The following is a 144,179-nucleotide window of genomic DNA, read 5'->3' as shown; positions in this document are numbered from 1 at the left end:
CGTGAAGGTGCCCACGGATATCCCTTGACTCTGGAAAAGAGAGACATTTGTCACCAACATCAAGAGATCTTTCTTCAAAGCTCACACACCCATGCAGAACTAAGGACTAGGCAAATTATTCAATACCTTGATCACTGTGTACTCCCTCTGAAAATGATGGCAATAAAATTTATCCTTGTCCCTGAAACTTTTAAACAATTATATATAAACGCCTACCTAAAGATACTTTTTACGGTTACCTAAGTTTGCCAATTTTCCACTGAAGGTTGCTTCAACTGCACCATTTCCGATGTGCACCTGTTAAAGACTTAATAGTTCATTTATATCGTCTCCCATGTCTCACCAGGCAAAATTAGCTCACATTCTTACAGTATATTCACATTTGGCATATGTTGCTCTTGATTCACATCTGAATATAAAATTTCAAAAGTAAAACCTTCACAGATGTAATTACACTTATACATCTGGTGCTATAACTTTTTCCAGACCAAGAATCCATATAAAATTCCTTAGTAAATAAATCTATATATTAAACAGAAAAATTAGTGTTTGTCTTAAAGATCCAGTTCCCTTGCCCATGTTCCACTGCAGCGCTTTGTCTACTTATATAATGAATATCCAAACAGAAATCATGACCTGGTACGTTAGCTCTTTATTGCTTTCTACAGATACTGCCTGACCTGCTGAGTCCCTCCAGAACTTTGTTTGTGTTAATCATGACTTACTGACTATCTTTCATTGACTTGGAGTTCTAAGGAATAATCATCATAAAGTTTCATTTTTTCTTTAGAAAAAAATGCAACCGAAACACAATGGCAGAATTCTCAGAATTCTTATTTCTTTCTTAGTCTCCGTATTTATGCAGTTGAGACGGATTCACCAGCTCGGACACATTTTCCAAATCCCTATCTAAATAAAGGAATACTGGTCCACTTCATAAGTACAACTTAGAAAGGTAATTGCATGACACCATTTCAAAAAGCTTAGATTATGGTTCACTTAAGCCACACCATAGCACTCTTTTGGAATTAATTTTAAATACTTTTTTCAGTATGGAACAGACCCTTTTTGTCACAACCACAGATTCAGCTGCACAGTAACTTTGGCAATTGCCCTTGTGAAAATGCATGTCAACTAATTATTATTTCATTATGGTGGTATTTAACTCCTTTCTGTTTGTTGTGGCAATTTTCGAGTCTTGAGCAAAGCACAGCAATGTTGCGCTGCCTGCTTGCATTTGGCCTTGCCTGAGAATCTGGATTACCAAGTCGACTGACGCTGAAGTCTAGCGGTATTCAGCTTATATTTAGATATTCCTTTCAGCCACTGTGTTGGCATCTAGTTTTCTATTTGAGAGTTTTAGTTAACAGCCCTATTTGGCCTAGCATATATTTGTTTTCTTTTCCCTTAGAATCCTGTTTGCATTAAAGTCTGCGAACAGTTGTCCCACTTCAGCACTTCTCTCTCTCCACACTGAGCCAAATGTACTGACACTTTTGGTCCGATAATCTGCACCATCCAGCAGCACTCCTTTTTACACCACCTTAATCACAGGACACTTTACAATGACCAATTAGTCAACTAACTGGTGCTTCTTTGGACTGTGAGAGGAAATTTGTGCACCCAGAGGAAACCCGTGAAGAGAGCATGCAAACTTCTTACAGACAACGCCAGAACTGAACTCCAAACTTACAGTCCTTCTAAGAACTTAATCGTCCTTATCAGAAACCAGCCATTAAATTAAAGTCCATTTGGAGGTTTGATCCATTGAATGATATATACGTAAGTATACAAATATCATACTGACATCTGACATCTAAGTTGATCTATTCTTTTAGACTCGGGAATTAGAATGTTGAAATTAATGTTTAAATATTTTTCTTATTTTGTAATTATTTCAGTTTGGATTGTATAAAGACATATATTTGAATAGTGGAGTGAAAAGGGACAGAGAAACAGAGATTTTTGAAGAACAGGTATCCTAAATACTAAAAGTTGCCTCATGGATTAGCCAGACCGCGTGATATGCAAACTAAATACGGAAGATTTATTTCTGTGGGAGGCTGTCGAATGGAGTGGAATTGTAAAGGAAGAACCACATTTGGATAATTGGCTGCAGTATTGTTACCATATTTTAAGAAAAAAGAGAGTGCAGGGAGATTGGGAGATTTGTAGATCATGAGAACAAAAATATTCATTTTAAGAAACTATGTCCTGTATACTTATTGACTATTTTATTAAGTACTTAATGTACCCAATAAAATAGTCACTGAGTGTGTGTCCATGGTCTTCTGCTGCTGCTGTCCATGCACTTCAACGTTCAACGTACTGTGCATTCAGAGATGCTCTTCTGCACACCACTATTGTAATGCATGGTTACTGTTGCCTTCCTGTAAGCTCGAAGCAGTCTCAAAGTATTTCAAAGTGCATTTATTATCAAAGAATGAATAAATAATATAACCCTCAGAACTGTTTACTTACAGGCAGTCGCCATTCAAGGAAACTGAAAGAACCCAATTCAAAAAAAAAGACCAACCCCCAGTGACCACAGAGAAAGAGGGGAAAAAAAAACAAAAAAATTCATGCAAACAATAGATGCTAGCCACAACAACAGCATTCCAAACCAAATTGAGTCTTTAGATCCAAATCCCTGGAACAATTCACAGTAGGCCCAAAGCCTCAGTATTCAGTCCATCATATTAGTGGAGCAAATGGCTGCAAAGTTTGCAGACATGAAGCACAACAGCTGGGAATGGTCTGACAGCCAAGGAGTTGCAGTGCGCGGAACCCCCAGACTACTTGGCCCGGCGTTGAAATTGTCTGAACCTCGCACTCGGACCCTGGTCCTGACAAATTGTTCTAGGCTTAGACTTCACTGCCGGAGAAGCTGTTCTTGGCCTCTCCAAATCAGCTCAGTGTGCAGAGCAATCCAATCTCATCAGTATCAGAATCAGGTTTATTATCATCAACACGTGATGTGTAACTTAGCAGCAGCAGTTACAATGCAATACATAATATTGACTAGATTAAAAATCGTGCTGAAAACTGAAATAATATATATTTAATAAGTAATGTAGTGTCCATAGGTTCAATGTCCATTTAGAAATCGGATGGCAGAGGGGAAGAAGCTGTTCCTGAATCACTGAGTGTGTGCCTTCAGGCTTCTGTACCTCCTACCTGATGGTAACAGTGAGAAAAAGGCATGCTCTTGGTGCTGGAGGTCCTTAATAATGGACGGTGCCTTTCTGAGACAGAGGTCCTTGAAGATATCCTGGGTACATTGTAGGCTAGTACACAAGATGGAGCCAACTAAATTTACAACCCTCTGCAGCTTCTTTCAGTCCTGTGCAGTAGCCCCCCACCCCCATCCCCCATACCAGACAGTGATGCAGCCTGTCAGAGTGCTCTCCAAGGTACATCTATAGCAGTTTTTGAGTGTATTTGTTGACATGCCAAATCTCTTCAAACTCCTAATGAAGTATAGCCGCGGTCTTGCCTTCTTTATAACTACATCGGTATGTTGGGGCCAGGTTAGATCCTCAGAGATCTTGATACTCAGGAACTTGAAAGTGCTCACTCTCTCCACTTTGGATCCCTCTGTGAGGATGATCAGTATGTATTCCTTCGTCTTACTTTCCAGAAGTGCACAGTCAGCTCTTTTGTCTTACTGACGTTGGGTGCAAGGTTTTTGCTGCGACACCACTCCACTAGTTGGCATATCTCACTTCTATACAACACCTCTTCATCATCTGAGATTCTACCAACCTTGCCCGCCTCTCAACACCTTACCTTTCCAGTCTATCTGGGATGGCGTTTAGATTATCCAAACTATCACATTAGGACCTAGGCCTCGCCACAGTGAACCTCTCTGGGTCTAGAAAACTGTAGGCAGGCAAGCCATTCTCCCATGACCTCTCTTATAAACAAGGCATATTTGCCAATCAAACTACTACACATTGGATGATTTACTATTTTTGCACCATCGGCTGTAAACTCTAGAGATTATTTGCATGAAAATCCCAAAAGGTCAGCAGTTTCTGAGATATTCAAATCAGCCCGTCAGGCACCAACAATCATTTAACAATCAAAATTACTTAGATCACGTTTCTTCCCATTCTGATGTTTAGTCTGAGCAACAAATGAACTCAGTTGCTGCCACATAATTAATTGATTCAATGTTTGCATATGTGTAGAGGTGTCCCCAATAAACTGCCCACTGAGCGTACTCTTGTTATCTCAAGAAAAGAAAGATAACAGATGAATTAATAGAAAATTTATTTCAATTATGAAAGGATTCATTTGACACAGTGGAGACAAAGAGAATGTTCCCTCTTGTGGAGAAGGACATTACTGGATCCCATTAATATAAGGCTTTCACCAAGAAATACAAGAGGGAACTTAGAGAAACTTCTTCAACCAAGTAGAGATGAGTATGTTAAATGTGTTGCCGTAGCTTCTGGTGGAAGTGATTAGCATAGATGGATGTTCAGGAGGTTAAACAGCATGTGAGGGAGAAGGTAATAGAGGATGACACTGACAGATCTGGTTGAGGGAAGAAGAAAGGAAGCTTAAACCAAATAACAACATGATAGAAATTGTGAAGACATGGACAGTCTTAAAGCTACAAATGACAAATATGATTGCAAATTTCTTCTTTATTAGAATTCTCACTTAATCAGTTTATTATTTCAAACCAAATAATTTTGCTTTTAATTGCTTGTTCTCTTGGATTATGAAGTGGGAAACATGGCAGCCAATTTATACAGCACAGTTTTCATAGTAATAATGTGACAAAGACACAATCATCAGTTTTTGTAATGTTAGTTGAGAGCTAACTACAATGCAGAGCACTGGTGACAAGCTCAGACCTTCTTTAAGTAGTGAAGTAGAAACATTTCTACTCACTGGAGCGAGGAGAATCTTAATATCTCATCTGAAGGTGGCATCCCTAATGTTCCCTCACTTCTGCACTGGAGTGCTAAGCTGATTTTTTTTATATTAATATCACAAGAATGAGGTTTGAATCCATTTGATTCTAAATCAGAACTGTGTATTCCGCCAACTAAGTGACAGCTGAAAATCTTGAAAATCTCTGGATGGACACTCCCAAATCTCTTCATGGTCTTGGCCTGAAATGTTGACTGTTTGCTCGTCTCCATAGATGTTGCCTGACTTCCTGAGTTTCCAGGATTTTGTGCATGCTTCTCATATCCAGCATTTATAGAATCTCTTGAAGTACATTTTGTGAAGAGTACCTCAAATATAATTTGCGTTTTACTCTATTAGAAGTTCAAGTTCAAGTTTAAATTTCATTCAACTGTTACCCATGAATACAGCCAACTGAAACAATGCTCCTCTGGGCCTAGATGCAGGACACAGTACCCACAGTCACACACAGCATGAGGCACATATAACACATATAAGATAGCAATTTGGCTGTCATCTGGTAATCTCAGGTTGTATAAACATACAGCACAGAAACAGCCAATCATCCACTCCCCATCACTGACCATCCATTTCTGCATTTGCCCATATTCTGTCTACTTCTCTGAGGTTCTACACCTTTTTATATTGACTCAATAACTTACTTATCTAAATGTCTTTGGCATGTAGGAAGGAAACAGGGTGACCTGAGAAAAGTGACATGGTGACAAGGAATACATGCAGACTGTATACACCAGCACTAGAGATAAAGATTGAGTTCAGATGCTGGAGTAGTGAGACAGAATTACTACTAACTCTGCACTAGGCTACTCCAGTTATTGACCAGAGGCAGTACAAGAACGGCCTGTGGAAAGCTGACTGGATAGATAACGGATTGGCATGATCTCAACCTGCATATGACTGCAAGAAACTCCTGAGTCGTGGACACAGCTTAGCGCATCACCCTCCATGGACTCTGTCTGTACTTCTCACTGTCTCAGTAAACACCACAAGACCACAAGACATAGGAGCAGAATTATGCCATTTGGCACATTGAGTCCGCTCCGTCAGTTCACGCTTGAAAGCATATACCACCAGGCTCAAGGACAGCTTCTATCCTATTATAAGACTATTAAAAAAATCCCTTGTACAACAAGTGGGACTGTTGATCTCACTATCTAATCTGTATGATCCTGCACCCTACTATTTACCTGTACTGCTTTTGTGGATGTTACACCTGATTCTGAATTAATATTGATTTATGTCATTCCATTGTAGAGTAATCTGATCTGTATGAACAGTATACAACAAATGTATCTCAATATGTGTGAAATAATAAAACATGAAACATAGAAAACCTGCAGCACATTGCAGAATGTGTGCCAAACATATCCTTAACTTAGAAATTACCTAGGGTTACCCATAACCCTCGAATTGTCTGAGCTCCATGTACCTATCCAGGAGTCCCTTAAAATTCCAGTTCCAGTTCATTCTAAAAGAAAGCTATGTGATGTTGCAAAAAATCACATAGTTGAAAAATATCAATGTTGAAATCCCTTTCAACACCTGCAATGTGAGCCGGTGGTGAAAGCTTCTTTCAGCTTTACTTGCCCTATCACTAAACTGCTCCTACAATATAAGGTTTCATTTTCAAGGACTCTTCATCTCACGTTCTCAATGTTTATTGCTTATTTATTTATTATTTTCTCTTTTGTATTTGCACAGTTTGTTGTCTTTTGCACATTGGTTTGTTTTCCCGCTCTATTGGGTGTGGTCTTCCATTGATTCTATTATGGGTTTTAAATTCACTAAGTATGCCCACAAAAAATGAATCTCAGGGTTGTATGTGGTGACATAAATGTACTTTGATAATAAATTTACTTTGAACTTTGAATGCCATGCCAAGAGCTTTCAATAATATAACTCTAGCATGTGTTGGTAAAAAGGACCATGGCACTGAAAGATTTTTTGAATCTACATCACTAACTTGGAATTTTGCTTTACACACAAGCCTACAGTGGAAGTTTGGGCACATCATGTCACAGATTTTACAGATATTAAATAAAAGTTGGGAGGCTGTTTCTGAGACATACCCTTCAGGTGAGTGAGCCTTGTTTACTTCTCAAATTATCTTCATTACCGATTCTCAAATTTTCAATTATAAAGATTTAAGGAGCAATTGAGTTGTCTAAAAATATTCACATCGGAAACAACAAGATAATTGATTTCTTCATATTTTGCTCAATTTAATTACTGCTATTTCACTTTATTTCTAGTTATTGTACACATTAATTACAATAACAGTGTGTGTCTGATAGTCATGAAATATGTATCTGGCTATTTAGCAATGATGTCATGCATAAGTGATTTGCACAAGTGGTGAATCATCTCCGGCTGGCAGACTGAGCAGTATCATGCGAAGGATGGCAGGTTGTTTGTGTTCTGTTCTAATGTCTCATACAGACCCTGGGCTTGAAATCTGATTAAGGAAAACTAAGGAATGTATGCTTAACGGTTAGGCAGAATTCCTTTCACCAGCTTTTTGGTGGAGCCTCTAACAAGATTTTTAAACAGGGCAGGATCTCTGATAAACTTATAGGGACAGATATGGTTAGTTATCTTCTGTTACTATTTCGCTCTATAAAACATAGCCCACGACTTTCACAAAAACAATTTTGGAAAACATTTATTCTCTTTCCCTTGACTATTGTGAAGAGATCATTTCAATGATTGAACATGAACTGCATAGCATCGTACAAACCCTTCAGACCCCCTCATTGAGCCAACCTGTTAACATACTCATGATCAATCTAACGTTGCATAGATCTTGTGGGCATGTTCAACAAATCTACAGAATAGTAACTATACCAGATTCAGTGAAAGACCAAATACAATTTAACAAAACACAATCAATATAAATACATAAATTAGTTTATCACCTCACTCTGGTGCTCCTTCCTGCTTTTTCTTTCTTCCACGGCCTTCTGTCCCTTTATCCAATCAACTTCCCAGCTCTTTACTTCATCTCTCCTCCTCCAGGTTTCACCCATCATCTGGTGGTTCTCACTCCCCTCCCCCCACCTTTTAAGTCTACTCCTCAGCTTTTTTTTCTCCAGTCCTGCCAAAGGAGTTCGGCTGGAAATGTCATCTGTACATTTTTCCATAGACGCTGCCTGGCCAGCAATGCGTTCTGTTCTGTGTTGTTCTGCCGAGCAAGGTGGGGCTGCTATGACGGCAACGGAATGTGTGATGGCACTTGCTGACTGCCTGGGTACATCCTTCAGTGTGATGGTCATTAACACAAAGAACCCATTTCACTGCATGTTTCTGATGCACCATCAATAACTCACTCTGAGATGCAAGGCGAGATATCGGCTTTTATTGACTGGAAGAAGGAACAAGCAGTGAGTGACCACCATACTACATCCTGGAGACTGAGAGGCCGGGCTCAGGCCTTGATCGCCTTTATGCAGGGGTCTGTGGGAGGAGCCACAGGAGCAGTCAGCAGGGGGCGTGTCCAGACAGGTATATGAAGTTCACCACAGTTTCAATACACATGTTGATAAATAAATATGAATACAAATCAATATGTGATTGTGTCCAATGCCCTTGAATGGAAAATCCTACAAAAAGTCATGGATATGAGCAAGGCCATCATGGGTAAAGCACTCACCACCACTCAGCACATCTACATGGAGCATTATCGCAGGAAAGCAGCATCCATTGTCAGAGACTCCCATCACCCAGGTCATTCACTCTCCTCACTCCTGCTATCAGGAAGAATCTACAGGAGCCTCAGGACCCACACCACCCACTTCAGAAACGGTTACTACCCCACAACCATCAGGTACTTGAACAGAGGGGATAATTTCACTCAATTTCACTTGCCTCATCACCGAATTATTCACGTTACCTATGGACTCACTTTCATGGGCTCTTCATCCCGTGTTCATGAAATTTACAGTTTATTAATTTACTTCTGTATTAGCACAGTTTGTTTTCTTTTGAGCACTGGTTATCGTTTGCAGTCTTTCTTTGATTCTGTTATAGCTATTGTATTTTTTGAGTGTGCCCACAAAAAAATGGATCTCACAGTTGTATATGATGTGATATATGTACTTCGATAATAAATTTACTTTGAACTTTTGAATTTTAAACATTACACTGCTACACTGCTTTAATTTTATTTACAATTGAAAACATACGAAGGTGAATTCTGCTTTCCTCTCAATTACAGATTGGATGTCAGCGGCTACTTTTGGAATATGTGAGCCAACTTCATTGCATCAGAGAACTTTTCCTGCCCTCAAAAGTCTATGTCACGTATTAGGGCAAGATGCTTTGTTTTTCATGGATTTTTTTTGGATTTCTGTTATTTTACTATTGCTTCCTGAGAGTGTTAATTGGGAAATGGTAATTGCTTTATTTGTTGTCACATCAGAATCAGAAACAGAATCAAGTTTAGTATCACTAGCATACGTTGTGAAATTTGTTGTTTTGTGTCAGCAGTATATTGAAATGTGTAATAATTAAAAATATGTAAATTTCATAAGAAATATATTTTATAAATTAAATGAAATAGGTGCTGCAAAAAGAGAGCAAAAAATTGTGAGGTTCTGAATGAGTTCATTGTCCACTCAGAAATCTGATGACCGAGGAGGAAACATTAAGCGTGTGTCTGCTCCTTGATGGTAGCAATGGGAAGAGGGCATATTCTGGGTGATAGGGGTACTTTTTGAGATATCTCCTTTTGACGATATCCTTGATGGTAGGGAGTCTAGTGCCAATGATAAAGCTGGCTGAGTTTGCAACTCTCTGCAGATCTTTTTTTTGATCCTGTGCAGTCACCCTCCCATACCAGACGGTGACAGGACCAGTCAGAATGCTCTTCATGGTGTCGAGATATGGTGAAAAGATTTTGGTTGCATGACATCTAGACATAGAGCATTCTATACATTTGTAGCTCGAGGTTGTACAAAAGATCAGAAAAGGAATGCAGGATATAATCTTAAAAAGATTATATATTATAGATTATATATTCCATAGAAAGTACAGGGCAGATAGACAAATAAACTGCAAAGGCCATGATGAGGTATATCAGATTAACAGATCAAGAATTTATCCTTACCTTATAAGAGGACTATTCAAGAGTTTCACACTCAAAATGCTGCAGAACCTCCTTAACCTTCTGAGGAAGTAGAGGACCTGGTTTACTTTCATTAGCATCTGCCTTACTGGAATGGGACAAATGGCAAAACTCTTGGCAGTGTGGAGGATCAGAGGGATCTTGGGGTCTGAGTCCATAGGACACTCAAAGCTGCTACATAGATTGAATCTGTGCTTAAGAAACATACTGTGCATTGGCCTTCAGCAATTGTGGGATTGAGTTTAAGAGCTGAGAGGTAATGCTGCAGCTATATAAGACCCTGGTCAGACCCCACTTGGAGTACTGTGCTCAGTTCTGGTTGCCAGGAAGGATGTGGAAACCATAGAAAGGGTGCACAGGAGATTTATGAGGTTGTTGCCTTGATTGGGGAGCATGCCTTATGAAAACAGGTTGAGTGAACTAGGCCTTTTCTTCTTGGAGCGATGGAGGATGACCGATGACCTGATAGAGGTGTAGAAGATAATAAAAGTCATTGATTATGTAGATAGTCAGAGGCTTTTTTCCAGGGCTGAAATGGCTGGCACGAGAGGGCATAGTTTTAAGGTGCTTGGCAGTAGGCACAGAGGAGATGTCAGGGGTAGGTTTTTTATGCAGAGAGTGGTGAGCACATGGATGGGCTGCCAGCAGTAGTGCTGGAGGAGGAAATGATAGGTTCTTTTAAGAGACTCCTGAATAGGTACACGGAGCTTAGAAAAACAGAGGTCCATTACAGGGTAAGCCTTGTAATTTCTAAGGTAAGAACATGTTCAACACAGCTTTGTGGGCCGAAGGGGCTGTATTGAGCTGTAGGTTTCCTATGTTCTATGTTCTAAATGGTTGGTGATGGCTACACCTTGGAATTTAAAGCTCTTGACTATTTCCATCTCACAACCATTGGTGCAAACAGGGATGTATGCTCTGTCCCATTTCTTGAAGTCAATGAGGAGCTCATTTGTTTTTGCTGACAATGAAAGAAAGGTTGTCATTACAAAATGCCAGTTGAGTCTCTATCTACATCCTGTATTCCACCTTTTGTTGTTTGAGATCCAGCCCACTACATGATGGCATTTGCAAAATTGGAATGTGGAGCTGGTGATTCTGCTGATAAAGATGAGATAGAATACCTCCTCTCCTTCCAAAACTAATTTCTAATTTTGGCTACGTCTTTCAGGGAGAAGCTCTGTTTTGAGCTTAGTGGCATGTCTGTTTTCTTATCAAAATTCACAGTTCAAGGTAAATTTGTTCCCAAAGCATGTATATGTCACCATATACTACCTTGAGATTCATTTTTAGGCATTTACAGGAAAATAAAGAAATGTAATTGAGTTTTAAGAAAAATTATGCACCAACCTATGTGCAAAAGAAGACAAATTGTGTGAATAATAAAAAAAGATAAATAAATAATATTGGGAGCATGAATATTGGGAGTCCTCAAAAGTGAGTTTATTGTTGTGGAGTCAGTTATGAGGTGAGTGAAGTTATCCACACTGGTTCAGGAGCCTGATAGCTGTAGGGTAATAATGGTTCCTGAAGCTGGTAGTGTGGGACCTAAGGCTCCTATTCCTCCTGTTTGATGGTGGTAGTGAGAAGAGAGCATGGCCTGGCTGGCAGGGATCCTTGATGGTGGATGTTGCTTTGTTGTGGCAGTGCTCCTTGTAGATATACTCAATGATGGGGAGGGCATTGCCTGTGATGGATTGGACTGTATCCATCACTTTTTGAAGGCTTTTCCATTCCTAGCCATTGGTACTTCCATACCTGGCCACGATGCAACCAGTCACCGTCTGTGACACTGCAGTAAGTTGCCTTGATTAGACTTTGAGTGTTCCAGGTTGGTACTACCTGCTTTCTTTTCAGTGTATGGATCTATTGATAATACAGCATCCTTCTCTAACAAACCAGACCCAGGAAAAGAAACTAGTCTTTGATGACATGGCATAGAAGGGCAGAAACAATAGAACCCCAATTCAAGCTCCAGAGTATCTGCAGAGGTTGGAAATCCAAAACATCACATACAAAAATAAATGGATGAACTCCACAAGTTCGGCAGCATCTCTGGAAAAGAGTAAACAGACGACATTGTAGGCTGAAACCCTTCATCTGGACTGACAGGGAAGGGACAAGATGCTTGAATTAAAAGCTTGAAGGTTATAAGTGAAGCCAGTCACTAACAAGAGAAAATCTGCAGATGTTGGAAATCCGAGCAACACACACAAAATGCTGGAGGAATTCAGCAGGCTAGGTACTCTTTTCTATAGTTGCTGCCTGGCCTGCTGAGTTCCTCCAACATTTTGCTTGTGTTTATAGGTGAGGCCAAGTGGGTGGGAAAGATCAAGGGTTGGAGAAGAAAGTATCTGATAGGAGAGGAGAGTGCACAATAGGAGAAAGGGAAGGAGGAGGAGACACAGAGAGAAGTAATTCAAGCTCATGCCTTTATGGAAAGATAATGTAGTGAACACAACACGAAGAGGATTGCAAATCCTGACTCAGAAAAACAACATGGTTAAGAACGTAGGAGCTGCCTTTCAAAAGCACAGTGCATGTTTTAAGAATTTAATTCAGCCAGGCAAGCTTGGCAAGATAATCACCACTCATCACCTTATCAAACAGAAAATGAAGCCCTGGTAATTCAAGTGTGTGGGAGGAATCCAGTGGTTCACAGATGTCACTTTTGAATAGGTGATAGCGACTGCTTGATTGAGCAAGAGATAATAGCCATGAGGACAGTAACTTTCATCTCAGTTACAATACTGCCCATTTATATAGTGCCTTTAGCAAAGAGGAATGCAAAATGGATTCTTAACGGAATGTATTCAAAAGGACAAAAGTAGTTGACCTTTAAATAGCATGTCAAAAAACTTCATCAAACAGATGCTAAGGTGGAGCTTCCGATCGGGCTAAGGAGGGAAATATAGACTACAGGGCTGAGAGGCTGACTGTCACTGTTAGGCCAAAGGGAATACTATAGACAACGAATAAAAAGCAAAACTGGAAAGTTTTCAGAAATCTGAAGAGCTGGAGGTCATTCTAGGCACCAATATAAGTCAGTGAGCACAGGAGAAATGGGTAAATGGGTCTGGATGAGACAGAAGATGCAATCTGTAGCATTAAAATTTACCAAGGGAGGGATATGGGAGAAGAGCCAAGTAGCATATTGAACCTGAATGTGACAAGGGCCTGCCTGACTGTGGTTTCATGTCTTCACTTTAGCTGCCTTGTTATATGACAGGATTGTTTTTGTAACAGTAGCTTTGTGGTCACTTTTTATTGACACCAGCATTTTATTGACATAAGCCGTTTATTGACATCGGCTCTTTCATTCTAAATATTTTCAAACAAAAATAAAATAGTCAAATTTCCAATATGGGTATTTAGTCCATGTCTCTGGGTTATTAATTCCAGAATATGGCTATCATTCTATGAATTCTAATACAAAACTTCAGGCAATTCTGCCTTGAATTTGGAGTTCAGTTTCTCGTGGTGGACAAACCATTCGCTATGATTGGTATTGGATTTAAGGTGAGTCTGGATAGATACTTGAATGAGCAAGGTGTAGAGCCATCTGGAATTAATGCAGGCAAGTGGGATTAGTATAGATAGGCATGATGATTGGCATGGATACAGTGGTCGAAAAGCCTGTTTCTATTCTGTAAACCCGATGACTCTAATTGAGTCCTCATGGATCTCCTGAACATATCTAATATTGAGCAAAGTTTATTAAATTAATTTTATATTATTTTTCTCACTGATTCATGATCTATAATAACACCTCTATGGTTCCTTTTGATAGCTGTAAAAGAGCCCACAGATGCCATATAATTATTATCCCAACCTTTGGGAGAATTCATCCAATATTGCCACAAAATGATGGCATTCTTCATTAAGGATCGCCCAATCATGATAACAAAAAATCTACAAGTTACCATCAGAGATATATTATCATCATTATGGGACATGTCATATGACATAAGCGATCATGACCATGATTGTTCCTGAGATGCCCTCTTTGCCTCGCTACAGGAGCTTGAAGGCACACACTCAAACCTTCAGGAACAGCTTCTTCCCCTCTGTCATCAGGTTTCTGAATGGACAATGAACCCTTGTACACTCCTTCACTATTTTCTTTCCTTTTGCTCCTTTTTAACACTACTATTTGATTTAATTATATATATATTTATTTATTTATTCTGGTGGCAGTGTGGAGATACATCTCTACCAAAGGAGGTCTAAGATGCACTTTCCCTCTGCGAGCCTACACGGCACCCTTGAGAAGGGTGTAGCACCTGCTTAGCCCCATGATTAGGGTCACATGAATCCATGACAGCAGATGATGGATGGTCGTATGAGCAGCTGATGCATATTACAAGTCCTGGTTATGTGTCCACTAATGTCTGGAGGACAATCTCTTAATAGTATTGATAATGGTTGGGGTCACCCATCTTGAAAAGGCACTGCATTGAAAAAAGCAATAGCAAACCAGTTTGGTAGAAAAATGTGTCAAGAACAATCATGGTCATGGAAAGACCATGGTTGCCTATGTCATATGACATGGCATATAATGATGATTATGGTATATTTCTTACTGTAGTTTATAGACTTTTTATTTTCAATATATATTGCTGTTGCAAAACAACAAATTTTACATTATGTGTCAGTGATGCTAATCATGAATCTGATTTGGATTATCATATAGAATGAATCATCCTCATCAGCCTAAGAGATCCTCTCTCTGTGGCAGTCATGAAGCTGACATAGGAATGAAGACCTTGGAGGTGAGTGTACATACAGGAAAGAGCAGAAGTACTAATCTCTGAGGCCCTGATTGATCCAAAACAAACATTATGGTATCCTTAGCAATGATGCATGCGTGATCAAGGGATATGGGCAGATCAGTCTTATAGGCATCACAGACCAGAGAAAAGTAGCATACGTGAGGGAACACTTGAGTGATGCTTGTGCCCATGAACTGAACAGTGAAATCTGTGCATAGCAGTGCCTGTGAATGAAATATTAGTGCCACAATGGGAACCCTATTATTTACAAATCCTTGCTGATCTGCAGTGGGATTTGTTCCTTGTTTCCTTGTGCCTATTAAATGAAGGTCAACAGTTGAATCTTTATGAACTAGTTTAGTTTAGCAACTGCAGAAATAGCTGCTGTGTACAAAATGTGCAGCTGATTTTGAGCTGGATGAAGAAACACTTACAACTGGGTCCAAATACTCGGCCTAAACAATGATAGTATTCCTATAATGATGATAATACAGTACTGTGCACATATATATAGCTAGGTTGCCTAAGATGTTTGCACAACACTGTCATAATTTTAATGTATTGCATTGTACTACCACCATTAAAAAAAACAGATTTCGTGACATGTAAGTGACAATAAACCTGATTCTAGTATGGGCCTCCATTGTGGTCTGAGAGTGCGAAGGGGGCAGGGACAGGGGAATTATGGGTGGGAAATGAGGAAAGGAGAGGTGAGGGAGTGAGAAGCGACAGAGAGATATTCTGTAATGATCAGTAAATCAATTGGTTGGAATAAGATTACCTCACCTAGTGTCTCAGGGCTGGTTGAATCTACATCCATTCTACCACCCCCCCAACCTGGCACACCTCCTCTGTCACCTGCCCCACCTTCGTCTTTCCAAACATCCTTTGCTCCCACCAGATTTACAAACTCACTCTCTGCTCCACGTTGACAAATACAGTGCTGTGCAAAAGCCTTAGGCACCCGAACTACTGTATGTACCGAAGATTTTTGGACAGTACTGTATTTTGTTAACCTGAGTTGCTGTCTTGAGGTATTTTGGACAATTCTGACATGACTTCCTTGAGCTGCTCATCTGATAAATGTTTAAAGGTCAAAGTTCAAAGTAAATGTATTATCGATGTACGTTTATGTCACTGAGATTTATTTTCCCGCAGGCATTCATGGTAAAGCAAAGAAATGCAAAAGATGAATGAAAAACTAAACACAAACAAAAACTGACAAACAACCAATGTGCAAATGAGGAAAAATCATGCAAATACAAAATACAAAAGTACATGCAAATACAAAAAAAGTATCAAATAATACATACATTAATAGATGATGCTGAGAAAATGGGTTGTGGAGTCCTTGAAAGTGAGTCCCCAGGTTGTGGAATCAGTTCAGTGTTGAGGTGAGTTAAGTTATCCATGCTGATTCAGGAGTCTGGTGGTTGAAGGGTAATAACTGTTCCTGAATATAATAGTGCAGAACCATATAATTTCAAATGCAGTTGACAGCCTCAACTACTTTACTGGTAAAGAGTGAGATAGAAGGAACATAAAAACCTAGGTGTTTCTGTGCACAAAATATTGATAATGGGAGGGTAAGTCAAGAAGGAGATGAAAGCAAAAGATACCTTAAGTTTTCATTGATCCTGATGAAGGGTTTTGGCCAAAACGTCGACTGTTTTCTCTTTTCCATAGATGCTTCCTGACCCGTTGAGTTCCTCCGGCATTTCGTGTGTATTACTCTGATTTCCAGCATTGAAGATCTCCTTTTGTTTTTAAAATTACTTTAGCTTAAAGAAGTCATAGATAGAATGCAAAAATAGGGAGAGTACTTTAAAGCTCGGTAAAATGAATCATCTGATCACTGTATGTAGGCTGCTGTTCATCGATAATGGTTCAGAGTTCAACACAAATATCTCATACAAACTCATCAACAAGCGTCAACATCAGGGTGTCTGTACCTCTCAGTCAGTAAGGATTAGTAACAACAACACAGGTACACATCACAGCTATGTGCTTAGCCCCCCACTTTACTATTTATATATTCTTGACTGTGTGGTTAAGCATGGTTCCAATGCTCTTTCACATTCAGCGATGACACTACTGTTTTTGGATGAATGAGAAGTAGTGATGCGTCAGGTTACCAGTGTGAGATTGGTCACCTCGGTTGAGTGATATCTCTAAAACAACCTTTTACTCAACATAACCAATGAGGACGTGAATGCAATCATGAGGAAAATACTCTCTGCTTTTATCAAACACTCTAGCAAATGTCCACACATGTACCGTTGACCAGTTGCATCATGGTTTAATGCAACAATTGCAATTCAAATGTGCAGAAATGTAAGAAGCTTCAGAGAGTAGTGGACTCTGCCCAGTGCATCATGGGCACATCTCTCCCCTCCATCTGTAGCATCTACAGGAGATGCTGCCTCAAGAATGCAAACTCTGTCATTAAAGAGCCCCACTATCCAGGCTATGCCATCTTTTTGTAACTACTATTGGGCAATTGCTACAGAACCCCAAACCACGAGGTTCAAGAACATTACACCCCTTCAACCATTCTTTTCTTGAACCATTTGGCAAACCTCAATTACTACAATTTAGATAATTTAGATGCACTATAACTTCTATGACTTTTTTTGCACTAAAGTTAACTTTTTTTGTTTACATTGTGTTTTCTTGTAAAACAAGAGTATTGTTGATGTTTAATATAAATTTTTCTTGTGTATGAGAGCCAAATGGCCTAATTCTACTCCTATACTTATGTCTTATATGATGCAATGTACCTATAATGCTGCAAGTAAGTTTTTCATTGGACCTGTTCATACGTGTACTTGTGCATACAAGAATAACTTGACTTTGAATTTGACTTTGTGAACACCTTAGGGAATTGCAGAAAAATGTCAGCGGAATAGTACTGGGAATGAAAGACTTCAGTTTAGTTGCTAATGGAAAAACTGGAATAGTTTTTGTTGGAGCAAAGGTGGTTAAATAGAAGTATTTAAAATCATGGGGGAGAAAAAAAAAGATCAGCTGTTCGTATTTGGAAGAAAGTTTGAGGCCAGAATATGACTGGCAAAGGATCTAGTGTTTCATGAGCATAACTGAGAAGGTGTTCATGTTATGGCACTCATTGTCTGAATGGTACTGCCTGCAGATTCAATTGACACCTTCCAATGAAAACAGGATAAATACGTGAGGGAGAAAATATTGCAGGGGTTTTGGAGAAAGCTAGGAAACAGGATTGGCAGTTGTTCTTACAGTAATTCAATGCAAGCTCGGTGTGCCAAACAACCGTCTGTGCTGTAATGGCTGCATGATTGTAATTACCATATTGGCACTGAGTACATTTTATATTCAGAATGCTCACTGAACAGAAATCGTGGAGGTGGGAAGGTGAGTGAGAGAAGCAGATCTTCTGCCCATAATTATCCAGCAATTCATGTTACTAGACATAAAGTCCCAGGTTGATTATGTTATAAGCAGTTTTTTTTCATCAATTTTTTAATATATTCACAAAATCATTGCACATAGTAACTAAAGTATATTATTTTAAATAATGAAAGTAAATTAGCTTTGTTAGATGACAATAACAGCATAAATCAGTTTCTATCCGTTGATGTAAGTATAGTTTACATCAGGGTTCTTTTTGGCATGTTAAAATGCCTTCCTACCTAATAGAGAAATTACATTGGTCTAACTGAGGGCTCTCAGCACAACCAAATCTCTGGGTTAATTATCGATCCACATTGCATATGCATGTGCAACTGACCCAAGCCTCTACACATACGCATCCATAATTGATAGTTATTTCTCCTTTAAGTCAACTGGTCTTACCTTATGTTTCTAACATAGAAACATTGAAAACCTACAGCACAATACAGGCCCTTCGGCCCACAAAGCTGTGCCGAACATGTCTCTGCCTTAGAAATTACTAGGTTTACCCATAGCCCTCTGTTTTTCTAAGCTCCAAAAGTCTCTTTAAAGGCCCTATTGTATCCACCTCCATCACTGTTGCCGGCAGCCCATTCCACGCACTCACCACTCTCTGAGTAAAAAACTTACCCCTGACATCTATTTTGTACCTACTCCCCAGCACCTTAAACCTGTGTCCTCTTGAGGGAGCCATTTCAGCCCTGGGAAAAAGCCTCTGACTATCCACACTATCGATGCCTCTCATCTGTTTCTGTATTGACTTTTGGTTGGTGCCCTTTTGCTCGATCTTTATAAGAGCTACATTTGCAAATGTCGATTCAGCAGGCTAAAATGAAATAAATAAACTTATGGAAAGATGAAACTCACCCTCTACAGATTACGTATGTTAAGATGCAGTCAGTGGCCACTTTACCATGTACACCTGTGTGTTAATTTAAATATATAATCAGCTAATTATGTGGCAGCAACTCCCAAACAGAGACAAAGTTATCAACATACATAAGTCCTATTGAAGGATCTCAGCCCGAAACGTCAAGTGTTTTCTTTTCCAAAGATGCTGCTTGGCCTGCAGAGTTCCTCCAGAATTTTTTGCAGATTTTCTCTTGTCGAGAGAGAGAGAGTTATACTAGACCTCCTATTAGGGAAATTGGACAGGGCAGGTGCCGGACTTTTGGAGGAGAACACTTTGCATCTAGTGATCAAAATCTGATTAGTTTAAAGGCAATTATGGAAAAGGATAGGTCTGGTCCTTGGATGAGATTCTAAACTGGAGAAAGACCAATTGTGATGGTATCAGAAAGGATCTAGCAAGTGTGGATTGGGATAGGTTGTTTTCTGGTAAGTATGTAATTGGTCTGCTGGAAGAGCAGAGTGATAATCTATGCGTGGGGCTGAAAGGAATGGGGAAGGTGGATTTTTTGCATCTGTATTTACTTGGGAAATGCATACAGAGTCTATGGAAGTAAGACAAAGCAGAATGAAGTTCATGGACCCCGTATGGTTTACAGAGGAGCAGGTGTTTGCAGTCTTAAGACAAATTAATGTGGATAAATCCCCAGGGCCTAACAAGGTGTTCCCTCAAATGCTGTGGAAGAATAATGCAGAAATTGCCATGGCCCTAGCACAGATATTTAAAACATCCTTCTCCATGGGAGGATACCTAAGGATTGGAGGATACATAACGTTGTTCTGTTTAAAAGTTCTAAGAATAAGCCATGAAATTATAGGCTGGTGAGCCTTACATCAATAGTGGGAAAGTTATTGGAAGATATTCTAAAGGACTGGATATATGGTCCATTTGGATAGACAGGGACTGATTAGGGACTTTGTGTATCGTAGGTCATGTCAACCAATCTCATTGAGTTTTTCATGGAAGTTACCAGGAAATTCAATGAAGGCAAGAGAGTAAATATTGTCTACATGGACTTTAGCAAGGCCTTTGATAAGGTCCCACATGGGAGGTTGGTCATGAAGGTCCAGTCGCTTGGCATTCAAAATGAGGTTATAAATTGGATTAGACGTTGGCTTTGCAGGAAATGCCAGTGAGTTGTAGTAGATAGTTGCCTCTATGACCAGAGGCCTGGGGCTGGTGATGAGCCACAGGGATTGGTGCTATATCAATTGTTGTTTGTCATCTACATCAATAATCTGGATAATAATATGGTATACTGGATCAGCAAATTTGCAGATTGTGGGGAAGTAGAAAACAGTGAGGAAGACTATCAAACTTTGCAGTGGGATCTGGACCAGCTGGAAAAAATAGACTGAAAAATGGCAGAAGGAATTGAATGCAGACAGGTATGAGATGTTGCAAATATGAGGGTTGGTCATGTTGAGTGGAAGGGCACTGAGAAGTGCAATAGAACTCTGGGTATACAGATCCATAATTTCTTTAAAGTGGCATCTCAAATAGATAGGATTGTAAAGAAACGTTCTGGTACATTGGTCTTCATAAATCAATGTCTTAGTACAGGAGTTGTGATGTTATGGTGAAATTGTAAAAGACATTAGTGAGGCCTTTCTTGGAGTGTTGTGTACAGTTTAGGCCACCTACCTACAAGAAAAATGTAAATAAGAATGAAAGAGTGTGGAGAAAATTTACAACAATTTTGCTGGGATTTGAGGACATGAGTTATCGGTTAGGACTTTATTCCCTAGAGCATAGAAGACAGAGGAGAGATTTAAGGTATGCAAAATTAAGAGGGGTATAGATAGGTGGAATACAAGCAGGCTTTTCCACTGAGATTGGGTGAGACTGCAACTCAAGATCCAGGGTTAAAAGTGTGATGCACCATCAATAACTCACACTGAGACGTAAGGCGAGATATCGGCTTTTATTGACTGGAAGAAGGAACCAGGAGTGAGTGTCCATCATACTATGTCCTGGAGACTGAGGCCGAGCATCAGGCCTCAGATCGCCTTTATACTGGGGCCTGTGGGAGGAGCCACAGGAGCAGTCAGCAGGGGGCATGTCCAGACAGGCACATAGTTCACCACAAAGTGAAAGGTGAAACGATTAAGGGGATCATGAAGAGGAATTTCTTCATTCCGAGGGTGGTAAGAGTGTTGGATCAGCTGTCAATGTAAGTGCTGAATGTGAGTTTGATCTCAACGCTTAAAAGAAATTTGGTTAGGTACGTGAGTGGGAGTAGTACAGCGGGCTACATTCTGGATGTAAGTCAATGGGACTAGGCAGAAGAATGGTTTGGCAGGGATTAGATGGACCAAACGTCCTATTTCTGTGCTGCGGTGTTCCATGACCGGCTCAATAAAGTAATTATCTAATCAGCCAGCCGTGTGGCAGCAACTCAAAGCACAAAAGCATGCAGACATGATCAAGAGGTTCAGTTGTCCTTCAGTCCAAACATCAAGAGGATAAGATATGCTGACTTTGATTGTTGGTGTCAGATGGGGTGGTTTGAGTTTCTCAGAAACTGCTGATCTCTTGGGATTCTGACACATAACAGTCTCTGGCACTAACAGAGAAGGGTGCAAAAAAACAAGAAACATCAAGACAGCAACAGTTCTGTGGCTGAAAATGCCTCATTAATGAGTGTGGCCAGAGGAAACTGACCAGACTGGTTCAAGCTGACAAGAATGTGACAGAAACTCAAATAATAATACATAACAACAATAGTGTTCAGAAGAGATCAATGAATGCACAACACACTGAACCTTGAAGTGGATGGGCTACAGCAGCAGAGGAGCATAAGCGTAAGTGGTCACTGAGTGAAAGAAGAAATACATCCATAGAGTGAACACAGTAATCAGAGCCTGAAAATACTCAAGGATTCAACAGTAATCACTTTGTGGGAAATGAGATGACAATAGGCAACTACAAACCTGTGGACTGCCTGGTCATCAGAGGGAGAGAGAATGGAGTGGCTGGAGTACATATGATTGGAGAAGGGTTGGAGAGAGAGAGAAAGATGCAATCATTGGACGTTCTCAGATATACTTACAAACCGGATTTGATGATTCTTTTCAGGGTAGTATTCCACCATTCATGCTTTCACATTGTGTTCAGAATCAGAACAGCTGTTGTGAAATTTGTTGTTCTGTTGTAGCAGTAGAATGCAATACATGAAATTCACAATAGGAAATACTGTATATTTAACAATAAATTCAGTAAGTAGGGCAAAAAGAGAGCAAGAATAATGAGAAAGTGTTCATGGGTTGGTTCATCGCTAGTTCAGAAATGCAATAGCAGAGGGATGCGTCTATTCCTAAAACATTGAGAGTGCATCTTTAGGCTCCCCCACCTCTTTTTTGATGGTACTGATAGGAAGGAATGGTACTGGGGATGGAGGTCCTTAATGATGGATGCCACCTTTTTGAGGCATTGCCTTTTGAAGGTATCCTTGGTGTTGGGGAGGATAATGCTCATAACAGAACTGGCTGAGTCTGCAAACCTCTACAGCTTTTTCCTGTGCATGTGGCTTCTCCATATCAAATAGCAGTGCAACCATTTAGAATGCTTTCCATGGTACATCTGTAGAAATTTGTTAGAGTCTTTGGTGACATACCCAATCTCCTCAAACTCCTAATGAAATACAGCCACTCTTGTGCCTTCTTCAAAACTGCATCAATATGTTGGGCCTAGGATAGATCTTCAGAGATACAGACACTCAGGAACTTGAAACTGCTTGCCATTTCCATTGCTGACCTGTGTGTTAACTCAGCTTCCCCTTCCTGAATTCCATAATCAATTCCTTGTCCTACTGACATTGATTGCAATGTTGTTGTTGTAACACCACTCAACTAGCTGAGGGTTTGGTAGATTCAGCTTCAATATTCCATCCAACATTAAAAAAAACCTGGCAGATGGAATGCAGTGTTGGGAAAAGTATGATCCTGTATTTTGGTGAAAGGAACAATAGTGTGGATTATTATCTAAATGAGGAGAAAATTCAGACATCAGAAGTGGAAAGGGAGGGCTTGTGTAAGAGTTCCAGAAGGTTAATTCACAGATTGAGTCTGCGGTAAAGAAGGCAGATGCAATGTTGGCATTTATTTCAAGGGAAATAGAATATAAGGACAAGGAGATAATGCTGAAGCTTTATAAGATACCAGTCAGTCTGTACTTGGAGTATTGTCAATAGTTTTGGGACCCTTAACTCAGAAAGGATTTATTGTCATTGGAGAGATTACAGAGGATGTTCACGAGGATGATTCCTGGAATGAAGGGGTTAACATATGAGAAGCATTTGTCAGCTTTGGGCCTGTATCACTGGAATTTAGAAGAATGAGTGGGGATCTCATTGAAAGCTACCAAATGTTGAAAGGACTAGATAAGGTGGACGTGGAGAGGATGTTCCCGCTGGCGGGAGAATCCAGAACTAGAGAGCACAACCTCAAAATTCCGGACCGACCTTTCAGAACAGAAGCAAAGGGGAATTTCTGGTCAAAGCATGGTGAATCTGTGTAATACTCTGCCACACACTGAGGTGGAGGCCAAGTCCATGGGTATATTCAAAGCCAAAGTTGATAGATTCCTGATAGTTCAGGGCATCAATGGATATGGTGAGAGGGCAAATGTACAGGTTTGAATGGGATCCAGGATCAGCCATGATGAAATGGTGGAGTGGATGAAGGGCTGAATGGCATAATTCTGCTCCTATTTCTTATGGACTTCTGGATGTGTAACTCTAGGCTAATTCTTCCTTTATTAGAGTTCAGATTCTCTTAATTTGGGAATTAATTTGCTGAATGTTTTTACATTGTAATTATTGATGGTCTGTTAACAGAGTCCTAACCTTGTATTTTTTCAAATTGTCCATTTGATAGGCAGAATTGACAGATAATCTATGATGTATTTCCCCTCCTGGAAAAGCTGTCTATTTACGTGAGACCTGTCTCCATTACTCAGCTAAAGCACAAGGATTAATTTCAATTAATCCTCAGGCCTCTTGGCCCAAATAACGTCTGAGACTGAGGACGTTGCTAAAAAACTCTCTGGAATGCAGGCCCAATAAAGGCAGGAATGCAACATAGTGGTTAATATAATCCTTTACAAGGCCAATGGTAAGATTGCGGTTCAATTCCCACTACTGTCTGTAGGGAGTTAGTATGTTCTCCCCGTGACCACTGGGTTGTCCACCATCCTTCCATACAAGCTAGGGCTGGTAAATTTTGGGCATGCTATGTTGACTATAGAATCATGAAGACACTCGTGAGCTACCTCCAGCCCGTCCTCGAAGCAGGTGGCACATTTCACTGTATGTTTCCATGTTTCAATATAGCACATTTATTTTTCACCCTCCCCTAGTGTTGCCACCATGTCCTCATGGACCTCCCTGGGTGATAAGTCCTTGAGACCAAGGTAGCGAATGACTGCACGAAGGCCGATGTTGTCCGTTTTCTCAGACAGTGCTTACATTCAATTTTCAATTATCTGAAACAGAGATATCACAAAAGTTATTAACTTCAAACTTGCTGCATAATCACTCAAAGAGTTGAACTGCACGTCATGTAACGAGAGCTGTATAACTCATCTCCTTCTACCTTAAGCCACTAATTTTTCAATCACCCCTGCTGTGAACCACTTTCTGGAGGTTCAAGATGCCGACTTCTACAAAGAAGGGATCCGTATGCCCCATGACCGCTGGACTAAGTGTGTAAGTGTAGGAGGAGACTATGTTGAAAAATAAATGTGCTAGGTTTTCTAAAATTTACTCCTTCTACCTTAGGTCACAAACTTACCAATCACACCTTGTACACTAATAAAGCAAATCTTTCTATTTAATATCTTACAGATAAGTCATAGCAGGATGAAAGGTAGGCCCAAAGTGCCAAGCTTTGGCCAAACAAAGAACACTTAACCCTTCCTGCCTCTTATTCCTTCACCCCACCTCCTGAATGTGAGATTTCTAAAAAATACACCTGCGGCACAATTGCAATATGCTGTTAGTGTCACAGGCGTTTTCTAGTTGCTCTTGCCGATTTTGTACAAGTAGTTGATTAGAAAAATTTACAGGTGGCCTGGTTGTTAAAATAGCCCAGTCCTCATTTCTGCACTAGTGGTTGACTGCCCATCTCTCTTTGCTAATCACCCAGACAAAACCCACTGGAGTTAAAATCAGGGCGACATACATTGTGCACAATGTAGAACTGAATGCGGGCTAATAGAGTGTTGTTCTTCACAACAGGGAGTTTAATAAAAAAAAACTCCAAGCAATAGGTCATAGCTCTGGGGTACTGGAATTGTTTCACTGAATCAGATTGGCAGTGGGAGAGAGATGTACTGATTTCATTCTTGCAATTACAGAGACCCAGGCAGGCACCCTGCAGAGAGTATCTTACCTTACATTTTTAATTTGGAACTCCGTCTGTGAAACAGTCTGGCACCTGGCACCCTCTCTCAGTGTGCGGGATAAGTTACGAGCTTGTCTATATTTGGCCTGAAGTGTGATAGGAAAGAAACTATGATGTGGTTGTAATCAAGCTACTTTCAGTGGTATAGGAAAGAATATATGCACAGAATCATTGCTGTTTTCTTCATGCCACCGGATTTTAGAACTTCGGGTGCAACAAACTCCACTGTAACCCAATAAATATTTTACACTTTTGGTAAACAAGCTATTAGGAATTCACTGAGACGAGCCTCATGATTATTCTATCACTAATTGTCCTTCCTTTTCATTTGAGCCTGAATTTAATGTTTCCACACAGCAATGAACTTGAGCTGAAGATTGCAGTGATATTAAACATGACTGGCACGAACTTGGCTTATCCCAAATTCCAACACGCTGCCTGTAATTTCAATTTATAAACAGTTCATTAATTGGTACCTGTCCCTTTCTCTATTTCTCTGTAATTTTCACACTTCAGAAATGGATATTTTATCTGCTCCGAGCATCCCTTGGGATCAAGTACATTTGCTTGTAATCCTCTGTTTCTCGAGCTGCTGCTTATAACGCTGGAACCCCTGTCGATGTACAGTGCTGCCTGCTTCACTGCTGATTTCCTCGAGGAATCCAATTTCGAGCAGTGTTCGGGTAGAAAGGTTACTCATGTATCCCAGGCAAACATTTAGACTCTACACTTGGCTTACTTCTACGTTTATTAATCCTTTTCTCCTGAGTCATCCTTAAAGAGCAGAGAATTTGCTTCCCTTGTTGAGTGTTCAGTTAGTGACTGTGAGCAATGGGTAATCCCCTGTCCTCAGTCTGTGGCCTGAGGATTTGCAGCTAATTGATGAAAGCAAGCCAGAGCCAGCTGACAGACTCTTGAGAATGCTAATGTCTGTCAGTGAAATTATTAAAAATGTTTTGCCTAGCATTTAGCTGCAATGTTGTTTAGAATTGCTGTTAACACGACTACATTTCCTCATATGCATTAGCTATTACAATATTTTGAAACCATTCAGACACAATTAGTAAAGTGTCAAAGTAAAAAAGTATCAGGATAGGTAGACTCACTATTTTTGAATTTGTAAAATAACTAATCCCTTCTGATGATCAATGACAATTAAGCAAGAAATCAAATTAGGTGCACCTGCATAATTTTATGCAAGAAGCATATTCATAAATTTCTTTGGCCTCCAGTCGCCAGTCCCCTTATCAATTCCATACATAAGTATATCTAAACCGTCTTCTTTGGACAGTAGATGTCTGTTCTAATAATAATGCCAATTGCTTTTACGTTGGTGATAGCAAACTTCGATTGTCCTGTGGTCAGGAAGAAAAGTGTTGGAATTTTTTTTGACAAGAAACGAAAGGTGATTGCCTTCATTGGGTACAAACAGAAATCAAGACTCCTAAGTTGGCATTGTTGGGAAAAAAGAGTGAATTTATGATTTTTTTACTTACTGAAGGTAATTGATGGTACATAAATAAAGAAATACTTTGTATAGATGAGGGGATATGATTAAATTATTTTGCATAAAGACTGCAAACATTTGGTCCAATAGATTCTTTCCGGTGCTTATGCTTCACAAAATTCTCCTCCTTTTATAATAATCAGAATTTAACACCATAATCTTCTATTCCTCTCTTCAAAATCTAGTTTCTTTTTTTTCTTTCTTTCTAAATCTTTTTATTAATATTAATAATATGGACAGAATACAGATGATATATTGATAAAGAAATTACCAACATACACATTCCATTACATATGAAAAAAAAACATACATAATAGTTACAATATAAATGAGTTTACCAAGACATAAGCCATAAGATATATGTATGGACATAGTAAATCTAAATATTTCATAATGTATAATATAAAAAAAACAGAAAAAAGAAAGAAAAAAAACAAAAAAAAAATTATATAATGCAGAACTAACTAATCTAATCTAATAACTATAGCTAATAAGTAATATAAAAGAAAAAAAAATAAACAAAAGAGAAGGAAAAAAAAAAGTGGGCTGTTTATAATATCTCACAAAAATAAGTATTCATCAATGCCGTCACTTCCGGTCCTCTCAAAATACATAAGCTAAAAGCTGGGAAATCAAATGTACTTGGCAAAGGGTCATATTACATCATATGAAAATGTTGAATAAATGGTCTCCATAACAAAATCTAGTTTCTTAATATATCTAAACACAAGTAGTCTGCAGATGATGGAAATCCACAGTAACACACATAAGTTGCTCGAGGAACTCAGCAGGTCATGCAACATCTATGGTGAGGAATAAACGGTCAAAGTTTCAGGCTGAGATCCTTCATCAGGACTTAATATATCTCATCATGTTTTGGAAGTCAATACTTCATACTAGTCACTTTCCGGGATTTCCAGCATCTCCAGATTCTCTCTTGTTTCGGGGTAAATAAAGATATTTATTCAAGGAAACTCCTTTGTGGATTTATCAGTGGGCATTATTGGCTCTGGATCTTGACCTCGAATGGAAGTATCTTCTTCATGTCTACCTTTTTAAACTCTATCATAATGTGAAAGGCTTCTATCTGGTCACCAATTACATTTTTAAAAATTTAATACATGACTAAATTTCCTTCCAACATGTTCAGCTATGTTTCTCTATGTTCAGCCCAAACCACTAACTGCAGCCATTACTTACTCTTGCTCACACTGCACCAGAGTATGTGGATCCTGGATCAGCCTTCAGAGCCAGTTGAGGTCACGCCAATCGAGAACACTTAAGGAGAATATCATATTTGACTCAAATGATTGTACAATAACAGGACTTCAACTGTTATTTCAACAAGTTTCCTGACTGCTTTTCAATTCTGTATTAGTTGTTAAAAATAAACTTAGAGCTAAATAAGTAATTGATATTCAAAGCAAACTTTTTCAAAGGATTGCCATCTAATGTAATGAATGCAAAGCTGATGGAGCATTCAGAAATTAGATTAACTGATTTTTCTAATTAAGCTCAGAGGAGAAAGCTATGTTTTTAACACCATGAAAGAGACAGGTGAACACTGCCTAAGTATCTATAATGAAAAATGCCTTAAATACAAACAGTAATAGATGGGTAGGACATTTATTCTTATAAGGCAGCAGCTGAACCGAAATATTTTTGCAGAGGATACCTTGAAGTGATATGTGTATCTTCGTACTAAAAGATCACTTACTGCTTCACACCACAAAGGGAATATAGCAAATGGGTTAAGATAATTGTTTCAACTAGGACAAACCACAGAGGAGAAAATTTGTGGACAATGTAGTCGTACTTTACTATGCAAAAGTCTTAGGCACCCTGGAGTTTTTAAATGGTTTCAGGTGGTATGGCCGCCTCAGAGCCCTGATCTCAAGATCATCGAGGCAGTCTGGGATAACCTGGAGAGACAGATGCAAGTGAGATAGACGAAGTCCACAGAGGAACTGTGGCAAATTCTCCAAGATTATTTGAAAAACCTACCAGCCGATTTTCTTATAAAACAACACAACAGAATACCTAAGAGAATTGATGCAGTTTTAAAGGCAAAGGGTGGTCACACGAAATATTGATTTGATTTAATTTTTTTCTGTTTACTTCTCTTTAGAGTATATCTTTTGATACTTAGAAACTTTTCATTTCATTATTTTTGAAAGTATCTTCACTTTTTTTATATGTGCCTAAGACTTTTGCACAGCTGAAGGGATCACATGAAAAACAACAATTCATTCAAATATTTCTACACATTTTTTTTTAAAACATGTTACATTCAGACAGAAAGAAGGACAATGGTTTTTAAAACATTCCTACAATGTAGCTATGTCTCTGTGATTCCACTGTGTGGTGCTATCAATGTTTTGTGTTGATGATTATATTGTGCCCATTTTCCTTTTACCAATGAATATACTCAATATTTCCCTGAATTAGCAAAACTAGTATATAAAATGTTTGCATATGTAAGTGAGAGCAATGCTCCTCAGACTGTGGTTATCATTCATCTGGCAAAAATTTTTTCCTAACCATTAAGGGTAAAGGAAAAAAAATGAGATCAATCTTTAGTAAATGCACACAAAATGCTGGAGGAACTCGGTAGGTCAGGCAGCATCTATGGAAATGAATAAACAGTCAACATTTATTCGGGCTGAGACCCCCTTTCATCAGGACAGGAGATCAATCTTTACCATGAATCAATGCAAGAGTTCATTTGGCACGTGGCCTTTGGCAGAACATCAGCACAATAATAGGTCATCCATCTCTCTTGCCTGCTCTGCCATTCATTTAGGTCATGCCTATACCATGAACTGAACCTTGTATGAAAACAAGCAGCCTGACAGTACAAGCTGGGGAGCCTTTTGCAAGTTCATCTGGGGTCACAGAGGATGATTTTCCTGAACATGTTACTGTACGTATAGACTTTGAACATGGTTGCACTGTGATATTTCGGCTGGGAGTGCATTAATTACAGTGTTGAGCCAATTCTTAGGCATGTATACATAGCTCGGGTGCCAAAGACCTTTGCACAGTATTTTAGTAACTCTGGATTGCACTGTACTGCTGCCACAAAAAAAAAAATCATGACATTTGTGAGTGATCAGAAACCTGAATCTAATTTGGGTCACTGCTGTGGAGTAAGAATGAGAAGGGAGTACGGAGAGAGGTGGAAAGAGGAAGCACCAGAGAGACATTCTGTAATGATTAATAAACAGTTGTTTGTAATCAAGTGGCCTTGCCCCATGTCTCAGGTCCAGGTGTGCCATCCTCCACCCTTGGCACTCCTTCTCTGTACTCTGTCCCACACTCCTCCCATGGCTCTCTACCCTTGCCATTCCCAACATCATTTGCTGCTGCCTGATTTACAAACTCGCTCTCTGCTCCTTGTTGACAAATAGAGTACTGTGCAAAAGTTTTAGGTGCCCTGGCTACATACAGAATGTGCCTAACACATTTGCACAGGACTGCACATGTCAGGAAGAATTCACAGAACCAAATCTTATCTGTGTATTGACTCATCAAGGTTGGAGATCTTAAATTGGCAGTTCTCAACATCTGGAGTAACATACACAAAATGCTGGAGGAATTCAGTAGATCAGATATCATCTATGGAGAGAAATAAACTCCTCTTCTTTCAGACAAAGACACTTTATTAGGTCCCTCCAGCATTTTGTGTGTGTCATTCTGATTTCCAGCTTCTGCAAGATCTCTTTTGGTTATGCTTTCTTAACTCTATAATGGATAGCAGATGTGAATAAACATGCATGACCCCAGAATGGAGTAGATGCAGGCATTCTGTCTATTATATGGAAATGGTAATGTCAAAGGTGGATTTCCAAGTGATCCTGACTGAAGGAGTGTAGAAGGCCTGGCAGAGGTCAATCCATGGGCATTATCCATAGCTTCCTAATGTTTGGATTATTGCAGAACATAGAGGCTAATCTGTGCCACAATTCTCACATTGTTATGCATTGAGTCGAAGGTAGGGCATCTGATGCTGAGGAAGAACAGGCAGAGTAAGAATTCATACAGATCTATGAGGACTTAGAGACGTGGTTAAAGAAGGGATAGACTGCACTCTTGTGACTCTGCGAACACCCCTTCAGAACCTAAAGTTCTTTGTGAATTAAAAGGACTATCACTGGATTATGCATGAATGTTCAACTTGACCTTGACAACAAGAAGAAATTTGTTATCATTGATGCTTTGTATCAGGAGATCACATTTTTAAGCCTCCTTTCTTTCAAGTCAGTCCTAGTCTGTTAAGCTTAGGTCAATACATTGCATCGGACTTGTTGTATCCTACTTATAAGTGAATGCCATGGTGTTTCTGCAGTTTGTCTGCACGTGTTGGATATCATGCAGATGTTTTCAGGCCCATTGAATCCATATTTATTTCTTTTTGTCACATGTACTGAGAAAGTGAAAAGCATCATAGAGATCAAATAATTACACATTGCATTGAGCTAAACAAGATAAAACAATAACAATGCAAAATAAAGTGCTACAGATACAGAGAAAGCACAGTGCAGGTAAACAATAAAGTGCAAAATCATAATGAGGTGGATTGTAAGAATAAGAATCCATCTTATTATATCAGAGGGCTGCTGGAGAATCTGATAACAGTGGAATAGAAGGTGCCTTTGAGCCTGGTGGTATATTTTCTTAGGCTTTTGTATCTTCTGCCCAATGAGAGAGGGGAGAAGAGAGAATGTCCCAAGTGGGTGTGCTCTTTGATTACATTGGCCTCTCTACTGAGGCAGCAAGCAGTATAGTCAAAGTGTATGGAGGGATACCGGTTCCTGCGATGTTTGAACTGTGTCCACATCCCTTGGGTTTAAACTAACGAAGCAGGAAAGACGGAACCCAAAATGATAGCATAGCAGGAAGAGAGAAAGAGGCATTGGTAGTAAATGAATCAATCAAATCTATTGGGCAGCACACCACCAGATTCAGGAACAGTTATTACCCCTCAATGATCAGGCTCTTGACTTCACTTAACTTCACTTGCCCATTACTGAATTGTTCCTACAACCTGTGGACTCACTTTTAAGGACTCTTCATCTCATGTTCTCAATGTTTACTGCTTATTTATTTATTACTGTTTTATTTTTTTTATTTTTGCATTTGCATAGTTCATTGTCTTTTTGGTCATTAGATGTTTGTCCATCTTGTTGGATGTGGTCCTTCATTATTTCAATTACTATGAATGCCTGCAAGAAAATGAATCTCAGATTTGAAAATAGTGACATCTATGTAATTTGATAATAAAGTTGCTTTGAATTTTGGACTTTTCAACTTTGTAGTAGAAAGGCAAGGGTGGGTAGTATAAGATGGTGGTGTGCATAATTGCATTTACTTTGATGCAAGAGCCTTGCAGGTAAGACAAATGTAGAGAGAGTAAATAAACACTTGGTCCATGCATATTGTTATGATATTGTGGCAATCATGGCCAGGCAGAAGAGCATGGCTGGCAGCTGAAGTTCCTTGAGTATAATATTTCAAATATGAATAGGTCTCCAAAAGGGGAGGAAGTGTTGCCCTGCTGATTAGGGAGATCATTATATCAATATTCAAGGAAGCCAACCTGGAGGGTTCAGCAAAAAATGTGATATTGTAAAAACACAGAAATAAGTAAGAGGTGATCATCTTCCGCATAGTCAGCAGGATGTAGAAGAGCAAATATGTGGACAAATAAGAGTGAGATACAAAAATAGTAGGATTGTTGTCATGGAAGAGTTTAATTTTCCAAAGAATGGATGGTTGTGTAAGGAAACGGGGACATAGAACAGCTGGAAAGTTGGGTGTGTAATGGATGGATAGCGAAGTAATGGATTTTGTGCTTTCTCATGCTGGCCAGACATGACTAGTAAATTTAGAAGAATTGCTAGGTGTGGCTGGGAAGTGGAGTGGAGATATATCTCAACGAAACAAGTTGTAAGGCGCTCCTTCCCTCCACTAGCCTGCAGATCATGCTTGGGCAAAGTGTAGCACCTGTTTAGTGTCACCCCCCTCCCCCCCACCACCCCATATCAGGGTCATGTGAAGCCATGGGAGTAGGTGGTAGATAGTTGTATGAATAGCTGGTTATCACAAGTCCTGGTTATGCGACCATTGATGCCAAGCAGACAATCTCTGAAGGGTATTGATAGTGGCTAGGGTCACCTGTCTTGTAAAACACTGTCCAGAAGAAGGCAATGGCAAGCCACTTCTGCAAAAGAAATTGCCAGGAACATCATGGTCATGGATAAGATGATGATCGCCCACGTCATACACAGCACATGAAGATGATGATGAAGGGGAAGCACAGTTAGCATAAAGCTATCACAGCATGACTGGCCCAAGTTCAATTCCATGCTGCCTGAAAGGAGTTTGTATGTTTTGCCTGTGGCCATGTGTGTTTCCTCCCATGTTCCACAGATGCACAGATTAGTAGTTTAATTGGTCATATGAGTATAATTGGGCGGGTTGGGCTCATTGCACCAGAGGAGCCTATTATCATGCTTTATTTCCAAATACAAAATAAAATATATAAATATTAAGAAAGACTTTGTGGCGCAAGTTCATTTCTCAAGAAAAATGGTGACACTGGTGAACAGAGTAGTTAAGAAAGCATCTAGTTTGCTTACCTTCATAGCTAGGGATATTGAGTATGAGAGATGGAACATCAGATGGATATGACAATGGGTAAGTCATATTGTTTGCAGTTCTGGTGCAAAGGAGATTCACCAGGCTGTTGCCTGGAATGGAGAGTTTTATTTATGAGAAAAGGTTGAAAAGGTTGGGATTGTTCTCACTGGAGAGCAGGCGGTCAAGGAGTAACCTTATGGATATTTGCAAAATTATGAAAAGCATGGATAGAGTAGATGGCTCAGTCTAGAAGGAGCCTAAAACTAAAGGTGATAGGTTTAAGGTGAGAGGGGAAATAGTTTAAAAATGTCTAAGGGGCACTTTCTTCAGAAAGAGTTTGGAACATGCTGCTGGAGTGTTTGAAAAGCACTTGAACAGGTATATGGATAAGAAGGGAATCAAGGGATATGAGCCAAATATAGGCCAGAGAAATAGGATTAGTACAGATAGACATCATAGTTGTCTGCAATGACTCAGTCCAAAGAGCCCGTTTCTGCACTGTAATGATTCTATGACTAAATGTGCATAGAAATTTAGAGGCTACAGGTACAAATACAGAAAGTATCCAGCTATGCCTGTAACAATATTCCAAAATGAGTGAAAGCAGACTCTTTTAAAACACCGATGACTCAAGAGCAGAGTACATACATAAATGATTTATTGACAACAAATCAGTTTCATAGACTGGCCTGGAAGTCGATGCTGCCATTGAATATGATTTAACAAATAGATGCTATATAATCCTAAAAAAGTAAAATAGAATATTACGCTTCCAGGAATTATGCCTTGCCAGTACAAATGCCAGGGACTATAACCGTAGATTCTCTCCAGGTCGTAAGTATATGTTTAATCCCCACTGATACCACTGCAGGCATCAGATATTCAGTACTGTCAAATTCTATTTCTCCACACAGTCTCCCTTTTAACTTCCATGGAAGCAAATGAAAACTGCTAATGCTGCATAATTTCTAGAATTCATACTGTATCAGAGACAATGATTATCTTTACTCACCATTCAGATACAGATTGTCTTTATCTTCTATTCAAAGTACATTCTTCGATCAGAGAGTGTTTCATTCAGTCAGTGCCCTGCTAGCATCTAATGACTATAATATCGTCAAGAAAGATATGTGCCATGTTTCTGGCTCATGGCACTATCCTTTATCATCGCTCAATCATCATTAGACAGTGTTTTGAAAAATAATCTATCCCTGATATCTGGTTGGTTGTTATGTTGTGGTCTGTGTGCTAAATAAATTGCGTACTGTAGTTGCACATTTATGATGCTTTCACAAAGATCATATAAATCACCACAGGCCAGATCTTGCTGAAATCTGTGCACCCTGTTGAATTTCCACCTGCTGTTCCTGCTCTAGCTGGATGTGAAGAGCAATGGAATTGGCCCTCCTATACCTTACAGCTGGCCACAGATTCAAGCCTCACCCTCCAGAATGCCCCTAGCAGTGTTTGAAAGCTGGCAAAGCTGGTGCTGGGCAATTAGCTTTTGCTCAATTGTGACATCTTAACAAATTTTAAATGTGTCTGGCATTCAATTTATATAAAATAATGTTATTAAAAGTAAAAAGATTGTTAAAAATCTAATATATAAACAAAAATAACTTCACTTTAAATATACAGTATATTTTATATACAGTATATATGCAGGGTGACTTGGACAGGTTGGGTGAGTGGGCAAATGTATGGCAGATGCAGTTTAATGTGGATAAATGTGAGGTTATCCACTTTGGTGGCAAGAACAGGAAGGCAGATTCCTATCTAAATGGAATCAAGTTAGGAAAAGGCGAAGTACAATGAGATCTAGGTGTTCTTGTACATCAGTCAATGAAAACAAGCATGCAGGTACAGCAGGCAGTGAAGAAAGCTAATGGCATACTGGCTTTTATAACAAGAGGAATTGAGTATAGGAGTAAAGAGGTCCTTCTGCAGCTGTACAGGACCCTGGTGAGATCACACCTGGAGTATTGAGTGCAGTTTTGGTCTCCAAATTTGAGGAGGGACATTCTTGCTATTGAGGGTGTGCAGCGTAGGTTCACAAGGTTAATTCCCGGAATGACAGGACTGTTCAATGTTGAAAGATTAGAGCGACTGGGCTTGTATACACTGGAATTTAGAAGGATGAGAGGAGATCTGATTGAAACATATAAGATTATTAAGAGATTGGACACACTGGAGGCAGGAAGCATGTTCCTGCTGATGGGTGAGTCCAGAACTAGAGGCCACAGTTTAAGAATAAGGGGTAGGCCATTTAGAACAGAGATGCAGAAAAACTTTTTCACCCAGAGAGTGCTGGATATGTGGAATGCTCTGCCCCAGAAGGCAGTGGAGGCCAAGTCTCTGGATACATTCAAGAGAGAGTTAGATGGAGCTCTTATAGATAGCGGGGTCAAGGGATATGCGGAGAGGGCAGGGACAGGGTACTGATTGTGTATGATCAGCCATGATCACAGTGAATGGTGGTGCTGGCTAGAAGGGCCAAATGGCCTACTCCTGCACCTACTGTCTATTGTATATAATTTTATATGTATAATCTTAATAGCCAGATTGTTTCAAGCTGACAGGAAGGTATTGTGCAGAAGAGCATCTCTGAATACACAACACATCGGGCCTTAAATTGGATAGGCTACAGAAGCAGAAGACGACAGGCATACACTCAGTGGCCACTTTATTTGGCATCAGTTAGAGCAATGCTATTACAGCTTGAGGCCTTGGAGTTTAGAGTTCTATCCTGGCGTCCTCCCTGTTATGTTTTGTAACCTTAAAACATAAAGCTAATTAAGAGAAATACAAGGGGGTCTGGAATGTGAGTGTAACTTCATTTTAACTTTAAGCAAGGTGCACATGTATAATGTGGTGGCGTAATGATGTATGCCATTTATGTACTTTTACATATAACATGCAGTACATTATGTACACAATGATGAATGTTTACCCAAGCAATATATTTATAAGATCACTCAAATATTACTGAAATATTATGTACGCAACTCTTCCTGTGGAATGCATGGGTTTTCACCAGGTCCTCTGATACCCTCACAGAGCCCAAAGGCACATTGGGTAGGTAATTTGGTCATTGTAAGTTGTCCCATAATTAGGTGAGGATTAAATGGGGGTTGTTGGGCAGTTCATCTTGAAGGGCTGGAAGATGAACGCCTGTTCCACACTGTACTCTCAGACCCCGGTTAATGCTAAGGATGCATTCCTCGGAGATGGAGCACTATGTAAATTGGTGCTAAGTAGGGTCATTGTAATACTACATAAATGGGCACGTTTGACTGATTAAAAACATCAAACCTGAGATATCTGAAATATTATTTTATGTAACAAGCACACAAATAGGCCTAACCTGTACATCAGTGGAGCAGCAGCAGCGGTGGGAAGCAGCCAGTGGTTACATCTTAGAGGTGGGAGCAGGCTGTGGGTCTTCCTCTAACTTTGGCTTCTTCTTCAAGTAGGGGTCAAGATTTGACTGCCTTTTCTTAGATTTCCTCTCATGAAGTGGTTCTCGCTAGCAGGAAATCATGTCAAGAACACCTGTCCTTGCCTTATTGCTTCGCTCCCTGTTAGGAATGAACTGGTCCATGACTTGTGTGATCGTGGTGATGCTGGTGCTGCGGGATTTTGTGCTGAGGTTTCTTGCTGGTGTTTCCTCTTCCCCATCCTTGTCCTCAGATTCACCCAGGATGCATTGCTGTGCCAATTCTTGAAGCTCTTCGTTATTAAGGCTCTCACAATGAGAATGCAGCAATTCTTCAACATTGCCATCATTAACATCCTTGTGCCATATCACTTGCAGTTTCACATCCATGCTAATGCCTTTCCTAGATTTCTTAGTTGTACTATTCTCACTGGAAGTTTCCAGAAATTATGAGTGAAAAAAATGGAATAATTTGGCAAGGGAGCAGGAACATTTACAAACACAGGGGAGGCAGAGGGTGAACTAATATGTGATTAGCTGTGAATGGCTCAAAGTGTATGTAACACATTCTCATTGGCTGATAGAATATTTACTGCAATGGTGGCCACTCTTGAGGAGTTTTAAGTGTTGTTTAGAATTAATTTTAAAAAATTTCAACAAAGAATTAAATAACTGCATTGTAACAAATCAGTGCTATGTATGGCTATGTTATGTGGGTTCGGAGTGTGCCTCTGAATAAATAAAAAAATGAAAATCAGAAATAAACAAAAACATATATTAAGCAAAACAAATTAATGAATAAACAATAATTTGCCTCCAAACACTAATGTTCAAACCAAGTATTCCCATTCAAATCATTGAGATTTCAGATCCTGTGCCAGTTCTGACCAGGCATCAGAAATGTCAGGCAACTCCCTCGCACAAGACTGAAGAATCCCAGCAAACATGAACCTGGCCAATCGACTCCATGTAGAATGCATCAGATCTAGAGGCAGCCCTCAGAGTTGTTTCTCCATGAGTACCAAAGCACTACAAAAGCTCATCTCGAAAAATCTAACTACTTCTGGATAAGTTCAATTGGGATGTTACCACTATCAGAAATTAATTCAGGATTTCTGCAGGTACCACAAAAAATGTTGATATGTAGCCTTGTGGACAATTTCAATGCTGGTAGTGAAGTAGATTCTTAACGTGTATGAAACTTGTACCATGCACACATAGGAAAATCATTATTCCATAATGTCTGAAATAACCTACCAGGTCCCTCTGTTCAATATCATACGAGGGTGCATACTTGTTATCTGATGATTCTGATAATTGTGAAATTCTAAAAAAACTGTCTTCAAATTTGAGTAAGGTAATTTAGAAGTGAAATTAGGAAGGAGCGTTTCATAAAGTGGCAGGAATGGCAGGAAAACTAATTTTTGCTCTGCATATTACAGATACTGAATTTTCAGGATTGAGACTGATAGATTTCGGTAAAAAAAGTGTTAAAGGGAAAAGGGAGATTAGTTTGGTCATTGGTTGACTGAGTAGTGAAATCATCAATCAGCCATTTGAATGGCCTACACCTGTTGTTTTAAGTTCCTTTCTTCAGTGTTTGGATACAAAATGAACCTTACTTTGTACGTGAAATGATATTCAGCTTGTGTGTTGAATCTGGTTCGTATATGGGATGGAATGGGAGATGTGCAGATGGAGAAAAATCATAAATTAATCTTTATGTGTCTGGATTTCCCAGTGCACAGACCTCTATCACCACTCCCTCAATTACATACTGAACAAGCATGCAGTAGAGAAGCAGCATCTTTTAAATTTGGTGGTTAAATTTCATTGCGAAATTTAACAAAAGAGCATTTAGAGTTGAAATCATCCTCTGCAAATCAAAAGAAGTATTTTCTTAGTCCAATTCTTACATTGGTAAATAGTTGAATGCAATTGTTGACTGTGCAAGAAATACGAATCCACTCATGTCTGAGCACACCCATACAAAACCAATTTGCTATTTACGGTCTTTTACAATATGTGCAGCCATTATGCTTACACCCCCTAACAAAAAGTGGTCAATGTAGGATTCTCAAAACAGGTGAAGCGTTTTTTTTAAGTGTTCTTTTGTTTGCCATGAGCACTGGAACATGTAGATAAAAATATTGTTGCAACAAAACCAATTGTAAAACATAGAGTGTAATCCTTTGATGTGAAATTGGGCCCACTTGTATCTTTCCTTAAACTAGAAAATCACAGAAATCAAAGCACTTTAGTGCACAATAGATTTCTCTACCAATCAGCAATGGTTAGGAAACTGGTGCAGTTCTTTACCTTCATTCACCTTAGCATATCTGAGTGGTTGCAGAAGGAGACCGACTGGTCCTCTGAGCCTGCTTCACCATTCAATAACATCATGGCTAGCATGACCTTTAGCCTTGCACCAGCTTGATTTTCATAGCTTCTTATTCTCCACGATTCTCAAATCTAGGGAGCAGAGAATTCCAAATTCCAGACATCCACAGCGGTCCGAGAAAAGAAATATCATTTTATTTTAGTCTTAAGTAATTGGCCTCCTCTTCAGAGATTGTATCACATATCTCTGGAGACTTTCACCAGGGGATGCATCTTCAAACCATCAATATTGACAGGTTCCCTCAAAATCTTGTAAATTTCAATGAGATCATCTTTAATTATTCAGAACTCTGGAAACTATAGCCCTAATCAAATATTCCAAAGCAGGCACAAGATCAATAGTTAACTCTGTAATTATCTTCAGATCAAAAACCCTTCCCAATTATCTCTTTCTTTTATCAATTTCTTTGCCTGCTCCTATTCTTCTTGGTCTATTGAAATTCCCTTTCTAAACTTTCCAACCTTTGTCTCTCTTTCTCTTTCCTAAGACTTTTGTTAAATGTTAGTTATTTCCCTAAGCTTATTCCACCTCCGTGTTTCTCTCTCTGAAGCTGGTGTCTGGGTGTGGCTCAATTAGACGTGTTTTAAATGCAAGCCCTTTCCGGAGATACGAGCACCAGGATAGAGTTTAATATTTCGTGCAAGTTTGAGGGAGTTAGGGCCATGCTGAAAACGCTATTTCAAAGTTCAAAGTATGTATACATTGTGCAACCTTGAGATTCACCTTCTTGCAGGCAGCCACAAAACAAAGAAGCACAATAGAATCCATGAAAGACACCATATGACAAAAACTGTTAAACATCCAATGTGCGAAAAAATAACAACTCATACAAACAATAAAAAGAACAAATAATACACAGAACATGAACCACAGAGTCCCCGAAATTAAGTCCACGGCTACAGAGCCAGTTGAGCGCTGAGGCGGTTGCAGCCCTGCAGGGAACAGGCACAGAGTCAGTTCAGTGCTCGGGTTAGTGAAGCCAGTCCAGGAGCACAATGGGTACAAGGTAACAGCAGGTCAGGAACCTGGTAGTGGGCACAAAACTCCTGCACAAAGTGCTGGAATGGTAGCAGTGAGAAGAGAGGGAGAAGTGTCAAATACAGGAAAATGAGCCGGGCTCAGGTTTTCCTTAGCAAAACAGTGAGTCTATATCTTTAAGGGTGACATTATTTTTATTACAAACTGGGAGCTATCCAAGTATTGTGGCCTCAACATACATTGTGCACTCCCTACAGTGTTCATTAAACAATATTCCTTTGAGCAAATTGGTGCCATAAAATATATAATTCACTGTAAAATGTTACGGAACACTCTGATTAGATTTGAAGTGCATTTTATAAATGCAAGTACGCTAGTCTTTATTGTTTGACTCTATTATTTTCTGTTAAGTAATATTGAAACAGTTTGATTTATACACTCTGCGGCAACTTCCTTTGGTACACCTGTGCACCTGCTCATTAATGCAAATATCCAGTCTGCCAATCACATGGTAGCAACTCAATACATAAAAGCATGCACACTTGGTCAAGAGGTTCAGTTGTTCAGACTAAAAGTCAGAATTATGTGACTTAACCGTGAAATGATTTTGGTTCCAGATGGGGTGGTTTGCTTATCTCAGAAACTGCTCACCTCCTGGGATTTTCTTGTACAATAGCCTCTAGAGATTACAGAGAATGAAGCAAGAAAGAAAATTTATCCAGCCAGCTGCAGTTTTGTGGGTGAAAACACTTTGTTAATGAGAGAGGTCAGAAGAGAATGGCTGGACTGGTTCAAGCTGCCAAGAAGGCAACAGTAACTTAAATAAGCACACGTTACAACAGTGGTGTGCAGAAGAGCATCTCTGAATGCACAATATATCAGATGTTGAAATGGATGGTCTAGAGTAGCAGGAGACCATTCAGTAGCCACTTCATTAGGTACAGGGATTATCTAATAAGTTGGCCACTGACTGTATTTCAACATTTTAAAAGTATAAGTTGGTTGTTGCAATGTTTGTCTAATGAATTTAGACATCTGCTTTAAATTTTTCATTAGAGTAATGCACCTACATTTAAGTTATCTAAATTAATAGCTTGCAATGGAATAGGTTAAGACCTTTCTGTACATATTAGAGATTCCTGTTCAGATTTAGTTAACCATGACCAAATCAGCTACAAGAAAGAAAAGCCAAGAGAATTCTTTACTGTTGGTGAGAGCTAATGCTCATGTTTCTTCCATTAATGCCATCACTGGTTATTTATTCAATTTTGAAGTGTTATTCTCTACTTTGTCTTTCTGGATATTGTCTTGTGTTATTAAAAGAGTCCCTTTCTAATTGGATGTCAAATTTCTCTCTCTTAAGTAAACTAGAAATACTAAGAATATGGAGCAGGTTGGCCAGCGTCCGTGTCCATCACCTTCAGAACTAAAACTATAACACAGACAAGCAGCCATCTTGGTTAAGGCTAGAAAAGGTAGCAGCTGTGACAACCCTAGAGGAAGCTGACTGAACAGCTTTAATTGGTAACTACATGATTCTAATATTCCCCTTGATGTTTTATGAAGGGAACATTTAAACAACAATAAGATCTGAAAAGAAATTAAAAAGATGCTGCTTAGTCCCATGACAAACAAAAATGCACAAACATGGCCCATGCAAGGAAACCTGTTTTTAAAGACAGATTTTCAGCTTCTTGTTGTAAAATAGAATTGTGTACTTTTAAAATATTTCTGTGGAAGCAGATCTTGATGCAGCAGTGAGATCAGTGAAAAATCCTCAAAGTGTTCTGAATCCAGTCCCCAAGGAGCCATTCTGGCAGCCTGCCTTCACCTTCAGATAGGACTGGCAGAGATGATTGCTTTAGAATGAAAGAGTCATGACTGCTCCATGGGAAAAGGACATTGACCTGCATAATGATGTGCTCATCATCACTATCTGGTTGCATGTTGATGGAATTAAATCTTTTAACGATGACTTACATTTATGTAGCATCTTTAAGATATAATGTTCTGTCAAGGCCTAAAGTGAAGGCACTAAAGTGATTTTAAGTTCAAAGTTCAAGGCAAATTTATTTTTAAAGTACATATATGCCATCATATACCATGCTGAGATTTGTGTTCTTGTTGGAATTCACAGTGGATGTAAAGAAACACAGTAAAGTCAATTAAAAGTTACACACATCAGAGGCAAACAACCAATGTGCATAAGACAATAAATTGGGCAAATTCAAAAGAGCAATATAATAATAAATAAGCAATAAATATCTTATTAAAAACAAGAGGTGTAGAGTCCTTAAAAATAAGTCCATATATTGTGGAATCAGTTCAATGTTGAGGTGAGTGAAATTATTCCCTCTGGCTCAGGATCCTGATCATTAACAGGCAATAACTGTTCCTGAACCAGGTGGCATGGGATTTGAGGCTCCTTGTACCTCTTTCCCAATGGCAACAGCGAGAAGAGAACATGGCCTGGATGTTACAGGATGATGGATGCTGCTTTACTGCGACAGCACTCCTTGTAAATAGGCTCAGTGGTGGGGATGGGTTTACTTGTGATTTGCTGGGCTGTATTCACTACATTTTGCAGATTTTTCCATTCAATGACATTGGTAATTATTAAGGGCATTATTAATTGATCTAGACCATTAGTTGTTTTTGGAAACCAGCAATGTGATTACATTGGGAATTTTTGTCATACCACTGTCTCTGATATGTGGAGAAAGCATTGAATGGGTTGTCTTGTAGGAGTGAACTTTAGACACAGATGTACCTTAATAGTTAGCTTAAATTACAGATGCCCCTGTTTGTGCTCTGGATAGTGTCAGTCAATGTAAAGTTAAAGACAGTAAGAAGATAATGTCCACAATGCTTTGCTCAGTTACCTTTAGGCTTTGGTATTGCCACATGTACAGTAACAGCAGTACAGAGTGTAGTGCAGGTAAACAATAAAGTACAGTATCATATGGTAGATTTTGAGGTCAAGGGCCATCTTATGGTACAGGATAAGATTTGCTGGTAATCTCTTCAAAATCCCAGCTGATGGTTTTTAACTCAATAGTGACAAAAGAATAGTGGCACATTTGATTTACCTACCACTTTTACTCTCCCCTCCTTTGTCTTCCATCAAATGCATTGCTATTCAATACTTCAACAGACATAAATTTTGAGAACATTACTGCATTCAGGCCAAACTCTGAATTTCATTCACAATAGTAAACAACACTTCAGAAATTCTATAACCATGAGTTTTTTGATTCTTTACCTTTGCTTACATAATTATTAAATGTCCTAAATCTTGTAAATTTTCTGTGAGGATATGGAATTGGAATAGCATGAATCCAGATGATCACATTCACACTCATTTATAAGAGGTAACAGAAATACCTCCTTACAGTGGAGCTGTTCCTTCTGGCCAGAATTTACATTTCCTTCTTTTCTTTCCTCCTTCATCTTTTGATTAGCAGTCATTAGCTTTGCTTATTTACCCATGCATCATTTGAATGCATTAGTAAATGACTTTACATATATCTGCATTAATGTGCATAGCCATTGTGCAAAATAACATTTTCTGCTGAAGCTCAGTATAGATTCTGATGCCACAGGAATCTAAACAGTGAACTGTGAAATATAGACCAATATATCCGTCATTTCAGTATGTTAATAGCAGATTGCTGGAATGAAATTGCATGCGATCTTTTATTCCTTCCATCTTTCTTCCACCAGACAAATGGCTTCCATTCCAGAGCAAGTGGGTCTCATGCCAGGATGATGGAGCATCCTTACCAGCATATCGGTTCCTTGTCTGTAACAAAGTGTCACAGAAGCTTAAATGCGAATCATCCAAGAATCCCCATGGACTACGTTACTAATGAAAAACATAAATATCAAAGTGATATAGGTGGAAATTGTTTAGAAAATAGGATATAAATAATTGGGACCAAATGCCATTTAATTACCAGCAGCATTTTCCTGAAACCAGAGGCTGTAAATATCAGGAGAAAAGAGACTACAGATGTTAGAATCTAGAAGAAAGCTGGAATAAATACCAGAAGGAACCTGGTCAGGAATTACGTGTGGAAAAAAAAGATGTAATTCAATGTTTTAGATTGAGATCATGCACCAGGACAAAAGGGAACAAGGGAACAGTGTGTGTGTGTGTGTGTGTGTGTGTGTGTGTGTGTGTGTGTGTGTGTGTGTGTGTGTGTGTGTGTGTGTGTGTGTGTGTGTGTGTGTGCGTGCGTGTGCGTGTGCGTGTGTGCGTTGCGCGCACTCACATAAGTGTGTGTGAACACTTGATGGGAGGGTGGTGGATGATAAGTGAAAGGTAGAGTTAGATGAGGAGGGAAAGATGCTACCTATTTGGGAAGAGGAGAAGTGGCTGTGATGGGAAATATGAACCAAGGAAGAAGCGAACTATTAGACAGGTGAGTGCATGGTGGAAGAATGTAGGGGTGAGAATTATCTGAAGGCGGAATATTCAATATTTATACTTTGTGTTGTAAATTAACCAAACAGAATGTGAGATGCTTTTCTTCAGATTAGTATTTGGACTCTTTGCAGCAAAGGTAGAGATTGAGGATGGGCAGACGGGTGTTGAAAGGGGAGAAGAACATTTGTGGAGAAAGCCGAGGTCTGCAGTAGTCATTTCTACTTTATGGTTGTATGTCATTTTACCTCTCCTTCCCACTTCCAATTCACTCTAAGTGGGATGCATGAATCTAAACCTGTTATCATCGTGGATCTTTGTAGGGACTAAGTCAGGATTGAAGAATTCAGGATTGCTTAATGTCATTTCCTCTATAAAAGTGTAAGGAGAACAAAGGAGATCTGGTGCATCACAAAAAAACATAAACTATAAACAGTAATAATAATAAATGAATATAAATACAAAATAGCTTCTATACATAGATTGATTGTATGTCCCTAAAGTGACATTAGATTGTACATAGGCTGACTGATGGGAAATAATGAAGTCATGGTGGAGTTAGTAGGTGGAGGTGTTCTCTGAGACCTCCGCCAGTCAGTATTGACCATGGATATTGCATCCTAGCTGTGTAGATATGCAATATGGAGGGCCCATGTAGCAAGTTCATCCTTTACACACAACTGATGAACCCAAAGGAATGGGAAAGACCGATGCATTTTGGTACCAGCAGGGTCGCAGGAGTTGCCAGTCAGTATTGAACTCAAAGTAGGACTGCCCTAGGGGCTCCAGCACTGTATTTTTCCATCAGGGTTTACTCCCAAAACCTTCCCCATGAGTGGGTATTGCCGCAAGGCAGCAGAGGTTTGAGATGAGAATTTTGCTTCTCCTAGGTGAGCTGCCAACCACAGCTAACGAGCCCCATCTATCCAAAGCACCAGTAACCCGTCTTTTCTAAGGTTGCTTTACCCCTTCCCCTGTCAACAGAAATGGTTCTGCTGGGTTTAGTAGCTAAGCCACATGTGAAGGCCAGGAGCTGGACTTAGTTGTCAGAGGCTATTTGAGATGCACGCCATTGGGAGCATTTAATGGATAGTGGGAGCTTATCCACATTGCCACCCCCAGCTATAACAACCTTAAGGAACCTGATCAGTGTTACTGCTCTAGAAAAGTAATTGTTTTCAAGTCTGGTGGTCCTGGCATGGAAACCACATAGCCTCCTTCCTGATGGGAGTTGGATAAATGGAAAGTAATAACTCTAAAGAAGAGAAATGAAAAAGAGTTGGGTAATATTTGCACCCTTATGAGATTGTTTGTTTGTAAACTATGTTCACGCTTTATGCACACAAATAGACTCGGAGGAAAATGGTGCTGCAGGTGCATCACATGCATAAACACTTGAAAACTATCCTCTATTGACATACATGTTGAAATTTAGAGATATGAGGAAAGTGTAACTTGCAGGGATTTGTCAGAGTAGCTATCAGGTTGATTGAATGAAGAATTTTTTAAATATTAATTTGCAGTGATTAGTTCCCAAGAATAAGCATACATGGCTGTGTAGCTAAGCAAAATGCCTGAGCCATCTGGTCCATTGGACAAATCACAAGTGCAATGAGATAGGACACTTGGTTGAGTGCTGCTGCACAACCTCTTGCTCAGTGTTAGCAAGAGAGTCACTTATTGACCAAGTAGTGAATGAAGTACAATCTACATAGTGCCAGTCTACATTGGCGGATTGGTGGTGGAGAGAGTCAGAAGCTTTAAATTCCTGGGCATTAGTACATCAGATGACCTGTCCTGGGTCTAGCACATCAGCATTTTTACTTTCATAAGAGGTTAATGAGATTCTGTGTGTCACTAAACAGACAAAAAATTCTAGTGATATACTGCTGAAACTATCCTGTCAGTCAGTAGCATGGTCTAGGATGGCATTTTGAATGTGCAGGAATGTAAGAAGCTGCAGAGAATAATGGATTCTGTCCAGTACATCACAAGCATTCACCTCCGTAAACACAAGAAACTTTGCAGATGCTGGGAATCCAGAGCAACACACACAAAATGATGGTGGAACATTGCAGATTAGGCAGTATCAATGGAGGTGAATAAACCTTCAATGTTTTGTTGCTGAGGCCCTTCATCAGGATTGGAAAGGGAGGGGTAAGAAGCTGGGATAAGAAGGCAGGGGAGGAGGAGAATTACAAGGAGGAAGGTGGTAGGAGAGCCAGGCAAGGGGTAAGGTGGGTAGGGGAGATTGATGTAAGAAGCTGGGTGACGATAGGTGAAAAGGTTAAGGAGGGAAGAAGAAAGAATCTGATAGGAGAGGAGAATGGACGATGGGAGAAAGGGGAGGAAGAGGGGCAGCAAAGTAAGGTGAGTAGCAGGTAAGGAGAAGGAAAGAATTAAGAGGGGAGCCAGAATAGAGAATGGGGAGGTGGGAGAAAGCTCTACACAATGGTGATATCTATAAGGAGGTGCTTCTACAAGAAGGCAACGTCAGTCATCAAAGATCTCTATCTTCTGGGCCATAGCATCTTATTGCAGCTGCTATTCTGCTGGAAATACAAAGCTTGAAGTCCCAAAATACTAGGTTCAAGAGCAGCTATGTTCTTTCAACCATTCTGTTGATGAACAAACCAGCAAAGCCATAATCACCATAAAAGTTTAACAACAGAATTCCCACCCTGATCGTTTTGCACTAAAATGGACTTCATTTTCTTTGTTCTGTGTTATTATTGCTCGTAATTTTTTTGTGCTACATTTAATATTTTTCTTGTGAATGTTGCTGATGTGATGTGTCTGTGATGTTGCTGCAAGTTTTTTATTGCACCTGTGCATACATGTGCATAAGACAATAAATTTGTTTTAACTTAGTACAATCACTGCATTCCCTAGATGCTGCTAAATTGCACAATGTTCTTCTTGTACTCTGTAGTTATATCCATCCCACATTCCCAACACTTAGTCCTTCTCCCACACACATTCTGTCTCATGTTTTCCTTTCACTTCTCTTTACAACCCAAAAATACTGGTGGTGTTAATAGAGGACTAACACATCTTGTTTTTCAGACATCTTTCGGCCTGAAATTTTTAATGGTAGTCTATTTGTCAGGGTAAACATGACAGTAAAGGAGTGGACAGATAGATGGCATTCAGAAACAATAGGAAACCTTCTTTGTGATGGCAGTAATGTATAAAAAGTCTATTTGCATGTCTTTGAGAAAACTTTGTGCAAAAATCCCGAATAAAATATTATGTAAAAAGGCATCTCCTTAGAACCTGAGCATCATTGAAAAATGATGTGATGGTAAAGAAAACACCTCATGCATAAAGCAGACTTTGCATTAACTGGTAGCATTCATGCACTTCCAATATAATTCTGCTTATGATTTTTATGTCTCAAAAATTACCATGATTATTGAGTTTATATGCATATTCCACAGAGTTATATTACATGGTAAGATCCGGGTTAGTTTTCTTATTGCAGTCAAGCAGATGACATTTCATAAACTTTTTAGCTCTAATGCCAGCAATATATTACTATCTTCCGAGGAAACGTCCTGAAACATTTACATAATAATGTCACTGGCATGCTGTGACAGATGGAACTCATTGATGTAGAGACACATTGTGTAAGGGTTTGCAATATATTAAAATATCAATATTGTGTTGAAAGATATGAATTTATTGCATAATGCATTACTGTTTCTGACCGAGGTTGAAGCCCAGTCAGGAAAAGAGTTTATCTGAGATGTAGTGAGTTGGATTTTTTAATCAAATTTATTCATAAAGTTCTCCCAACGGCTCTGTTGATAAATTTGCTGCCCAATGTGAAAGTGAGCCACAAAGACGAGTACAATACCAGGTCCTTACTATTTTTTTTTACGAGCTAACAGACTCTACAGAGAAGCTGGTGGATGTAATAGAGGTGTAGGTGGGAAAAATCAGTCAGGAAAATATTTGAATGATGTTTAGTGACCTTTAATGGAAAGAGCATGACGTTAGTGGGCGAACAGTGGCATAACTAGTGACCTAAGTTCAGTTGTGATCTGCAGTCTGTCTTGTGGAATTCGTATAAGACTGCATGGATTCCACTGGGTGCTTCAGTTTGCTTCCAAATGCCAGTTGTTTGTGGGGTTAGCAGGTTAATTGCTATGGGAATTTTATGAGGGCGGAGGGGAAATTTGATGGTAATACAGGAAGATTAGATTACAGGGAAAATCAGTGGGAGAATCATTGAACTGACATAGACTCAAAGAACTGAATAGTCTCCCTCTGAATCATAAGGAAATACGGCAAGTAAAAAAAGATGCCGTAGCAGCCTTGGCCTGCAGTTGAGTAATGGACGTTTAATAGTTAGAGGAGGAGAAGTAGAAAGGAAAGATAAAAGAACTGGTTTTCCATAATGGGAACGCAAGAGGCAGCAATTGTCTGAATAGAGGTTTTTGGATTGAGCCATTTTATCTGGATTTAGGTTTTTGAAGTGCTGTCCATCATTTCACTTTACAGAAGCTGTTTAGCGCACTGATTCCTCTAGCAACTCACATCTAGCTCCTGGTTTTCCATAAACTCAGTGGTCTTCATACCTCTGTATGCTGTGAAGAGAGTACATGTTGAGAGAGGACTTGATACTTGGAACATTCAATAAACTTAAAGAAACTTGAGTGACTGGAAACCATGTTGCCCCAGAAAAGCAGCCAACATTGTAAAATACACTTTCCACCTCATTCATTCTTTCTTCTGCTTTAACTCATCAGGCAGAATATATAAAAAAAACTTAAGAACGTATACCACCAGGTTCAAGAGCAGCTTTCCACCTCACTATTGAGGGTATTGAGTGCAGGTAGGTGGGACCAGGTGGGAGTAAGTGTTCGGCACGGTCTAAAAGGGCCGAGATCACCTGTTTGCGTGCTGTAATTGTTATATGGTTATATTATAAGATGTTGTGGTACATTAGACTTCGTAAATCAAAGTATTGAGTACAGGAGTTGGGATGTTACTTTGGGGTTGTATAAAACATTGTTGAGGCCTAAATTGTTCTGGTCACCTACCTATTGGAAAGATTGAAAGACAACAGAAAGAACTGGCAAGGATGTTATCAAGACAGGAGGACCTGAGTTACAGTGAGAAGTTAGGACTTCATTCATTGGAGTGAAGGAGGATGAGATGAGATTTAATAGAGGTATACAAAATTATGAGGTGTATAGATAGGGCATATGCAAACCACCTTTTTTCCACTGAGGCTGAGTGAGACCAGAACCAGGAGGTTATGGTCGAAAACTGAAAAGTAAAATACTTAAGAAGACAGGATTTAATTTCTTCACTCTGGGGGTGATGAGAATGTGGAACAAGCAGCCAGCGAAAGTGGTGGATGCATGATCAATTTCAAAATTTAAGAGAACTTGGATAGGTACATAGAGGAGAGAGGTATGGGTGCCAGTCAGTGGGACTAAGCAGAACAATGATTTGGCGTAGACTAGAAGGGCTGACAGGCCTATTCTGTGATGCAGTATTCTATGATTCTATGACTATTGGGCAGAACTCTGGTAAAATAAAAATGAACTTTGATTATTCCATCTGCTGTATTTTATGGCCCTTGTATTATATTTGTGCAGCTGCACTGCATTTTTTCTGTAGCTATAGCACTATACTCTGCATTCAGCTGTGTCTTTCTTTTGACTATCTCAGTGCTTTGTTGCATGGAATGATTTGTCTGGACAGCATACAAACAAAAGCCAAACACAGCACCTTGGTACTTGCGATAGTGATTATATGTGAGAGGTTAAAGGGCATAACGATGAGAACAAAAGGATATGCAGTGTAATATTTTATCAGAAGTATGTGATAGTTAATAAGACCATAAGACTATTCAGCCCATCACATCTGCTCCACCACTTCATCCTGGCTGATCCAATTTTCCTCAGCCCCAATATCCTGCCTTCTCCCTGATTATCCCCTGATTAATCAAGAATCAATTAAACTCTGCCTTAAGTACACATAAGCACTTGGCCTCCACAGCTGCCTGCAGCAAAGAAATCCACAGATTCACCACTCTCTGGCTGAAGAAATCCCTCCTCATTTCTGTTCTGAGGCTGTGTCCTCTGGTCTTAGACTCTCCCACCATAGGAAATATCCTCTACGCATCCAGTATAGACTTTCCCCATTTGATAGGCTTCAAAGAAGTCACCCCTCATTTTCTGAGTTCTCGTGAATACAGGCCCAGAGCCATCAAATTCTCTTCATATGACAAGCCATTCAATCCTGGAATCATTTTTGTGACTCTCCTTTGAACCTTCTCCAGTTTCAGCACATCCTTTCTAAGAGGGGTCCAAACCTACTCACAATACTCCAAGTACTGCCTCACCAGTACTTTATAAAGACTCAACATTATAATCGCAACACGAGTGAATCTGCAGATGCTGGAAATAAATAAAAAACACAAAATGCTGGCAGAACTCAGCAGGCCAGACAGCATCTATGGGAGGAGGTAGTGATGAAGGGTTTCGGCCTGAAACGTCGTCACTACCTCCTCCCATAGATGCTGTCTGGCCTGCTGAGTTCTGCCAGCATTTTTTGTTTTTTTCCCTCAACATTATATCCTTGGTTTATATTCTAGTTCTCTTGAAATGAATGCTAACATTGTGTTTGCCTTCTTTATCACAGACTCAACCTGTAAATTGACCTTCAGGGAATCCTGCACAAGGATTTCCAAGTCCCTTTGCACCTCAGGTTTTTGTACTTTCTCTCCATTTAACCCTTACATGCTGCTTGGGTCAAATTTGACCCGTTTTGACATCTGACAGCAGTAAAAACACCCTAAATGCCATTTTTTTTTTAGCTGAAATTTGATGACTTTTCCTAAAGTGATGCAAAGATTCAGATTCAGTTTATTGTCATTTAAAAACCACAAATGCAATGCAGTTAAAAAATGAGACAACATTCTTCCAAAATGATATCAACAAAGTACATGACAAAATAGACTACACTAGAAAATCCACATAACGTTTGGCAATCCCCAAACCAGAGTCTGAAGAGGCTGCTGCGTATTAATATCACACTACCATTTTAGCGCGTTCCCCAGAAAGAAGCATCAAACCCACCAGACAAAACAAGACCAAAAACTAAAGCTACAAGACCTGCACAAAACTACATAGTTACAACATATAGTTACAACAGTGCAAACAATACCATAATTTGATTAAAAAATCAGACCATGGGCATGGTGAAAGATTGCCCAAAGATGTTAAAAGACTAAGTTCAAAAGAAACCACCACATAGTTTCCACAAATCCTCAGGGTCCAGATAGATTCATCATCTCATGCTGGCAGCAGAAGTGAATACCCCCCCATGGACTTCCATGGCGCTGCCCGACTCAGCCTCGCAGACGCAGCACACAATGAAAGCTCTGTCGAACCCAGCCTCACAGTCACAGCACACACTGAAAGCGACCTGACCGCAGCGGACTCCGAGTCCGTCGAACCTCCGAGCCTCCGACCATCCCCTACGGCACAGTTTCTCCGAGCACCATCCTCTGCCGAGTGTATTAAGACGGCCCCGCCAACGGCTACCAGCAATGCGACCCCGAAGACTGGGGGCCTGTTCTTCTCAGCAGAGACCCAGACCTCACAGCAGCAGCACCAACGAAGAGGGCCTTCCTGGAGATTTCCAGATGTTCCTCCATGCTCCGTGCTCCCACGTCCGTTTTTCATTGATTAGGATTGCGCACGGCACCCCGCTTAACAAATAACATATCAGCTCCGGAGTGGCCGCAGCAAGCTACATCGTGCCGCCATCTTGTACCTCTTGATTGAACTATTTAAAAATGAAAATATGTTAAAAATGTTATACTTTCGTACAGATGCTACAAATTTTTGTGCATTGAGGCTGTTCTGGGTCAAATTTGACCTGTATCTATTGAAATGGATTTTAGATCTCTGAAACATTAATTAGGGATTAATCATCCATTTGTTAATGTCAGATAGGATATTTATACATTCTAAATATCTGTGGTTCAAAATTTGGTATAGACACTTGTTATGAGGGGATTCTTGGGCTGGGTCAAAATTGACCCGGAACATACTGTGAAGGTATAGAATATGAACAGGTTGCCTGTGTTAAAAAATAGTCCACTCTTTCATTTTTTCTACCATAGTGCATTACCATACACTTCCAAGCACTATAGGCAGAATAAGAATTGCGAGGACAAGATAAGAATAGAAAAGTGGGAAATGAAGCAGTTCTGACACTGTACCTCTATGCACCCACATTAGGGAATGTTTCAGTGATGCAAAGCTAGCTAGATATGCTGTGAAATAAGGACCATTTGATTTTTAGATGTAACATTTGAAGTCCTGATTCAGTGGTTTGGTAGGAAGAAGGAATCACTGCTCCCATAACACTCTTCAAAGCCCCCAGCAACTTCACTGAAGATGATACATGAAGTGGACTCTGTAGGCAATACAAGAAGTGTTGTGCATGGATTGATTTGTCGCTATGAAGTGGTAAATTGAAACTCTTCCTCTCTGTTCATTTCTACATCACATGTGCACCCACAGTCATAACCTCTACTTCCCTTGACCTTCTTTTAGTCATTGTATCATCCCTCACACATCCTTCAGGCTTAATGTCACATCGCATATCCTTTTGTCCTCTCATTATGCTAATCTCCTCACATCTGTAATATTTCACACATAAGCTATACTGACGCTTGTTGATGTGAACCTTCTCAAAGCATGTCACAATGCTGCCATCAATACCGTTCCTGTTTTATTACCACAAATCTGGTGAAAAATATGCTGGAAAATGTGATGATCAGTACAGGGACAGCTGCAGGAATATCCTTCACCAATCAAGGAATGGTTAGTTGACCTTGTGGACAGGACAAGTAACACCATGGAGTGGCAATTTAACACATTGAAAGACAGCTTTTTATCATTATATCCTCCCAGTCCAGAAGTCAAGGCCAGAAGAGCAAACCCATGATCATAGAATTGTGGGGTCTAAGCCACTCGTTGGCAAAGTCTGGTGGGCAAAGCTTAAGTTTGATTCCCAGAGAAAAGAAAGTCTGGAGGAAGAAACACAAAGGTCAAAAAGTGAAGATAAACATCCAAACGAGTCATCAGGGCCCAGGTCACCGGGATCAAGGTCCACGCGAGTCCAGGAGTTGAGGCACGATGGCCAATCACATGATCAACAATTCCTGGGGTGAGGTCTCATGTTAGAGACTCAGCACTGCAAGTCTGGATCAAGAGCTGGAGGCCCACACACAGCTGACTCTGGGACTGGAGGTCTGTCTGTCTGTGTTGTGTGTGTGTGTGACAGGGGGTGGGTGAGATGGATTGTGTGAAGAGGGCTTATTTTGCTGTTGTCTGCTTTTGTTTTCTTGTTATTGTTGTTGCTTCTGTTGTACCACAGAACCTTATAGGCATACACTGGTACCAGACTGTGTGTTGACCCTTGCAGCTTCCCCTGCACATCCTTTGTTGTTAATCCAAATTACACATTTTACTGTATGTCTTGACGCACATGTGACAAATAAATCAGAATCTCAAATCAGAGTCTATTTGCTTCACAAGGCTAAGCCACTGTGTAGATTTATTGTGAAGATGCCTTTGGCAGTCATTCATCTCACCCTGAAGATGTCATGGAACACTATAGCACAGTAACAAGCCCTTCAGTCCATGCCAAACAATCTGTCTAGTCCCATTGCTCTACACCTGGACCATAAACCCCCATACTCCTTCCATCCATGTACCTATCCTGATGTTGAAACGGACCCGAATGCTCCACTTCCACTGGCAGTTTGTTCTACACTCGCACCTTTAAACAGATCACCTTTCACCCTTAATCCAAGACCTCTAGTTCTAGTCTCACCTAGCCTCAGTGGAAGAAGCCTGATTGCATTTACTCTATCTCTATTTGCCATAGATCATGAAAATGTCTGTTTTTTTTTCTATTTCAGATATAAAAATTATACAGAATCATTAAACAGAGCAGAGGAGAGCATTATTTATTAAGTTGACTTTACTGTAGCATGAAAGAAAGACTGGAACCAGATTTAGATAAAAGGATTTCACACAACTGTGCGTGAAATGTAGTGGGTAAAGAGAAAGACACTGGGATGAGCCTGATGGTGTCACAGGGGGATGTAGGAACTGGACCCAAATGCAGGATGCAGGCACCAAAGTACTAGGGGCAGGACAGGAACAATTAAAGGTTAGAACAAAATGGGGAGACCATGGCATGCAGTGATCCTAGGGTTCAGAGAGTTCATGGTAAAGGCAGGACCATGGCAAAGGCAGGACCCTGGCTAGGCTAAAGGATGGGTCTATGGGATAAGGAATGTTAGGTGGATAGCCCCCTGGGCAGGCCACATAGTTCCTGGGCAGGGCCACCTCCCAGGCAGGAACACAGGGGCCTGGGCAAAACACAGAGTACCTGGGCAGGTTGCAGGGCACAACCCATCAGAAGAGAGGGGTAGAAAAGGGTGAGAGTCCCTCACCAGGCAATGGCAGTCCAGCCTACTTACCTGACAGAGGCAAGGGATCAGAAGGGAGCTCAGTCCAGGGTGACTACAAGAACAAACTTACAGAACTAGATTATTAAGAGTGGGTACTCCAAGCCAGGGTCAAAACGGGTTAGCCAGGTGAACAGCACAAACAAGGCAAACCAGACAGAACAGCAGAGGGGGGAGAAACAACAAAACTCAGTCCCAGAGCCCCTATATATACACCTGCCAGCCGATAGGTCTCAGGTGCATCTCCTTAAGCCAAGATGATCCTATTTGGGCTTAAGGGTGAAAGGAGGAACAGCTACAAGACACGGAGTCCGGAGTCCACGGACCGGATCAAGACACGGATTGCGGGTGTCAGACCGGACCATAACAGATGGACTTAAATCTTCATGCCCACATTCTGGATGCAATGATCTGGTCTCTGTTTAAGAAAAAAAACTGACATTTATATTTTTTTTCCTAGGCTGTGCTTCATGATTGAGATCGCTTGCTTCCACTCCAGTTTTGTTAGTACTTGAGATAGCTGATTAGACTAATGTCGGACAAACATGAGAAAATCTGCAGATGATAGAATTCTAAGCAACACATACACAAAATGCTGGAGAAACTCAGCAGGCCAGGCAGCATCTATGTTAAAGAGTAAACAGATGATGTTTCAGGCCAAGCCTTCATCTCGGAAACTCGAGTGTTTACTCTTTTCCATAGATGCTACCTAGCCTGCTGAGTTCCTCCAGCATTTTGTGTGTGTTGCAAGACTAATGTGGGAACTATTGTAAAGATAGCCCAGAGTGGACAGCACTTAGTTAAGTAGGTTTTCCTGGTGCATAGGCTTTATTCACTCAAAGCCATCCCAAAATATTCCTTCCCCATTCTGTATACTTGTTGGGTCATTGGCTCAGTTCCAATTGTTGGTGAGGATATTGCATTTTTTCAAGGGACCTTGAGCTGAGGATAGAGTGTCCATTTTGAGAAGTCCAATGAGCAACGAGCACTTTCCCTCCTCTCCTCCTTATTCTGGCATCTTCCCCTTCCTTCTCAGTCCTGAAGAAGTATCTCAGCCTGAAAAATCAACTATCTATTCATTTCCAAAGATGCTGCCTGATCTGATGAGCTCCTCCAGCATTTTGTATGTCAAACACTTCCCAAGGGTGTTGACTCTTGGGTTTGGTCAAGGGTGTTGACTAAGTTTATCTCGGGTTTGGTGGCCTCCATACTATGAAAAATGAAGTTCAGTAGAACCACTGCAAACAAGATTTTCCTAAATGGCAACAATTTGTCCCAAGGTTTCCTAAAGTGTTAAGCCCTTCAAAGAGTTTGTTTCCTGCAAGATCTCACTGAACAGAGCTTCTGACACTAATTCAGACATCCCCTGTAGCTCAGGCTGCTATTGTTTTAAAGAGATGTTTGGCAAGTGGAGCAAAGTTTAGGGGGAATGCCAGAGACAGTTTTTTTTACACAGAGAGTAGAGAATGCCTGGAATGCACTGCCAGTGATAGTGGTCAATTCTGATACTATAAGGACATTTAAAAGACTCTAAGAAAGGCATATGGATATAAAGGAAAATGAGGGCTGTGTCAGAAAAAAGGTTGGGTTGACTAAGGAGAATGTCTGTCTATCAATATCATGAGCTGAAGAAGATATTATGTGTGTATTGTTTTACATGTTGCTATACAGACTAGATGACTGACTTGCAGAGCACCTGTGCTTTGTCACAGTGGCTATCCAACTCTGTCAGCTGCATACCATTTCAGCTCCCCTTCCCATTCCAGACCATTCTGTCCATCCTTGGCTTTCTTTACTTCCAAAGCCTGCCCAGTGCAAACTTGAAGTATGGCACCTGAAGCTTCATTTGGGCCCCCTACAACTCAATGGCATGAACACTGAATTTTCCACAGGAAAACCTGTAAGGGAGAGTTCTTAAAGTGGAAAAGCCATTGCACTGGGGTAGTTCCACTCTGTCAACCTCTGAAGTCCAGGTCCAGTGGTACAAAATGACATCACAAACTGGGGTCTTTCTTGATTGCAGTGGATGACCTTAATGTCTTCTATTCAACACACACTAAATACTGGAGGAATTCAGCAGGCCAGGCATCATCTATGGAAAAAAGTAAACCGTCGATGTTTTGGACTGAGACCCTTTATCAGGACTGGAGAAAAAAATTCTCCAGTCCTGATGAAGGGTCTCGGCCTGAAATGGCAAATGTTTACTCTTTTTCATAGATGCTGCCTGTCCTGCTGATTCCCCCATCATTTTGTGTGTGTTGCATAGATTTCCAGCATCTGTAGATTTTCTCGTTTGTGACAATGCCTTCTATGCTGTTTTAAACCTCTCTCTCCTTTTAATTTACCCCTGTCCTGCCATTTTATTTCCCTTTCCCATACACTATCTCAAGGTTCACATTTCCAATTTTTCTGGTCTCTCCCCCCAACTCTTAGTTCCAACCACTTACCACCCATTCATTTCACCCATTAGATTCTTTCTTTATCTTGTTCCTTCAGCTGTCCTTCTCTCCTTCCCATTTTCAAGATTCTTACTTATCAGACTGAGCAGTCAGACCCTTGGTCTATCTCCCTTACCTCCGTCCAGTAGCTGTCTCCACATTCACCCTTCCTCAGTAAACTTGTGGTCTACTGACCCCTGTCTCACCCCCTCACCTTCTCCTATTTATACTTCTCAGAGGGTCTACCATCTCTCTTCACTCTCAGTCTTGATGCAAATTCTCAGCCTGAAATGTTGATAGCTGCTTCTCCCTCCATAGGTGCTGCTTGACCCTTTGAGTTTCTCCATAATTTTCCTTTAGCTCCAGACTTTAGCATTTGCATTTTCCTGCATCTCCACTAATTTCCTGAGTTATACAAAAGGAATGAATAGGTTAGGAATTTATTCCTTGGAACATAGAAGACTGAGTGGAGATTTGAGAGTGTTATACAAAATTATGAGGGGTATAAATAGGGTAAAAGCAAGCAGTAATTTTTCCACTGTTTGCATGAGAGTACAACTAGCGGTCAAGGATTAAGGTTGAAATTCAAAAAGTTTAAGGAGAACATGAGGGGAAACTTCTTCACTCAGAAGATGTGAGGGTGTGGAATGAGTGACCAGTGCAAGTAGTGCATGTGAGCTTGATTTCAACACTTAAGAGATGTTTGGATATGTACATAGGTGGTAGGGATATGGAGGTCTATGGCCGATGGAAGTTGGCAGCTTAAATGCTTTGGCACAACCTAGATGGCTGTGACTCTTTGGCTCACCTCTGACTTCTTTTTATTTATAACTTCTAGCTTCCACATTACTCTGCTTTTCAGTAGATCCTTTCCTAGCTCAAAGTGAGCTGAACTAATGACCTGTAAGCTTTTTGTGCTCTGCAGCTTAGTTGAACAATAGCTAATTTGTTGCCAGTGAGGCAGCTATTTTTCTTTCTAGAATTATATTGTTAAAGAAAAGGACAGGATGCAGTGCTATTAACAGACAAAGTGACTAATGGGACAATGTATTCAGCAGCCAATAACTTAAGCAGTAATGACAGTATAAAAAGTTGACCAAAATGGAAAACTTTTCTCACGTCCTAATCCCCAAATGGTACTAAGGTTGGGGGAAATGACTTGTTATCATTGTTTACAGGTCAGTTATTACAATCAGCTGATTAACTGCATAGTCTATTAAAGCCTGAATGACTTTGGGATATATTAAGAATCTGGCATTTCTGATGATGATAATGCTTCTCAGATCGTTACGAGGAGGTGCACAGAAGTGAGACAGATCAGTTGGTTGAGTGATGTTGCAACAACAATTTTGCACTCAACGTCAAAAAGGCAGCATCCATTATTAAGGACCCCCATCACCCAAGGCATGCTCGCTTCATATTACTTCCAGCAGAGAGAATGTACAGGAGCCTAAAGATCCAATGTCTTAGAAACAACATTTTACCCTCCACCATCAGATTTCTGAATGGAAAATGAACTAACCCATGAATACTACCTTACTATTTGGCTCTCTTTTTCACTATATACATATATACAGAGCAAACACGAGGAAACCTGCAGATGCTGGAAATTCAAACAACATACACAAAATACTGGTGGAACACAGCAGGCCAGGCAGCATCGATCGGGAGAAGCACTGCTGACGTTTCGGGCCGAGACCCTTCGTCAGGACTAACTGAAAGGAAAGATAGTAAGAGATTTGAAAGTAGAGGGGGGAGGGGGAAATGCGACATGATAGGAGAAGACCGGAGGGGGTGGGATGAAGCTAAGATCTGGAAAGGTGATTGGCGAAAGTGATACAGAGCTGGAGAAGGGAAAGGATCATGGGATGGGAGGCCTTGGGAGAAAGAAAGGGGAATGGGGGGGAGCACCAGAGGGAGATGGAGAACAGGCAGCGTGATGGGCAGAGAGAGAAAAAAACAAACAACTAAGTATGTCAGGGATGGGGTAAGAAGGGGAGGAGGGGCATTAACAGAAGTTAGAGAAGTCAATGTTCATGCCATCAGGTTGGAGGCTACCCAGCCGGTATATAAGGTGATGTTCCTCCAACCTGAGTTTGGATTCATTTTGACAGTAGAGGAGGCCATGGATAGACGTATCAGAATGGGAATGGGACGTGAAATTAAAATGTGTGGTCACTGGGAAATCCTGCTTTCTCTGGCGGACCGAGCGTAGGTGTATATATACAGAACTGTGCAAAAGTCTGAGGTATATATAGCTAAGTGAATAAGACTTTTGCACTGCACTGTAGTAATTTTATGTATAGCTCTGTACTGCTACTGCTGCTGCAGAAACGAGTTTAATCACATATGTCAGTGATGATATACCTGATTCTGAGATAAGACTTTGGTGTGGACTGAGAGTCGAAAGGAGGCTTGGGAAAAAGGGGAAAGGAGAAGGAAGGGTGTGGGAAGGACCAGTGAAATATTCTGGAGTGATCAATAAATCAACTTTTTGGAATCAAATAAGCTTGCCTGGTGTCTCAGGGCTGGGTGTGCAAGCACCGGCACCACCCCTGCCCCTTGCACTCCTTCTCTGCCACCCCTCTTATGGCACTTTACCCTCCCCATTCCTAACGTCCTTTGCGCCTGCCAGATTTACAAACTTGCCCTCTGCTCCACATTGACAAATGCAGTACTTGCAAAAGTCTTTGCTCTATATCTAAAACTTTATAGATATAGTGGTATATATCTGTAGCTTTCTGTAGTGGTGTGTGTGTAACTAAGAAATCTGCACAAAAATGAATATACCTATAAATGTAATTTATTATGTTTTATATATTGGACTGTACTGCTGCCACAAAACAAGACATTTTATGACCCACGTCAGTGATATTAAACCTGACTCTGACTCTGAATCTCCCTCAGAATACCAGCTGCATGCCGCCTGACTACTCTCACATTTCACATTGTAAGTTGGTACAGCTGGAAGTGAGGGGGGTGGGTTGTGGGGAGGGGGAATTATTGACACCTGCTGAAAATATAAATCTACAACTAGAAGGCACAAAATTGTAGGCACTGGGCAGTGAACACAAATGGCAGAAATTAAAATTCTGATGTTGTTTCAAAAACGTGGCCAAGATGAGAGAGGAATGTAAATCAATGTATGTTCATATTTCATATTTGAATGTTCTCCTTTTATTCAGCACAGTTCCACTGCAGGTCATGTTTGATTTTGTTGTCTGTTCCCCTTCCAAAACACAATAATTTTGACATAATAGCAGTTTATAGTGTAGTTTACATGGTTGCTGAAAGAAATAACATATTCTTGAATTATGCATGGGCACTTTCTGCAGATGGGGAGGTATTAAATAGACTTTACAATGAAAATGGATTGCTGTAAGATCCTGATAGTAAAAGAAAACTTCATAAATTTATTTTGTAGTAGATTTCTTCGCCTGCTGTCTTGCCTCTTGCTCATGTGATCTCCAGTGTTTCAGGTGTTTGTGCAATCACACTTGAGCCTTCATACTAAATGTCTGAATGCTGCTTCAAGTTCCCGGGCATCAACATCTCTGAAGATCTATCCTGGGCCCTACATATTGAGTTGCAATTATGAAGAAGGCATGCCAGCAGCAATATTTCATCCGGGTTCTGAGGAGATTTGTTATGTCATCATAGACTCCAGCAAATTTCTATAGATATACCATAGATAGCATTCTGACTGGTTACATCACCATATGGCATGGAAGCACCAATGCACAAGATCAGATAAAGCTGGAAAGGGTTGGAAATTCAGTCAGTTCCATTATGGGCACTAGCCTCCAAACCATTTAGGACATCTTCAAACAAAGATGCCTCAAAGAGGCAGCATCAATTATTAAGAATCTTCATTGTGCAGGACATGGGGTGCCATGGTGGCGTAATGATTAGCACAACTCTATTACATTTCAGGGCATTGAAATTCAGAATCCAATACTGACATCCTCTGTAAGAAAGTTTCTATCTTCTTCCTGTGTGCATGTGGATTTCTTCTGGATGCTTCGGTTTCCTTGCACAGTCCAAAGAGATCCCATTAAGAAGGTTAATTGGTCATTGAAAGTTGTCCTATGACTAAGCTACGGTTAAATCAATAGCTTGCTGGGCCAAAAGGACCTGTTCCGCGTGGTATCTCGCAATAAAAAATATTTTGAAAGTACATCTTCTTGTCATTACTGCCATCAGGGAGGAGGTACTGGAGCCTAAAGACTCATGCGCAAGGTTTTAGGAACAGTTTCTTCCCCTCTGCCTTCAGATTTCTAAATGCTACATCAACCCATGAACACTTTCTGACTATTTTGCTCTTTTTTTTCCCTAATTAATTTTATTGTAACTTACAGTCTTTTTTTTGTATTACACCTCTACTGCTGTTGCAAAAGAACAAATCTTACAACATAAAGTAGTTCATTATATGTCGTATTGTATAACGTGGGTGACCATGGTCTTTGCATGGCCATGATTGATCTTGGCAATTTTTTCTACGGAAAGGGTTTGCCATTGCCTTCTTCTGGGCGGTGTCTTTACAAGACAGGTGACCCCAGCCATTATTAGTATCCTTCAGAGATTGTCTGTAGTCAGTTGTCGCACAACCAGGACTTGTGATAGCTGGATACCTGCGTATGCTGTGGGCTTTCTCCTTGCACCTGTACCTTGTGTTTCCTGCCTGTCCTCCTCGTCTTGTTTGGCTCCCCATGCCTCTCTCCTGCTTGCTTTCCATGCCAGTCACCTGCGCTTTGATGGCAACATGATCTGGCCATGCTCACATTATGTGCTAGCTTCCTCTGCTTCATATCAATGATCCCAGTCCCTGGATCTTGCTTATTATCCCCATTCATTCCTCCTGGGTAGAGCCACTCCCTGTGACCCTTGGTTATGCTCAATGGTCCCTCATGTGTAAGGAGTGCGTACATTTCCTTTGTGGCCAAGTGGGTTGCCTCCCGATGCTCTGATTTCCTCCAAACAATGTATGGATGAAGGTTGGTAAATTGCAGGCATATTGTATAGGCACTGGAAGCATAGCAGCGCTTGCAGGCTGCGTTGGTCATTGACACAAAACAACGTACACTTAGTGGCCAGTTTATTCAGTACATATGTGTACCTACCAGTTTATGCAAATATATAATCAGCCAATCATGTGGCAGTGATTCAATGCATTAAAGCATGCAGAGATGGTGAAGGGGTTTAGTTGCTGTTCAGCCCAAATGTCACAATGCAAAGAAATGACTCAAATCGTAGAATGATTGTTGCTGCCATACGGGTGGTTTAAGTATTTCAGAAACTGATGACCTCCAAGGATTTTCGTGCCCAACAGTCTCTAGAATTTACAGAGAATGGTGCAAGAAACAAAAAAAAATCAAGTGAGTGGTGGTTCTGTGGGCAAAGATGCCTCATTAATGAGAGAGGTCAGAGGAGAACGGCCAGAATTCACTCAAGCTGACAGGAAGTTGACAGAAACTGAAATAAGTATGCATTACAACAGTGGTGTGCAGTAGAACATCTCTGAATGCACAACACATCACATCCTGAAGTGGATAGGCTATAGAAGCAGAAGGCCATGAAGATACACTCAGTGGCCATTTTATTAGATACCTCCTCTATTTCACTGTATGTTTCAATGTTTTGATATATATACAGAATATATGTGACAATTAAAGCTAATCTAATCTATCTAATCTCTGGTGAAAAAAAAATCTTCAGATCTCCTTTAAACCTTTTCTTCCTCAGTTTAAATCTATTCTGAGTGGCATTAGATACCTATGCCAGAAAGAAAAGTTTCTTCCTTTCTGTCTTCTACGTACTTCTCTTAATTTTGCAAACCTCCTTCCAAACCCCCTCACCCCCTCATTGTTCCAAGGAAAATTAAACCCAGCCTACCATTTTGCTCCAACTGAAAGATATAGCAAAAATTTCTTTGGAAGGTCTTTTAACCAGAGAGTCCTAATAAAGATTTCATACATATATAAAGGCACAAGTGAAGGAAACACCACTTAAGATCCATGAGGTTTTACAGGGTTCCATGATAAGGTTAAACATTTCACATCTGTGAAATGACTCTGAAGACATGTTATATCCTTTGCCACACCACCAGCACAAGCTGTCCTCAACCAATTCCCCCTTCTATCCTTTCCACAATCTCCAGCACATTTCCACACATTCCCATTAGCCACCTCCACAAATTTTACACCAGGTGATTTCAGCTTTTACTGATGCATTTGACATGCTGCCATCAGGACATTATGTCTCCATTTCAAATCAAAACACCAAAGGTAGACTTCACTCCACCTGCATTAGAAGTATGCATGTGAAAGCCATGGATAGAGGATCTTTCCTGCCTTTATCTAGGCTTGGAATGCAGAAGCAGTTGGATCAACCATATTGTTGCAGTTTACACCCAAATCCCAGTGATTTTGATCTTATCCTAGATGTGGCCAATTGGATGATTTTTATTTCTGAGTAGTGATTGATTGTTTTCAAACAAGCCATTTATTTCAGTCCTGATAGACTTGTGTTCCAACTGGCTGCCTAAAGACATGGAGAATCATGAAAGAGCTCCAATTCATATTGCCCACAGACGGCACACTTAGAGTTCGATAACAGACCACAGTTTGTGTTGTATGAATTTAAACGTTTTAAGTATAATGGCATTTAATGTACTCTCACCCAATTATCCAGTTTCAAACAGAAAGGCTGAACGTGTGAAGAGAGTACTTAAGAACCATTAGAAGCTGAAGTTAATGTTGGATCAATGAACTTTACATTAAGATGCAGGCTGGGAAACCTTTTGTTCAAAATAAGAACTACTTCACATTTAAATATAAGGTTTTACAACATGTCAGTTCTTCATCAATAGTCTTTTTTTCCAATTGCAAGGCACCATTGGACATTAAGAACTTCAAGTACTGCAGATCTACTGCATCGGGGAGTTGCTCATTAGTGCAGGAGCTGGACTTGGTGAAGACTGTGTGGCTGTTTGTTGCAGAGAGGAGTTGGAGCAGGTGCACAAAAGCAGTGTGAAGTCTCGGGACATTTTTCTTGTCATCGCAAGACCATGATAGATATTGATAACCTAGAATACTGCAAGTCTAGTTTATTGGCTTTTTGTGAGACAGATGGCGGGGGAGCTGTGTGGCCTCGGTTTTAGTGAAGACTAGGCTTCATGCCATGGTGTTGCCTGTTGAGATGCTGGGGGCGGTGTGGCACAGTGTGCATGCTGGACTGGGAGAAAGCCCCTCCCATTAGGGAGTGTGTGTGTGTGTGTGTGTGTGTGTGTGTGTGTGTGTGCATGCGCGCGCACATGCGCGCATTTGTGTATTGGTTCCAGATTGCTACAGGCTTGTTCTTGCCAAGAGCATCTAGGCACCTGCAATCTACAGTTCACGACACTCGGGGATTTGGGCTACATTTTTCATGGATTTGAGGACTTGGACTATGCTCTTCTTGTGTGACTGTGTATTTACTACTTTCTTATATGTGCAGTGTGTGCTTTCTGCTGTGTATGACTATTGGTATTGTGTTTTGTACCTTGGTCTTGGAGGAACACTGTTTTTGTTTGGCTGTATTCATGGGAGGAACACTGTTTTGTTTGGCTGTATTCATGGATGTTCATGTATAATTGGATGATTATTAAACTTGGACTTAAACTTGAATTTGAAATTGAGTAGGACACATCCAGCTAGATTCAGCTTTGTTTGTCTAAATTTGGAAGGGATAATTGAAGGAAAATAATTAAGGCATGCACAACTTGATGGTAGACATCAAAGGAGTGGATCTACCAGTAGCAGAAGAGATGGGGTTGGGTTTCTGGAAACATTGGAATTCTTAGAGAGGCTAAAGTTCTTTGAGTCCTTTGAGTGAAGAAGAATATGAGAAGACTTGAAACAGGTGTTTAAGATGATAAGAGGTATTAACAGAGTTGGAAGCCAGCACCCTTTTTCCAGAGTGGCAATGGCTAATACAAGAGGGAATATTTTTAAGGTGCTTGGAGGAAAGTATAAAGGGAAGGTCAGAGGTGGTTTCTTTTCCACATAGAGAGGTGGTAGGTGCAATGGAACACACTGCCTGGATAGTAGTCAAGGCAGATACATTGGGGACTTTTAAGAAAAGCACATAGGATGATACAAAATGGAGGACTGTGAAGGAGAGCAGGTTTAGATTGATCTGGCACAGCATAGTAGCTTGATGGTTCACACAATGCTTTACAGTATCAATGACCCGGGTTCAATTCCTGCCTCTGTCTGTGACCGCATGAGTTTTCTCTAGGTACTCTGGTTTCCTCCCACACTCCAAAGTCATAGTGGTTGGTAGGTTAATTGGTCATTGTAAATTGTCCCATGATCGAGAGTTGATGGACAGCATGACTCAAAGGACCAATAGTGCCTGTTCTGTGCTGGATCTCAATAAATAAGAAAAATATTAGAATAGGTTGAAAGGTCAGTGCAAAATAATAGGCTGAAGCGCCTGCACTGAGCTGTACCATTCTATATACAATGCTCTATGTAAATCTGAGAGTGCTCAGACACCAGTCAGCACTCCATGACCAATGTTGGAAAGTTAGCAGCAATGTTAGAAACTCTGGAATAGGAAGGGATTGTGTGGAATTTAATTGTAATGCCCTGGTTCACATCTTTACTGTTATGCTTTAGGTATTTCATTCAGCAGCTCTGTAAGAGCAGTCTGTTCTGCTTTCAGCCTGTTTGGTTATTGCTGAAGATTGCTGAAGGACATTTAAGGGTATGGGGTGAGAGCAGGGGAGTGGGGATGACTGGAAGAATTGGATCAGTCTGTGATTGAATGGTGGAGCAGACTCGATGGGCTGAATGGCCTACTTCTGTTCCTATAACTTATGGTCTTAAGATTTGAGACTGTCTTCTCTAGACTTACACAGCCAAGGAAACCAGGGTGTCTCACAGTGATGGGGAATTGAATGCAACTCTGGATCTAATCACACAGTAGTAGCTACCAATGCACCAAGAACATTGTGTGAAATTGATATGAATTATGCAAGAACCAGCAGGGTAGATCAGGTAGATACTCAAGTGAGTAATTGAATATCCCAGGAACGTTTCAAGCATCAATTTCTTTAAGCAGTTCTCAAAGAGAGCAGAATCCAACCAAAGACTGAATCCTTAAACCTGAGAGATTCCGCGGATGCTGGAAATCTTGAGCAACACGCATAAAATGCCAGAGGAACTCCACAGGTTAGGCAGCATCTGTGGAGGGGAGTAAACAGTCAACATTTCAGAGCCAGACTCTTCATCAGGATGACTGCTCCAGCATTTTGTCCATGCCCCTTAAAAACAAGTGTTGTGTTTATATTAACCAGAAAATGTTTTATAAGTATTTGGGATATACGTCAATCTTTCTGTTAAAAACACTGAAGCAGTATTATGTATGCATGTACATCTTTTTAAAGAGTGCCAATATAAAATTCAACTTTACTGATATTGCATGATATGTCACTATCTTTGATGAGTAATCAGACTAGGTAAGCACAGCGGACTCTACAGAGAGATTACTTTTCCCATATGTACAATAAATAGACATTAAGTAAATACAATAACACTTGGTCAAGTCTTTGCATTTCTAAGGAGAAGATTGCACCAACCATCACTGTGAATGTGTAACAATTATTTTGCATAATTGTTCAAAAGGACAGCATTTTGTGGTACGCTTCATTGTAATTTGAAATGACACAAAGATAGGCAGCATTGCAAGCAGTTTAGACAGTACAAAGAAACATTAATAGATTAAACAAATGGGGAAAATACGGCAAATGGATTTGAATGCAAACAAATGTGAGATCATCTACTTTGAAACGAAAATGGATCAAATTGAGCACATTTAAATAAGGGATAGCAAAATCTTACCTACATTTTTCTTGTCTAACATGATTTTTGGAGCAAAATTAGGCCATTTGACCCACTGCATTTGTTTCACCATTTCATTATTGCTGATCCATTTTCCCTCTTAGCCCCAATTTCTTGCCTTCTCCACATATCCCTTCGTACCTAATCAAGAATCTCTCAACCTCTGCCTTAAATATATCCAATGACTTCCCCCACAGCCATCTGTGGCAACAAATTCCACAGATCGACCACCCTCTAGCTAAAGAAATTCCTCTTCATCTCAGTTCTAAAAGAACACCCCTCTGTTCTGAGGCTGTGTCCTCTGATCATAGACTCCTCCACCATAGGAAACATCCTCTCCACATCCACTCTATCAAGGCTTTTCAACATTTGATAGGTTTCAATGAGGTCACCCTTCGTTCTTCTGAATTCTAGTGAATACAGGCCCAGAGCCATCAAATTTTCTTCATATGACAAGCCATTTAAAACCGGAATCTTTTTAATAAATAGCCATTTTTTTTACAGAGACTAATAAACATAAATAAAAGAATGGTAGAGCATTTATGGGAACAATTTTTTATCTCTGATATGTTTTAATAGCTTGCTTTTTTAGAATTACATAGTAACTAGACCTGATTGTATCACTTCACTGATTCTTCCGACAGTATTTATGTGATGATATCTGTACATATAAGCTCAAGAGAGCGTCTGCTCTCATTTGTCCCATGAATATTTGTGCTGTTTTAGGTCCCCAAGGGTTGCTTCTTTCTACTACTTTCTCTGAAGTTGCTTGGATTATAAATCATGGCTCCTCATTGCTCTTTGATACCTCTCTCCATGATGGCTGGGCTCATGTGAATTAATTGCTAAGTTCTATAGAGCAGTCAGAATGAGAATTCACTTTTTTAATTATTGTTTTGATTATTAACACTATCAAGCTCCATCAACTGAAACATAATTGATTATGAGCTGTTGAATACCAGGAAATACCAACACTAAAATATATTTCAGTTTTCAAAGTTAATGTCAGCAGAAATGCAATCGAAGCTGAGCTCCTAAGTTGGGTTAATACACACAAAATGCTGGAGGAACTCAACCGGTCAGGCAGCATCTATGGAAAAGAGTAAACAGTCGGTGTTTTGGGCCGAAACCCTTCATCAGGATTCCAGCCCCCTCCTGATGAATGGTCTCAGCCCGAAACATCAATTGTTTACTTTATTCCATAGATGTTGCCTGGCCTGCTGAGTTCCTGCAGCATTTTGTGTGTATTACTTTGATTTCCAGCATCTGCATATTTTCTCTTGTTTGTGATTCGACCCAGGTTTAATTAATTACTTTCTGAATAATTTAATAATCAATTAATTTTTTTGCATGTTTGGTAATGGATAATGACCTACAAGAAAAGAAAGCACCTTGTTCAAAGGACCACTATTTCATAATACCATATTATAGTAATTTAAAATGACACATGAAACATAATTCAGCAGAACAATTCTTATCATACCATCTGCTTCAGTTCAATAAAATTTAATGAAAATCAAAGATAATCATGTTATCATGCCAAATTTACCATATTGCCATTGGGGTAGTAACATGTCATCATTACAATGGCCAGATTGTTGTACCAGTTAATAATCTTCCTGCAACAACCAATATTGTTTTAATTTATCCTGTCTTAACCTATATGTAGGGCTCAAATACATACCTTTTTTCTATCTTGTCATTTCTGAATTCCATGCACCTGCATTTTCAAACAAGGAGCTGAATGGTTAGAGGGGACGTGTGATTCTGTTGGGCAGAGCACACTCCACAACCTGAGTATCTGTCTAACTGTCTGAAGCACAGTTCTGAAGAACCGTGCAGGTAAACAGACCTTCAGGAAAATAAGTTGTTGTAGGTGTGATGCATTTAGCTGAGCCTTCAGTGATTATGTCAGCTACTTCAACCAATGATGAACTAAATATCACAGAGGAAATGTCAACTGCAGTCATGAAGGCAGCAGATTACTTAATGAGAACACCAAGAAAAGTAACATTAGCCAATAAAGTCTACAGTGTTTAATCAGTGTATGTACGCACTTCTTTATTTAGCATCACTGCAAGGTATGGGAACTGCTCTGTGGCAGACAGGAATGCTTTACAACAGGTAGTCCAAACTGCCCAATACATCCATGAGGGATTGGTTCTGGGACCCCTCATGGACACCAAAAACATGGATGCTCAAGCCCCTTATTTAACCTGTTTAAGTGTGGCGGACTTTAGGACCCAGCGGAACCCCGGCCCTTATTTAACCTGTCTCAGAGTGGTGGATGTTAGGACCCAGCAAAGCTCTGAATCCACAGTGTTTCTGTTCACAAAAATCATGATCACGATTGAAAATAAAGTGGAAATGATAAAGCGATCGGAAAGAGGTGAAATGCCATTGGTCATTGGAAAAGCGTTACGCTACAGTCGGTCAAGAATCGGAACAATTTTAAAGGATATAATGAGAAAGGCCCTGCCCCGATGAAAGCTACAATTATTACTAAGCAACGCAGGGGTTTAATTATTGGAATACATATGTTTCTTAAGTGTTTTATATGCATAGAAAGGTATATACTATTTTCATGGATGACTAACTGACGCTAAATAATACTGAATATAACTGTTCCAACTTACTTAGTAAGAGAACTTCTGATTTTTTTCAATCCCAATCCATGATAACCTACGCACATTCTCCTGTTTACTTTAAATCATCTCTACATTGCTTATAATACCTAATACAATGTAAATAGTTGTGTAATGCTATGTAAATAGTTGTTATACTGCATTGTTTAGGGAATAATGACAAGAAAAAAAGTCTGTACATGCTCAAAGAACGAGTACTGGAAGAGCGCTTCCAGGTTTTCTCGATTTGCGGTTGGTTGAATTTGTGCATGCGGAACTCGCAGATAAGGAGGGCTGACTGTATAAACACACAAAGCAGAAAGGTGCTGGAGAAAGGCCAGCAATATCATAAAGGATCCTACCCACCCTGATATCATGGAGTGTGTGTCCAATTTCCTTTACGGAGGAGGCTATGCATGATCCATGCCAAGATGACCAAACTCAGAAACAGTTACTTTCCCCAAGCAGTAAGACAGATCAACACTCCCACCCACTAACCCACTGGTGCACACCCCAAACCATACCTGCTTTATCATTTTCTGTCAGTCACTTCATAAAAACATAGAACAATAGAAACATAGAAAACCTACAGCACAATACAGGCCCTTCGGCCCACAAAACTCTGACAAACATGTTCTTACCTGAGAAATTACCTAGGGTGACCCATAGCCCTTCATTTTTCTGAGCTCCATATACCTGTCCAGGAGTCTCTTAAAAGACCCTGTCAGATCCGCCTCCACCACTGTCACCGACAGTCCATTCCACGCACTCACCACTCTGTGTCAAAAACTTACCTCTGACATCTCTTTTGTACCTACTTCCAAGCACCCTCTCGTGCTAGCCATTTCAGCCCTGGCTATCCAAACAATCAATGCCTCTCATCATCTTGTACATCCCTATCAGGTCACCTCTCATCCTCCATTGCTCCAAGGAGAAAAACCCGAGTTCACTCAACCCGTTCTCATAAGGCATGTTTCCCAATCCAGGCAACATCCTTGTAAATCTCCTCTGCACCCTTTCTATGGTTTCCTCATCCTTCCTATAGTGAGGTGACTAGAACTGAGCACAGTACTCCAAGTGGGGTCTGACCAGAGCCCTATGTAGCTGCAACATTGCCTCTTGGCTCTTGAACTCAATCCCACGGTTGGTGAAGGCCAATACACTGTATACCTTCTTAACCACAGAGTCAACCTGTGCAGCAGCCTTGAGTGTCCTATGGACTCGTACCCCAAGATCTCTCTGAACCTCCACACTGCCAAGAGCCTATCATTAATACTATATTCTTTACAGACACTCTCATGGCTAATGTCACTTTATGTTCATGTAACCAATCTATGAATATAATCGTTTTTGTGTATTTATATTTTATTGTTTTTATTATTGTGTTTTTTATCTTAGTGTGTTTTTTAAAGCTGCATCATATCCAGAGTACCAATTATTTTCTTCTACTTTACATTTGGGTATTGGAAGTGACAGTAAACAATCTTGAACCTTGAATCTTACTATTCATTCTTCCAAATATTTTCAACCCGATGCTCACCACTGATTTTACACCTTACTTTCTTTGTGTCATGTCTCCCCACCTACTCCGGTGTCCCAGCATTCAGAATTTTTAATCCATATACTCACAGTGTCTAAGGACCTTAAATTTTATGGCTCTCACCACACCTCTCCTTATTCCTCAGCCGGCTGGGAATCAATCAGTTCATCCTTTTCTGTAGATTCAAACAGTAAGTAAGACTTACTCAATGATAAAATTAGCAGTGATAATTATTCACACCTTATTTCTCGGCTTCCAAATGCTTGCTCATTTAGAACAATGGGATGCATTCTAATTGTGACATTTCCCTGTGAGCAGTGTTTGATGGATGGACAGACACTGAGATCGACAGATGGATAACAGCTATCAATATTAGAGTCAAGGGAATAATAGCAAAATACCAGACGTACTGAGGCAATATAAACTAAATGGTAACATTTTTATAGGGAGCGCAGGCACAAAGACTTTGTGAGTTGACACACACAAATCTGTGAATCCGTACAATTAGATGACTGCTGGAATTTAGAAGAATGAGGGGGAATTTCATTGAAACCTATTGAATGTTGAAAGGCCTTGATAGAGTGAATGTGGGGAGGATGTTTCCTCTAGTGGGGTGTCTAGGACCAGAGGGCACAACCTCAGAGTAGAGGGACATACATTTAGAATGGAGCTGAGGTGGAATTTCTTTAGCCAGAGAGTGGTGAATCTGTGGAATTTGTTGCCACAGTCGGCTGTGGAGGCAAGGTCAGACACTGAGTGTATTTAAAGCCAGGTTGTGAAAGGTTATGGGGAGAGGGCAGGAGAATGGCGTTGAGAGAGAAATGGATCAGCCACGATCAAATGGCAGGGCAGACTTGATAGGCTGAATGGCCTAATTCTGCTCCAATGTCTTATGTACATCTGACAGGATATATTGGTAAATAGAAAACATGCAAAGCCCCTGCCTTAAATAAATTTGCAGATTACAAAGGTAGGGAAACTACATAAAATAAATGAACATAGGAAATTTTCAGCAGGTCAAAAAGATTAGCGAAGGAAGAACAGAGTTTCAACAGAACATGTTAAGAAGTGAAGGACAGGTGCAACAGGAGGGGGCAGAGATAAGCCAACAGAAACTCAAAGTCAAAACTAATCTGTCACTGGCCTTCCGTTGCATGGTGTTCAATGTACAAAACTGAAAGCAGTACAAGAACAACAGAAGTGTATTTACTTTCTTCCCACTGAAACGGAAGCCACTCAAATATCTCTCTAATTTAAAGAGCAGTGCTGTTGTACTTTATCCTTTGAAACATGATGCAGCCCTGAAGAACAGTAACTTATGATTCATTTAAAAGCATCATAGCTTTCCACATTCACCAGTTACGGATAATGATTTTACTATTCCCATTTCAGTCTTTTCTGGCCTTTCTTTTCTACTTTAGTTTGTCCATGACAAACTCTTCTGTTTTGCACTACCAAATACTATGTCATATTGCTTGATGTCTTCCAATCTATCTCGGACATTTACTTCTCTTCATTCTCCACAGATTTACTGTTTCTAAACTCGCTTAAAAATTGCATGGAGTGCAGTTCTCAATATTGTGACATGAGACGCACACAGTGATTGTGATCAAAGGCGGTATTAAGAAAGCAAGTACTGCAAAAAGCATCCTTCTCTCTCATATCTGTGTATCAAGTACCGTCCCCCTCTGTTCTCAGGGATGACACAGGGTCTCAGCCAAAAACAGCGCCAGTTCCTTTCTTCCCACAGGGGTTCCTTGACTCACCGAGTTTCTCCAGTACTGTCTTTTGCATCTGCAAGTCGATGAGAACAGCAAGTAAAATGTAATCTTAGAAATAACTATCACCACAAGTCACTCAGATTCTGTAAATCCTGTTGTGATTGGCACCACCAGAATGTTCATACATTAACGTTGATGTTGGTTTGGCTCGGCTCTGAAAATGTGAGGGAAGGAAAGAAATAAATAATCAAATAAAGGGTAGTAGGGAGGGGATAATGCAATTTCTGTTTAGCACTGATGTGAACACAATGGGTCAAGTTATCTTCTGTTCAGAAGTAGGAAAGAAATTTCCAAAACTGAGGTTCAATGGGAGCATTACTGAAGAAAGAAGGCCATGCTCAAGATATTGCTCAAAAGATCATGGGGGCGGGGTGGATGGTGAGTCCACATTGAGGAAGGTAGTAAGCTTAAATGGATATGATACCAGACACTGGGAGATTCATGGTAATGACATGGGTGGGGGGGGGGGGGGAGAGGTAAGCCAGGGAAACCAATGATTTTTTTGGAAAAATGTAGACAGCACCAGAAATGAACTGGAGAACTGGGAACAAGGAGCTGAAAGATCAGACACAGAACCAGATATATTAGGTGCCATGAAAGCATAGAGGTTAGTGAACCACTACTTAATCTAGGGGCGTTATTGTAAAGAGTTGAATTCCACTGCTGTCTGTGAGGAGTTTGTACATCCTCTCCATGCATGCATGGGTTTCCTCCAAGTGCTCTAGTGTCCTCTCACATTCCATGGATGTCTTGCTCAGTAGGTTAATTGGTAATTGTAAATTGTCCTGTGATTAGGCTGGGGTTAAATAGGTGCACTGATGGGGTGTGTTTCAGTAGGCTGGAAGGGCTTGTTTCTCACTTTATCTCTGAATAATTAAATAAGTAAATAAATAAATTGCCACTGACAGATGCAGTGAAATTTGCTGTTTTGTGGTAGCAGTATAGTGCGAGGCATTAAAATGACCTCAAGTTATACATAAATAGTGCCGAAGACGACAAACAAGTTAATGTTCATGGGTTCACGGATCATTCAGCAATCTGACGGTGGAAGGGATGAAGGTATGTGTGTGGGTTTTTACTCTCCTGTGCCTCCTCCCTGATAGCTGTAACACAAAGAGGGGATATCCCAAAAGGTGAGGGTCCTTAATGATGGATGTCACCTTACTGAGACTCCCCATTTTGAAGTTGTCCTCGATGGTGGGGAGAGTTGTACCTGTGACTGAGTTGGCGGAGTCCACAAACCTCTGCAGCCTCTTTTAATCCTGTGCTGTGGTGTCCACTTGGGTAGTGATGTAACCTGACAGTGTGCTTTCCACTCTGTAGAAACTTACAAAAATCTTACTGACATGCCAAATCTCCTGAAACCCCTAATAAAGTGTAGCCACTGGTGTGTCTTCTTCCTGATTGCATCAATGAATCGGGCCCAGGATAGAGATCAAAGCAGTCATGGAAAGGAAAATCTGCATTGGAGAAACTTATGGAACTAAAACGCAATAGATCCCCAGGACCTCCTCAAGTTCAAGTTTAATTATCATTCAACCATACACAAATATAGTCATTAAAAAAAAACACAACCCTCTAGGGGCAAGGTGTGAAACACATTTTCAACAGCACACAACACACACAGCACCTAGCACAAACTGCACGTATATTTAAGATTTCACAGAAAGAAAACATACAGGCACCAAGAGAAAAACATATAGCCCAAGTTCCTGAGAAGCATGACTGTAGATTGTCCTATTCCAGCTTGTTCCACTGATCGAACACTGGACAGGAGGGGCCAGCTCCCAACCCAGCACAGATTCTAGAATGCTCACAGAGGCTTCTGCTCTAAGGTCCAAGAGAAGACCCAAGTCCACTCTATCAGTACCGAGCAGCTCGCTGGTGAGATAGCCCTACAATGCTTGATGCTCTTACTGTCCAGCACTGACTTGCCATCATAAAGAAAAGACTTACAGTACAAGATGAACAAATGCAACTTGGATTGGCATAAGAGGTACTGCAGATGCTGGTAATCTAGAGCAATACATACAATGTGCAGAAGAAGCTCAGCTAGTCAGGATTGAAAAGGAAAGGGGAAGAAGTCAGAAAAAGACATCTGACTTCTTCCCCTGCCTTTCCAGTCAGGATGAATGATCTCAATCAGAAATATCAGCTGTTTGCTCCCATCCATAGATGCTCCTAACCTGCTGAGCTCTTCCGTACACTGTGGGTGTTGCACCTTTGATTGGACCTGGAGTGCCTATAGTGTCTGAGAAGGCCACCATCTTACCCGACATTCCTGATCATCATTTTTAAAAGAATTGCATAAAGAGGAAAGACAAGCAAGAGTTCATTGCCAACTGTTTTCCTTTTGATTGCTGCTGGAGAAGGAATATGGGAGTGGCCTATCACTATGTGGCTCGCTGTGGCAGGAGGGTAGGCCTCCAGGCCTTGTGTGGTGTAACCTCTCTTTCGATGAATGTCAGTGATTTCATAGGATGGTATTGTGTTTCTACGTTTATGGATTGGACTATTGCGTTTAAAAACAGTGGACTTGTTCAGACTTATGCTTCTTATATTTTGAATTGTTTTTTTTTATCTCCCATTCCTTTTCTGTTTTGTTGAGCAAGGAGAGGATGTTTGGGGATTCATGTTCTGTTGTGTTCTGATAGTTTCTTTTTGTGCAGGGGAGAGGCCTCTTTTGGGGACGATGTTTCGTTTTGTGCGGGGGGATCGGGGTTTTTGGGAGTTGATGATCGGGATGCTTTTCTTTTCTGTGTGGGCCAGTGAGTTTGATGTTTCTCTCTAATGACTAACAAGTTCTGTGCAGGCCAGGCAGCATCTATAGGAAGAAGCACTGTTGACGTTTTGGGCCAAGACCCTTCGTCAGGACTAACTGAAAGGAAAAATAGTAAGAGATTTGAAAGTAGGAGGGGGAGGGGAAAATGCGAAATGATAGGAGAAGACCAGAGGGTTTGGGGTGAAGCTGAGAGCCAGACAGGTGATTGGCAAAAGGGATACAGGAAGAGCCAATGTGGTCACATCCTCTTATACCAAATTGCTGATAACACACTTACTCCATTCAAATTCCACTGCTTAAATTAACCAATGAAACACCCCCTATTCAAGTAATGTTTCCAGAAAGATACAAGGGCAACTGCAACATCTAAAAACTTCACTGAACAAGCACATGAATTATGAGTAATTATATAAAAATACAAACAAGCACAAGAGAGTTAAACTATAAGGAAAATAATAGTTATGCAGTCCAATCTAACAGGGATGATAAGGAAAGGTGTGAGATTTATCTCAGGAGTAGCGATCCAGAATTTGTTTTTTATTTAAAGTCAGAGGAATGGAATAGACCCCTCTGTCTCAACAAGTCCACACTGATCAATTGCAGCCATTTGACCAATTAACCTATGGTGCACCATCAATAACTCACACTGAGACGTGAGGCGAGATATCGGCTTTTATTGACTGGAAGAAGGAACCAGGAGTGAGTGTCTATCATACAATGTCCTGGAGACTGAGGCCGAGCGTCAGGCCTCAGATCTCCTTTATACAGGGGCCTGTGGGAGGAGCCACAGGAGCAGTCAGCAGGGGGCATGTCCAGACAGGCACATAGTTCACCACAACCTACTAACCCATACAACTTTGGGGTATTGGAGGAAACAAGAGCACTCAGAGGAAATGTACGAACAGTGGTGCTGCAGTAACATTGCAGTAAGTGCAAAGTTCCCCAAGTTTGCCATCATCAGGTGTGGTAGTAGGGATAAGCTCCCACTACCTACTAAATGCTTTCAATGGAATGTGCCTCAAATAGACTCTGACAACCAAGTCCAGCTTCTGGCCTTCATGTATGACATAGGTAATAAGCTTGCTGAATCCATTTCTACTCACAGGAAAACGGGCAAGGTTGCTTAATGGAGCTATAAAACCAGTTGCTTCAGGCAAACAGGGCTCATCAGCCATGGCTGACAGCCCACCTAGGAGAAGGAAAACTGAGATCTTAAATCTCCGCTGCCTTGCCCTTACACCCACTCAGGAAGACTTCAGGAGTAAACCCTGAGGGAAAATCCAGAGCTGGAGTCCCTAAGGCAGTCTTAAGCTGAGGTCAATGCTGACTGGCAATTCCTGTGACGCTGCTGGTGGCAAATTGCTTCGGTCTCTTCCACTCCTTTGCGTTTAACAAATGCGTGGAGAGAGGAGCTTGCTACATGGACAACAGTTTGCTCTCCATATTGTACTGCCCTGCCTTGTGTATTACATAGGCAGTTATGACATAATATCCATAGTCGACCCTGACCACCAGAGAGCCTCAAAAATGCAATGAACTACTAGTAAATTCACCAATTTAATGGGGCCTGGGTGTGTCCTTATCTGGAGTACTGTGCATAGGTCTCATCTCCTGACTTAAGGAAGGAAATTCTGACTATAGCAAGGATACAATAAATCGACTTCTCGGACCACAAACAAGAGAAAATATGCATATGCTGGAAATCCAAAGCTACACTCCACAATATGCTGGAGGAACTCAGCAGTTCGGGCAGCATCGATGGAAATCAATAAACAGTTGACTTTTCAGGCAGAGACCCTTCATCAGGACTCCAAAGATATAAGGCTTGCAGGTTGAAAGGTTCACTTAATTATCAAAGTATGTCTGCAGTATGCAAGTCTGAGATTCTTCTTCTCTAGTCAGAGAATATTGAGGAAAGGAATACAGAGGAAAGGAACAATCTCATTGAAGCTCAAAAAGCCCTTACAGGGTTTATCAGGGTGGATACAGGATTAAAGTTCACCCTAGCTGCTGTGCCAAGAATGAAGCATTAAAATAAAGAGTCAGCTGCTCAGGACTGAGATGAGAAAATAAAATCTTCACACAGTGAGTTATGAATCTTTGGAGTTCTTTATCCAAGGGGGGCCATGGAAACAAGTTGCTGAATAAATTCAAAACAGAAATTAAAGGATTTATCAATATTAAGCGAATTTAGGGACGTGGAGTCAGTGCAGGAAAGTGGCACAAGGTGAAGTATAAGCTATGAATTAATGAATTGGAATGAAGGAGCCTCAAGTGCCCAAGTCACTGGAAGAGGAGGTCCATTTGTATCTGGAAGTCAAGACCTGAAGGTCAAACCCATGATTAGCATCCCGAGGTGAAGTTCAAACTTGGAGCCCGATGACTGCGAGTCTGAGAGTCCAGGTACAAGGACTGGAAGCCTATCTAGGTGGGCGGGAAGGTGGAAGGGATGGGAAAGAGGCTTGCTTTGCTGTTGGTGTCTTGTTAGTACTTTATGCCGTTTTGTGGAACATTATCGGCATGCTATGTTAGTGACTGAATGCACAGCGACATTCCGATTTGTCCTGGAAATGGTAGCAATCATATTCACTCTGGATTCATGACACTGGAAAACTAACCTTTTATATCTGAATTTCTGGGGCATTAAATCTCCAACATTTTCTAGTTCCAGGGAATATTTATTGACCTGAAAGGTTAATCCTGTTTCTCTCTCTTCTGATGTTGTGTGACCTTATGAGTACTTCCGGCATTTAAACTGATATTTCAGATTTCCAGCCAAGACAGTATTTAGCTTTTGACGACTGCTGAACTTTTCTAAACCTCCGATCAAGGTATTGGGGAACAAATACTCTGTACTTTTACTGCCATAAATTTTAACGACTCTGCGATTTAAGTGCTGGGTTATTGAATGAAAGCACTACTGTGAAAAGCTGGGTTATTGGAAGCTGGGGGTCACAAAATAGAGAGGCTGCTTCTAAGGTGCTGTTACATGAAACGGAAAAACAAAACTGATTCAAAAATGATAGCCAGAAATACGAGCCAGTAAAATGATTAGAATAGACTGATAATCAAATGAGGATATGTAAATACTAAAAAGACATAATTATTCAAAAATAACAATAATTTCTTAATAACTGCATAAGAGGAGTGTTGCCATAGGTTATAGATATAACAATGGCAAATGAGTCTTGAGTAAGGAAATGTCGTTCCTATAGAAACTAGGCGACTATTTAGAAATAGTATGCTCTTAATAATAGTAATCATGTCAAGGGTTTTTTGATTGATTGGTCACTAAACTGTAATTTTTTTAGCATGCAACCCTTAGAAGACAATGAAATTGCTGCATTTTATATGGAACCACTTAAATGCTGGTGTAATTTTAGAATGCATTTAATCACAATTTTCTTCATTGTCTGTTGGATTTTTTATCTGTTCTTACCAGCCCACTCAACCTTCATCTCCAACAGTGAGTACAAGAAAATCATGCACTACTTTGTCAGTGATTTAAATTATCTGTCCACATGCTTCTGTGGCTGCTTGTTTTCCTTCCATCAGCAAGGACCTCAGGAAAGAAAACCAGGAGAACACACACCAGTCCACATTGAGGTGCCAGTGGTGGAAAGGGTGAACTGCTTTAAGTTCCTGGTTGTCAACATCTTGGAGAATCTGTCCTGGACCCAGTGCATTGATGCAATTATAAAGAAAGTGTACACACAAAAAAATTCTTCAGATACTGGAAATCCAAAGCAACACACACAAAATGTTGAAGAAACACAGGAGGTCGGGCAGCATCTATGGAAAGGAATAAACAGTTGACGTTTCAGGCTGAGACTTTTCATCAGGACTGGAAAGGAAGTGGGAAGACCCTTTAATAAAAAGGGTTGGGGGGGAGGGGATGGAGGATAGCTAGAAGGTCATTGGTGAAGCCAGGTCAGTGAGAGGGGTAAATGGCTGGAGAGGAAGGAGAGGAGAGTGGACCATGGGAGACGGGGAAGAAAAAGGGGCATCGGGGGAAGTGAAAGGTATGAGAGAAAAGGTATAGAAGAATAAGGAATAGAAGAAGAGGGAAAGGGAGGGACTTTTTATTAACTTGAAGTAGAAATTGATATTCATGCCATTAGGTCGGGAGCTACCCAGATAGAATACAAGGCGTTGCTTCTCCACCATGAGCGTAGCCACAGGCAAGAAGACAGCATGCCTGTGCCTTTACTTCATTAGGAGTTCGTGGAGATTTGGTACACCACCAAATACTTTTTGAAAATTTTTAAAAAGTATGGAGGAAAGCATCCTGATGGTATGGTGAAGTCTGTAATGGAGGTCCCAAAGCACAGGATTTCAAGAGACTACAGAGGGGTGTAGACTCATTCCTCTCCATCATGGGCATGGTTGAGAAGATATTCAAAAGGCAGTGCCCCAGGAAGACAGCATCCATCAATAAAGATCTTATGATTCGGGACATGCCCTTTTCTCATTACCACCATTGGGGAGGAGGTATTGGAGTCGGAAGATCCACACTCAAATGATTTACAAACAGTTTCTTCCCCTCTTCCATCAGATTTTTGAACAGTACATGAACCAATAAACACAACATAATTTGTTTTATGCACTATTAATGTTTCTTTTTCTGATTCCATTCGAAAAGCACTCCAGTAGAAGCTACCTGCCAAAGGGCTGGTTTCTCATCCTGTCCTCCCTAATACCAAATTTCTTTCAGACTTCACCCAAATGATGAAATCTACAATGACTGATTTTACACCCATTCCTCAGGGATCTCATTCTCCATTTTTTTTTTGAGAGACGGTTGTTCCTCAAAGCCATGCCCGTAATGCTGATCTTTTCATTCTTCACCTTCCTTAACATTGCTTCTATGTTTGGCACTGTTACACCCTCCTCCTTTTACCCCAACTATTAAATCATGATCAAAGTATTACCATTAATAGGTGTACTTCTCGCTCCTGCAGTGTTATATCTGTAGGGAGCTGGCTTTGGTCCTTTCATCTAGTTCATTCTGCTTTTTTTTATAATATTTTCTGAAGATATACTTCTGGCAAATGGCTCTGTGTTCCAAATCTTCATCAGCCATGATCTCAGAATGGCGGTGCAGTCTTGAAGGGCCGAATGGTCTACTTCTGCACCTATTGTCTATTGTCTATAACTCTCTGTGACTTTCTACTTGCTCTGTTCTACCAGGCTGCATATCTGAGATTATACAAAATGCAAGTTACACTTGGATTCTAATCACGTGTACCATCGACACACAACTATTCCTGGGCTTTCCTGGCCAATTTCTCTCAAAAGTAACATATAGACCTTCTCATCATCTGAAGAACAGGGTGACATTACTTACTTTCTAGCAAGCAGTTTTAAACTATCTTGTAGAGCAAGAATTGTGATCACAGATTCATAGAGTTTTAAAGCACAGAAAGAAGCCTTGTGACCAACCATGCCTATGAAGGTGATGCAAACATTCACAAGTATGTGATTAAGTTTGATAGGTCCAGAATGGAACATCGAGAAGATCACTGGGGCCTCCCTTCCCTCTATTTGTGACATTTACTGGGATCATTGTATACAAAGGGCCCGAATCATTGCTGGGAATCCCTACCACCCATCCCACAATCTCTTTGACCCATTACTACCAGGAAGGAGGTTGGGGAGCATCAAGACTTGGACTGTCTACTGGATAATAACTTCTTCCCTCAGGCTGTGAGCCTAATGAATGCCCTGTCATCATTGAGTTCTTGTCACTAGGATGGCAAGCTGTTCACTGCTTCTGTCCTGCTTACTGTTTATCGGTGCTAGGCACTACATGCTTTTTGAATGAACTTATTTGTGCTAATATTTTATGCAATATGCTGTGTGTGATATATGTTTTGTGGGAATACTGTGATCTGCAGGAATGTTGTATATATGTACAGTCAAGTGTCAATAAATTTGAATTTGAACTTGAACTTGAAATGATTCACAAGGATGTTGCTAAGAGATTTGATTGGCTGGGACAGTTTTTAAAGGAGTTTATGAAGCCACCTTATAAAGTTATGAAGGGCCTAGACAGGATAGGTATCATAGTATTTTTCCAAGTATAAAGTAGGAGGGCATAGGTTTTAACTTGAAAGAGGAATGATTTAAAGGGGAAAACAAAACTTCCTCACAGAGAATGGTAGGTATACAGAATAAGTTGTCAGAGGAGGTGGTAGAGCCAGATACAATTACAACTCTTAAAAGACATTTGGACATGGATAGAAAAGGATTAAGAGGGTTATAGGCCAAATGCAACCAAATTGGACTAGTTCAGGTAGGCTTCAGGTAAATTGGGTCAAAGTTTCCATTTCTATGCTGTATAACTCATAGAGTCAATACTACTACACCATAGTAATAGGCCCTGTGGCTTATCTAGATAGTGCCATTCTGCATAGTCCCATTAACCTGTACCTGGTCCATAACACTCCTTTGACCTCCTATCCATATACTTACCCAAACTTCATTGACTCTGTCTATATTAATCCTATTTGCTAGCACCAGGCCCATTATGATTTGATGATTTTCCTGATATGTCTTATATTGCAAGAGGGTCTGGCTCTATCATCAAACACTCTCTAAGTTAAAGGAAAATCTTCCTTAGACTCCCTCTAACCCTTTTAACCCTTATCCTAAACCTCGACCCTCTGGTTATATACTGTACATGAAGAGTTGTGCTCTTCCTTTCTTTAGATAATAAATCACAACTGTGTGCTTCTCTGATTATGGTTGCTGCTTCTTTCATCGGTTCACCAAAGAATCCTGTTCCTACATTCTCTGTACTCACTATTTAAAAAAAAAGAAATGAAGGAAGGTAGATGGTACAACATCTTCTCATTGGGTCATGTAAGAACGTGATTCCCTCTGAGACTGATGAATAAATGAATGTTGAAGTCCTCAATATTTAGTTAATTTTTTCATTTAATTTTTTGCTAGTTTATATGCTTGATTAACACCATAAGGTTCAATCTAAATTGCAAATAGGTATACATTATGCAATCATTTTGTGTCAAAAGTGGTTGTGAGCTTTCTTAAAATCTGTCTCTATGAAGTCAGCATCAACTTTAAGATAAACCTACGTTATGTACTGTACATTTTATAAATGACTATGTAAATGCCAGGAATGATCACTTGTAAGGGAACATCATGACATTCTTGTATTTGTGATAGGCAGTTAAGTAGGTCATGAGTTGTAGCAATCTTCACATCATGCAGTTTTCTTCTATTACTTAGCCAGAGGCAGAAAATAGAATGACACTGGGGCTGACTTGAAAAATCACACCTGTTCCTGCGAATTCCTCAGTGATGGTATTCCCTATTTTGTCAACAATGCAGCAAACTTTATCTTGGATTTTACTTCAACCTAAAGACAACAGCTATGCCAAGCAGCATGAAAGTGGGTGCTGGTGAACTTCAGGAAGGTGGTACAGGAGCCTCAGGACTTAGACCACAAGGTTCAGGAACAATTATTACCTCTCAATCGCCAGGCTCTTAAACCAAATGGGTAACTACACTCAATTTCACTTGCCCCATTGTTAAGTGTTCCCACAACTTATGAACTCACTTTCAAAGACTCTTCATCTCATATTCTCAATATTTATTGCTTATTTATTATTATTATTATTAATTTCTTTTCATATTTGCACAGTTTGTTGTCTTTTGCACACTGGTTGAATGCAAAGTTAGCAAGGTTCTTCATTGAGTCTATTATGGTTATTATTCTATTATGGATTTATTGAAATGCCTGCATGAAAATGAATCTCAAGGTTACATATGATAACATATATGTACTTTGATAATAAAATTACTTCAAACTTTTTCCTTTCCTTTCTGAATGGTTGGGGTTGGCTTCATTCATCAATTGTAAAAAAAAAGCCAAACTCTGTGACATTAAAATGTTCCGTGACAGAATCAGACAATAAGACCAAAAGTCACACAAGCAGAATTCGGCAATTCAGCCCATCGAATCTGCTACACCATTCCATCGTGGCTGATTTATTAACACTCTCAACACCATTCTCCCCATAACCTTTGACTCCCTGATTAATCAAGAACTTATCAACCTCCGCTTTAAATATACCCAGTGACTTGGCCTGCGTAGCTGCCTGTGGCAACGAATTCCACAGATTCACCACCCTCTGCCTAAAGAAATTTTTCCTCATCTTTGTTCTAAATTGAACTTTACCCAACTAGCGACTCATTCTGTGCCTTTCTCTGAGGCATTATTTAAACCACACATGAGGGAGATACAACAAGAACAAAAAAAAACAGAAATGGACTAAATCCACTGTCCAGTATTCTTGAGTACTATATTTACCTGTCTGTGTGTGTCATTAAAGCATTGATTACATCAAATAAATATATGGAATAGAACTGTACATCTTAAGAGAATCACCATGAGATATGTCTTAAACATTTTCAGAAACTTCTTTCTTTAGTGGAAACAGGTAAGGGACCTCAGTTATGAATATGCCATCTGTTTTCTTACTCTTTACCTGTAGACTGCAGCAAAGGAGCACTGTTCATTGCCCACATGTCCTTTTGTGGAGTGTGAGAATAAATCTCAAGGAAATTCTGCCCCATGATATCCAGTATGCAACATGGTTTGAATACTTTGCTATCTGCAAAATTAAAATTTTACAGCAAAAATTAACTTCTTCATGAATTCAAGAGAATAATGATACTTTTGAGCATTTTACACTGCTATGCACCCGTCCGCAAAATCACTTGCTTTGTGAAAGCCAGAGAAGCTCTTTTTGAATGAGACTGAATTTTTCTGTATGCAGCCTGTGGTGAACTATATAACTATATCTCCCTGTCTGGACAACCACCCCCCCCCCCCCCCCGCTGACTGCTCCTGGTGCTCCTCCCACTGACTGTGGCTCCACCCATGGACCCCGGTATAAAGGCAATTGGAGACTGAGCCATGGCCTCAGTCTCCAGGATGCAGTGTAGGGACAATTGCTGCTTGTTCTTTCTTCCAGCTAATAAAAGCCTATATCTCGCCTCACATCTCGGAGGCTGTGATGGTGCATCACAGCCTCACACAAATATCTATTTTAAGTTAGTTGTAAAGACCTTTGGTTGATTTTGAAGAAAGAGAAAATCTGCAGACGATGGAAATCAAAGCAATACACACAAAAAGGACCTGATGAAGGGTTTCTGACTGAAACATTGACTGGTTACTCTTTTCTATAGATGCTGCCTGGCCTGCTGAGTTTCTCCAGTATTTTGTCTGCATTGCTTTAATTGATTTTGACTTGGATTCACTCTTATGTTTTGTAGTGGAGTCTGTTATGCATACTGAGCTTTCAGCTGTGAATTTTTCAAAACAAAATAAAGTATTCATATTAAATAATTACAGGAATAAACTCTGCAATGCCTTTATTTATTTTACTTATTAAGAGATATAGCATTACGGCCCAGCAATGTGGGAGGAAACTGGATCACCTGGAGGAAATCCACATGTTGATAGTGAGAATATGAAAACGCCTTACAGATGTCATTGGAATTAACCACTAATCTCCAACATCCTGAGCTGTAATAGAATCACACTAACTATTACACTATAGTGGCATTTTTTTTACATTCTTTACAATCATAGTCAATGCTTTCAGTAGTGTTCTACTCTAATTCCTACATAGTAACAGGACTGCTGCCGCTCATGTGGCACTTTGGGGTGGTATACCACGACATATCGTTAAGGAGCTTCCTGACCCGAACTAGCCACTCCCTCTCTAGTTACACTGTGGTCCGTCCCCATTGACACTTTGCAGTGGCTGCAGCAAGCTTCAGTGTGTCCCTCGGCACGTACTCCTGTAGCATGGAATGTGCCAGTTGGCAGAATTCCTCAATGCACTGGCACACCAACAGGTTTCTGGCAGACCAAAGGGTCTCTTTCACTGAGTTGGCTGTTCAGCTGTGAACTTCTCCATAGTTACAAAGAGACAAACAAGGAGTAGAATAAATTGCAGTGAAGGTTCATATTTTGTAGGGTCTAGATCTGGTTTTACTCTATTTGCACTAAAAGACCAGTAGAAATTAGATAAAGTGGAATGAAGAGTTAATAAACAGGTCATAAAGGTAAGCTTTATTGGACACCTGTATATTGAAATATACAGTGAAATGATGGAATGGCAGATCAGACTTGATGGGCCAAATGGCCTAATCTGCTTCTATTTCTTATCATCTTATAGAACTGCATTGTTTGCATCAAATCAAATCAGCGAGGAGTGTGCTGGATAGCCCATAAGTGTCGCAAACATAGCATGCCCACAAAGCACTAAATCTAACCATTACATGTTTGGCTGGTGGGAGGAACTGAAGCACCCAGAGGAAACTCAGGTGGTCATTTGGAGAATATACAAACTCCTTGCAGACAGCTGGCACTCTAGTATATTATGCTAACCATTACACTACAGTGCCGCCATGTGTTAATAATAAGATTTAGAAGGAAATGAAGACTGAACAACACAGTGCATTTCCAAAGATTTCTGAAATATTGTTTGCATTGATTTATATTAAGGTCAATGCTAAAGGCCAACAGGGGTTGAGTATTTTTTACCTAGCAAGCAAAGACCAAACTCTGAATCGATGAATAAAAATTTGGCCAAGTCCAAAATCCAGGTGGAGCACCATATGGTCAATCTTCCTGGCCAATGGAGCAACAAAGACTGATAGCAGAGATCACTAGAAACAAAATGAAGACACGTCTCTGGTTGACTTCAAAATGATCAGGTGCCTGTGAACCAATTAACCATTCCCTGCAGGTTTCCACTACTGATTATTTGTAGTATTGGTGGGACAGATTTTATTTTAAGCCTGGTGCTACTGTAGATTGCAATTAATGGGCATGTGAGGAAGCACAATCCATTATTAAATTTTACAGGTTTAAATCTGTTTTTAAGAAATGCGAGAATGAGAGAGAAATGGAGATAAAATTTCTGTGTGGGCCAACAGGAAATATTGTGAAAATTGTAGTGTAAATAGAGGGTTAGGTGTATAAAATAGGGCTCAAATATTTTGAATTTTTTTAAATTGATGTATATGGAGTGAATAATACTAAAATGCTCATTTTGTGGGAATTTAAAGCTCTTTTGTGCTATTCACTTAGAACAATGGGAGACCATAAGACCAGAAGACATAGAAGCAGAATTAGGCAATTTGGCCCATCAAATCGGCTTTGCCATTCAATTATGGTTGATTTATTATCCTTCTCAACCCCATTGCCTTCTTTCTCCTCATAACCTTTGATACTCTTACTAGCGAGGAACATATCAATCTCCGCTTTAAGTATTCCCAAAACCTTGGCCTCTACTTCTGTCTGTGCCAATGAATTCCATAGATTCACCACCCTTTGGCTAAAGAAATTCCATTCATCTCTGTTCTAATGACATACTCTTGTATTCTGAGGCTGTGCGGACACAAGTCGAAAAAAAATCACATCAAGATCTGAGTAGACTAAAAAAAATCTTTGTAGAGCACTAAATGAAATGTATAACTCCTTGTCATTACACATTATTCAAACAAAATTATGCTAATTGTAAATTTAAAAATAGGAATATTGAAAGCTATGGAGAGCAAGCAGGAGAGTGAGACAAGAGAGGTTGTGTAGACAGAAAGAAAACAGTATAATTTATTTCATGAAATGAATAATCTGTGAAACTGTCCAAATTATATCAAACTGAAATAGCAACATACCTGCAGCTCTCCAGATTTGGCAAACCTGGGTACTAAGAATTTCACAAGAAGCCTCAGGTCCATGCAGACAGAAAGAACCATCTTCAGAGCATGATGTAATGGCTTCACTTGCAGGGTATTACATCCTAGGGATGGAAAGCTGTTAAGATTAGCAGACAATATCTGTATCTGCTACCAATCAGGAACAGATTGGAACGTGGCAACAGGCTAATTGCCAAGGAGAATGGGGAGATATGTTATTAAGACCACTTGTACTCTATTAAGTATCAATAATTTTGGTTAATTCAATCTCAAGTACAGAGAATTGAATGACCTTTAATGTCATTATACATAGGTACAATGAAACTCTGTTTAGCTTCCTCTCAGGCAATTAAATAAAGCAGTAGATAAAAACAAGACAGTAATAAGAAAAAAACAGTATTAAATAGATAAGAGAATGTATATTCCATTAGGTCTTTTTGAGGACGTGAAACACGCGGAACTCATTATTCCCCTATCCTTTCCTTTCATCATGTTCAGGATGTAATAGAAGCTCCGTCTCTCTTAGCCCAAGAATAATAGTTTTGCCGAAACATGGTTTTTGCTCCATTTTTATTAATCTCACTTTTGGCCTAGGATTTACATTTTTATTTTTGGACAATTAAACTGCTTTTGTAAGGGATACATTTTCTCATATTACCAGAGTACTTCTAAAGCTGAGTTAATCTTATATGTTCATCCTTTGCTCAGAGTGCAAGTTAGAAAAAAATATCTACAATATTTTCATCTCTCAGCATTTTTCAGATCTGAGTCATGGATCCCTCTCAAATAGGCTTAGGTTTGCAGGTTCTTTCTTATAGCAACAGCTAGTTCATTTATAAGCATTGCTTTAAGTAAGGGAAGTGCCAACTTTTCAAAGTGACAATGAAACCTTCAAAGCAACATTGCACTGAAAATGTTCCACCTGCAACATCCAAAGGATGGACATATAAGATTAAACTTGGTCAGTTTAAGGGACTGATCCTGTGAAACCTTTGCAGGTTGGCCATGTGGCAGAGTCCTATTCCAAAAAGATACAAGAGTTTAATTCAAAATCTTCTTCTGCAAAAGGAGATTCATGACCTTTGAGTTAAAAAATGGTCTCTGTTTATTTCTTAACCTGATTATAAAACATTTCTGTTGCCCTTTTGCCTCAGATGACTGTTTTGACCTTTCATGTTGCAAGTCTTTGATCTTGCTTCTTATCAGACTGAGGGATAACTGCCTGGGGGATTATATATTTGTCTTTTATGCATCTGATGACAGCAGGTACTGCCAGGTCAGACACACCCTGCATACTGCTTCCCTGGCTATATTTTATATCACTCAACTTCAAAAATGCTCCCTGTTATGAAAACGCTGTGACATTCAGTTATTAAAATAATCAATTTAATGCCGCCTTGGATAGAGCTTTATGCATGCTATAATTTTGATTTTGAATCTATCTTGTTGAGATGAAAATAAATAAAGTATAATCCCTTTTGTCTGGGCCGGATTTGAACCTACCATCCCAGAGCTAAAGCAACAGCCTTCAGCAATTCATTTTTCTTTAATGTTTTGAACATCTAATTATCCTTTCTTATTTTGTGATTAAAATAATGTCATAGAATTGTTTTCCATGTTCTCTAATAAAGGAATTGAAATTGAGCATACACACATTTAACCATCCAGCTAATAGAATAGCAAACAATGAATATATATATATATAGGAATATGTTTAGCATTTGAGATTCTATGAATCTAACCCAATTACACAGTTATGAAGTGTATGGTAAGTAAAACTGACTGTATTAAAACACACAATAAGCATTTCTTGGTAAAACAGAATGACAATCAGTTTATACGCCTGGAAATATTCACGGTTTTGCTGTTGTCAACTGTTTCAGGGACTTTAATTTTCGCTGGTAAGCACAACTCTCATATAACATTGTCAAAAATGAAATAAAGTTATGTCATTGAATATTAAAGCAGTAAGTGAGTGAATGCCAAAACAAATTTCTTTGAATTTCATGCTGTTATTACTAAACAGCCAATTAAATACACTTCATTCTATCAAAGACCGCAGTACTGCTGACCTGAAAATTGCAAAAATTAATAGAGCATATGATGTTTGGGTTTGCAGAATGCCAAAGTGTTATTTTTTAACTGTTCAGTTAGTGATTAATTCAACAGATTTTTTTTCTTACCTTTAGATGTACCTTCAGAGGCCACATCATTAGAGACCTCTTGTGCCTAATAAAGTGGCCACTGAATGCATGTTTGTGTTCTTCTGGTGCTATAGCCCATCCACTTCAATGTTTGCCGTGTTTTGCGTTCAGAGGTGTTTTTTTTTGCGCTCCACTGTTGTAACACGTGATTATTCAAGTTGGTGTTGCCTCCCTGTCAGCTTGAACCAGTCTGGCCATTTTCCCTCATTAACAAGGCATTTTTGCTCACAGACAGCTGCTCAATAAATTTGTTTTTTGCATCATTCTCCATAAACTCTAAAGACTTGTGCTTGAAATTCCCAGGAGATCAGTAGTTTCTGAGATACACTAACTACCCTGTCTGGCACCAACAATCATTGCATGGTCCAACCATTTTGATCATATTTCTTCCCCATTCTCAAGTTTGGGGTGAACTACAACTAAACCTCTTGACCATACCTGTATGCTTTTATGCATTGAAATGCTGCCAGATGATTGAATGATTAAATATTTGCATTAACCAACAGGTGTACAGCTGCACCTGATAAAGTATTCACTGAACTATATGTTTTTCTTCATTCCCAGGTTTCAAGTTTAATGAAATTTGATAACCATGAAGTTGGTATACCACCTTAAATATAGTTCAAATTAACAGCTATGAGATTAGTGAAAGCACGGATAAAAAAATGCTGGAGGAACTCAGCAGGTCAGCAACATCTATGGGAATGAATAAACAGTCGATGTTTTAGGCCAAGACCCTCCTTCATGACTGGAAAGGAAGTGGAAAGACGCCACAATAAAAAGTTGGGGTTGGGGAGAAGGGGAAGTAGGATAGCAAGAATGTGATAAGTGAAGTCAGGTGGGAGGGAAAGGTAAAGGAGGGGGGGGGGTCACCACTTCCCTGGATATAGATTGACTTATTACAGAATCTAATCACCAGAGGGTAAGAAGGACCTCTCTGGAGCAGTGCAGTTGTCTTAGTCTTTTACTAAAAGTGCTCCTCTGTTCAGCCAAGGTGGCATGCAGGGGTAAGAAACATTGTCCAGAATTGCCAGGATTTTCCAGAGGATCCTTTGTTCTACCTCAGCCTCCAGTGTGTCCAGTTTGACTCCTGCACGACCCTTCTTAATTGGTTTATCGAGCCTGTTGGCATCACCCATGTTGATGCCATTGTTCCAGCACACCACTGCATAGAAGACTGGTGCTGGTGTCATCAGACTGGTAGAAGATGTGAAGGAGAGATCTACATACTCCACAGGACCTCAGTCTCCTTAGGAAGTAGAGGTGACTTTGGCCCTTCTTGTATATACCCAGCCTTTGTGTTGGTGATCCATTCAAGTCTGTCATCCAGGTGCATCCCCAAATCACTTGTAGGTCCTCACCACATCCACTTCCTCACTATCAATAGTAACAGGAAACAATGCATGCGTAGTCTTCCTAAAGTCCATCACCATCTCTTTGGTCTTACTGATGTTGAGCTGCAGATGATTCAGCTTGCTCCATTTGACAAAGTCGTCCACCACGGCCCTGGATTCATTCTCCCCTCCTTCCTTCATGCAATTGTTGCTGAGTCATCAAAGAATTTCTATAGATGACATGACTCAGTGTTGAACCTAAAGTCCAAGATATACAAGGTAAACAAGAAGGGAGCCAATGCAGTCTGCTGTTTATAGCCATGTCTGATACACAGCTCCGAAATCACACAAACTGTGGTCTGCAAGTCAAGTAGTCCATTATCCAGGATACAATGGAAGAGCCAACCTGCATTGAACAGAGCTACTCCCCCAGAAATGAGGGCTGTATAGTATTGAAGGCACTTGAGAAATAAAAAAAAACATGAACCTCACAGTGCTGCCCTGCTTATCAAAATGGGAGTAGGCTCTGTTCAGCAGGAAGATGACAGCAGTGTCAAATTCAATGTCTCCTGGTAGGCAAACTGCAGGAGATCGAGGGTTGATCTGACCAGGGGTTGGAGGTGAACCAGGACCAGCCTCTCTAGGGTCTTCATGCTGTGTGAAGTCAGGGACACTGGGTGGTAGTCATTCAAGACTTTTGGTTGGCCCTTCTTGGGTACTGGGTCCACACATGATGTTTTCCACTCAGTCCACACACTTTCCAGAATGAGATTGAGATTGAAAATGCACTGAAGTACTCTACAGAACTGCTGAGCACACTCCTACAAGACCCTAGGGTTCACCCCATCCAGCCACAGTGCGTTGCCGTGGCTGAGTTTCCCCAGAGACCTTCTCACCAGCTCAGTAGTGAAGGCGAGTCCTTAATGACTGAGGAGTTGGTGGAAGGTGGGGGCAGGGGGAGATGAAAATCCCGACAATAGCAGCTGTTATGTGGAGGTGCGGATGGTAGCTGGAGGGTAAGGAGAGAATGAAGACAATAGCGGCCTCTGTTGTTAATCCACGTGTTGAACTGAAGAGGAGAGGAGGGAGGAACAGATATATCAGTACTGAGGGAACATTGAGTGCCTCGTCATCTGGACCAGTGTGCTGAGGGGGTGTGAACAGGAGGGCAATCATCAAACCTATTGAAGAATTGGTTTTACTCATTAGCTAATTCATGGCTGCATTTCGAAGCTGTACAGCTAGGCTGACCGAAGCCAGTGACGTTCTTCATGCCTCTCCACACCTTCCATGTGCCACTCTCCCCAGGCTTTTTCTCCTGCATTCCTCTTTAGCCACCTTGATCTCCTCCTTTAGCTCCCTCTGCACATGTTTCAATTCCACCCTATCTCCTGGTCTAAAGACTCACTCTTTGTGGTTGAGAAGAGCCTTTAGATCAGTAGTGACCCACATTTTTTTGTTAGAGAAGCAGCGGAGGGTCCTTGATGCTATTACAGTGTCCTCACCCGAGATAATGTAGCCCAAGATTCTCTGTTCTCTTTGATCAATAGCAACACTACTTAATGCAGCCATTAAGCTGTGAGTAAATATTGCTATAAGAGGTATGATATGAGCATGTTGTAGTCCTGACCCTACCTATACGTCAAGACCCAATATACAAGCATAGAAGTATAATTGAAGCCCATCAAGTCTGTTCTGTCATTTGACCATAGCAGATCTATTTGTCCTCTCAAACCCATTCTCCTACCTTCTCCCCATTACCTTTGACACCCTTACTTATCAAGAACCTATCAACCTCTGCTTTAAATATTTCTAATAACTTGATCTCCAGTCATCAGTGGTCATTCAATTCCTCAGATTCCCCAAACACTAGCTAAAGAGATCTCTTCATCTCCGTTCTAAATGGACATCCTTTTATTCTGAGGTTGTTCCCTCTGGTCCCAGATTCTCCCATTATTGGAAACATCCTTTCTGCTTCCATTCTATCTCGGCTTTTATTTGAAGGGTTTCAATGAGATCTCCCCTCATTCTTCTAAACTCCTGTGAATACTAGCACATAGCCATCAAACACTTCATGTGTTAACCGTTACATTCCTGGGATCATTTTTATAAATCTCCTCTAGACCCTCTTTAATGTCAACACATCCTTTCTTTGACATGTGGCACAAAATATTCATGACTTCTTATAGATGCACAGTGCAGAGTATCCCAATACGCCAAGTCACAGTGTGGTATGGTGTGGCAGACAGGAGGGCTCTACAATAAATAGTTAAATGACTACTCATCACCTACATCAGTCTACCCACCATAAAGAAATATGCTCGAGAAAGACTCGCACTACAGTGAAGGATCCCATCTACATTGCTTATGGACTTTTTGTCTGGCTCCCATCAGGGAAGAGGCTACACTGCAACCACAGCTGGACTGTTAGACTCAAAAACAGTTATTTGCCGAAGGGATTTGGCCTGAAATGTCGACTGTATTCTTTTCCATAGATGCTGCATGGCCTACTGAGTTCCTCCAGCATTTTGTGTGTTGCTTGAATTTCCAGTATCTGCGGGTTTTCTCTTGTTTGTGAACAGTTTCCATCAGGCTGATCAACACCTTGCAACTCTTACGATACTTCAAATGCAGTCTGACCAATGTTTTATACAGCTTCAGTTTTGCACCCTCTCAGGATGGTTGTTAACATCGCATTTGCCTTCAATACTACCAACTCATCCTACATGTTAACCTTAACGTAATTCTGCACTGAGACACCTAATTCCAAATTTGAATTCTGAGTCTGCTCCCCATTTTGAAAATAGTCTATGCTTTTATTCCTTCTGCCAAAATACATGTTCAGTCCTGATCAGCAGCTGGAATCTTAGTCTGTTTGCCTGGTCAAAGATGCAAAGAGGTGATTTTTTATTTATATTTCAAAAATTTATTTTAAATTCATCAGTGCTGTCAGCTTTTTTTTCTGTTTATTTGGGTGATGGTTACAGGAGTAATTCAGAAAGATGGATGAAATCTGATCTCAGCAGCTTGCTTTCTGAAGAATGGTATATCGTTCTTCAGTACAATGTGTTCCTCCATTGCATAGCTAAACAGAAACAGAATAGAGAAAGAGGCTTTATAAGGCATGGGCGGATTCCACTTGGAGTATTATAAGGAGTTTTGAGGCTCTTATCTAAAAAGGGATGTGCTGACATTGAGGAAGGTCCAAAGGAGGTGCACAAGTATGATCCCAGAAATGAAAGACTTAACATATGAGGACAGCTTGATTACTCCAGGCCTGTACTCACTGAAGTTTAGACAAATGGGGGTGGGGGGGGATCTCATTGAAACCTATGGAGTATTAAAAGGCTTCAATAGAGTGGATGTGATGTGAATGTTTCTTATGGTTCGGGAGTCTAGGATCAGAGGGCACAGACTCAGAATATAAGGACTTTCCTTTACAACAGATGTGAAGAGGAATTTCTTTAGCCAGAGAGACCACAGGCTGCTGTGGAGGCCAAGTCATTGGGTATATTCAAAGTGGAGGTTGATAGGTAAGGGCATCAAAGATTATGGGGAGAAGGCAGAAGAAAAGTTTAAAGTAAATTTATTATCCTTATTCTCAACCCCATTCAATAAATCAGCCATGATGAAATGGCAGAGATGACTTGGTAAGCCAAGTGGCCTAATTCTGTTCCAATGTCTTATGGTCATATGCTCTAATTATATTGATTAGACGCATGTAAAATTTATTGAGCATTGAACATTTTTGGAACCTGAAGGTCCTGAAGATGCGTCTTGGCCCAAAACGTTGACTGCACGTTCATTTCCATAAATGCTGCCTGACCTGTCGATTTCCCCCAACATTCTGTATGTGATATTTTATGATCATTCACTCTTTTTCCTTTCAAAGAAGCTGAAGTTTGTAAGTTTTTTTTCCAGTGTTTAATAAATTGTTTTAGCTTATTTACGTGAGGTCTCTATTTCAACTTCGCTGGCAATGGAACAGAAAAGGGAAGTGACTGGGGGAGGCATTTTAAATAAAACCAAACACCCATGTTCACTGTTCACACTGTTGGCTCATTCTGTCTAATGTTAACCAGCTGCTTTGTGAAAGGCAGCCACAAGTAGGAAGCAGTATTTAACTTTATCTGAGCAAATTGGCATCGTTAATCTTCTTAGCAGAACCATATCTGTAATCTTAGTTAAGACCTAAGCATGAAAGTAATGCTTAAACTACATTAAACTATATATATATCCTTTCCATCCATACACCTATCCAAGAGGAACAGGATGACTTTCACCTTGCAAGCACCACCATCCTCACTCCCCCATCCAACCTCCTTTGTTCACCACTTGATATTTCTATACATTTTATCCTCAGAGCCTGTGTAGCTGTGGATATTGGTAGCTGTCAGATGTTCCTTAGCATCTTTGCTCAAAGCTGCCTGTCCATCCAGGTATATGGTGGATCTTCATTTGAACAAGTTCCTGCCCATGTCTGCTTGCAATTGTGTTTTGTTATAACACTTCCACCTTTCTCCTCCTCGGGGAATCACAGACAAGGGTATTAGTCTTCACTAATAAAATGGTGCTTCAAAAAAAAAGTGGAAGTATTCTCTATTGAGAAGTGTAAACTAAGTAATGTATATCAAACATTTAATTCAAATTAATTGCATTATCTGACCACTATTTCATATTTTGAAATAGTATCCTTCTCAGGTTCCATTGCTGCATCCAAAAAGATGCATTCAAACAATAACTACCCTTTTCCTTACACCAGAACAGCAGAGAGGGTGAACTCACTAGCTTCTGATTCAGATTCAGATTTACTTATCATGTGTACAGTGAAATGCATCATTTGCATTAACAACCAACACACCTCATGCTGTGTTAGGAGCAGCCCACTATTATTGCCATACAGTTTGCAGGGGAGGAAATCCATTGTTCATTTTCCCTTCCCCTTATTCCCCTGTAATCCAGCAATTTATTCTCTTTTGCACGCACCCATTGATGCCCAATTAATTATTTTTGCAATAACCTCCTCAAACTGGTGATTTGCCAAAGTTAGCTAACCAGCTAGCATATCTTTGGGTCTTTGGGATGGCTGAAACCTAGACACCTGGAAGTGTGTGGCAGCAGTACTATCTGCAGCGTGTGTGTTGCATGTACCAACTAAATTACACAAATAGCCCAAAGGTAAAGTAGTTCAAATTTCAGACCAAATCTTCAGTATCAAACTTGTTACCTCTGGGTCAGGACACAGTTATTCATCATTGTAATAGATTGGCGACCTTTAGACAACAAAATGATGTGCCTCATTTGATACAATAATTCATGTCCGGTGAAAAAAAATTGTTGTCCACTCTTCTCCAATTTGTAATTTATAATAGTTATCAGGACCAGTAGATTCTAATCTTCTCTGTGAACTAGGTTCAAAGGTGAGGTTGCAGGAATAAAACAAAGACACAGATGTATAATGGTTAAATTCTATTTTACTTCTCGGTTTTGAGATTAAGGCGATTACGTCATCTAGAAACTTAAATCATGCTTTCTAAAACAGGTTTGACTGTGGAAATTTTAATTTGATTTAGTATTCACCTAAAATAATAATCAATCTATCTCTTTCAGTTAATAACTATTTTATACCTTCAGCTTTTTCGGTCTTCATTTTAAAATGCCATTGCTCAGCTTTTTCTTTCCTGTCTGCTAAATGGAAATATGCCCCTTCCATATGACAGTGCTTTTATTAACCATCTTGATTCTGCAAAACACTGTTGAAAACTTAACATGTGTGCATATTTTATGTACACTTAATATGGATGTAGAGGTTGTAAATTTTATAGTTTACTGAAATGCAAAAATAAGGAGCTTATCTCAGACATGGGTATAGCTTAAGCAACAGATTTAATGAATTGCAAATCTCATTGCCTACAAAATAATTAAAGCATAAGTTTAACTTGCAAAGGAGCACACACAGAAAATAACACTTTGAAAGACTTGGTATTAAGTGTACTAAATTAGTAATCTTTTACTACATAGTAAATGATTCAGATTTAACTTTAGAGAAAGTTCTATTCCATGGATAGCAGTTTTGGAAAACAAAAGGATCTTTCTTTTTAAATTAGACTTGAAGAACTATTGACAAGTGAAGATTATGCCACTGTACGTGACTATTTCTATCAAAGTATTGTCCAATTTTGTCAGAACTTAATATATGATCACTCACGCCAAAGGTTAATTATCTAGTTTAGAGAACAGAAACGATGAGCCAAAACCTTATCTACAGTTTCTGAAATCTTTGCTTCTTTGTGCTTTAGTCAGGAGAAAATGTACCCACAATTTTTTTAAATATTTAGATTAAGGAGCCCAAGCTCAAGAACAGTCTATAGTCTGGGCAACACAAAGCATGGAAATATTGGTCAGTTTTAAAATTGTTGATTGAGTTCACAAGTTTTTAAAAGCTTAGGTTCAATAAAGGGAAACTTAAACTAAATGTGATGAAGAAGTCACCCGTTCTAAGGTGTTAAGATAAACATCATTTGGCAAAGTGGTGATGTTTTGAAACACTCGCATTCTTTAAGTTCATTCATGCCAAGTCTGACTTTTTGGCTCCGATATCTTAGTAATTACAATTTGTCCAGATTTACCACTCATCAACATACAAATCTTACACTTATCTTTACTAAACAGCAGCAATAATCAAAGCCATTCTGATCCTTTAAAACTGGTTATATATTCTATCACATAGAATATACGGCCATCATCAATAAACTTTTGTAAAAATTATGTCTGGCTAAACCGTTCATACTTAACAATAAATTCAATGAAATTGCACTTACAGATCCATTGTTCCTTCTCCCTTAGCATTTAGAAAGTAACTACTCCCTTCACAACACCCTGGCCTATTTGCCCATCTCCATGGAACTTTTCCATGTGAGCAAAAGCACACAATATCTGTCTTTTGTTTATTTGATTTAGTCTACTGGGTTTGGTGCTGAGAATTCTGTCTTCTCTGCATTGGACAGACCACACACAGATTTGGTGACCGTTTCGTGGTGTATTTGCTCTCAGCCTTCTGAGCTTCCAGTTGCTTGCCACGTTAATTCTCCATACCACTCCCATTCAGATCTGTCTGTGGCCTCCAGCACCGCCTTAACAAAGCCCAGCATTAGCCTGACAAACAATAACTCATGTTTATCTGGCCACGAGGTAGCCGTTGAACCTGAATATCAAAGTCAGCAATTTCAGGTAACTAGCTGTTTAGTTTGTGACAGAACTGCAATATAGACTCAATCTTTCTCTCTCCACTAGGAGAAACCTGATCTGTGAGGCATTTCTTACAGCACTCTATCCCACACTTTTTACTTGTAGCTTTGCATGTGATTTCCTTTTTCTCTAACAGACTCATTACCCTATTAACCACACACAATAAAACAACCCGCTGGTAGAAATTGCTCCAGGGCTTGTTGTTTTTTGTTTGTTTTTCAGTCCAGATGCCAACATGTGTACCTACTAGAATGCATTGTCAACAGTTTATCACCATGATGACTTCAACCCCACCCTATCAGAGATATTCTGCTGTTTCAAGCTCTCAATTCTGATAAAAATGTCTATAGCCAAAAATATTAACCCTAAAGCTTTCCTGGTTAGTCAGAAAGCTGAGGAGCCAGTTACAGATGACATCAACCCTTCTGAATTTTTAGTGATGCACCATAGAAAATAATTACACATAAATGCGAGAGGATTCAGCATATCAGACTGCATTGATGCAGGGGGATAAACAGTCAGCTATTTAGCCTGAGACACTTCTATGCTCATGAGCCCTGATGAAGGGTTGCAGCCCAAAATGCCGATGACATATTCCCCTGCATAGATAATGCATGACTTGCTGAGTTCCTCCAGCATTTTCGAAGTGTTGCTCAAGGTTTCCCGTATCTGCTGACTTGCTTCTGTTTATGTCCTGGATGCATGACAGTTTGCCACAGGAACTGTTGTGTATGTGGCAACAAGAAACTACAGACACAGGTCAGCACATCCTGGAAACCAGCCTCCCCTCTATGGATTATGTCTGTACTTCCTGCTGCCTGTCAGTAAAACAGCCAGATAATCAAAGACCCCTGACCCTGTACATTCTCTCTTCTCCCCTCTTCCACTGGGTGGATAATGCACAAACTTAAAGGCACATATCGTCATGCTCAAGGACAGCTTCTACCCCACTGTTATAAGACTATTCAATGGTTCTCTAATATGAAAAGATGGATTCCTGCCTTCACAACCTAACTTGATTAGAGCTTATACCTTACTATTTACCTGTTCTACATTTTATCTGTAGCTGTTAGCTTGCATCATAGACTGGGATGCTCCCTTCAGTTACCAGATGAGCTAACCATAGCCTTTGGGAACACAGATCCCTGTACCTCATTCCCGAAGGCAGCTGTGAGAAGAGGTCATGGTCTGGACGTGGGGATCCTATGCTTTCTTGTGGCAGTGCTCTTTGTAGATGTGCACAGTGATGGAGAGGGCATTTCCTATGATGAAGTGGGCTGCACCCATCACTTTTTGTAGGTTTTCCCATTCTTGGGCACTGATATTTCCACACCAGTCCATGATGCAACCAGGATATTCTCTACTGTGCATCTATAGAAGCTTGTTACAGATTTAGATGACACACTGAATCCATGCAAACTTCTAAGAAAGCAGTTTCTATGATTCTGTTCTGTTATTTGCATAACTTGCATGTATTTACCTTCAGTTTGCCTTCCGAACCCGAAGACCACAGTCTGTGTGGATTGGTGATAACATATCCTCTTGGCTGACGATCAACATTGCGCACCACAGGGGTGTGTGCTTAGCCCACTGCTCTACTCCCTGTATACATGTGACTGTGTGGCTAGGCATAGCTCAAATACCATCTACAAATTTGCTGATGATACTACCATTGTTGGTAGAATTTCAGGTGGTGACGAGAGGGCGTACAGTAGTGAGATATGCCAACTAGTGGAGTGGTGCCACAGCAACAACATGGCATTCAACTTCAGTATGATGAAAGAGTTGATTGTGGACCTCAGGAAGGGTAAAACAAAGGAACGCATACCAATCCTAATAGAGGTATCAGAAATGGAGAAAGTGAGCAGCTTCAAGTTCCTGGGTGTTAATATCTCTGAGGATCTAACCTGGTTCCAACATACCAATGCAGTCATGAAGAATCCAAGACAATGAACATACTTTATTAGGAGTTTGAAGCGATTTGGCATGTCAACAAATACACCCCAAAACTTCTATAGTTGTACTTTGGAGAGCATTCTGACAGGCTGCATCACTGTCTGGTATGGAGGGGCTACTGTACAGGACTGAAAGAAGCTGCAAAAGGCTGTAAATCTAGTCAGCTCTATCTTGGGTACTAGCCTATAAAGTACCCCGGATACCTTTAGGGAGGGGTGTCTCAGAAAGGCAGCATCTATTATTAAAGACCTCCACCACCCAGAGCATGCCCTTTTCTCACTGTTACCATCAGGTAGGAGGTACAGAATCCTGAAGGCACGCACTCAGTGATTCAGGAACAGCTTCTCCCCTCTGCCATCTAATTCCTGAATGGACTTAGAATGGATACTACCTCATTTTTTAAAAATATACAGTATTTCTGTTTTTGCACATTTTTAATAATCTATTCAATACATGTAATTGATTTACTTGTATATTTATTAATATGTTTTATTTTATTTATTACTTTTTTTTCTCTCTCTGCTAGATTATGTATTGCATTGAACTGCTGCTGCTAAGTTAACAAATTTCACATCACATGCCCATGATAATAAACCTGATTCTGATAATCAATTACCCATGTGCAAATCATGCAGGTGAAGCCCGCATTCAGTACTTTTAGTGTCGACGTTAAATTAATCTGCTTAAAATTACTCTCTATTGTGGAATAAGCCAGGAGTTGTCTATTGAATGTTAAGTAAGTTTCTAGTAGATACAAGGATTTATTATCTACGTTGGTATCAAATTTACATATTGGAAAAGATTTCTATGTGCTCAATGAAAGTGGCAATTGTGAGTTTTTAGTCTATACATACATTTACCATTTTATTCGAGGAAATGTTTCCACCTATCGCAGATGTCACACAACATTCTCCAGAGCATTATGTTATTTTTGGAAATTTTCTCTTTTCAGTTTGATTCACAGCATTTCCTGGAGCTGGACCTTGTCCCCTGACACTATAATCCTGAAGCTAAATATTTATTGAACATCTGGCCTTTGCAGACAGCCAATTATCTTGCATGCAGTAATCTCCTTGCCCGATTATATCTTTTCTACAATTTCACTCTCTTTGGATTGGCAGAATTGAAGAAACAGCAGAAAATCTACTGGCTAAAGCAAGTTAAAATATTTATTTTCAATTATATTTAAAGAAATTATTACATGCAAAATAATGTACCTGACAAGTAGAATATAAAGAATATAACATAATTGCTTTAGCAGGTTAATTAAGTTTTTAAAAAGGTCCTTGAAAAACAACAGTGCGATCTTGGCCTTTAATTTCACTTCTGGTTCTGTTGATTCTGTTTTGCTGGGATGTTCACAATGCAAGTCCTATGTCTAACCAAATCTGAAAACTCAAGTGAATTGCTAGACTGAAATACCTTGCAATTCATAGTACATGTACCTCACCATATCCTGCTGAGGATCAGATTGGAGGCCAACTCTGGCGGCCAAGAATGTTACAACAGGTCATCTGGAAAGCCATCTCACGGGTGAAGTGATAATTCCGGACTAAACTTGAATCAATGAAGGATGCTGGACAATTGTGACAGGACTTGAAAGCTATCACCTCCTATAAAGTAGAATCAAGTGACATAGGTGAAAATAGGGCCTTGCTTCCAAATGAGCTCAATGCATTCTATGCTCGCTTTGACCTTCTAAACATAGAGGAGCCATTAGGAACTCTCACAGCCCCTGATATTCCTGTGACTTCAGTCTTTGAGGTCGACATTCAAGCATCCTTCAGGAGGGTGAACCCATGAAAAGCATCTGGCCTAGATGGGGTACCTGGCCAACTACTAAAGGCCTGCACAGATCAACGGGTTGGAGTGTTCACTGAGATCTTTAAATTCTCGCTTCAGCAGTCTGAGGTACCTACCTGCACAAGTAGGCTTCAATTATATTGGTGCCTCAGAAGAACATGGTAACTTGCCTCAGTGACTTGCGTCCTGTTGCACTGATAGTGAGGAAGTGTTTTGAGAGGTTGGTGCTGAAACATATCAACTCTTGCTTGAAAAGTGACTTGGATCTGCTCAAGTTTGCCTACTGGCGCAAGGGGTCAGGAGCTGATGCCATCTTATTGGCTCTTCACTCAACCTTGAACATCTGGACAGGAAACATGCATACATCAGGAGACTCTTTATTGACTACAGCTCAGCATTCTTTACCATCAACCCCTCAAAATCTAATCAGTAAGCTTCAAGAAATTGGCCTCAATTTCTCCTTCATGCCATTGGATCCTTGATTTCCTCACCTGCAGATTCCATGAGTGCAGATTTGGAGCAATATCTCCTTCACAATCTCCATCAGCTTAGGTGCTTCACAAGGCTGTGTGCTTAGACCCACTGCGATACTCGCTTTACACATATGATTGTGTGGCTAAACACAGCTCCAATGCCATATTCAACTTTGCTGATGACACCACTTTCAATGGCTGAATCAACACATAGGAGGGAGATTGAAAATCTGACTGAGTGGTGCCAAGACAACAACTTCTCACTTGTCAGCAAGATGAAGGAGCTGATTATAGAATTCAGGAGGAGGAAACCAGAGTTCCATGAGCCAATCCTCATTGGAGGATCAGCAACTTTAGTTTCCTCAGTGTTATCATTTCAGAACATCTGTCCGGAGCCCAGCACATAAGTACAATTATGAAGGGAGCACTGCAGTCTCTCTACCTCCTTAGTAGCTTGTGAAGATCTGGCATGGCATCTAAAACTTTGCCAAACCCCCATAGATGTCTGGTGGAGAGTATATTGACTGATTGCATCACAGCCTGGTATGGAAACACTAATGCCATTGAATGGAAAATCCTACCAAAAGTAGTGGACACAGTCCAGTCCATCACAGCTAAAGCCATCCCCAACATTGAACAGATCTACATGGAGCATTGTCACAGGAAAGCATTATCCCTCAACGGTGATGCTGACCACCCAGGTGATGCTTTTTTCTCACAGATGCCATCAGGAAGAAGGTACAAGAGTTTCAAGACTCACACCACCAAGTTCAGGAGTTCCTCATCCATCAGGCTCTTGAACCAAAGGGTATAACTGCACTGGACTTCACTTGCCCCATCACTGAAAAGTTCCTTACAACCAATATGCTCACTTTGAAGCACTCTTCATCTCATGTTATTGATATATATTTGTTTGTTTGTTTATTTATTTATTATTTCTTTCCTTTTGTATTTTCACAGTTTGTTGTCTTTTGCACGCTGGTTGAAAACTCAGGTGATACAATCTTTCATTGATTCTATTATGGTTATTATTCTATTGTGGATGTATTGAACAGACCTGATGGAAAATGAATTTCAGGGTTGTACATGGTGACATACATGTACTTTGGTAATATTGTGACATTCTGGGTGGGGGCGTGGTCCACAGCCTGGCCCTGTATTTCTAATGACCAGCACTGCTTATTGTTCTTGTTTTAAAATGCTTTTGTGGGATTATGGTGTGAAGTTCCAGTTCATTTATTGTTACATTTTAGCTGGGGTTATACAGTTATTTGCTTGTGTATTTGTGGATCACCCTAACTGTAACCGGGGTGTGTGATGGTCATCTCGCTGTTGGTGTGAGACTGGTTGGGTTCACTCTCTGGGCAATGGTGCTTGATCTGTTTGCGTCTATCACGATAAAACTGTTGTTGAGTTGAGGAGCTTCCTCATCTGCGATTATGGACCAAATGCTCACCATGAAAGATTAACTTTGAACTTTGAATTCTAATCTATTGAGATCAAAGACCCCTCTGTCCAGGAAATCTCTAATATTTTCCTTCCTGCTCAAAAGCAAATAATGATTTGTTAACAAACAGAATTTCTTTTGGATCAGTGAATTCACCCTAACTTCCTGCTGGCTTTCAAATAAACAACTCGAAAAGCGAAAAATTCTGCAAAGAAAGAAAGAAAGATACTGTAATCTTATTCCTATCACTGTTACTTTGCGGGTTAGCAAAACATTTGAATATAACCTGCAAAACACTCTGTGTCCGTGGTTAGGTATCTATTGCATTTTAATTAACAATGAGATGCATAACTTTTATTTACATGTTTTCCAGAATCATCCTATCTTTTCAGGCCTTTCTCGATCTTTTGAATGTGCAAGTTCAAATTCTGCAAATAACTGGTCATTGGATTGGAATTCATAGTTAAAAGCGACATCTGAACTGTTTTTGCTCTTAGAAATATTCATGTGTAAATTTCAGGGAATAAAAATAATCGTTAATCAGAATTTGTAGGGGAAACTTCACAATTTATAGATGCAAACAATTGCCTGAATTATGGCTATAATTGTAATGGCCAGAAACTGGCAAGATGGTGTGCCCATTCTCTTCTGCCCAATACTTGCCAATTTGAAGTGAAAAATCTCTTCCACTGTTACAATCAGAACACAAGGAAGATAAATATCAACAGTAAAATTGTACTTTTGTTATTCTAGATTTCTCCAGTGGAATCCAGCAACATCTTGAAATTCAAAAGAGGATGAATTAGGTATGTAAAGAAAAGGTAGATAGTTTGCTCACCTGGTCTTTGATTCATCTGGATTTACTTTGCTTTTTCGCTCTTGCTCCTATCTTCCCTCTGTTTTCAGCCCAGGTGACAGCTGATGATCTGAAACATCCACTGTCCATTACCCTCAAAACATTTACTTATGCATATATTTAGAGAAACAGGGTGGATAGATCCTTCCAGCCCAACAAGCCACACTGCCCAGCAACCCACCTATCTAACCCTAGCCTGGATAGGGTTGCATTTTGGGACACTTTAGGAAAAGTCATCAAATTTTGGCAAAAAAAATGGCATTTAGGGTGTTTTTTACTGCTGTCAAATGTCAAAACGGGTCAAATTTGACCCGAACAGTATGTAAGGGTTAACCCACTAACCAGTACATCTTTGGAATGTGGAAGGCCACTCATTCACGGGGAGGATGCAAAAACCCCATACAGACAACACCAGAAATGAACTCCAAATACTGATACCCCAAGCTGTCATAGCATCATGACAACTGCTACACTGCCATGCTGCCCTCATCTGCTGAGCTCTTCCAGCTTTTTGTCTGTGCCAGCAAGGTAATGCCTGGATTAGAAAATGATTGTGATAAGAAGAGATTGGACAAACTTGAATTGTTTTCTATGGAGTGTCAGAGGCTGTGGACTGACCTAATAAAAGTATCTAAAGTTATGAGAAGCACAGATGCAGTAGATTGAGCAACATACAGAAAATGCTAAAGGAACACAGCATGGAAATGATGGAGTGTTCTGATGAAGGGTCTCAGCCTGAAGCATCAACTGTTTATTCATTACATAGATAATGCTGAGTTCCTCCATCATTTTGTGGGTGTTGCTCTGGATTACCAGATTCTGTAGAGTCTCTTTTGTTTACAGGGTAGATTGATTATTTTTATTCTCAGGGTGAAAATACAAAATACAAGATGACATAGATTTAAGGCAAGATGGAGACAATTTAAAGGAGATTAGTGGGTGCTTGGCGAGATGATGGAAGTAAATGTGATAGAGCCACTTAAGAGGCACTTAGGCATGATTATGAACAGACTGGGGTTGATGTACACCATGTGTAAGCAGATGGGAATCAGTTTAACTTGACATTTCAGCAGACATCATGGGCCAAAGGCCCTGTTCCTGTACTTTATTGCTCTGTTTTTTTTTTGTTCTAATGGAAATTATACTGTTGTAACACCATTGAAAAATACCACTGATGCTGAAAATGATTGGCATGCTCACTAAGTCATCAAGTAAAGTTGCAACTGCGGAGAAAGAAACACAGTTTACATTTTAGGGCATTGAACTTTTATTAGTAAAAGAAAATGGAGGAAGTGAAATGGGTTTTAAATAAACCCAGGAACTGGCATCTGATTGGTTGGAAAAGTAAGAGTAAGAAGAATCCTTACAATGTTTTAGAAGATTCAGTGATATGTGGTGAAAGCTCAAAGCAAAATAGATGGCAACTGCATAAGAAATTTGCTTCTATGGGACCTGTAAATCACCAAACACAATTATTGCTAGACTTCCAAGAATAGCAGTGGTGATGATGCAAAATTGTTAAAATCAATCCTGAGCATGGAAGGCTATAAATACAGTGATTTTTCTTGGGTTCCTTGAGTAGATAATTGTTGTATCACCTCTGGTTTCATTGTAAGGTGCAATGGAATGTGCAGGAATGCAGCATCCATTATCAAGAACCCCCATCACCCTGACCGTGCTCTTTTCTCACTGCTGCCGTCAGGAAGGAGGTACAGGAGCCTCAGGACCCACACCGCCAGCTTCCGAACCCCTCAATCATCAGGATCTTGAACCAGAGAGGATAACTTTACTGAGTTTCACTTGCCCCATCATTGAACTGTTCCCACAAACCGTGGACTCACTTTTAAGGACTCTTCATCTCATGTTCTTGATATTTATTGCTTGTTTATTTATTATTATGTTTTTACTTTTGTATTTGCACAGCTAGTTGACTTTTATACATTGGTTGTTTCTCCATCCTGTTGAGTATGGTCTTTCATTGATTCTATTGTTTCCTGATTTTCTGAGTATGCCTGAAAGAAAACAAACCTCAGGGTTGTATATGGTGACATATTTGTACTTTGATAATAAATTTACTTTGAACTTTGAACTTTGAGATGGAGGGTGGTGAGCTGTTCAATGCATGAATTGCCCATTGAATTTAGTACTGAAATATAAGTATAATGATCAATGATAAGTGTATTTTTAATGATGCAATAGTAGTTAATAATGACTAAGAAGTAACCCCTTCAGGTAGCAGATTCTAGCTGGATACTTTAAAGATATCAGAGAGGAAGTTTATCTTGAGCTTTAATGCATAGTGACCTGTGTTGTGACAGACACATTTATCAGTTACTGCCCAATTTCATTGACAGCAATGTAACTGAATCTAAATGCAAATAAAAAATAGAATTTTGGAACTTTTTCTCTGAATTGTGCAGAATGTATTTTGGCTGGACATTTCTTTAATTTTGCTACTTAAGTATTTAATTTCCCTTTTGGTCTTATCCCATCTTTGGTCTCACTACTTCTCACTTGTAAGTGATTTACCTGAAACCCACTAAATTACTATGCTACTGTGCATATGACAATAAACTCGATTTTGACTTTGGTATGGTCAAGGATGTTTTCAGATTTAAGCCTACTCTGTTTTGCCAGGTTTTCTCAGTCATGGAAACTAGAGAGCCACCGTGCACCCAGCTTGGAGAAGAGTAATCTCCTTACAGTTTCCAAGAAGAAAATCCTTCTAACTTTCTGTCTACCAAATGAGGACAAGATTAAATTCACTTGTGATATGTGCCACTAACTAATCAACTGTGCCACTCACCATTATAGACTGCCCCTGATTAGCTGCTTGAGGAGTGCCAGGTTACCAATACAATTTGAGCAATAATCAAGATTTTTTAGAGACAAAGATAGCGCAAATGTATCATAAACTACTGATGATCAGCTTGTCTGTGAAAATCATTAATTTCAATCTTACCTCAATCCAAAAATCACCATTATCCTCTGTAAGCCATAGATTTTTTCAGTACCTTGAATATTTATCAATTCAAAGTAGAATTTGCTTGAGAGAAAGATAGTTAAAAACATGTCTCATTTTAAGCTCTGTATTTTTGACTGTAGTTACAAGTGTGATCTGATTTTGCTGTGTCAACATCTCCAGCACTCTATACTTAACAGTGCCCATCCAGTTCGCTGTCACTCTCCAAAGTCTACCTGCACCCATCCTTTACTGCCTGTACAGTGTTTCTGTGAGGTAAAGGATGCACAGAATAAATAAAAGTGTAAGTGTAAGATCACACAGTGTGGTTTACTAGGCATATGCAGCATCTTTTAAGCACACGTAGGTCTGGAAATCCCCAGTTTCGATTCCTTATATGTACTGAATTAATTGAACTCAGAGGCAATTCTGCAGTCAGGCTCAGCATCTCTGGATTGGTGGGTGAAGGGGAAGGAGGGAAAAGGAAAGGAAATTCTGGCTCAGTCGGAGTTCGCCCATGTCTGAAATGCAGAAGGCATGCAGCATCTCAGAAGCTGCATCACAACACAAGTTGCAATGCTCTGGAGAGGGAAGAGGAGACATCCAGAGGGAGTGGGGGGTTGGGCAGGGGGATGGATAGGGAGGTAAAATGTCCTAAAGATAAGGAAACAAACAGCAACATTAACCCAGTTGGAATAAACTACCCACCATTTCATAGTCCAAGTTACAAAGTCCACCAGCACATAAACTGCAGTTGGGGCCCACAAAGTTACCATAAAGATGATGAAAGGCATTGATCATAGTCAGAGGCTTTTTCCCAGGGTTGAAGTGGCTAACACAAGAGGGCACAATTTTAAGGCACTTGGAAGTAGGTACAGAGGAGATGTGAGGGGTAAGTTTTTTATGCAGAGAGTGGTAAAGTGCATAGAATGGGCTGCCGGCGACGGTGGTGGAGGCAGATACGATAGGGTCTTTTAAGAGACTCCTGGATAGGTATATGGAGCTTAGAAAAATAGAGGGCTATGTGTAACCCTAGGTAATTTCTAAAATAAGTATATGTTTGGCAGAGCATTGTGGGCCAAAGGACTGTATTGTGCTGTAGGTTTTCTATGTCTCTGTGTTTCACTCTACTGAACTGTTACTATGTTCATTCCTCAGTTCTTAAACTTTTGTCGAATACATTCATTAACAAGAAACTTAACTGGAGCAGCCCCAAGAATATTGAGGCAACAAGAGCAATTCAGAGGCTGTGTATCCTGTGCCAAATGACACACTTCTCAAAGTAAATGGTTTTCCCATTATCCACAAGGCACATGTTAGAATATGGCACTTGCCTCGAGGAGGCCAACACTATCCACTCTCAAGAAGGTCAATGCATCCCGAAAACCAGACAAAAAGGAGGTGGTAGATACTGGGAATTTGGATCAACACACCTAAAATGCTGGAGAAACTCAATAGGTCAGGCAGTATGTACGGGAAAAATAAATGGTAAATGTTTCAGTAAGAGACACTTCATTAGGTCTCATGAATGAAACATTGACTACTCATTCCCGTCCATAGATGCTGCCAGGCCTGCTGAGTTCTTCCTGCAATTTGTGTGTGACCAACCAGGACATCCTATTATAAGAGTACTTGATGACATCCTATTATTAACCTTGTGGACTTTATTTGTCTGTTTTGAAAAGCTTGGGGGCCTTTTGGAGCTTGTCTGCAGGGTGGGAGTTCATGGAGAAAGTTGGAGACAGTTCCTTGTAGACTTTTTGTGTCAGTTTTAAAAAGTGAGTGGGTCCTCTTGGGACTTGTCAGTGGAGTGGGGAGTTGCTTGGGTTATAAATAACATACCAAGGACTAATAAAAAGAAGCAAGGTTGAAGTAAAGTGACCATTGTGGGAGCAATCAATGTTTGAGTGGGCCAGTGTTAGAGTAGTCTGACTTTGGCTCAACAGGCTTTGGCATGAACAGGTGGAGGATGAAAGAGCTGAGTCTTTTAAATCAACTTGTTGACTGTAGAACTTAAGCTTAAGAAGTTAGAGCCAAATATATAAAGAAGTGTAGGTAGGATGGGAGTTAAGGCACTGGGATGCTTTTCCTGAAATATGTGGCATTGCAGGTTACCTAATGGTCTCCCTGATGACTACATCTGCAGGAAGTACACCCAACATCAGCTCCTGACTGACAAGGTCAAGGAACTGGAGCTGGATGCACTCAGGATCATGTGGGGGGTGGGGGGGGGGAGGCAGATGTAATATCACCAGAAGTAAAGGAAGTATGCAGTCAGTGTATGGTTCCCCTGTGGCCATTCCCCTCAGCCTCAAACATATCCCTTTGGATTCTGCTGGAGGGAAGACCTATCAGAACACAGTAGCAACAGCAAGGCCAGTGGTATTGTGGCCTGTTCTGAAGCTTAACAGGGAAGACAGAATGATAGGAGACTCACGGGCAGGAGATTCTGTGACTGTGAAAGAGGATGATGTGTTGTCTCCATGGTGCTAGGGTCCAGGATGTCCCAGAGCAGCTGCAGAAAATTCTCAGGAGGATTGTCAGTAACCAGAGACTGTGGTGCACATTGGCGCCAATGACAGAGGTAGTAAGGGGAAAGAAGTCCTATGCAGTGAGTATATGGAGTTAGACCTTCAAGGTAGTAATTTCTAGATTACTTCCAGTGCCAGGTGCTAGTCAAGCCAGGAACAGGATAATAGTACAGGTGAATGAGTGGCTGAGGAACTGGTGCAGGGGGCAAGATTCTTGGACAATTAGAAACTTTGCTGAGGCAGGGTGACTTATAGAAGAGGGATGGTTGGCACCAAAACAGGAGGGGAATGAATACCCTGGCTGGAAGATTCGCTGGTGCTACTTGGGAGGGTTTAAACTACTTTAGCAGGGGATAGGAACCAGAGCACCTGGTCAGAAAGTGGAGGGATGGAGAGGATGTTAGGTTCGAGAGCCAGTAAAAACAGGCAGGAGCAAAGTAATAGACATAATAGGATGGATAGTTTGAAGTGTGTGTATTTTACTGCTTATTGTATTATGGTAACAGTGATGAACTGAGAGCATGGATTAACACATGGAACAATTATGTTATAGCCATTACAGAGACTTAGTTGAGAGAGAGAGACAATAATGGGTGTTTAATGTCTCAGGGATATGAGGTTTTTTAAAAAAAATAGACAGGGAGATAGAAGAGGTGAGTCCACAAACTTGGGTTCACAAACCCTTTGGTTAATGGTCAGGTTCCATGGCATGAAGGAGGCTGGCTACCCCAGCTGTAGAAGCTTTCCTTCTCTATTCAGGAATCCTGTGAGACCCTCCCTGCTGCTCCCCCTCTGTGATCCCTGCTACTATCTGTCTTTCAGTCCATGTGCTCACAGAGACTTCGAGTCTTGGTGAGAGATATCGGCTGAGATACCAAATGCTCATTTTCCTCCATAGATGCTTCCTGTCCTATTGAGTTCTTCCAGCATTTTATGTGTGTTAGCTAAACAGATGTTAGCTGCAGTTCATTGCATGTTCCATTATTATGCTGATAAATCATGTTTTCATATATTCAGGTGATCGAAAGTAACACATAAGAACATATCAGAATTGGATTATTAGTTAATTTAGGAATATTGATAATATTGATACCTCAAAAGGTGTGATTATAGTGCTTGTACGAACTTACTCTTATAGAATCATGCATTGGTGATTGTCCATCGTGTCCGACGATGATAGGAAATGTTTAAAATGGAAAACCCTTTGCATTGAGGTATTTCCACTCTCTCGACCTCAGAGGTCTGGGTCCAGTGGTACGAACAAACAACATAAACTGGGGTCTTTCTTGGTTGCTGTGGGTGACCATGATGTCTTCTATGACTTGTCACCATCACTCTCCACAAAGCATTACAGTACCGCCTTTCCTTTTTTTTTTGTAATTTATTTTTTATTGAAATTCATCAAACAAACGTTTCCATAAGATGTATTTCAGACATTGTACATATACATCATATAATCATATATATCCCAAATCTCCACAAAGTATTTATCTGAGGTATACACTTACAGAAAAGAGTGGAAAGAAAAAAACAAGCAAAAGGAAAGAACTATGTACAAGTAAGGAGTGATCTTTTTTGACAATAGATTCATTGATTTGTGAGAATAAAATCAGGCCTATGAGGCATTATGTAGTTAAACCATTTTTTCCAGTATGAATCAAATTGTTCCAGCTTATGATTAACAGATGCTGTTAGCTTCTCCATTTTGTAAATGTCCATTGTAATTTCCATCCATATATTTAAAGTTGGGCTCTCCTGTGATAACCATTTCCTAGTAAGAGTCTTTTTACCAGCCACCAACAGTATATTCATTAAATATTTATCTCTTTTTAACCATTCTTGAGGTATATATCCAAAATATATGGTCTTACTCTCCAAGGGTATTTCACATTTAAAGATGTCTTGTAGGGCATTGTGTATCCCCCTCCAATAGTTTTTGATAACAGGGCAGTCTCAAAAAATATGATAATGATTTGCATTTTGATTTCCACAATTTCTCCAGCAAACAGGGAGGTTACTATCATAATGGGATTTCTGAGAGGGTGTAACAAAATATCTTATCAAGTTTTTCCATCCAAACTCACTCCATTTCTGTGAATTGGTACACTTCCATTGATATCTCCATATTGTTGTCCATTCTTCCTCAGATATAATTATCCCTCCTTCCTTCTCCCATTTTGTTTTAATGTATGAAGTCGAATGTGTTTTAAGATTTGACAACCCCTTATACATGCTTGAAATGATTCTACTACCATTATCTGAATTATATGCTTTTCTAAAGAGCTCGATCAAGCATGTATTTGCCTTGGTTACATTTTTAAGTGTCTTATTAACATATTGTTGCATCTGTAAATACCGATAAAAATCTTATTTTTCTAGTAAGTGTTTCTCTTTAAGCATTTCAAAACTGAACAGTGTTCCTTCTTTCATTATGTTGCAAACAACTGTAATTCCTTTAGCTGTCCAGTCCTTAAATCTAGCATCCAATTTATTTGGTGCAAAATCAGAGTCATATGCACATCATTTAAGAATTGCAATAGCTCCCTTGAGATTATATTCCTTTATAGTGGTTTTCCATATTTTAAGAGTCAATTTCACCCAGGGGTTATCAATAGTATTTATGTACCTTTGCAGGTTATCAGCCAAAATTGCTTGTATGGGGATGGGAAGTACCCGCTCCTCAATGTTTTTCCATTGAGCGTCATATGATGGGTTGCACCAGCATGTGCTGCAAAATAATAATCTCTAAGAGAAGGCAAGCCCCATCCCCCCTTTTCCTTTGCTAATTGCAAAGTTTTGAGATGAACTCTAGGCCTTTTACCCTGCCAAATATACCTTGACAGCATCTTGTTCCATTCATTGAATTGATTTTGATTCATCTCTATTGGTAGGGTCTTAAAGAGATATAACAGGCTGGGCAGTATTTTCATTTTAATAGACTCAATCCTTGAACTGAGACTGAAAAAAGGAATCAGGCGCCATCTTGCCACATCTTTCTTAATTTTTTTTTTAACAGTACCACCTTTCCTAGCCATTGGATCTCACTGTAGGTTTCATCCACCCAGTCCGCCAGAGCTGACTCCACACACTGAGGTATGAAGCTGCCTGCTACCTTCACCTAGTTTAACCTGTCTATCAAAGCAGTGTACCAGAGAGTGGCTGCCGTCACATGCATACAGCTTCTTGGAGCCATAGGTGAGAGCTGAGTGCTCAGTGGGGACCAAAGGTGAGTGTGCTACCCTGGAAGGAACATGACAAGCCCCTTTACCAGAGGCACTATCTATCCCTGACACCCCATACACTCCAAAAAACTATGCATAGCTGTACTGTATAGTCAGTCCACTGTACAGTAATTCTACAAAAGGTAGTGGATCAGCTCCCAACCATTGAGCACATCTACATGACACACCATCATAGAAAGCAGTATCCATCATCAGAGATACCCACCACACAGGTCATGCTCTCTTCTTAATGCTGACATCAGGTAGAAGGTACAAGAGCCTCAGGGTTTGCACCACCAGGTTCAAGAACAGTTACTATCCCTCAGCTATTCAGGCTCTTGAATAAAAGGGGATAACTTCTCTCACTTGCCCCATCATTGAAATGTTCCTATAACCAATGATCTCACTTTACGAACTCTTTGTCTTGTTATCTCATGTTCCTGTTATTTATTGCTACTTATTTATATCTGCACTTGTACAGTTTGTTGACTTCTGTACTCTTGTTGATCCTGTTATCGTTACTGTTCTGTATATTTTCTGAGTATTTTGGCAGAAAAAATAATCTCAGGGTTGTATATGGTGACATATATGTATTTTGATAATAAAATTTGCTTGTATTTTGAGTTAAAATGTACAGAAGTGTTCGGACAGATCAGGCTTTCTGTGTGATATGATATTAGAGCTCCTAAAGGGAGGCACTAGGTAGGAAGACTTGACATTATCCAGTTGTGGAGGGCACTTGTGGATTAATCAGTACACTTACATTATGTTTCAATGGCTGTAATCCTAAATCTATCATTTCTTTTTAGCCTGCGGCTCCATAAGATTAATGTACAGAAAAAAATAATCTGCCCCAAATGCTGAACACTTTTTATCACTGAAACGGTGGTTCAGAAATTTCTTTAGATTGGTCTTCTACAACCTTCTAATGCCCACAATAATTCTGCACATCTCCTATGTTAGAATTTTAATATCCTAGAAGTTTGATTTTCATGGGACTGTACATTGCTCAAGTTTATCAACGTTTCTTCAGTTTCAGAAAAAAAAACATACAGCAATGGATTTCAAATAAGTTTTGTTTGTACACAGTACCTTTTAGCAATCAACATTGCATTCCTCTGTATCTTTCATGAGAAACTGGATTCGGCATTTCTCAATTGCAAAACCACTGGGCTGCTTTAATATGTTGTTTAAATGTACAATTGTTATCCATAGCTTAATAATAAACAATTGCTTCTCCCTGCTTCCTTCTGCAGCCTGGCTCTCGACCTCACATTATATTTAAGGTCTGTTTATAGATGACATTCGTCAGTGACAAGAAAAGTGGTTTTGATTTTAAATTGAAGAATAAAATGCTAATTTGCCACATTCAAAGTTAATTAATCATTTGTCAAGTTGAGTGATCAGATTGTTGCAATTGAGCAAATATATCTGAAGACATATGGTGTGGATGTAGCCAGGACAGGAGTTTGAACAGATGACTGAATGATTTGTGATACATTTACAATTCCCACCTGAACAATCCCCACCTGCAAGAATCCCAGGAATGGATCAATTACTTTCAGAAATGAAATAGGATTAGCTTTTTCTGAGTTAGATTCCACGAACTTATTGTCCCAATCAATGTCTCCATCAGCAAGCACATTTAAGCACACCATTTAAATTCAGTCAAGGAAGGCACCATTTAATCACACCACTGTCAACTCGCTTGGACGATTATTTTTCACTCTAAGTAGCAGAGACATGGAAAAAGTGTAAATCCAGCGAATTGGCAATCACCATCAACTGCAGTGCCGAGCTGTGAAACAATAATAAACCACCATTTGTGAGATAGATTCTATAGAGAGATAGAGTAACACAAATGCCCCAACTCATGGCAAACTCACCTCAGAGAATAATGGTGACAAATAATTGCTCCTTCTGCAATCTGCTCTAAGGTGTCCATTATCAATGCAGGGTGTTCAAGTCAAAGATATACAGGATTTAGAACAGTACAGTACAGTACTATGTAAAGGTGTGGCACAATATTACAGCACCAGCAACTGGGTTCAATTCTGCTTCTTTCTATAAGGAGTTTGTAGGTTCTCTCTGTAATTGTGTGAGTTTCCTCCTGGTCTATCAGTTTTCTCCCATATTCCAAACACGTACAAGTTAAGTAGGTTAATTGATCACGTGGGAGTAATTGGGTGACATGGGCTCATTAGGTTAGATACAGCCTATTACCATGCTGTATTGTAAATAAAAGGTATAGGCCCTCCGGCCCATGAAGTGGTGCTGATCTTTAAACCTACTCCATCCCTCAAATATAACTCATAACCCTCAGTTTTCTTTTATCCAAGTGCCTATCTACGAGTCTCTTAAATGACCTTAATGTATCAAACTCTCACACATCCCAGGGAGTGTACCCAAGACATTTACACTCTCCTTGTAAGAACAAACTTACCTCTCACACCTCCCCTAAACATTCCTGCACTCCTATGCAAGGACTTAGGTTTGACCACTTTGACAGATGTGTTTTAAACAGAAGCATATTGGATAAACATAAAGATCGGACCTTGCCAGACTTGCTCGGGACCTTGGAAATCAGCAAGAAGAGCAGGTGGAGCCAACATATTGGACATCTAATCCACTGTTACAAATGTACCTGAAAAGTAGCTAACAGGTACTCGCCATACAATCAGATGTTTGGGCGCGAGGTAAGGTCGCCCATTGACCTTTGTTTTGGGACTGACAAGGGCAACTTAACACCGAAGACTTATCAGAAGTATGTGCCTAATATGAGAAGGGAGCTGAAAAGAGCTTATGAATGAGCTGGGGTCGTGGCTGCCAAGCAGAATCAAGGAAATAAGAAGAGTTATGATCAGAAGGTGAGGTTCCCCCAGCTCCTGCCAGGAGACCGAGTTCTCATAGTGGGACCCTGCAAGGGATGAAGCAGAGCTTAGCCAAGGGTCAAAGGGGTCAGATATGCAGGTGGGCATGAGTGATAGACCAGGGGGGAGGGGGCTCACCAGGTAGACCAGAAGTATCCCCAGTAATGTTGGAAAATGAAGAGGTAGATGAGGGGGTACGGAGCTCTCACAGAAGCTGGAGACCACCGGATAGGCTGGCCTACAAAGCACCAGGGGAACAGAGTGTGGTCCCTACTGCTTTGGGGAGGTATGTCACTGCCTTTTACATCTGGGTTGGACTTTGTGCTTTGCAGGAAGGGGTGGCGAATTATCTCAACGTCATGAGGACATGACTAAATTTGTTGGTGGGACAGTGTAATGCCCTGAAAAAAGGTTTCACTGCTAATTTAATCGTTTCTCTGTAGCAGCAGTATTTGTGTTACGACTAGAGATAGCAGGAGCTTTGGAATGTGTACCATCCAATGAGAGGCGTGTTGTTTCTTCTTGTGTGTCTGAGAGAAGGTATTTGTGGGCTTTTTCTCGGCAGGAGAAGGAGAGAGAAGATGCCAGAACAGAGAGGTCATAGACTGCAAGACTGAGTGGACATGGTATGGGGTCAGAAGTCGATAACACCTGGGGGAAATAAATGGAGGACGAACGGACAGGAAAACCATAAGCTCCAACGTGCATTTCAGACTGTTCTATTAAAATGGGCACTTTTCTTTTTGTTTTCTTTACTAACCCTCTTGTCAAATTAAGAATTATAAAGCTAAATCATTTAATTGCATATGATGTACCATTTGTTATTTCGTGGTAATGATTTGTATCAGGGGAAAACATCACGCAGCATCCATACAAACAAGATTTCACAAGTTTGGCGGGGCCAGAGAGTGTCTTTCCCCAGACAAATACAGCTCAGCGAACCTGAGGGTTACTTCTGTATCATCACCAGTTTAGAAATCTAATAGTTCATTCATTCCTCCAGGTCAGTAACATAAAGAACAAATAAATGAAAACCAAGAACTGATTCCAAGATATTCCAGCCTGAAATGGATCTATTTATTCCAATTCTTTGTTTTCCATGTGTCTGCCAATTTTGAATCCATGTTAACACACTTCCTTTAGTACATAAATGGGATTCTTAATTCACGGACCAATTTCTTACGTGACACCTTTTGAAAATCAAACTACATTACACCAATAGGTCCCCTTCTATCAATTCTTCCTGTCACATCCTCAAAGGATAGGAACAAATCTGTCAAACACGATTTACCTTTTGTAAAATTATGCTGACTTGATCAAGCATATTAAACTCATTCAGGGGAATTTAAATAATTTAAGAAAAGCCCTGGTCACCATGTAACCATGTGTCTGTAATAATTACCAGATCACACTCATACTGTGCTGACAACTCATTGTTACAAATAAGTGCGTTCAAAGAGAAGCAGTTAAGCTTTGAATTTTCCACCAACTCTGGATTTGTTTTCTACTTTTGTTTGCTATTTCAGCCCTATCCCATCAGTTTGCTTGTCAATATCGCCAGCACTGTCCTGTTCTCTCATTTCCTCCTGATTTATGAAACATTTTGTTCTTGGAGCCCACCCACTTCCTACTTAGCCTAAAGCGCTGTGTACAACCCCAGTTGCACAATTCACTGGAGTACTGGTCCCAGCGTGATTCAAGTGAAGCACTTACTCAACATAATCGTATTATCCTCACCTTTTCAAAAACAGCATGCTTTAATCTACATCTAATCTTATTTATCCTTTGTGGCACAGATAATAATCTGGATGCTATAATGTTTGTGGCACTGCTTTTGAATTTTACCCTGAACTCCTCATAATCCTTCAGCAGAACTTCTTTCTTAGTCTGGTCCGATGTCATTAGTGAATGATTCATGACAGCTGGATCCTCTCCATCCCATTCCAAGTTCTTCTCCAACTCTGAGATTAATGATTTGTGCATTTAAATTATGTCATCTTCGTTTTTTAACATTACTGTAAAACAATGTGAACTAATTTCTACACTCACTATAAAATGCATTGAGCAAAGTCTGCCTGCAGGTGATTACTATTAACAAACACACCTAGAATTTGTTTGGGTGTATTGTTCTATATCTAGTTGCATAAAGTCTTATGCCATATTTAACTTACCTACTCCAATATCCTGTAAACTTCAATGCCATGGCCATTTTGTGATAGGAATTATCTGTAAGTCTCAACAAGGCTTCAAATAGCAGATACTGAAGTAATCTCTCTGCTTTCAAAGGCCTTTCAAAAGAATTTAAATAACCAAAATGTGGTAAAAGTGATTAACACAGAGTAGTAACTTCGTTTGAACAACACATTTATGATGGTAGTAGATGTAGGCCGATATATCACGGCCACATTTCTCCCCACAATTGGAACTACTCAAAATCAGAATTAGCTTTATTATCACTGACAAATGTCATGAAAATTGTTGCTTTGCGACAGCAGTACAACGCAACATATAAAAATATTGCTGTAAGTTACAAGACTGTTTATTTCCCTCCACGGATGCTACCTGATCTTCCAGCCTTTGGTTTCATCCAGCCTCCTTCAGCAGATAAGTTCTTCCAGCATTTTCTGTGCTTTTCAATGTGATTAGCTTTGAAATTTGTTAGAATTTCCATAAGCATTTGAGTTGAATGCAAGCAAGCTGATTAAACAATTTCAAGTGGGAAACAACAAAAAATCTGAAGAATTTAAGCTAAGATTTAAAAGAAGCACAAAAACTCCCAATTGCAATTTAGTTAATTTTAATATGAGCTGACCAAATACATCCAGCTGCTTGAAGAGAGAGACAATACTGAAAATCTAGTTCGCTAATGATTCAACAATGCTGTATTTTGCAAAAAGGACAAAAAGTTTGAAAGCGTTGAATATTACATTAATCTTAATGAATTTGCTAATCACAGCCTGTAAAGCAATTAATTAACATGAATAAAGCCATGTGTCACTATTTATCATCTGCTTTTGAACGGCATAAATTATCTTGTGCCTCACTGGCATTCACAACACTCCTTAGGCCAAATCTATTAATGGAACAATGTCCTTCATGTCTCCATAAATGAGTTAGCCATACTGAGTATTGCTACAAATATCCCTGAGGTTAGAGTCATTTTCTGTGGAGGACAATAACATGACATAGGTGAATGCTAATTCCTCGGATGAGATGGAACTAAGACGAGACATCAAAGATGAGCTTTTCATATCCGACCAAGTAATCAGGGAGACATTTGGATCTTCTCAAGGTGTTTACAGAACCACCTACAGAGTACATCTCAAAATGTACAGTAAATAGAGAAGGAAGTTAATACTGCTAATGTCAGTAAGTCATCTTCATTACTTCCCGTGACAGTTCAAAACATAATTGAATCATAAAATTTCAGAATCTTCCAGTGCAGAGGAAGAGTATAGCATGCCATTACTGTATCAATTCTTTGTCCAGTTTAGTCTCACACTCCAATAATCTTGTAGATTATCCTCCTTCTCAATCATGTTTGGAAAATTTCTGTGGATGCTTATCCACCACCATTGGAAATCAGTACTCTAAAGTTGAACAATCTTCCATGTGAAAAAAAATCCTCATTCTGTCTTGTGGTTCTTTTGTCCTACCTCTTCTAATTGGGTGGTGGGGGCAAGATACATCTCTACCAAAGGAGTTGTAAAGAGCTCCTTCCCTCCACTAGCTTGCAGGTCACCCTTGGGCAAAGTGGAGCTTAGTCCCTTAGTCAGGGTCATGTGAAGCCATAGGTGGTGGATGGCCTTATGAGCAGCTGGGGCATATCACTAGTCCTGGTTATGTGACCACTGACTCCAGGCAGACAATCTCTGAACCTCTGTGTTCACCTGTCTTGTAAAGACGCTGCCCAGAAACAGGCAATTGCAAACCACTTTGGTGAAAAAACTAGCCAAGAACAATTGTCGTCACGAGACCATGATTGTCTCTGTCATTAATAATGATGATGATGATCCCTTTCTAAGGCTTTAACATCTTCCCTAAAGTCTGTAATAGAGATATGTGTACAATGGCCCAGGATTTGCCATCATTAACCACATGACAATAACAAAAAGGTCATGAAAAGATGTGAACGGTGGAAAATTACAGAGAGAAGCCAGATTACAGTGCATCCTTGTGTAGAGACAGGGTCATAACATGCGTTGTGTCAAAAACACTTGACGACCACACAAAATACTGGAAGAACTCACCAGGCCAGGCAGCATCCATAGAAAAGAGTAAACAGCTGATATTTCAGGCCAAGAAATTTCATCAGGACTGGAAAGAAAGACGAGAAGTCAAAATAAGAAGATGGGGTAAGGGGAGGACAAAGTACAAGGTGTGAGGTGATAGGTGAAACCGGGAGAGGGGGAGGGACTGAAGTAAAGAGCTGGAAGGTTGATTAGTGAAAGAGATAAAGGGCTGGAGAAGGGGGAATCTGATAGGAGAGGGTAGAAGACCATGGAAGAAAGGGAAGGGGGTGGAGCACGAGAGGGAGGTGATGGGCAGGTAAGGAGATAAAGTGAGAAAGGGAAGCAGGAATTGGGAATGGTGAAAGGGGGCTGGGGGTGGAATTACCAGAAGAACTTTATCTAAAGATACAGCACTTGTTCCAAAGCATTTTATATCTAAGTGATTTAAATGTCTATCTTGACACATTTTTAATGCTGTTAGTGATCCCGATTCATCCACTCCCTTAGTCGGTGAACTTCAGGTGCTAACCACTCCGTCTAAATCTTTTGCACCTAACCCAAAATCATTGTCCTCGTGTTTTATCTTCCCCTGATGCGAGGAAGTGTTCCTGCACTCCGCTCTATCCACATTCCTAGAGTAACTTGCACATTTACCATTGTTCATGACTCTGCAACAATACGCAGGTCTCTTATCACCTCCTCCTTTCCTCATCAATCACTGTCCAGATGATAATTTGCATTCATATTTTTGCCACCACAGTTATTGACTCATATTTACTCACACCCTACTAAATCTGCCATGTACCTACCCATTCATACAACCCTTGCAAGTCATACAGGAACGTTTTTGCATTTACCATATATCTCACGCACACACAGCTTTGAGTCATCCACAGGCTTGCAGATCTTTTAATTACTTAATTGAGATAATTCATATTTATTGTGAATAGCCGTGGTTGTGGAACCCTGTGGTACTCCACCAATCACAGAAAAGCACCTGAGCCAACATTTCTCCAAGCACATAATGCACTGTGGCCACTCGCCAGCTCCAGTGAATTTTCATATTGTAAACTAACCCATTTCATTAAAATTTGGGCTGCTGCAAGTCCAGACCAGTGCAAGTTATTTATACATGTTTCCTGCTGAAAGAATGTGGTAATTATTGCAACATTACACTCCTTTTTTGGACCCCATTAGGAGCATAACATCAAATTGCATTTGTGAAAATTTCACTAATTTCCTTATTTTTACTTTTACTTAGAGATACTGCATGGTAACAGAACCTTCTGGTTCAAAGAGCCCATGTCAACCAATTGCACTCATATGACCAATTAACCTACTAACCCATGTCAGAGGTGATGGGGCAAATGCAGGAGACTGGGATTGAGGGGGATAATAATTCAGCCACAATGCAAAGGCAGAGCAGACTCAATGGGTTGAATGGTCAAATTCCTCTCCAATGTCTTATGATCCTATGTCTTTGGAATGCAAAAGGAAACTGTAATACTCAAAGGACACCCACACGGTCACAGAGAAAACATACAAACTCCTTACTGACAGTGGCGAAATTCAACCCTGGTCACAAGTGCAGTAATAGCAATATGCTAGTTGTTACACTAACATGCCACACCTAGGAGAAAGTTCTGAATTTCTCCATTCTTCTAGCAGTCCCAAAGAGTCTGTTAAGTAGGGTATTGGCTCCAAATCCATGCCAGTGATGCAGTTGAGTCTTATCATTGATGAATAGGGGCAACTGTGGTTCCTTGGTTTACAAAGCTAATTAGTCTATGTGACTTATTAACCGGTTTATAAACCTGACCAGCCGTCTCCAGAAACACGTGGGTGTATGTTTATATGTCTGTTCTTTTACATCCTCACAATTTTACAATATCTATTTCCTCAGTTGTTTTCCCTAGAACTTAGTTGGGTTCAGCTGCATCTGTCTCCTGGGTGACCACTTCAGCAGACAATTTGTCCTTTTGAAGTGTCCTTCTATCATCATCATTTTTTCCTAAATAGCCATAAGACCAAAAGACCATAAGCCATAAGAGCAGAATTAAGCCATTCTGCCCATTTAATCTGATCCTCCATTCCATTGTGGCTGATCCCGGAACCCACTCAACTCCATACACCTGCTTTCTTGTATTCTCCTTGATGCCTTGACCAATCAGGAAACTATCAACTTCCTCTTTAAATATACCTGCAGTCTGTGGCAGAGCATTCCACAGATTCACCACTCTCTGACTTAAAAAAAAATTCTCCTTACCTCTGTTCTAAAAGGCCCCCTCTCAATTTTGAGGCTGTGCTGGATAAGCCCACCACAGAGAACATCCTCTCCACATCCACCTAATCTAGTCCTTTCAACATTCAGTAGGTTTCAATGAGGTGACCGCACTCTTCTAATTTCCAGTGAGCACAGGCCCAAAGCTATTGTGTTAACCATTTCATTCCCAGAATCATTCTTGTGAACCTCTTCTGGATGCTCACCTCCAATGACAACACATCTTTTCTGAGATATGGGGCCCAAAACTGTTGACAATATTCCAAGTGTGGCCTGACTAATGTCTTATAAAGCCTCACCATTATTTCCTTATTTTTCTATTCTATTTCCCTATATCCCTTGAAATAGATGCCAATATTGCACTTGCATTCATTACCACAGACTCAATCTTTAAACTAACCTTCTGGGAGTCTTGCATGAGGACTCCCAAGTCCCTCTGCACCTCTGATGTTTGAACTTTCTCCTCATTTAGATAATAGTCTGCACTATGCATTATCATATATTTCTCAGCATTGCATTCCATCTGCCAATTTTTGCCCATTCTTCCAATTTGTCCAAGTCCTGCTGCAATTGCATTGCTTCCTCAGCACTACCTACCCCCCCACCTATCTTCACCTCAAAGCCAACAACTCCACTATCTCAAGTCAAGTCACTTTTTATTGTCATTTCAACCATAACTGCTAGTACATTACACAGTAAAAACGAGACAACATTTTTCAGGACCATGGTGCTACATGAAACAATACAAATGCTACACTGAACTAGGTAAAACAACAAAAAAACTACACTAGACTACAGACCTACCCAGAACTGCATATAGTGCACAAAAACAGTGCAGGCATTACAATAAATAATAAACAAGACAATAGGCACAGTAGAGGACAGTAAGTTGGTGTCAGTCCAGGCTCTGGGTATTGAGGAGTCTGATAGCTTGGGGGAAGAAACTGTTACATAGTCTGGTCACAAGAGCCTGAATGCTTTGGTGTCTTTTCCCAGATGGCAAGAGGGAGAAGAGTTTGTATGAGGGGTGCGTGGGGTCCTTCATAATGCTGTTTGATTTGTGGATGCAGTGAGTGGTGCAAATGTCTGTAATGGCAAGAAGAGAGACGCTGATGATCTTCTCAGCTGTCCTCACTATCCGCTGCAGGGTCTTGCAATCTAAGATGGTGCAATTTCCGAACCAGGCAGTGATGCAGCTGCTCAGGATGCTCTCAATACAACCCCTGTAGAATGTGATGAGAATGGGGGGTAGGAGATGGACTTTCCTCAGCCTTTGTAGAAATTAAAGATGCTGCTGGGCTTTTTGCTACGGAGCTGGTGTTGAGGGACCAGGTGAGATTCTCTGCCAGGTGAACACCAAGAAATTTGGTGCTGTTAATGATCTCTACTGAGGAGCCGTCAATGTTCAATGTGGAGTGGTCGCTCTGTGCCCTCCTGAAGTCAACAACCATCTATTTTGTTTTGTTCACATTTAGAGGCAGGTTGTTAGCTCTGCACCAGTCTGTTAGCTGCTGCACCTCCTCTCTGTATGCTGACTCATTGTTCTTGTTGATGAGACCCACCACGGTCATGTCATCAGCGAGCTTGATGATGTGGTTTGAGTTGTGTGACATTAAATCATTAACAATAAATGTGAAAAGTATTGGTCCCAATACTGACCCCTGAGGAACACCATTAGTCACTGGCAGCCAACCAGAAAAGGCCCCCTTTATTCCTGCTCGCTGCCTCTTGCCTGTCAGCCATTCTTCTATCCATGCCAGTATCCTTTATGTAATGCCATAGGATTTTATCTTGTTAAGCAGCCTCATGTGTGGCACCTGATCAACTGCTTTCTGAAAATCCAATAAATGACATCCATTGCCCCTCCTTTGTCCACCCGTCTTGTTACTTTTTCAAAAAGATTTGTCAGGCAAGATTTTCCTTTACAGAAACCATGCTGACTTTGACTTATTTTATCACTAGTCTCCAAGTATCCAAAAAGCTCTTCCTTAATAATAGACTCCAACACTTTCCCAATCACTGAAGTTCGGCTAACTGGCCTATAATTTTCTTTATTTTGCCCCCCCCCCCCCTTCTTAAAGTGCGGAATGACATTTGCAATCTTCCAGTCCTCCGGGACCATGCTAGAATCAAGTGATTCTTGAAAGATCAAGAGCATCTCTTTTGCAACCTTTCTCGGGACTCTGAGCTGTATTCCATCTGGCCCAGGTGTTTTATCTACTTTAAGACCTTTCAGTTTACCTAGTACTTTTTCCTTTGTAGTAGCAGTGATACTCACTCTTGCTCCCTGACATTTACGGACCTCTGGCACACTGCTAGTGTCTTCCACAGTGAAGACCAATGCAAAGTACTTTTTAACTTCATCTGCCATTTATTTGTTCCCCATTACTACCTCACCAACAACAGTTCCAGTAGTTCAATATCGATTCTTACCTTCTTTTTACTCTGTATATCACAAAAATAATATTTTAGTATCCTGTTTTATATTATTGACCAGTATAGCTTTTTTTTGTTGCCTTTTGTTGGAATTTAAAAGTGTCCCAATCATCCAACTTCCCACTCACTTTTGCTACCTTATATGTCCTTTCCTTGGCTTTTATGAAGTCCTTAACTTCCCTTGTCAGTCACAGTTGCCTACCCCTGCCATTTGAGAACAACTTCTTCTGTGGGACATATCTATCCTGCCCCTTGTGAAGTATTCCCAGAAATTCCAGCCATCCCTGCTCTGCAATCATTCCCACCAATCACTTAGAAACATCCAAATTTTTCTAGCTATAATCAAGGTCAAATTATTAATTGCTAAATAAAAAGATGCCTGGAGTACTCTCTTATCATCAAAGTATCTATTCAGCTTTAACTTCTGACATCCATTTTACAGTTATGGTCAGAAAGAAAGGGAATGGTTCCAGGAGTGAAAGGGTTAGCATATAAGGAGTGTTTGATGGCTCTGGGCCTGTACTCACTGGAGTTTGGATGAATGAGGGAGTATCTCAATTAAACCTATTGATTATTGAAAAGCCTAGATAGAGAAGATGTTGAGAGGATGTTTCCAATAGTCTAGGACTAGTGGGCACAGCATCAGGATTCAAGGACATCCCATTAGAACAGTAATGAGGAGGAATTTCTTTAACCAAAGGTGGTGAACCTGTGTAATTCATTGCCACAGACGGCTGTGGAGACCAAGTCATTTGGTATATTTAAAGCAGAGGTCGATAGGTTCTTGATCAGCAATGACAACAAAGATTATGTAGTCAAGGCAGGGGAATAGGATTGAGAGGGATAGTAAATGAGCCATGACGGATTAGTGGAGCAGACTCAATTGGCCAAATGACCTGATTCTTCTTCTAACTCTTTTGGTCATACTGAATGTTCATATACAAACAGGCTGTTCAGCCTTATAAGTTCTCCTAAACATCAAGCGCTCTGTTAGTCATCGATAATGCCATCATTGCTTTAAAGTTATTGCTGCTGCTTTCTATCTAAATATTTTATGTGGTCAATTAAAAGTCTAGATTTTCATTCACCTTCATCAGACATTGTTCTGCCTTATTAGATGGTCATTAATGAGGGGGTTAAAAGCAAATCTTTTTATTTGGAATGAAGTTGTCTACCAACAGTACTCATAATTGGCAAATTTGTTAATTAAGTAGGTAAGTCAGACATTATTCCCGGGGTCCATGACCCCTTGAAGCATGCAGATGTAAGGTATTAAGGAAAGCGGCAGCTTGTATTATTTTTGTTATGCACGGAACTCTCACAGTTGAGTAAGTTGTGTTTTATAAGATTTTCAAAAATAAGAGAGACTAGTTCAGTGGCAAATATAAAAATCCTCCTTACACATCTATCACTCGGAAATAGTTTTAGGATTGTAACGGACTGGTATGCATAGATTAGAAATGAATCACAGGCTTTCTTGATTATATAAGAGTGAGCAGTGACTAAGCTCATCGGACTTCTGAACTCAGACCAGAACACGATCGGTGCCAAGGACCTCAAAGAGTCTCGAGGCAATTAGTATAAATTGGGGCCCTTGATCAGAATGGTATAAGAATGGCTATTGTTTCCATCATTCTTTACTTTGTTTTAGAAATGTGGCATTGATAATTGTTTGTATCACTAAATAGAAGGGTGTGGAGTTTGTTTATCAATTATTTTAGACTTTGTTTTGGACTTCATTTTACACTCCAATGAAGTACCCTAAAGCAACCTGAGTGTGTTGGCTTACTCTCACTGATCCAAATTCTCAAAACTTGTTTATCTTTACAATCAGGTAACGCTTTAACAAATACCTAATGACCTTTTTCAGTGAGAATGAGTTTTGCCGTTGACATGCTGGAATATGTTTATAATATGACATAAAATACTGTGTGTTTGAAAATATGTGGCCCCATTGCAATCCCTCACTGATAGCACTCTGGAAAGCTCTCAGAATGACGGAGCTATACTGCTTGGAAGCAGGCACTTCGGCTCTTCAGGTTCATGCCGAACAAGGTTCCCATCTAAGCTCATCCCATTTGCCAACGTTTACCTATATCCCTCTAAACCAATGTCTGATGAAGGTGAATGAAATACTAATATAGTTTTAATGGTAAGACTCTTGGCAGTGTGGAGGATTAGAGGGATCTTGGGGTCCGAGTCTAGAGGACACTCAAAGCAACTGCGCAGTTTGACTATGTGGTTAAGAAGGCGTACGGTGTATTGGCCTTTATCAATTGTGGAATTGAGTTTAGGAACCAAGAGGTAATGTTGCAGCTATATAGGACCCTGATCCGACCCCACTTGGAGGATTGGCCTCAGTTTTGGTTGCCTCACTGCAGGAAGGATGTGGAAGCCATAGAAAGGGTGCAAAGGAGATTTACAAGGATGTTGCCTGGATTGGGGAGTATGCCTTATGAGGATAGGTTGAGTGAACGCTGCCTTTTCTCCTTGGAGCGAAGGAGGATGAGAGGTGACCTGATAGAAATATAAAAGATTTTGAGAGACATTGATCTTATGGATAGTCAGAGGCTTTTTCCCAGGGCTAAAATGGTTGCCACAAGAGGACACAGGTTTAAGGTGCTGGGGAGTAGGTACAGAGGAGATGTCAGGGGTAAGTTTTTTACTCAGAGAATGGTGAGTGTGTGGAATGGGCTGCCGGCAAAGGTGATGGAGGTAGATATGATAGGGTCTTTTAAGAGTCTTTTGAATAGGTACATGGAGCTTAAAAAAATAGAGGGCTATAGGTAAGACTAGTAATTTCTAGGGAAGAAACTTGTTCAGCAGAACCTTGTGGGCCGAAGGGTCTGTACTGTGCTGTAGGTTTTCTGTGTTTCTATGTTATTGTCTGTGCATTAAAATATAACACTTTGAATACTGTATTTGATAAGCTTTTTGATTCTGCACCCCTAATATCTCAGAATGGCGGTGCAGACTCGAGGGACCGAATGGTCTACTTCTGCACCTATTGTCTATTGTCTAATACACTGATACTCATCCTGCTGGCTGCAATTATGTCCTATCATCTGCTTGCCATTCCTGGCAGCCTGACTGCACATTATGTTTGACTTTTTAACCACTCATCATATCCTGAGTCCCTTTTGGTTAGGTACATGGAGCTTAGAAAAAATAGAGGGCTACAGGTAAGCCTAGCAATTTCTAGGGTAGAGATATGTTCGGCACAACCTTGTGGGCCAAAGGATCTGTATTGTGCTGTAGGTTTTCTATGTTTCTGTGTTTCTAGGTTGTTTCTGATGTTCTTATGCCATGGGCCAATAACAGTAAGCAGGGGTCTGTGGACACCAGGTTGGGAACTCCTGCAATAAATCTTTTCTATCCATTCACCTGGCCAAGTGAGTTTTAAATACTGTTAATGTACCTGCCTCAACCACTGCCCTGGCAGTTCATTCCATATTTGAAGTACCCTCAAGCTGCAAAAATTGTCCCTCTCACCTTAAGCATCTGCTGCAAAGAACTACTGTATATTTCCATTTGGAGACCATTAACAGTCAGAATGTGCTGAAAACCAACATAGCGGAACAATACTGCTCATAATTTTCTACTATCCAATTCTTATAATTAATTTCAAATTACGGTGAGCAGATGTTCACCTGCTTTGAATAAATTAATATCACATTTCTGTATTATTGGTGCAGGTGTTTATGGGAATGCGATCTCAGAATGACGGTTTGTTTTTAGTTTGCCACTGGAAACTGGTAACTCTCTTGGGAGGAAATGTAAAATGACTGATTAATAAATTTTAGGATGACACAAAAACTGTGAATAGTGAATGAAGCTGTCAAAGGATACAGCAGGATATAGATCAGCTGCAGATGTGGACAGAGTAATAGCAGGTGGAGTTTAATCCAGGTAAGTGTGGGATGTGGCGCACTGAGAGATCAAATCTAAAGGAGGGTCAGGAGGAGCATTGAAGTACAGTGGAATCTTAGGGTCCAGGTCCTTAGCTCCATGAAAATGGCAGTATAAGCTAATAGGTGTTAAAGAAGGTATATGGCATGCTTGCTTTCAGCTGTCGGGCATTGAGTATATGATTATTGAGGTTATATTGCAGCTTTTGTCAGGCTGCATTTGGAGTATTGTGTGCCATTCTGGGAAACCCATTACAGGAAGGTCATGGGATGCTTGGAGATTAGTGCGTGGGTTAGTTTATTAGCTATAAGAGAAGGTTGTTCAAACTTGGGTTGTTCTCTCTGATGGGTCAGAGGCTGAGAATTACAAAATTATTAGAGATATAGATAGGGTAGATTTGCAGTCTTTTTTCCCCAGGAATAAAAAGCCACATATTAGAGGACACAAGGGTGACGCGGGAAAGCTTAAAGATGTATGGGGTAAGGTTTTTACACAAAATCTGCACAAAGGGTGGTAGGTGCCTGGAATGTGCTGCCTGGGTGGTGGCGGAAGCAAGTATGTTAGCAGCATTTAAGAGGCATCTAAACAGTCACATAAATGTACAGGGAATGGAGGGATATGAATCCATTGCAGCCTATAAGGTTTAATCTAATATGGTGTCATGGTCAGGACAGATGTCACGGGCCAAATGACCCATTACTAATCCACGTGTTCTCAGTCTCAGGTTGAAAGCCACATATTTTTTTTTAGCAGAATTCCTTTAAGTTGGTGTTCCTGAAAGGGAAGCGGCATGGAATTTCACAGCAGGTGGAAGTGTGCTGGTGTGATAGACTGACAACCTAGCAACCAGGAAAGCTCAAGGCATAAGACAGTGGACAGAATCAGAATCAGGTTTAAAATCATCGGTATATTTCATGAAATTTCTTATATTTGTGGCAACAGTGCAATTCAATACATAAAAATGGAGAAAAACCCTGCAAATTGCATTAAGTATATATATTAAATAAAAAATATAGAAAACCTACAGCACAATACAGGCCCTTTGGCCCACAATGCTGTGCTGAAATTACCTAGACTTACCCATAGCCCTTTATTTTTCTGAACTCCAAGTACCCATCCAAGAGTCTCTTAAAAGACCCTATCATATCTGCCTCCACCACCATTGCCAGCAGCCCAGTCCATGCACTCACCACTCCCTACATAAAAAAACTTACCCCTGACATCTCCTCTGTACCTACTGCCCAACACCTTAAACCTGTGTCCTCTCATGATAGCCATTTCAGCCCTGGGAAAAAGCCTTTGACTATCCACATGATCAATGCCTCCCATCATCTTATACACCTCTATCAGGTCACCTCACATCCTCCTTCGCTCCAAGGAGAAAAACCCAAGTTCACTCAACCTGTTTTCATAAGGTATGTTCCCCATCCAGGCAACGTCCTTGTAAATCTCCTCTGCATCCTTTCTATAGTATCTACATCCTTCCTGTAGTGAGGCGACCAGAACTGAGCACAGTACTCCAAGTGGGGTCTGATCACAGTCCTATATGGCTGAAATATTACCCCTCAGCTCTTGAACTCAATCCCATGGTTGCTGAAGGCCAATGCACCATATGCCTTCTTTAGCACATAGTTGAACTGCGCAGCAGCTTTGAGCATCTTATGGACTCGGACCACCAAGATCCCTTTGATCCTCCACACTGCCAGGAGTCTTACTGTAATATAATATTACATTAATATTATATTCTGCCATCATATTTGACCTATGAAAATGAACCACTTCATACTTATCTGGGTTGAACTCCATCTGCCACCTCTCAGCCCAGTTTTGCATCCTATCAATGTTCCGTTGTAACCTTTGACAGCCCTCCACATTATCCACAACACCCCCAAACTTTGTGTCATCAGCAAATTTATGGATCCATCCTTCCAATTCCTCATCCAGGTCATTCATAAACATCGTGAGAGAAGGGGTCACGGAACAGATCCCTGAGACACACAACTGGTCACCAACCTCCATACAGAATATGACCCGACTACAACCACTCTTTGCCTTCTGTGGGCAAGCGATTTCTGGATCCAGAATGCAAGGTCCCCATGCTTCCCATACCTCCTTACTTTTTCAATAAGCCTTGCATGGAGTACCTTATCAAATACCTTGCTGAAATCCATATACACTACATCTACTGCTCTACCTTCATTAATATGTTTAGACACATCCACAAAAAAATTCAACCAGCCTCGCAAGGAATAACCTGCCTTTGACAAAGCCATGCTGACGATTCCTAATCGTATTATTCCTCTTCAAATGTTCATAAATCCTGTCCCTCAGGATCTTCTGCATCAGCTTACCAACTACTGAAGTGAGGTTCACTGGTCTATAATTTCCTGGGCTATCTCTACACTATTTCTTGAATAAGTGAACAACATCTGCAAACCTCCAATCCTCCGTAACTTCTTCTGTCTCCATTGATGATGCAAAGATCATTGCCAAAGGCTCAGCATTCTCTGCCCTCGCCTCCCACAGTTGCCTGGGGTACACCTCATCCGGTCCCAGCTCCAGCACATCCTCTTTCTTAATGTCTATATGGTCAAGTTTTTCAGTCCACCGTAAGTCATTCCTATAACCACCAAGGTCCTCTTCTGTAGTGAATACTGAAACAAGGTATTCATTAAGTACCACCACTACCTCCTCAGGATCTATACACAGTTTTCTCCTGTCACTCTTGATTTGTCCTATACTCTCATGTCTTATCCTTTTGCTTCTCACGCACTTGTAGAATGACTTGGGTTTTCTTTAATCTTGCTCACCAAGGACCTCTCATGGCCCCTTCTGGCTCTCTTAAATTCCTTCCTGCAACCCTTATTATTTTCTGAATCTCTATCATTACCTACTTTTTTGAACCTTTCAAAATAGTTAAATTAAATAAGTAGTACAAAAATAAAAATTTTAAAAAATAGTGAGCTAGTGTTCATGGGTTCAATGTCCATTCAGAAATTGGATGGCAGAGTGGAGGAAGCTGTTCCTGAATAGATAAGTGTGTACCTTCAGGCTTCTGTACCTCCTTCCTGATGGCAGCAATAAGAACAGGGTATGTCCTGTGTGATGGGGGTACTTAACGATGGGTGCCACCTTTCAGAGGCATCACACCTTGAAGTCGTTCTGATCACTATGGAGGCTAGAGTCCATGATGGAGCTGACTAAAGTTATAACTTTCTGCAGCTTACTTTGATCCTGTGTAGTAGTCACCAATACCAGACGGTGCTGCAGCCAGTTAGAATACTCTCCATAACACATTTGTAAAATTTGCCAGTGTCTTTGCTGACATACCAAGTTGCCTGAAACTCCTAATGAAATATGGCCTCTGTTATGCCTTCTTTGTAACTGCATTGATATGCTGGGTCCAGGATAGATCCAGAGATATTGATGCCAAAGAGCTTGAAATTGTTTACTTTTCCACTTCTGATCCCTCTGCGAGGTCTGGTGTGTGCTTTCTAGCCTTACCCTTTCTGAAGTCCGCAATCAGTTCTTTGGTCTTACTGACATTGAGCGCAAGGTTATTGCTGTGACATCACTCAATTAACTGGTAAATTTGGGGATCTGATTGAAACTTATAAGATTATTAAGGGATTGAACACACTGGAGGCAAGAAGCATGTTTCCACTGATGGGTGAGTCCAGAACTAGAGGCCGCAGTTTAAGAATAAGGGGTAGGCCATTTAGAACAGAGATGCGGAAAAACTTTTTCACCCAGAGAGTGCTGGATATGTGGAATGCTCTGCCCCAGAAGGCAGTGGAGGCCAAGTCTCTGGATGCATTCAAGAGAGAGTTAGATAGAGCTCTTATAGATAGCAGGGTCAAGGGATATGGGGAGAGGGCAGGAATGGGGTACTGATTGTGTATGATCAGCCATGATCACAGTGAGTGGTGGTGCTGGCTAGAAGGGCCGAATGGCCTACTCCTGCACCTATTTTCTGTTGTCTATTGTCTATTATCTCACTCTTGTACCCCCTCTCCACACCATCTGAAATTCTGTCAATAATAGTTGTGTCATTGGCAAATTTATAGAAGGCATTTGAGCTGTGCCGAGCCTCACAGTCATGGGTGTAGAGAGACTAGAGCAGTAGACTAAGCACACACACCTGAAGTGAGCCAGCATTGATTGGAGGTGGAAGCAGAACTGAAGGAAATATGAAATTAGAGATGGAAAAGGACACATAATACAAGGAAGCAAGAGGGAAGATAGATAGATAGATAGATAGATAGATAGATAGATAGATAGATAGATAGATAGATAGATAGATAGATAGATAGATAGATACTTTATTGGTCCCAATGGAAATTACAGTATCACAGTGGCATTTCAAGTACACAGATATACAAATATTAGAAGAAAGGTAAGAAAGAATAAAAATGTTTCCTTAAAAATACAATGTACAAGATTTACAAGTCAAGGATTAGAAGATCACTTCCCTGGCTATTGGTTGACTTATCATAGACCCTGATGGCTGAGGGTAAGGATGACGTCATACTTGGAGCAGCAAAGTTGTCTTAGTCTACTACTGAAAGTGCTCTCTGTTCAGCCAATGTGGCAAAGAGTGGGGGGGGTGGGTGAGAAACATTGTGCAGTATTGCCAGGATTTTCTGGAGGGTCCTTTGTTCTACCACAACCTCCAGTATGTCCAGTTTGACAAAAGCCAGCCTTTTAAATCAATTTATTGGGCCTGTTGATGCCATTGCCCCCGCAGACCACCACATAGAAGATTGTATTGACAACAACAGACTGGTAGAACATGTGAAGGAGAAGCCTGCCTACATAAAAGGACCTCAGTCTCCTCAGGAAGTAGAGGTGACTCTGGCCTTTACTGTACACAGTGTGGTGAACTATGTGCCTGTCGGGACATGCCCCTGCTGACTGCTCCTGTGGCTCCTCCCACAGGCCCCTGTATAAAGGCGATCTGAGGCCTGACGCTCGGCCTCAGTCTCCAGGACATAGTATGATGGACACTCACTCCTGGTTCCTTCTTCCAGTCAATAAAAGCCGATATCTCGCCTACATCTCAGTGTGAGTTATTGATGGTGCATCACACAGTCTCTGTGTTGGTGGTCCACTGAAGTCTCTCAACCAGGTGCACCCTCTAGTACTTGTAGGTCCTCACCACATCCAAGTTTTCATCATTAATAGTAGCAGGGAGCAGTGCAGGCTGAGTCTTCCTAAAGTCCATCACCATCTCCATTGTCTGACTGATATTGAGCTGCAGATGATTCAGCTTGCACCATTTGATAAAGTCCTGCTCCAGGGCTCTGTATTCATCTTCCTGTCCTCCCTTTATACACTCAATTATTGCTGAGTCGACAGAGAATTTCTGCAGATGACATGACTCAGTGTTGTATCTAAAGTCCCAGGTATACAGGGTAAACGGGAAGGGAGCCAATATAATCCACTGTGGGGACACAGTGCTGGTTATGGCCATGACTGACACACAAACTGTGGTCCGCCAGTCAGGTAGTCTGTTATCCATGATACAATGGAAATGCTAACCTGCATAGAACAGAGCATTGGAGGGAGTGTCATCAGGATAGGAAGTTCTTTGGATGAAACTGAAAAATACAGTTGTATATAAATGCCATTTTTAAGTTTGCTGATTACACATGCCACTGTTGTTGGCTGAATCAAAGATAATGGCAAACCAGCATATAGAAGAGAGATTAAAAATCTGGTTGAATGGTGCCACAACAACAAATTCTCACTCAACGTAAGCAAAACCAAAGAGCTCATTATTGATGATAGGAGGAAAAAATCAGGGTCCACGAGCTAATTTTTATCAGGGGTTTGGAGGTGAAGAGGGTCAGTAACTTTAAATTGTTTGGCTTTATCATATCAGAGGACTGCTCTGTGACCAGAACATACCATTACAAAGAAGTCATGGCAATGTCTATACCTTCTCAGAAGCTTGTGCAGATCCAGCATGCCATCTAAAACTCCAGAAGCTGATGAAGTGCATATATTTATCTTCATTCCCTTCAACACTGAACACAACCCGTGGACTCGCCTGTAAGTACTGTCCAACTAATGCTTTCATAGCTCCGCACCAGGACCACCAAACTCAAAAACAGTTACTTTTCCCAAGCAGGAAGGCTGATCAACTCCTCCACACACCTGCACTGCCATTATTTCATCATTTCCTGCCAAAGTCACCTTATATACAGACACTCCTGTGCCTAACATCACTTTATAGATCTACAATTTATGTATATAAGCTATTTTATGAAACTATATTTATTGAATCTTTTTATTACTGTATTCCTTATCTTATTGTCCTTTTTGTGCAGCTTTGGATTATTTCATTCTCTTTCACACTACATACTGGAAATGACATTAAACAATTTTGAATTTCAAATTTTGAATTCTTTATTCTATTATGATTCTATTGTATTTCTCTATTCTACTATGAATGCCAGAAAAAAAAAGATCTCAGGTTAGGATATAGGACATTAATTTACGTTGAATTTTGAATTTAAATAGGAACACGGTGTCCTTTTTGTCTTATTTTTAGAAGGTATGTTGGTTGCCATTTTATCTAGTTTCCAATAAAACTGGAAGCAGACATTTTGTGAATGGGTTTCAAAGTTACAATTGCTCTGATTATTTCTCCTTTAGAAAACAACACATGTTGTAGATAAATTCTCAGTGTTTTCCCTGCTTCCTCCAATTCTGCCTTTCAGTGAGAAGTCACGTGTGTTTGAAAACATTTCACTTTTGAGTACAAAGGTAATGGTTTCCAGAATGTTTGCTCACCTGGGAAAACCACCTTCTTGTGGTTCCTGCTGTCAATAAATGCAGTAAAATGGTAACTGAAGGCTAATATTGACTGCCAGCTCAAGGTAACAAATCAGTTACAGAGCTCTATAAGCAGGTGGGAGAGGCAACGGGGAATTAAAAGATGATAATCGATACCGCCATAGAAAAATGGGCTCTCAGGGTCAATCAAAAGGGAGGGGAAGGGCAAAATACCATTGGTTGCAAGCAAACCAGGAGATAATTCTTAATAAGCCACTGGAACCAGGTTACTTGAAATTGGCAGGTGCCTGAATTCATTTATAATTTGAGAGTGAAGGAGTGATTACAGTCTAATCATAAGGGAAGAGTTGGATTTGGCATTAAATATAGATAAAAAGAAATCTTTAAAAAGTCATGGGCTTCTAGGAAGGATTAAACAGCCAGAGGAACTAAAGAAAACAACAGAGAAAAACATGATTATCCTGAGAAGAAGGATTATGGAAAGAATATTCCACATTAGAAGAAAATAAAAAGGAAAGAATTCATAAATGAAATTACAGATAATTGTTGGAGTTCATGATAATTTGGTTCTATTACATGGGAGAAGATTCTTCACCTTGGCTCTACTCTGAATCTCCAATGACACTTACATTAACATTGACAATCACAATGACAGTTCTACTTTGTTTCTGTAGACATTTGTAACAGTGTCAGAATTAATACCATAGACTTGCCTGTAAAGGTCATTTATATACATTAGCCAGAAAATTTTTCAATACTAATCTATTCCATTGACCTCCATGAATTACTGACTCCTGTTCTATGGATTATATCTTGAAATTCAGATAGGTGCTTTGGGAAAATTAGAATGATGGCACACAGTAGGAACCTATAGAATACTGGTTGTTCCCAGTTCAATTCCTGATCTAAAACTGCAATCCAAATCCTTCACTTCTTTGCCTCTGACTCTCTCAGTTCTCTGGTGCCAAATGCATTCGCTCATAATTTCTATCTGCCCCAATCATCCCATCTCGCTGCACCCATCCCTTCCCACTCTAAAGTTCAATCCTTAACCCAAATCCTTTTCTCTGCAATTCAGTCTTTGGTAATGATTCAGTCCCAATTGTCTCTATGTTCCTTTATTCCCTGATTTGCATGTTCCTTAGCTGCATCTCCAACTTTCATGGTTTCTTGAATCCTGGCTAAATCCTGAACCCATCACTTAAAGGCCACGTCTGTAAACAGTTTTTCATTGTAGTTCACCATCTGTCTCTGAATCTCAGTAATGAGTGTCTGACCCTAATATCTAAAGAATCTAGAGAAAATATCTAAAATAGTAGCAGTGATATTATTTGTGTTAAATTGGGCTTGCAGGTCATTTGCAATACCAGAGGAAACAGCACACTGGACCATTGTTGCACCACCATGCTATTCCACGCCCTCATTTCAGGAAGTCTGATCACCTGGCTGTATTTCTACTCCCTGAGTATAGGCAGAGACTGAAGACTGCAGCACCAGTAGTGAGGACCAAGAAGGTTTGGACAAGGGAAGCACAGGAGCGCCTACAGGACTGCATTGAATCAATGGACTGGACTGTATTCAGGGATTCATCTTCGAATCTGGATGAGTATGCTGCAGTTGTTGCCGACTTTATTAAAACCTGTGTGGTAGAGTGTGTGCCTACAAAGACTTACTATACATTCCCAAACCAAAAGCCATGGGTGAACCAGGAGGTACGTTGTCTGCTGAATGCTAGAACTGTGGCATTCAAGACTGGTGACGCAGGTCTGTACCAAAAAAAAAACAGGTATGACTTGTGGAGGGGTATTTCAAGGGTGAGGAGACAATTTCGAATGAGGTTGGAGGCAACACTGGATATACAACAACTCTGGTAGAATTTGCAAGACACTGCTTCTTACAGTGAAACCCAATAGCATGACTGGCATTGACGCTTCACTACCAGATGAACTCAATGCCTTCTATGTCCACTTTGAAAGGGAGATTATAACTACAGCTGTGAAGTTCCCTGCTGCACCTGGTGACCCGATGATCTCTGTCTCAGAAGGCCAATGTTAGGCTGTGAACCCATGCATGGAGGAAGGCCCCGACAGAGTACTTGGTAAGGCTCAGAAAACTTGTGCCAACCAACTGGTGTGAGTATTCAAGGACATTTTCAACCTCTCACTGCTATGGCCGAATTTCCCTCTTGCTTCGAAAAACCAACAATTATACTAGTGCCTAAGAAGAATAACGTGAGCTGCCTAAATGACTATCATCCATTAGCATTCACATCCACAGTGATGAAATACTTTGAGAGGTTGGTCATAACCAGACTGAACTCTTGCCTCAGCAGAGACCTGTACCCACTGCAATTTGCCTATCACCACAATAGGTCAATGGCAGACAAAATCTCAATGGCTCTTCACACAGCCTTAGACCGCCCGGACAATACAAACACCTATGTCAGGATGTTGTTCATCAATTATAGCTCAGCTTTTAACACCATAATTTTCACAATCCTGATTGATAAGTTGCAGAACCTCTGTACCTCCATCTGCAATTGGATCCTCAACTTCCTAACCAGAAGACCACAATCTATGTTTTTTTCCTATCTGTGCAGATTGGTGATAATATCTCCTCCTCATTAACAATCAACACTGGTGCACCTTGAGGGTGTGTGCTTAGCCTAGTCTTGTACTCTCTCTATACAGGAGTGGCTAGGCATAGCTCAAATACCATCTATAAATTTGCTGATGTTTCAACCATTGTTGGTTGAATCTCAGATGGAGATGAGAGGGTGTACAGGAGTGAGATACACCAGCTAGTGGAGTGTTGTTACTTCAACAACCTTGCACTTAATGTCAGTAAGATAAAAAAGCTGATGGTGGACATCAGGAAGGGTAAGACAAAGGAACATATACCAATCCTTAGAGAGGGATCAGAAGTGGAGTGAGTGAGCAGTTTCAAGTTCCTGGGTGTCAAGATCTCTGAGAACCTAACCTGGTCCCAACATACTGATACAGATACAAGGACAGTGACTATACTTCATTAGGAATTTGAAAAGATTTGGTATGTCAACAAAAACACTCAAAAATGTCTATAGACACACTGTTGAAAGCATTCTGACAGGCTGCATCACAGTTTGGTATGGGGGGGGGGGGTGGCTACTGCACAGGACTGAAAGAAGCTGCAGGGGGTTAGCATGATGGTATTACAACTCAGGATGTTCTGGGGTTTGGAGTTCAATTCCAGCATTGTCTGCAAGGAGACTGCACATTCTCCTTGTGATTTGCATGTGTTTCCACCGGGCATGTTGAGCTCCTCCCACAGTACAAAGACATACCTGTTAGTAGGTTAATTATTCACTATAAATTGTTCTGTAATTAGTCAAGTGTTAAATAGGTGTATCGTCTGTTTGGCAGAATGGCCTGTTCTAAGCTGTATTGCTAAATAAATAAATAATAAGTAACAAAGCCTTATTTCGGATGCAACATTGAACTGATGCTCTGCCTGCTACTCAAATCTGTATTGAAGCAATTGTCCTTGTGACCCAGTTAATATTTATCATTTAACCAATATCATCAAAAATAGAGTAATTGACCATTCATTTCATTGTTCTTTATGGGACCTTTCTACATGGAACTAGGCACACTGACTACACTTCAAAAGTAACACATTGGCTGTAAAGCACTTTCAGACATCTTGAGGACATCAAAAAAGTTATATAAATGCAAATTTCCTTTTTTACTGTATGACAGTTAGAATTGAATGCTCCGTTATGATTGATATCGTTTGATGCAGTCGTTTCTTTTGCTTGACCATTTATTTTTACGTCAGATAATGCCAAACTGCATATGCATAAATCATAAAAATACATCAAGTTTTCCAGTTATATATCATGATTATTTTACTGTTGAATTCTAATATCATCTAACAATGAATATTCATATCCCCATCATATGAATCTGGCGTCACCATCTTACTTTTGCTCTGCTAGATAGGAACATATTAAACAGTTAAAGGAAGTGACTATCATGCAAATTTCAGAATACTTTGTGTGTGTAGGTTTAACATCTTCCCTTAAAAACAAGTGTGTATTTGTGTGTGCATGCATATATGCATGTGTTTATGTGTGTGTGTGTGTGTGTTTGTGCGTGTGCGTGTGTGTCTGTCTGTATGCATTTGATAATTCATAACAACCTTGCCAAATGTGGGTAAAGCTGCTAACAGACCACAACAGCAAGCTGAAGGCAGTATACGTCAACATGATCTCATGCTGGAGGAAGCATAGATATAGAGAAAAGATGCTTGCATAAATAACCTCAGCTGAGATGTTACTTCCTCTCTTCTAATGATTTCTTTGAACAAATCTGATTTCAGTCATTCATAACAAAATATACCAAAGAATTCGCATGGAAAACCTGGACACTTAGCAAGCAAAATATGAGAGATCCAGAATGGAAAGCAGATAAAAAGCAATGTAATGAAAATGGTATTTCATTCCTACTGAGTTTTCTGTGCAAACGATATTCCATGTAGCTTCACAGTGATGTAGTCAAAGGACATTATAGAAGGGTACAGGTTTACATGTTCCATGAGAAATGAGTCGCATGTTTTCTCAAAGCTTTTCAGAAAATGGTCAAAAAACCTTTGTGCTTCTTATTTAATTCACTGTTAATCACTTGCACTGGCTCAGAATCTAAGATGGGAAACAATATTGGGCCTTTTTACTACAGAGAGGTTAATTTTCATCTTCCCTGTGGATTGTCACCTTGTCGTGATGGAGAAGCTTGTGTGGTCCTGAGATCCCGAGAGCGATGCCGTCTGGAGTTATGCTCCTGGTAGGGTCACCCATGGTGGTAAGGTTGAGGGTGAGGTCCCTGACAAAGAACAATCCTACCAAGACCTCAACGGTGGAAGAGGCGGACGAAGTTACTTCAAACTCAATGGCTGTGAAGGCGGATGAAGGCTGCAACAAATCCATCAGTTTCAATCGTCGTGGTTTCCATGCCATTGGAATCAGTTGGTTGATTTGTGAAGTATCGTGTGCTTCTTGGCGTGCAACATCAAGTACATGTTAAACAAATACACGCATAGGCATCTTTGCTCTGTGGAAAAGGAACGAAGACCATCATCCTCGATCTCGAGGGATAGCCTCGATGACGACAACAAATTTTCATTTTATTTTACAATGTACCAAGAAGATCCAATTTTGGTCGAATTTGGCCATTCTTTCACATTTTATAATAGTGTTTGGCAAATTTAGTTAACTTCAGTTTTAATGAAAAAATTAAAAGAGATGCCCCAACACCAGCCTCATCTGTTCAGAGAGAAGGAATTGTCTCTTTGCACAATTTCAATGTCAGTCATTCTCAGAATCTGAATCAAAATCAGGTTTAATATCATCAAGATATGTTATGAAATTTGTTGTCTTTGCAGCAGTTGTACAATGCAATGCATATTAATAGAGAAAAAATCTCTGAAATACAGTAAACACAGTATATATATGTTAAATAAGCAGTGCAAAAATATCAATTTTAAAATGTAGTGAGGTTGTCATGGATTCAATGTCCATTCAAAAATGAGATGGCAGAGGGGAAGAAGCTGGTCTTGAATCATTGAGTATATACCTTCAGGCTCCTGTACCTGCTCCCTGATGGTAGCAATGAAATCAGAGCATGTCCTGGGTGATGGGGCATCTTCCTATTTTGGTCCTCATTACAGAATGTAGCATGATATTTATTCTTAGATTGCTATGTATTGCAGAGATTTCATCAATTAGAATAGCTGTTCTTTTATTACTTGCAAGTATCTAATGCACTGCAAATCACTTTGAAAAAAAATACTTGTGTGAACCTTGGATGACAGAGTTCTCACTGCAGGAACTCATTTTAAGTTTTACGTGCTGCACCGCATTGTTGATTTGAAATTCAATAGATTTGTTTTAACAGGTGTCTCTCACATGATATCTCTGGACTCGTTACGGACTGGTTCGAGTTTTCCCTAATTTCTTTTGCAAAATCTTTTTTTTTTCACTTAATTTAAGGTTCATCTTTTAGTTCTGGACAAAACCACATGCAGCTTTTCGGAAGCAAAATGTGAAATCATCATGATAAATGTTAGGCTGGATTGTGGACTTTCTTTGGTGGTAAAATAAAGTTTTGTTTTCAAGTTGGTCTTAAGTAGTTTTTACCTGATCTTTAAAATGGTCCCAACTTAATTCCACCTTTGTATCAAAATGCTGGAGGAACTCCACAGGTCAGGAAGCATCTACGAAAAGGAATATAGAGCAGATGCTTAAAGGGTCTAAGGCCAAAATGTTGTCTTTATTTTTCTCTATAGATGCTGCCTGACCTGCTGAGTACCTCCATCATTTTGCCTATGTTACTTCGAATTTCCAGCATCTGTAGAAACGCTTGTATTTAGAAGGAATAGTGCTGAAAGGCAAAGATTTAGGGAAGATTCTGAATCAGGAAGTACGCCTACAAAATCCTTCATTTAATCATAATAACCTACAAAACAGTAGAGATAAATCCTGCTTGGATAAAAGACAATCCTTCATTCTGCAGTTTAAAATAAAACAAATCTTTCTTTACATGTATAACTTAATTAATTCAAATAAAATTACCAGAGATAAAAGCGTATTTTTAAAATACTACAAGGAACTGTGGGACTTGAACATCTAATTTGGAGGAAAAGATGCTGCCATTAATTCAAGGTGAGATACGGAGTTAATTTTACTTTTATTGTACCTTGCAGAGTGCAAAGAACGAAGTTAATGGCGACTAGAGATGCCATTTTTGAATTGGATGGAAATTTCAGGATGAGCACGATTCTCTCTGCTATGTGCAGCCAGTCCTTTATTCCTGCATAAATTAAGAACATCTTCACTTTATATTTAAACATACTTAACCTTAGAAATGTGCTTACAGGCTGAAAAAACATCTCAGAGAACAGGGATAAGTATTGATCTTAGCTGAGATCAGTAAAAATTGATATCTGAACAGCCTAAAGGAAGATCTGGAAACATCATGGATGGGTGTGAGGGGTGTGAGGGTTTATATAGATATATAAAAGAATCAAGAGCATTAAATACATCTCAATGACCAGAGATTCTGCAGATGTTGGAAATCCAAAGCAACCCACACAGAGTGCTGGAGAAACTCCACAGGTCAGGCAGCATCTATGGAGGATAATAAACAGCCAAGACCCTTCATCAGGAGTGATGATTAAAAAAATCATTCTTATCTTTGTCGAAGGAGTCCTCAGAAGGATGGCATGGAGTGCCAACAGCAGATCTGTGTAGAGTTTTTGATGAACATTAGAAGCATAGAAAACCGACAGTACAATACAGGCTCTTC

The sequence above is a fragment of the Hypanus sabinus genome, chromosome 14 (genome assembly GCF_030144855.1).
Source record: "Hypanus sabinus isolate sHypSab1 chromosome 14, sHypSab1.hap1, whole genome shotgun sequence".
Taxonomy (NCBI): domain Eukaryota; kingdom Metazoa; phylum Chordata; class Chondrichthyes; order Myliobatiformes; family Dasyatidae; genus Hypanus; species Hypanus sabinus.
This window is presented reverse-complemented; position numbering follows the sequence as displayed.